This window comes from Cervus canadensis, chromosome 32 (genome assembly GCF_019320065.1).
Source record: "Cervus canadensis isolate Bull #8, Minnesota chromosome 32, ASM1932006v1, whole genome shotgun sequence".
NCBI classification, from domain to species: domain Eukaryota; kingdom Metazoa; phylum Chordata; class Mammalia; order Artiodactyla; family Cervidae; genus Cervus; species Cervus canadensis.
Window position 1 is genome coordinate 20,435,382 of NC_057417.1, and position 141,049 is coordinate 20,576,430.

A 141,049-nucleotide genomic window follows, 5' to 3' on the forward strand; every position below is an offset into this window, starting at 1 on the left:
TTAAAAATGAAATACTGAAAAAGCAATAGATGTGGAAGCAAAGGACCTCTGGGTTTTATCTAATCTCTGGGTTTGCCCTCAATGAGTTGTCTGGCCTTAAGGAAGTTACATAACCTCTCTACACCTTAGTTTTAATTTCTGTTAAATAAGCATCATCTTCTCTGCTTCAGACCACATGAAAATCTCAACTATGAAAAGTTCTTTGCAAAATGTTCAGCGTATTGTTCATGTGAAGGACTCTTATCATTGAGTGAAAAACAAAAACAGTCTATGACGTCTGTAGTAACTTCATCTGGGTTAAAAACTGACTAGATTAGGTGGCCCTGGTTATATGTTCTCTAAGTTCTCTGGACTTTTCCTTCTCAGTATCTGGTGTAATTTGTACTTCTTTATTCGTGTGGTTACACCATGACTATCTGTTCCACTGATCTGTAAGCTCCACAGAGCAGGGGCTGCTCAGTTTCACCCACCCTAGCATTTATATGGCAAAAACATTCGTTGAATGAATACTTTATTTTATACAATACAGTTTGCTGAGCACATGAGTCATATGATGTGTGTGTGCTAAGTCGCTTCAGTCGTATCCGATTTTTTGTGATCCCATGGGCTGTAGCCCACCAGGCTCCTATGTCCATGGGATTCTCTAGGCAAGAATACTGGAGTGGGTTACCGTTTCCTCCTCCAGGGGATGTTCCTGACCCAGGGATCAAACCTGCAGCTCCTGCATTGCAGGCAGATTCTTTACTGCTTGAGTCACCAAGGGAGTCCCCTGAGTCATATGATAGTGCTGAGCATTTTGCATTTATTTATCTCCTCATTTCATCCTCAGAGCAGCCCCAGGAAATTGGCATTCTTACCTCCATTTTACAGATGCAGAAACTGAGGTTCCTGATAGGTTAGGAGAGTCTTGCACAGGGTCACCAGCTAGGAATCAACCCGGTGAGAATTGCAAATCCAAGTCTGTCTAGCCTGAAGGCTGGTGCCCTACCCCTCATTTTGGCGGGCCCTTTGAAAATACTAGTAACCCTCACCACACCCCTCAAGAAAACAGGGCTCTTTCTTTTTATAGGTACTTAAGGTAATTTTTTTTTTTTTATATTTATTTATTTGGCTGTGCCGGGTCTTAGCTGTGGCCTGTGAGATCTTAGTTCCTCAACCAGGGATTGAACCTGGGCCCCCTGCCTTGGGAGCACAGGGGTCTCAGCCACTGGACCACCAGGGACGTCCCAAGGTAATTTTTTAAAATTTAGTTTTAGTTGGAGTATAATTGCTTTAAAATGTTGTGTTAGTTTCTGCTGTACAACAAGAATCGGCAGTAAGTATGTATATATCTGGGCTTCCCAGGTGGCGCTAGTGGTAAAGAACACACCTGCCAATGCAGTGGACGAAAGAGACACGAGTTCAACCTCTGGGTCCGAAAGATCCGCTGGAGGAGGGCATGGCAACCCACTCCAGTATTCTTGTCTGGAGAATCCCATGGACAGAGGAGCCTGGCGGGCTACAGTCCATGGGGTTACAAAGAGTAAGACTGGGCTGAAGCAGCTTAGCACAGCACATACATATATCCACTCCCTCTGGAGTCTCCCTCCCACTCCTTCCGCTATTGCCACCCGTCTAGGTCATCACAGAGCACTCAGCTGAATTCCCTGTGTTATACGGCAGCTTCCCACTAGCTATCTATTTTAAACATGATAGAGTATGTATGTCAACATTACTCTCTCCATTTGTCCCACCCTCTCCTCCCTCACCCCCAGGGACTCTTTTGGGGGAAAGTTTGTATCCATATTACTTCCTGTCACTCCTATCTGGGAGCAATGTTCACTGGGGCCAGTGCAAAGAAAGTCATGAGTTTTCCTTGGCCAGAGAACAACCACCTGGGCCAGAACAAGTTCACGGTGCCTTTGTCCAGACAGTCCACCTGGGTGGATCCTTGTGATTGCATCACGAACTTTCGAAAGCATCCTTTTTATCTTTTTCTTGTTTTTTCACTGAGAGATTCATTAAACTACATTTGCCATTCGGGTCAAAGACTGCAAGGAAGAAACCTGGAGGTGGAGGTGGGAGAGCAGACAAAAGAGAAGAAAGAGGGATTTTAAAGAATAAGATAATCTGAGAACCAGCCCATCATTTTAAAGAAAAATAGAGGTATATGGTTGATTTACAATATGATATTGGTTTCAGGTATACAGCATAGAGCTTCAAAACTTACAGATTTATTCCACTTAATGTTATTATCAAATATTGGCTATATTTCCCCAGAGCTGTACAATACATACTGTAGCTTACTTATTTTATACATAGCATCAGTAGTTTGTACCTCAATCCCTTACCCTTGTCTGTCGCCCCTCACTCCCCCCATTTGTTTTTCATATGCAATAAAAGCCTTGGGGCTGGGGCTACTTATAGTTATTTCCAGTTATAATCATTCAGAATCACAACACTACACTTTAGGGTTCAGTGCACTTTTTGTTTTATTTATTTTATTGAGTTGGCAAAAAAGTTTGTTTGGATATTTCTGTACCATCTTATGGAAAATCCCAAATGAATTTTTGGCCAACTCAACATATACATATTTTTTGGCCCTGCCGAGCAGCATGCAGGATCTTTGTACCTTGACCAGGGATTGAACCCATGCCGCTTGCACTGGAAGTACAGAGTCTTAACCACTGGACCACGAAGGAATTTCCTCCATACACTTGGAAAATTTTGTTGTTGTGGGAAGATAGAGATTCTGTACAATTTCAGTTCACTAAAACACTTCAGCAGGCTCTTTCCATTACATTTTTTTCCTGTTACGAGATCACTGTCTTGTCGTTATCACTGTAGGTGTCTGTGTGGCCTAATGGATAAGGCGTCTGACTTCGAATCAGAAGATTACAGGTTTGAGTCCTGTCACGGTCGCAAGAACGGGTTGCTTTTTGAGGGCTTCCCGGGTGGCTCTTGCGGCCCTTGGCTAAGAGGAGACTCTGCCTTGGGCCCGCCAGTGTAATAAACTGCACTCCACTAAGAAAAAAAAAGAATTCGCTTGCAATGCAGGAGCCACAGGAAATGCAGGTTTGACCCCTGGGTCAGGAAAATCCCCTGGAGGAGGAAATGGCAGCCCACTCTAGTATTCTTGCCTGGAGAATCCCATGGGCAGGGAAGCCTGATGGGCTACAGTCCACGGGGTCGCAGAGTCAGACACGACTGAAGCGACCTGGCATGCACGTCATTGTAGAAAAGTCACGAATTGCAACTTAGTAAGGACGAAAAAAGTTTTAAAAAGCACTTGAAATCCTTTCCCCCAGAGAGAGTGTTAACGACCCCTTAGTGGAGCACTGCTAAGCTTTTCTTCCTGTGCTACGGGGAGGGCCACCACTTCACACCGAGCCCTAGGGGGCGCCCAGTCATTCCCTCCAGGCTGTGTGGAGCAGCACACTGTGTATTTGGTGCATTACATAACCTTACAAAAAAAAAAAAAAAAGATGGAGCACTACCCTAGCGGTCCAATGGTTAAGATTCTGCACTTCCACTGCAGGGGTGGCGGGTTTGAGTCCTGGTGGGGGAACTAAAATCCTTCATGCCTCTTGGCCAAAAAAAAAAAAAAAAATTCTTGAACTGAATGAAAATACAACATATCAACTTAAACTTTTAATAATTATTTTATTATTTTTATTGTTATTTTACTTATTTTTATTTTTTGGCTGTACCTTGCAGCATGTAGCTGTACCGTACTCCAAATCGGGAAAGGAGTACATCAAGGCTGTATATTGTCACCCTGTTTATTTAACTTATATGCAGAATGGTGGTGGTTTAGTTGCTAAGTCATGTCCGACTCTTGTGACCCCATGGACTGTAGCCTGCCAGGCTCCTCTGTCCATGGGATTCTCCAGGCAAGAATACTGGAGTGGGTTGCCATTTCCTTCTCCAGGGGATCTTCCCGACCTAGGAATTGAACCCGGGTCTCCTGTACTACGGCAGATTCTTTACCAACTGAGCTATGAGGGAAGCCTTATATGCAGAATATATCATGGGAAATGCCGAGCTGGATGAAACACAAGCTGGAATCAAGATTGCCGGGAGAAATATCAATAACCTCAGATATGCAGATGACACCACCTGTATGGCAGAAGGTGAAGAGGAACTAAAGAGCCTCTAGTTGAAAGTGAAAGAGGTGAGTGAAAAAGTTGGCTTAAAACTCAATATTCAGAAAACAAAGATCATGGCATCTGGTCCCATCACTTCATGGCAAATAGATGGGAAAACAATGGAAACAGTGAGGGAGGGGGGTTCAGGATGGGAAACACATATAAATCCATAGCTGATTCATGTCATTGTATGGCAAAAACCACTACAATATTGTAAAGTAATTAGCCTCCAACTAATAAAAATAAATGAAAAAAAAAACAATAGAAACAGTGAGAGACTTTATTTTGGGGAGCTCCAAAATCACTGCAGATGGTGACTGCAGCCATGAAATTAAAAGACACTTACTCCTTGGAAGGAAAGCTATGACTAACCTAGACAGCATATTAAAAAGCAGATACATTACTTTGCCAATAAAGGTCCATCTAGTCAAAGCTATGGTTTTTCTAGTAGTCACATATGAATGTGAGAGTTGGACTATACAGAAAGCTGAGCGCCAAAGAACTGATGCTTTTGAACTGTGATGTTGGAGAAAACTCTTGAGAGTCCCTTGGACTGCAAGGAGACCCAACCAGTCCATCCTAAAGGAAATTGGTCTGGAATATTCATTGGAAGGACTGATGCTGAAGCTGGAACTCCAATACTTTGGCCATCTGATGCGAAGAACTGACTCATTGGAAAAGACCCTGATGCTGGGAAAGATTGAAGGCAGGAGGAGATGGGGATGACAGAGGGTGAGATGGTTGGATGACATCACTGACTCAATGGACATGAGTTTGAGTAAGCTCTGGGAGTTGGTGATGGACAGGGAAGCCTTGTCTGCTGCAATCCATGGGGTTGCAATGAGTTGGACATGACTGAACAACTGAACTAAACTGAACTAACAAATGATTGCCCTAATCTATTGTTCTCTCTCTCTCCATTAGCGTGTCAACAGCCTGATGGCAGGGATTGCTGTTCACTGCTATATCTCTAAGAGCCAGTGCACAAAGGAGGTCGTCTAAAAATATTTGTGAGTGAACCTGGGGGAGTCTCAAGCATCTATTACATGCCAGATATTTTCCAACCACTCTTTTATTTCTTGCTAGAAATAAATAGGATGATCCCCTTTTTATTTTTTTAATTTTTAATTTAAACTGGGGCTTCCCTGGTGGTCCGGGGGTTAAGACTCTGTGCCCCCGTTGTAGGGGTCTTGGGTTTGATCCCCAGTCAGGGAACTAAGATTTCACATGCCACAGTTCAGTTCAGTCGCTCAGTTGTGTCCGACTCCTTGTGGCTTAGCTGGTAAAGAATCCGCCTGCAATGAAGACCTGGGTTTGATCCCTGGGTCAGGAAGATCCCCTAGAGAAGGGAAGGGCTAACCACTCTAGTATTCTGGCCTGGAGAATTCCATGGACTGTATAGTCCATGGGGTCACAAAGAGTCAGACACAACTGAGCACCTTTCATCTTCTTTCAGGTTGCTCATAGCTTTTCTTTCAAGGGGCGTCTTTTAATTTCAAGGCTGCAGTCACCGTCCACAAGTGATTCTGGAGCCCCAGAAAAGTCTGTCACTGTTTCCATTGTTTCCCCATCTATTTGCCATGAAGTGACGGGACCAGATGCCATGATCTTTGTTTTCTGAATGTTGAGTTTTAAGCCAACTTTTTCACTCTCCTTTTTCAGTTTCAACAAGAGGCTCTTTAGTTCCTCTTCACCTTCTGTCATAAGGGTGGTGTCATCTGCATATCTGAGGTTATTGATATTCCTCCCGGCAATCTTGATTCCAGCTTGTGCTTCATCCAACCTGGCATTTCGCATGATGCGCTCTGCATATAACTTAAATAAGTGAGGTGACAATATACAGCCTTGATGTACTCCTTTTCTGATTTGGAACCAGTCTGTTGTTCCATGTCCAGTTCTATCTCTAATTTGTTAGTTAGGGATAGATATTAAGAAGAAAAAGTAAAATCTGGAGAGAGGTGGGTAGGAAGTCTGGTATGTGAGTGTGTATTGTGTGATCGTGGCCAGGGAAGGTGACCTTGAAGTGAAGATCTGAATGAAAAAAGGAATAAGAATGCAGACACCTGGGGGAGAGTGTTTCAGGAAGAGAGAATGGCAATTGCAAAGGCCCTGGGGCAGGAAGGAGTGCACCTGGGGTGTTGGAACAACAAGGAGGCCAGAGTGCCTGCTCCATAGTGAGTGGGGAGAGTTAGAGGAGATGAAGTCAGACAGATGGGCACAGCGTAGCAAGCACAGGACATAGGGTTTCACAGGCCTTTGTAGGGTTGATATAGCCTAACCTTTAAGCTTTTAATCTTCAGTCAAATCCCAAAGGTTCAAAACTTTTCCCATTGGCTTGAGCCCCCTGCTTGGGCCTGACACCCAGGTCAGGGTCCTCATTGCTGGTCCCTGATTTGGACCTGACCCTGGCCATGTTCAACCCTGGTTCCCAATTCTCACCTCACCTGAACTTGCACCGTGGGACATCTAGCAAGAGCCCCTGCCTCAGAAAATTTGAGAAATGACACCCACAGCCACATAGCGATCACACTCTTAACCACCTGCCATCATCCCAAATGGCAGGAAGCTTCATCTCTGTATCTGGGGCAAACGTGAGAAGCCCTAGTGAGTCAACGCTTGCTGCAAGAAAAAGAGAGAAGCAAGGAGAGAAAGAGGCTGGGCATGATAATGGTACTCAGGGAAGCGAGGGTTCTGAGATAAAGATAGAAATCAGGAGAGTGGCTTTGAAGATGGTGAGAGAGGAAGTCATGTGATCATCTAGGGGCACAGAATTCCAAACAGAGAAACCCCTAGAGCAAAGGCCCTGAGCCAGAGCAAGCCTGATGTGGGCGGAAGAGCAGGAGGCCTTTGTGAGAGGTGACAAGTGGGTGAGAGAAGAGAAGAGCCGGAAGGGGTGACGTCAGAGGGGCAATGAAGAGCCTGACGTGCAGAGACTCTGGGCCACCATGAAGCCTTTGGTTTTGGCTCCGGGTGAAACAGGAGATGTTGGAAACTTTAGACTAGAGGCCTGACATGACGACTCTGGCTGAGCTGGGGGCAGATGGGTTTGGGAGGTAGAAGCAGAAGGACAGTGAGGAAGCTTCTACGAAAACGCAGGGAAGAGACGATGGTGGTTTGCACCCGTGGCTACACTGAAGGTGGTGGGAGGTGGTCGGAGTTAGAACATTTTTTTGAAAGTAGAACCAACAGATTTGCTGATGACTTGGGTTCAGGATCCGCTGGGTGGAGGATCTTTGGGCTTTTTTCTCCTAGTAGCAAGAGGAAGCCACAAAGCTGGTTTCGAGCAGGGGGTTGACAAGGTTGCCTTTGTGTTTTTGAGAGATCACTCTGCTGCTAGGTCAAAGATAGCCTGGAAGGGAAGAATGCAGCGGAGGGCAGTGAGGGATGGTGATAGCTTGGATTAGGAGGAAGTAGGTGGAGGGTTAAGCAAAACAGCACAGCTCTTCCTGCCTATAGGCCTTTGCACAGGCTGCTCTCAATCACCCCAAAACTGCCTATGGTTGACAAATGCTATTATCTTCAAGACTCAGGGAGTCCCTCCCACAGTGATTTCCTCTGTTCTAGCATTTATCATGCTAGGTTTTCTCTGACATCTGTGAGCTTCTCACAACGGGGATCACACCTCAGTAAGCTCTAAGAGCCCAAGGCCCAGCACGAGGTCTGGTGCAGAGAAGGCCTTAAAGAGCATTTGTTGAATGAATAAACAAAAAGAATGTGAAGGAGGGAACAGATCAACACCGTGCTATTCGGAGCTCACCAAAGCACTGCGAATCCTTTATTATTGTTGTAGCTGTTTTCTGATTATGAAAGTAATATGTGCTGTTTATAAAAAATGTTACAGATATCAATCATATCATGTACGATCCCCCAAACCTCATCCTCTATACTCTAGAAACAAGACATCTCTAGTACTTAGAAATAACTATGCAGAGCAGGAAACATTCTCCCCCCTATTTGTATATAGATACACTAAAAAACAAAATGTTTAAGAGGCAGAGAGAAATGGAGAGAGAGAAGCTGAGAAAGACAGACTTCCTGCCTAGCAGACCAATAGATGTGACACACACTGTTTTCTGACTTGTTTTTTTCTACTCACATTATCATAACGATCTTTCTTTGTTAAAAATCTACCATTTTTTGGTAAAAGGCTGAACAATATTCTATAAAATGGATTTGTTTAAGCGATATAAGCAAATTCTTATTCATGTTGGATATTTAACTTATTTTCTACTCTTTTTTTAATGTAAAGGTTTCTTTGGATATCCTTGTTGTATTTATTTTGAGACATCAGCTTTTTATTTTTCTTGGCTGGGCCATGTCTTCATAGCGGCATGAGGGTATTTCTCTACTTGCAGCTCTTGGGTTTAATCGCCTCATGCCATGCTGTGGCAATCTTATTTTCCCCACCAGGCAGCAAACCCAAGTGCCCTGCATTGACCACCAGGGAAGTCTCCCTTGAGACACCAGATTTTAGACGCAGATTTGAAATATGTGTTCCTCCTGTGGTGGTTTTAGGACTTGGGGTTTGGTCTTATGTGACTATTAGATATAACTGAGGATGTTCAGCCAGGAAGAGACTAAGGGCTGATATGAGCCATGTTCACATTTCTCAAAAGGCTTCCAGGTGGGAAAATGAATAGACTAGTTCCAAGCATTTCCCCAGGCTTGCCCGGTGGATCAGCAGTAAAGAATCCACCTGCAAGTCAGGAGCCCCAGAAGTGGTTCGATCCCTGGGTCAGGAAGATCCCCCGGAGGAAGGTGATAGCTTATGGTGAAAGGTCAGATTTGTGATCTCCAAAGAAGAAGATTTAACTTCGGGACGAGGGACCAGGCTTGATCACTCAAGAGCTTTTGTATAGCAGAGTTTTATTAAAGTATAAAAAGGGACAGAGAAAGCTTCTGACACAGACATCAGAAGGGGGATGGAGAGTGCACCCCTCACTAGTGTTAGCAAGGGAGTTATATACTTTTTTAATTGGTTATTAAAATAAATCAAAAGAATGGCTCAAGGTTGTAAAGATCTTACTAGACCCACTCCCACAATTTACATTTTAAGGTAACAGGATTAGTCAGAAGGTTTTCAGAAAGGAGAAACTGTCCTCAAGTAGAATATATTGTTGTTATATAATCCTTAGTACAGAGTTTAAACTTAGTTGTTTGTTGTGTAATCATCACTTCTGGGCCTAAAGAAAAAAAAAATGTTTTATGTAACTAAGACTAAGGAATGTAGAGAAAAAAATAATGTTTGTCCTTTCCTCCTCCTTGAGAATTCCAGACCCCTATCTCTGCTTCGAGAGAGCCCCAGACCCCTTTCTCCTCCTCGGGGACCCCGGACTTCTTATCAACCTAGCTAGGAATTGACTCTCTCATTCCCTGCTTTTCTTTTAGGAGAATTATGTTGCCAAGGGAAAGAGGTGTCGTTTTCATTCCATAACTACTTCCTGCTGTTGAGGGGCATGGTCCCTAAACTGTTGAGGCAACATATTTCCTTAATCCTCATACTGAGGGTCTCTGATCCAGGGGCCCCAAGTAATAGTTGGAGGAGGTTGTGGCACTCGTAGGAGCCTGGACAACCATTTGTAACTTAAAAGCTTTCGAATGGTTAGAAACAAATCCAGTTATACAGTTACAGATGCAGGGAGCAAACAGTAAAAACAGAACAATTACGATTATTACGATTAAGATAGTTTTCCACCATGGGGAGCTAATTAACGTTTCCCAAAGTGAGGTGCCTGAGGCTTCAGGAAAATCCATAGCCTGAATCATCTTGTTCATGTGTTTAGTAAAGTGAGTAACATTAGTGCTCATATTGGGTATAAATAATGGCACAAGTTCCTCCTTGTGCAGCCATTGGCATATCTAAGGCCAATCTGTTTTGTAAAACCACCTTTCTAATTTGTATTTGTTCATCATTAAGGGCTAAAACTTAGTCAGAGTATCCACTTGTAGCATAACATCTTATCTGTAGTTCCCAGAGAGGGAATGAATATTGCAGCCAGATAATCACACCAGTGAAATACTTACCTTGCCCACTGAGTTTTAACGTGTGGCAGATTAGTAAGGCTTCTCCAGAAGCTCTGAAAATATGAAGCCAAGAGTAAAAGCTAGACCTAGGGTGCATCTCCCTATCCAACCAGGGGGAGGCCACGCCCTTAGATAAGAGCCATATACCCAGTAGGTCCTGTTTGGAGCAAGCCAGTATGACTTGAGGGATCCAGTCCCCATCAGTGCCTGGCCAGGCAAAAGGAGGACCTGAACTTGGATCGGAAAACACAGGAATGATTACATTGCATATTTCTTGAGGCAAAAATCCCAATTGTTTCTAATCATTGTAATTAAGTTGTTGGCTAACTTCTGGGGATGGCTCTATTTGTTTCCCGCATATGGGAGCATTAATTAGTAGGCGTCCCATTTTAGGAGTTAGCCATATGACCTCATCCCATATTTGATAAACATCAGGTAGAAAACCACCAGATCTAGACCCATTTATCTTCTTATGTGCAGCAAAATAGTCATTAAACCAAGTTAAAACATAATCAAAATTAAAAGTTACATTATGCCCATAGTTACATCAGTCCATCTTAGGATTGTTAGATGTCATCAGATCAAGAAGAGGAGTCATATGTGATTGTTGTTGGTGAAGGTATTCTCAGAATTGAAGAAAGTCCTCTCCTTGAAGTGGAGAAACTCACCATGGGAAGTCTTCAATTGATGAAGAGGGGAGTGCTCCGCAGACCCAGCAATTATGTGGCATAGGAATGAGGCCAGGACAGAAAGGCGTTGTCTTGAGGGTCAAATGGCAGACTCAGGACTTTTGGAGTCAGCAGAAGCAAGCCCACGTCGATTCTCAGGCCCATCTCTGTTTCTGGCTCAAACAACTGTCTTGTTTGCCTCAAAGGCTGGGTCAGGAGTTAACGTCCTGGTAATGTCTGTTGAAAAGCTAAAAGCTTTTCAGTTAATTTTAAGGCTTCAGGATCTATGACAATATCTGTGCACAAAAACAGTCTGTCATAGAGACAGTCCTTTCTTTGCAGGGGGCGGGCAGTTCAAGCCCTCATTAAAGCTATGGTTAGAACAGTTGTAAAGCAGCTGTAAAGCGGTAACGCAGCTGTCTTGTGTTTCCTGAGTTATCTTACATGGGTGTCTTTTAATAATGTCGTTAGCCTTTTCAACTTTTTCTGAAGATTGGGATCTCCAGAAACAGTGTGAGTGATGTTCTATTCCTAGAGCTTTTGACAACCCTTGAGTTACAGCAGCTTTAAAGGTGGAGCATTGTTGCTCTGAGTTTTAGAATTTAGGATCCCACTTACATCATGAGAAGTCATGATACAGTAAGATTTTGCCCATTAGTAAACTTATGAGCTTTAGGCATTAATAAAACAATAGTAACAATTACCCTTAAACAATGTGGCCATAGCCTTTATTTTTAGTAACAAACAAACTCTGATCCTGTGGGCAAGCTCAAAGTTGGAGCCTGCAAGAGAGCAATTTGAAGAGCCTTATCCCATGGACAGAGGACCCCGGTAGACTACAGTCCATGGGGTCGCAAAGAGTCGGACACGACTGAGACTTCACTCACTCACTCACTCACTCACTCAAAAGCCTTTTGAGTAACTAGAGACCAAACTAGCGTGTCCGTTTGGGCCTGCTGAGTCTGTTATAGGTTTATATGAAGGCCAGGCAAGTTGCCCATAAGCTGGAATCCAAAAGTGGCAATAACCTGTAATGCCCAAGAATCCTTTCAATTGTCTTAAAGTCATAGGTAGACTCTAGAAAGCATCCTTCAAATCAATGATTGAAAAATATTTGGCTCATCCAGATAGCCCCATTATGGGAGTGGATCGTGAAGAAAGCAGACCAGGGGCTTTAGTGAGCAGAAAGTTGCCCCAGTGTCCAAAAGAAAAGACTGATTGGCCCTCCACAGTTATTAATACCCGGGGTTCCTCAGGTGTTACTAGGACAGGAGCTTGTGTGGGGACCCCCAGGCACCTTCTGTCCAATTGTTGTCTTGAGAGTCTGACCCCTGGGGCCTCCACCTCGGAGGGCAGTCTCTTCTCCAGTAAGGTCCTTTGCAGACAGGACATGGAGCCGGGGCGGCTTAGATGCCTGAGGGCAATCCCACTCGAGATGCCCCTCCTTTCCACAGTAATAGCAAGCCTGTCCCTTTTCACCTGGGATCCTCTGGGCGTTGTCCCTGAGGATGTTTCAGAGCAGATCTAACAGCCATTGTTGGGGCTTCTGTCTTTTGCCTGGTTCTATTTTTCCTTCTATTTTCCTCCTTCTGCACTTTGAAGATCAACATTCATAAACTTGTGGAGAGCCTCCTGTAGTCTATACTAGGAGTTTATCAGGAGTTTCCTTCTCTCCCTGTTCTGTGTCAGCAAACTTAGCTTAAAGTCTTAGCATGTGCTCACTTGAGTCCTTCAAGAATACATCTGACAATGTGGCTCTGTTATAGGAACTACTTGGCTCCTAGTAGGAAGGAGGGCTATTTCTCTTTCCCCTTGTCTCACGTTCAAGCCATTCATCTCCAAAAGTAGTAGCTTCCCTCAGAACTAGAGCTCTCGAGTCAGGAGTCAGAGTATGTCCCAAGACATACATTGCATCTTTCCAAGTAAGGTCATAAAGTAAAGTTAGCCCCATAAAGGCTTCTGTGTATTTTTCTGGATTCTCTAGATAGTCTTGACTGCAGTTGGTACTGTTTGAATTTCTACCAAGACTAAGCAACCCCTCCTGGAAGGGTGCCCTGATTCTCAGCCTGTTCAGTTGGGATCCCCTGATACAGGGGCAGAGGAAGAGGACAGGAAGGAGCTACTGAAGGTTTCACACCCAAATCTGCACCCTTAGGACATAAGTCTGACATGTCTCTCAGAGAGATAAACAGCAACACATACGTCACTTCTACCCATTTCTCTTGTTTTCAACCAAACCGGTCTAGTTGTATAACAGTAATAATTGAGATCCTTCAACAGGTCAGCATTCCACATCTTCTAAAGGATACTATGGTCATTCAGTATCACAGAAGATCAGGAGTGTTTTTTTTAAACTCTGGGGATCAAATTTTCCCAGTTTTTAAAAATACATTTTAAAGAAGTGGTTCTGGACCTGCTAGCTCCCATCTGTAAGAGAGAAAAAAGCGGCATCCACAGCCGTGGCTTTCTTCCACTGGAAGTGTCCTTCCCTGTTCTAGATGGAGGTGTAGACATACTTTCCACCGCAGCTTTCTTTCCCTGGTCGGACTTAGTCTGTTCCTTACTGATGCAGGCATCTTACTTGTCCCTCCTGGTTCTACCACTGAGGCGGGGTGGAGATGCACCGGGGATAGATCTGATGGCATCCCAGATTGACTTAGTTCCATACCGCCAAGACGTTTATTTGATTTCCACTTTTCTTCTGATGCCACCCAGAATGTAACAGAGTAGCTTTCCCGGAATGTTTCCCAAGCTAGTGCTACTAGGGGGAAGCATCTGTCTTACGTGTGCCCGTGTACATTCCTGAGTACAGTCCTGACCGCAGTAGAAATGGTGAGTTATAAAGGGACGAACAACAACCAAGATGTCCCTTCTGTGTGTCACCATGCCAGCACATGTGACAGCAAAAGAGGTGGTGGAGGGTTGGCCAGCGAGGAAAAAGTGACTTTTGTCCTCAGGCTACTAAGGCCAAGCCTTCCAGTTCATTTCCACAGATTACACGGAAAGAAATATCTAAGGAATTGAGATAAAGGCCATCAGAGAGTCTCCTCTGGCCCATTAAGAGCAAGCGCTACCAAAGGAAGAAGCCCACTGCATTTCCAATCTGACCAGATCCTGTAATTCCTGATCTGTGTCCTCAAAAACCACATGGTCACCAGCAATGCTTCTATCCATATAGATAGGAGACACAGCCGGTGACAGACTCACTTTCAGGTTGCTGGCCCCTGAGGCAGGTAGCCAAGGGAGTAACCTCTAGCCTGAGAGGCGTTTCTGGAGCTCTAGCTCCGCCTAGTTCCCGAACAGGCTGCTGGAGCTGGAGTTCCGTGCTCCTAGTAAGTTTCTAGCAAGGCTTGCCTAGTCTAGCAAGGCTAAGTGCTTCCATACATGGGGTCTAAGTAAAAGTACATAGTAACAGCATGGATCACAATTCCCTTGAAAGTCTATGATCTGACAATTAGGTTCAGTTCAGTTCGGTCACTCAGTCGTGTCTGACTCTTTGCGACCCCATGAATCGCAGCACGCCAGGCCTCCCTGTCCATCACCAACTCCCGGAGTTTACTCAAACTCATGTCCATCGAGTTGGTGATGCCATGCAGCCATCTCATCCTCTGTCGTCCCCTTCTCCTCCTGCCCCCAATCCCTCCCAGCATCAGGGTCTTTTCCAATGAGTCAACTCTTCGCATGAGTTGGCCAAAGTACTGGAGTTTCAGCTTCAGCATCAGTCCTTCCAATGAACACCCAGGACTGATCTCCTTTAGATGGACTGGTTGGATCTCCTTGCAGTCCAAGGGACTCTCAAGAGTCTTCTCCAACACCACAGTTCAAAAGCATCAATTTTTTGGCGCTCAGCTTTCTTCACATAATTCCCTACGCAATTACGAAATGGTCAAAGAGACCAGGAAAAGATGACCAAGAAAGCAAAGTTCAGTCCACTCTGCCCATCTCTGGGCATCTTTTGCCCATCTCTGGCCGCTCCCTTAGCAGGGAACTTGGGTGTCTCTTGGCCTTGACAGGTTGGTATAAACCCCCGACAAGGCTCCCTTTTTTGGGACTGCCTTCAGTCACTACAAGGCACCATGAAACCACAGAGCAGGGCTCATCACTTGTTTCGCTCAGCGCATGTCATTCATTTACACAAGCACACCATAGAGTTAGTAAAGTAAAGCAGAAAATGTGCATACTGAGAAAGCAGAGAGGCTAGAGCCCTGAGTGTTCTTACCTTGTCCTGAAGATACCAGATGAGCTCCCAAGATGACAACTTGCGGTGAATGGTGTTGGATTTGTGATCTCCGAAGAAGAAGATTTAATTTCACGACCAGGGACCAGGGCTGATCCCTCAAGAGCTTTTGTATAGCAGGGTTTTATTAAAGTATAAAAAGGGACAGAAAAAGCTTCTGACATAGACATCAGAAGGGGGACGGAGAGTGTCCCCCTCGCTAATGTTAGCAAGGGAGTTATATACTTTTTAAATAAAGAAGCGAAAGGCAAAGGAGAAAAGGAAAGATATACCCATTTGAATGCAGAGTTAAAGAATGTGGCTCAGAGGTTAAAGCATCTGCCTCCAATGCAGGAGACCTGGGCTCGATCCCTGGGTCGGGAAGATCCCCTGGAGAAGGAAGTGTTAACCCACTCCAGTATTCTTGCCTGGAGAATCCCATGGACAGAGGAGCCTGGTAGGCTACAGTCCACGGGGTCGCAAAAAGTTGGACATGACTGAGCGGCTTCACAAGGAGAGATAAGAAAGCCTTCCTCAGTGATCAATGCAAAGAAATAGAAGAAAGCAATAGAATGGGAAAGACAAGAGATCTCTTCAAGAAAATTAGAGGGAACATTTCATGCAAAGATGGGCACAATAAAGGACAGAAATGGTATGGACCTAACAGAAGCAGATGATATTAAGAGGTGGCAATAATACACAGAGAACTATGCAGAAAAGATCTTCACGACCCAGATAATCATGATGGTGTGATCACTTACCTAGAGCCAGACATCCTGGAATGGGAAGTCAAGTGGGCCTTAGAAAGCGTCACTACGAACAAAGCTAGTGGAGGTGATGGAATTCCAGATGAGCTATTTCAAATCCTAAAAGATGATGCTGTGAAAGTGCTGCACTCAATATGCCAGCAAATTTGGAAAACTCAGCAGTGGCCACAGGACTGGAAAAGGTCAGTTTTCATTCTGATCGCAAAGAAAGGCAGTGCCAAAGAATGCTCAAACTACTGCACAATTGCACTCATCTCACACACTAGCCAAGTAATGCTCAAAATTCTCCAAGCCAGGCTTCAACAGTATGTGAACCGTGAACTTCCAGATGTTCAAGCTGGATTTAGAAAAGGCAGAGGAGCCAGAGATCAAGTTGCCAACATCTGTTGGATCATAGAAAAAGCAAGAGAGTTCTAGAAAAGCATCTTCTTCTGTTTTATGGATTATGCCAAAGCCTTTGACTGTGTGAGTCACAACAAACTGTGGAAAATTCTTAAATGAAAGGGAATACCAGACCACCTGACCTGCCTCCTGAGAAATCTGTATGTAGGTCGGGAAGCAACAGTTAGAACTAGACATGGAACAATAGACTGGTTCCAAATTGGGAAAGGAGAACATCGAGGCTGTATATTGTCACCCTGCTTATTTAACTTATATGCAGAGTACATCATGTGAAATGTTGGGCTGGATGAAGCACAAGCTGGAGTCAAGATTGCCAGGAGAAATATCAATAACCTCAGATATGCAGATGACACCACCCTTATGGCAGAAGGTGAAGAAGAACTAAAGTGATGAAAGTAAAAGAGAGTGAAAAAGCTGGCTTAAAACTCAACATTCAAAAAACGAAGAACATGGCATCTGGTCCCATCACTTCATGCCAAATAGATGGGGAAACAATGGAAACAATGACAGACTTTATTTTCTGGGGCTCCAAAATCACTTGTGGATGGTGACTACAGCCATGAAATGAAAAGACACTTGCTCCTTGGAAGAAAAGCTATGACCAACTTAGACAGCATATTGAAAAGCAGAGACATTACTTTGTCAACAAAGGTCCATCTAGTCAAAGCTATGGTTTTTCCAGTAGTCATATATGGATGTGAGAGTTGGACTATAAAGAAAGCTGAGCACCAAAGACTTAATGGTTTTGAACTGTGGGGTTGGAGAAGACTCTTTTTTTTTTTTTTAATATGGAATGCTTCACGAATGTGCGTGTCATCCTTGCGCAGGGGCCATGCTAATCTTCTCTGTATCGTTCCAATTTTAGTAAATGTGCTGCCGAAGTGAGCACAGGAGAAGACTCTTGAGAGTCCCCTGGACTGCAAGGAGATCCAGCCAGTCCATCCTAAAGGAAATCAGTCCTGAATATTCATTGCAAGGACTGATGCTGAAGCTGAAGCTCCAACACTTTGGCCACCTGATGTGAAGAACCAACTCATTGGAAAAGACCCTGATGCTGAGAAAGATTGAAGGTGGGAGGAGATGGGGATGACCGAGGATGAGGTGGTTGGATGGCATCACTAACACAATCGACATGAGTTTGAGTAAACTCTGGGAGTTGGTGATGGACAGGGAGGCCTGGCATGCTGTAGTCCATGGGGTTGCAAAGAGTCAGACATGACTGAGCGACTGAACTGCACTGAACTGACAATATATCAAAAGAATGTCACAAGGTTATAAAGATCTTAACTAGACCCACTCCCACAATTTACATTTTAAGATAACAGGATTAGCCAGAGGGTTTTCCAGGAAGGAAAAGCTGTCCTCAAGCAGGATACACTGTTGTTATGTAATCCTTAGTACAGGGTTTCAAGAGCTGTTTGTTGTGTAATCATCAATTCCCAGCTTAAAGAAAAAAACTTTTATGTGACTTTAAGTTTTATGTGACTAAGACTAAGGAATGTGGAGAAAAAAAGATGTTTGCCCTTTCCTCTTCCTTGAGAATTCCAGACCCCTATCTCCATTTCGAGAACCCCAGACCCCTTTCTCCTCCCTGGGGACCCCAGACTTATCAACCTGCTTAGGAATTGACTCTCTCAAAGGCATGGCAACCCACTCCAGTATTCTTGCCTGGAGAATCCCATGGATAGAGAAGCCTGACAGAGTGTAGTCCATTGGGTTGCAGAGAGCCAGACATGACTGAAGCGACTTAGCACACAGGAGTGCATGCACAAGCATTTCCCCAGGGCAGAACCAAGTCTAAAGCATGGGAGACATCCCTGACATTCCATTGGCTGGGACACTGCAATTCCAATGCACGGGGCACAGGTTCAGTCCCTGATTAGGAAATGGAGATCCCAACGCCACGCAGCAAAAAAAAAAAAAAGTTTGAAGAATAGAAGTCACAGGAAGGCACATTAGCATGTAATACAAGAAAGCACTTTCCTAAAGGCAGCAGTGCTGGAGACACAGTGAATCTCTTTGAGAAGTCATGGAGGTATGTGAGTGGCCCCTGACTGAAGATTTGGTGGAAATTAAAATATGGCAGATTTATGTGAAGTGAGGGAAGCTTGGATTAGGTAATTCAGGAGTTCTTTCAAATCAGTTTTCTTATTACACTTCTAGCAGAAGTGAAAGTGAAGTCATTCAGTTGTGTCTGACTCTTTGCGACCCCATGGACTGTAGCTTACAGGCTCCTCCATCCATGGGATTTTCCAGGCCCAAGTACTGGAGTGGGTTGCCATTTTCTCATGGAGAAGCTGGCATGAAGCCTTCGAGATCACCTTGGGAAGATTCTGACACATGGTGATGGGGAATGCACATTTCAGGCAAAAGGGATGGGCCGATGAGAGACTGAGGAAGAAAGAGTAGGACATGAAGCTAAAGAAGTTTCAGCCAAGTTATGTCATAAGATTGAAATTTACCCCAAAAGAACAAAGAACTTTTGGCATTTCTGCCTTGCCCTAGCCTCACAACTTCTATTTGAGTACTACTGCCCCTCCCAGGGATTGAGGATGAGATGGCCAGATGCAGGTTTATAGGCTGGTTTATATTTCAAATGTGACCCTGTTCCCTTGGTCTCAGCTGATTACTGTAGAATAGGCATTGGCACTGTAGCTGGCCCAGTCAGCTTCTCCCTTTTTAGAGTGTGGACATTTAGAGATTTTGGGCCCCATGGTCTTTTCATTTGGGATGAGGTTGTCAATAATGGGCAAACTTAGGACTTCCCTGGTGGTCCAGTGGCTAAGACTCTGCACTCCCAAGGCAGGGGGCCTGGGTTCAATTCCTGGTCATGTAACTATATCCCACAAGCTGCAACTAAAATTTTGCATGCCACAACTAAAGATCCTGCATGCCACAACTAGGACCGGGTCAGCCAAATAAATAAATATTTAAAAAATAATAAAGGGCAACCATTTTTGAGCTTTGTTGAAGAGGTAGAGAAAGGTGGTCTGCAGAGAGGAAGCGAAGGATGGGGGAGATGGGGTGCATGCTCTTGCCACCTGGAAGACTAAGTTGTTTTGAGGTCCCCCTGAGGGCTCTGTGATATCCTTTAAACAGATTTATTCTTTTAATTTTAGCCAGTTCAAATGGGCTCCTGGTACTTGCCACAATGTGAGATTTGGCCAATACTTTCTTTCGTAGGGAGTCAACCAAGGCTTTGAAGGGAGTTATCCATAGTTCCTGAAGGAGTTGCGGGAATATTCTTCTGGAGGAGGGGTGGCAGAGAGGGTGAGGACAGTCGGATAGGTGATGAGACCTGAGAGGAGGCCTCCCTGATCACTTAGATATCCCCTCAAACACTTCATATGGTGCAAACACTTGTACAATAACCAGTCTTCCAGATTCTGTTTTTCTGTTTGACCTGCTTTCTCTTCCTTCCTTTCTTCCCTCCCTCCCTCCTTTCTTTCTTTCTGACAATACAGCATGGCTTGTGGGACCGTAGTTCCCTGACCAGGGATCGAACCCTGACCCACAGCAGTGAAAGCACAGAGTCGTAACCACTGAACCACCAGGGAATTTTTCCTGACCTGTTTTCTAGGTGGACTCAAGCCTTCTAATCAGAAGATGGGAAATGTTTTCTTTTCTCCCATGGAGGTAGGGAGTCACTTTCTTTGCTGTAACAAATCAAACAGGGTGATGTTACTGATATCCTCAGTATACATGACTCAGGCCAAATTTGGGTTGTGGCCACTTTGGAAGTTCAAGAATGACTGGGAATGCCCAGAGAACTTTCGAGGTAACCCTACAGAAAACCTTTTCAAGAGAGAGTAGAGAGGTTTCCTGAAGGTGAGGGAGACTCATGAACTTGACCCAGGAATGAAGTTGCCAGAGGGGAGTTGAGATCTTTCCTATACACAGTGGGAAACAGATAGATACACTATCTAAGTATATATATATATCTGGCTCAGCCCCCTGAGCATAACTTAGGGTTCAAGAACAAGAGAAGTTGAGAAAGGAGACTAAGTGAAACCTCAAAGAACTGCTTCACCAGCTGAACGCACTGGAGCCCAAGCAGTGGAGCCTGGGGACACTTCTACCATGATGTAAACTCGGAGTAGAGACAGATTTCCTCCAGATTCTATCACCCCCCTGGAGTCAACTTTGGCATTTGAAGGACTTGGGGCTAATTGCCTCAGGTCTGGGCTCTAGAAGCCAAGGTAGGAAGCCTGGAGCAGCTCACACACCAGGGCCTGGTACGTGAGGCCTTCTGAAATAGCACAGAAGACTGGCGGGAAGCTGGAGGCCTAGTACTAGCAGGTGGGGGTCAGAAAGCAACAGCATGGGAGGATAAAGAGGAATATGATCCTATTTGAACTCACAGAGTGCCGGGAGCCGTTGTGGGAGATCCCACCCATGACGAGGTCATGTGGAAAAACCTGACAGGCAAGGCCGTTCAGGATACAAGGGACCCTCCAGGTTGGCCTCGGCCTCTACCCCACCCTGTATCCTCCCCCCTTTTCTGCTGTTGTTCTTGTTTGCCCTGCTGCAGATTCTTGTGTTGCCTGCCGAGAGCTCTTCTGCTCCTCCTTCATTGAATAAAGACCAACTTAAAACCCTAATTAATAAATCTCCTACATGCTGGTACCCTATGAAGGGGCCAGGGATGAAAGAAATGCTTCAATTCAAACCCTTTTGCTGGCATTCTGGCTTGTTTGATAAATGTGTGCTCCCATTGCAAGAGATTAGCTGGTGACTTCTTGCAGGTAGTTAACTTTGAGACTAAGACCCTGTTTTGTGCTATACCTGCTGTTTTTGCAATCCTTTGCATTTCTGTTCCATAATAATGTAATCCTATCTAGTTCCCACAGAGATGACACCTAATAGAAAGAAAATAGGTTAACCACAAAAAAGACAGGGTCGGCTACTGAAGTTGCTTAAAGTTACACCAGGTGCAAGCCATAAATTGTCAACAGGCCTGAAAGCCAAAAGATATTATACATAGAGATTAACTATAAAAAAGGCCCTAATAGGCACAGAGCCCTTTGGGGGGTGAGGAAGCCCTATTAGAGAACACAAAAAATGTTGTTTTATAAGTGGTTATTGGATCAATGTTTGATTGATGTTAATGTGCTGAGATTGTGCAGTGAAAACTATTGTTAATATAGTTGGAGATCTAGAAAAATAAGAGTTTAGCCCTAGTATAAAAACAATAAGATAATTGTTAATTTTAACCAGGAGTGCTAAACAGGGGCTGCCTCACCAGAGCTGCAGAGTCTTTGTGTGCTAAACTTTTTAGATAAATTTAGCTGAGAATTTCTGCAAAGACTGACTTTTATGTTAACAGGATTGTATTTCTATTATGTTGCAACCTGCTGTATCATGAGAACTGCCACTTTTCTGTTTTCTGCTAAGCTCAAGGCCAGAAGATAATGTACAAAAAATCTATGGGAAAAGACTCTCATAAACAAAAAATATACAGAAAACACCTGGTTTCATGAAGGACAAGCTGATATAATGTTAAACTAAGTCTGTATGCTTATCTGCCCCTTAGAAATGTTCCAACTTAGGGTATAAAGGCTATGGTGAAAAATAAAGCAACTGCCAGACCCTGCTGCACATCCCGGTCTGGTCTCTTTCTTTCTCTCTCTCTCTCTCTCTCTCACTCGCCAACGCTGTTCATCCTGAGGGTTCCCCTGGATCCTGCTAGGGCTGGACCCCAACAACAGAGGTTGAGTGCTGTCCTTTGAGCTACATTCAGAAGAAGGAACCAAGGCCCAGAGAGGTAAAGAGATTGATCGGCACAACATGGCAAGACAGTAAGGCCCCCAATTGAGTCCCAGATCACAGGCCCTGAACTATGTGTGGTTTTGGCCACAAAAATCAATCCCCCCCCCAAAAAAAAATCAACACTACATCTAGAGATTGGGAATGGAGCCATTGAAGTGAGGTTACCCAGGGACCATGGGGGTCCATGGATTGCAGGTGAATGCCCAAGGGGTGCCATCTTTAGGGGATCCCTACCTGTGGTATGTTTCACTCAGCCCCTCCCTCCAGGTAGACAGAAAACCCAGGTTGAGTTTCTAGAACTTTAGAATGCATGGTCCATTTAGCCGTGACATCATAAGGGCCTTGGAAGAGGGTGATGGACTTAGTAAACTCCTCTCTCTTGAGGCTCTGTCTCCTTCTCTGGGGAGTTCCACCTTCTAACCTCCTGGCAGCTGGGAAGAAGAGAAAGGAACCTTGTGGTGACCCAGATATTTGTGTCAGAACCATTCTGACCAAAGCAGCTTGTGTCAAGACACCCAGGAGGAAGTAGTGGGTGGGGAGCCCGCAGCTGGGAAATAGCAGTTGATGGCAGCCGGTGGCATTTACACCAGCAGATCTGCTGTGTAAATCTAAAAAGGGAACTCTGCCCTGATTTGCCCTGGGTTTAGAGGCAGTTGGGCCTGGTGGATGTTGGGTGTGGCAGGGAGGCCTCAGCCCCTTCCTGTTGCCAGCTACATCAACCAGAGACCCACTGGTCCCTGCACACTGGAGTCTCCCTCCTGCCACAACCTTGCTTAGTCAATATTTTATTCCTTCAAGAGCCATAGGAAAGGGACTTCTCTTCTGGTCCAGTGGGTAACAGTCTGTTCTCCCAATGCAGGGGGCCTGGGTTCGATCCCTGGTCAGGGAACCATTATTAGATCCTGCATGCTGCAACTAAGACCCCGAATAGACAAATAAATAGATAAGGTTTAAAAAAAAAATGAGTCATAGGAAAGAAAAGGCTCAGTGTGAGAGTCCGAGTGGACTGGGACACGAGAGGCCATTAGGAGTGGACGCCACCTTCCACATTATCGCTGTGCCTGGCTCATGGAGCTCATATTTCTATCTCTCATGACACATATTTCTCTGCATGTTTGCACTGCCCTCTCCTCACTCATAACTGGCCAATCCTCTCTCTGTTCCCCAGTTCACATTCTGGCAGAAGCCAATGGATTGCTTACCTGCCACCAGTGTATTGTTTCGTATTATACAGCCATTAAGTAAATTCCTGGTTCTAGGAACTCAGCCTTTTTTCTTTAAACTCCTTCAACATCTTCCTTTAGGATGATACAGATTTTTGCTTCTTAAGAGCCTAGATCCTGGAAAGCAAAAGCCTCTTAACTATCCTTAGAGAAAAGGGTAGCCCCAAGCATTCATTCATTCAGTAAATACTTACTGATTCAATATTTATTCACTCTGCTCCAAGTACTGTTTTAGGTACTGGGCACACAGCAGTGAGGGGTTCCCAGGTGGCACTAGTGGTAAAAAAAACCCGCCTCCCAATGCGGAAGACATGAGGGTTCGATCCCTGGGTCTAGAAGATATCTTGGAAGAGGGCATGGCAATGCACTTTGCTATTGCCTGGAGAATCCCCCAAGGACAGAAGAGGCTGGTAGGCTATAACCCATAGGGTTGTAAAGAGTTGGACATGACTGAGCGACTAAGCACAGAACAGCACAGGGAAGATGTACAATCACCTGGATGACTAAGGAAATTAGGTCGTAGAAGTAGTTTGTTAGTGCTAAGGAACAAGAACCTCAAGGAGATGAGGGAAGGAGCCTGCAAGAGAACAAGTGTCTGGAGGCGAAGGGTGATCAAAGAGCCAGGAGAGCAGAGAGGCTGAAAATGAGTGAACATGAGGAGGGTAAGCTCAAACAGATGAAGAGATGTCTGATGGATTAAAGCTGCATGGGCAATGGTGAGAACTTTGGCTGGTATTTTGAGTGAAATGAGAAGACGTTGGAGGGTTTTGAGCAAGAGAGTGATGTGATCTTTTATTTTTATTTATTTATTTTTGGCTGAGTCATGTCCCACATGGGATCCCAGTTCCTCAACCAGGAATCAAACCCGTGTCTCCTGCAGTGGAAGCCTGGAGTCTTAACAACTGGACCACCAGGGAAGTCTGACATATTTTCAAAGGACCCGTCTGGCTATAGCAGAGGCGATGTTGGAAGCAGGACCAGTTATTTAGGGGACTGCCACAAAATCTAGGTACAAGGAGCTTCCGTGTTGGTGAACAGGTGGAGGTGCTGGGAGAGGGTGATGCCTGGAGAGGACAAGGAAGCTCTTTCCTCACACCCTGCCCTGTCCATCTTTTCCTTCTGGCTGTTACTGAATTATCAGTTCAGTCAGTCACTCAGTTGTGTCCGACTCTTTGTGACCCCATGGACTGCAGCATGCCAGGCCTCCCTGTCCATCACCAACTCCTGGAGCTTGCTCAAACTCATGTCCGTTGAATCAGTGATGCCTTCCAACCACCTCATCCTCTGTTGTCCCCTTTTCCTCCTGCCTTCAATCTTTGCCATCGTCAGGATCTTTTCCAAAGAGTCAGTTCTTCGCATCAGGTGGCCAAAGTATTGGAGTTCCAGCTTCAAACTCAGTCCTCCCAATGAACATTCAGGACTGATTTCCTTTAGGATGGACTGGTTGGATCTCCTTGCAGTCCAAGGGATTCTCAAGAGTCTTCTCCACACACCACAGTTCAAAAGCATCAATTCTTCGGCGAGCAGCTTTCTTTATAGTCCAACTCTCACATCTATACGTGACTACTGGAAAAACCATAGCTTTGACTAGATGGACCTTTGTTGGCAAAGTGATATCTCTGCTTTTTAATATATTGTCTAGGTTGGTCATAGCTTTTCTTCCAAGGAGCAAGCACCTTTTAATGTCATGGCTGCAGTCACCATCCACAAGTGATTTTGGAGCCCCAGAAAATAAAGTCTGTCACTGTTTCTATTGTTTCCCCGTCTATTTGCCATGAAGTGATGGGACCAGATGCCATGATCTTCATTTTTTGAATGCTGAGTTTTAAGCCAACTTTTTCACTCTCTTTCACTTTCATCAAGAGGCTCTTTAGTTCTTTGATTTTTGCCATAAGGGTGGTGTCATCTGCGTATTATTGAGGTTATTGATATTTCTCCTGGCAATCTTGATTCCAGCTTGTGCTTTATTCAGACCAACATTTCTCATGATGTACTCTGCATATAAGTTAAATAAGCAGGATGACAATATACAGCCTTGATGTATTCCTTTCCCAATTTAGAACCAGTCTGTTGCTCCATATCTGGTTCTAACTGTTGCTTCCTGACGGGCATACAGATTTCTCAGGAGGCAGGTCAGGTGGTCTGCTATTCCCATCTCTTTAAGAATTTTCCACAGTTTGTTGTGACTCACACGGTTAAAGGCTTTGGCATAGTCAATAAAGCAGAAGTAGATGTTTTTCTGGAATTCTCTTGCTTTTTTGATCCATTGGATGTTGGCAATTTGCTGTCTGGTTCCTCTGCCTTTTCTAAATCCAGCCTGAACACCTGGCAGTTCACGGTTCACATACTGTTGAAGGCTGGCTTGGAGAATTTTGAGCGTTGCTTTGCTAGCATGTTCTGCTGCTGCTGCTGCTGCTGCTAAGTCGCTTCAGTCATGTCCGACTCTGTGCGACCCCAGAGACGGCAGCCCATCAGGCTCCCCCGTCCCTGGGATTCTCCAGGCAAGAACTCTGGAGTGGGTTGCCATTTCCTTCTCCAATGCATGAAAGTGAAAAGTGAAAGTGAAGACGCTCAGTCGTGTCCGACTCGTAGCGACCCCATGAACTGCAGCCCCACCAGGCTCCTCCGTCCATGGGATCTTCCAGGCAAGAGTACTGGCTTGGATTGCCATTGCCTTCTCCGTGCTCTTATGCGAGATGAGTGCATTTGTGCGGTAGTTTGAGCATTCTTTGGCATTGCCTTTCTTTGGAATTGGAATGAAAACTGACCTTTTCCAGTCCTGTGGCCACTGCTGAGTTTTCCAAATTTGCTGGCATATTAAGGGCAGCACTTTCACAGCATCATCCTTTAGGATTTGAAATAGCTCAATTAGAATTTCATCACCTCCACTAGGTTTGTTCGTAGTGATGCTTCCTAAGGCCCACTTGACTTTGCATTTCAGGATGTCTGGCTCTAGGTGAGTGATCACACCACTGTGGTTATCTGGGTCATGAAGATCTTTTTTGTATAGTTCGGTGTATTCTTGCCACCTCTTCTTAATATCTTCTGCTTCTGTTAGTTCCATACCGTTTCCATCCTTTGATGTGCCAATCTTTGCATGAAATGTTCCCTTGGTATCTCTAATTTTCTTGAAGAGATCTCTAGTTTTTCCCATTGTACTGTTTTCCTCTATTTCTTTGCACTGATCACTGAGGAAAGCTTTCTTATCTCTCCTTGCTATTCTTTGGAACTCTGCATTCAAATGGGTATATTTTTCCTTTTCTTCTTTGCCTTTCACTTCTCTTCTTTTCTCAGCTATTTGAAAGGTCTTCTCAGATGACCATTTAGCCTTTCTTTTTGAATAAATAAATACTTTAAAAACACCTAGACATTACAATGGAAACAATGTTGTCCACCATTCCTGTTCTACAGGATTAAGTTGCAAACCACAGCAGTTGCCCACTGACAGTCCAGGGAATTCCAGAAGAAAAACAGGTGGAGCTTTCTGTGTTTGGGATGTAGATAATTGAGATGCGTGTCTAAGGAAGAGTGTCAGTGACCCCAGATGCTTGCATCTTCTCATACGTAGAAAAGTAGTAAAATCATTAATTTAAGATCTCTGACTTTGTGATTAGATTAGTAATCTTTTACCAAGATGTATGGCTTCCCAGGTGGTGCTAGTGGTAAAGAATCCACCTGCCAATGCAGGAGACTAAGAGACTGGAGTTCAATCCCTGGATCTGGAAGATCCCTTAGAGTAGGAAATGGCAACCCACTCCAGTATTCTTGCCTGGAAGGTTCCATGGACAGAGAAGCCTGGTAGGCTACAGTCCATGGGCTGGCAAAGAGTTGGACAAAGCTGAGCGACTGAGCACACATATACCAAGATGCATGCTTGATGACATGTACTTCCCAGCCCCAAAGACATATATATCCTGGCTCCTCACTTCCCACTTGAGAGCAATTCCTCAGAGCTATCTGAGAGGCCAGTTCCTGGGTATAATTCTCAATAAGGTCTCAGATAAAACTGAAATTTGATGCTTTTATGGTGTGCATTTCTTTTTGCAGGGTGGGGGGGGGGCTTCCCTTGTGGCTCAGCTGGTAAAGAACCTGCCTACAGTGCGGGAGACCTGGGTTCGATCCCTGGGTTGGAAAGATCCCCTGGAGAAGGAAAAGGCTACCTACTCCAGTATTCTGGCCTGGAGAATTCCATGGACTATACAGGGTTGCAAAGAATCTGACATGACTGAGAGATTTTCACTTTTCTTTTTTTTTCAGTTGACAGGAACATCAAGAAAAAAAAAAAAGGTGAGATATTGACAAGTAAAGAAAAAGAGAATTGGTAGAATTGCCGTAACTCCTCCGAAAGACAATTTATTATTACGTATTATTATGTATTGTTTTTGAAGATGTATATGCCTTGTGACTTTAATTCTTATGGATATATCATAAGGAAATTTATAAAGAATATACAAAAAGACATATACCAGAATTTTTATTGAAGCATTGCAACTCAATATATATCAGAAAAAGAATTAAAAAAAAGAAAGAAAAGGAAGACTATATGTGAGCATATCCAAATAATGGAATATTATATAGCTGTCAAAATGAATAGACCAGAGCTATACATATCTGGGCTTTCCAGGTGATGCTAGTGGTAAAGAACCTGCCTGCTAATGCAGGAGACATGAGATGTGGGTTCGATCCCTGGGTCGGGAAGATCTCCTGGAGGAGGGCCATAGCAACCCACTCCAGTATTCTTGCCTCGAGAATCCCATACATAGAGGAGTCTCGCAAGCTACAGTCCATAGGGTCACAAAGAGTTGGACACGGCTGAAGTGACTTAGCACACATACATGCATTCATATCTACTTTGATTGGGCTCACAGACACTGAGTTAACAAAGCAAAGTACAGAACATTTTATACAGTTTGGAAATTATTTTATGTCAATTAAAAATCATAAATATCACAAAATATATATTGTGATATTTATACATACTAAAATATAAAAGCATCACTACCTTCAAACAATTATAATTATTGCTTTGAAGACAGGACATCGGGGGGATTACAGTATTATTTGTACTGATACACTTACCCAAAAATATAGAATAATCTGATGCAAAAAAAAATTCTATGCACAAAATAATGATGACTTGAACCATGGAATGATCAATGATGAAGGTACAAAAGAACATAATATAGGGAATTCCCTGCTAGTTTAGTGGTTAAGACCCCACACTTCCAGTGCAAGGGTATGTGTTTGATCCCTGGTTGGGGAAGATCCCACAAGCTGCAAGGTGTGGCCAAAAAAAAAGAAAGCATGATACAAAGTCCTGTTTGCTTTCTTGGGTGGAGCAAGAGAAAATTCTCTCATCATTTTCAGATGAACCTACAGAAAAATAAGAATGAAAATCATTTTACCCTAGAGAGGGCACAGAGGCTTGAGGCATCCAAGCCACTGGTTCAGTCTTAGTTTCATGGATTTTGTGTAACCCCGGAACTTCCCAGTCTGAGATCTCACTAGTCACTCCTCTGTGAGGTGATAAGTTTGAGCTCATTTCCATGGTCCTGTATGGGACAATTCTTAAGTGGAACAACCATGCCATCCTGGAGAGAGCTACATCTGTTGAGTCCAGTCTATCCAGGGCCATCTTTGCCCTGGGCTTGACCTCAGGTCCCATCCGCCATCACCATGCCAACAGGATCTGTTTCACACTGTTCATGTGATGCAGCCAAGATGACATAACATGGAAACCGGCTGCTGAAGCTACTTCCTTAGAAGGAGGTGCAAGAATGACCAACACTATGTGAGTTTCATCCATTTTTCTCTAGATACTTGGTCTGTTTGAACACTGAGGAGACATTTATTTGTAGCTTCCTGAAGCTACAAAGTACAAGCAAGCCCCCCACATTCTGGGAAGTCAGAGGCCCAATGGAGGAGAGAGCAAGTGATTCTTTTTTTTTCAAACTGAAAACCAGAACATGATAAATATACAAAGGAGTATACCCACCTGCTGAAACATACACATAAACTATAATCCAAACAGTGGAGACTTTGAGATTGTTTCCTGAATTCCTTTCATCCCAGGTGCTCTATTCATTGCTACTGATACACTTAAAGTTTCTATAAACTTAAGCCCTAACTCAAGCATCTAAAATTTGAAGCAGGTGTAAAGCAAGAATTCCCAACCTCTGAGATCTAAAATGCCTGATAATCTGAGATGGCACTGATGTAATAAAAATAGAAATAAGTGCACAATAAATGTAATGCTCTTGAATCATTCTAAACCATCACCATCCCCCCAACTCCCTGTCCAAGAAAATGTTGTCTTCCATAAAACCAGTCTCTGGTGCCAAAAAGTTTGGGGACTGCTGGACTGTATAGGAAAACTTTCACACTGGAGATGGCTAATTTGACTATTAATTATGGGTTAGATGTTCTGTGGGCCTCCCTCGTGGCTCATTGGTAAAGAATCCAACTACCAACGCAGGAGACATAGGTTCCATCCCTGGGTTGGGAAGATCCCCTGGAGGAGGGCATGGCAACCCACTCTAGTATTCTTGCCTAGAGAATCCCATGGACAGAGGAACCTGGTGAACTACAATTCATGGGGTCGCAAAGAGTCAGTTGGACATGACTGAGCAACTAAACAACAACAGATGCTCTGTGGCGAGAGGAGAATTATAATTTTTCCAAACAGATAAAATCTGTATGTGTTGCAGGAAGGGGGACCCCTTCCAGGGCCCGAAACTGGGCTCTTGTCTAACACTCGGAAATGAATTGTCCGAGGAGACACATGCTGACAAAGCAAGAGATTTTATTGGTAAAGGGCACCCGGGTGGAGAGCAGCAGGTAAGGGAACCCAGGAGAACTGCTCTGCCGCGTGGCTCACAGTCTTGGGTTTTATGGTGATGGGATTAGTTTCCGGGTGGTCTTTGGCCAATCAGTCTAATTCACAGTCTTTCCTGGTGGCGCACGCATCGCTCAGCCAAGATGGATGCTAGCAAGAGGGATTCTGAGAAGTGGACGGACAGGTAGTGTCTCTTCTCGATCTTTCCCGAACTCTTCCGGCTGGTGGTGGCCTATTAGTTCCGTATTCCTTATCAGGATCTCCTGCCATAAAACAACTCATGCAAATGGTTACTATGGTGCCTGGCCAGGGTGGGCGGTTTCAATCAGTGTGCTTCCCCTAACATATGCATTTAACTACTAGAATAATTTTTTTGTCACGAAGAATGTATGACTCCAAATGGTTTTGTCGCTTTTTAGTTGCTAAGTCATGTCCAACTCTTTTCGACCCCATGAACTGTCGCACGCCATGCTTCCCTGTTTTCTACTTTCTCCTGGAGTTTGCTTAAACGCATGTTCATTGAGTCAGTGATGCCATGGTTATTCTAGAAATTTTATTCTGTTACTTTATATACTTCTGTGATGTTTGAATTTTAAAATGTGCATTCTTTTTGTAATTAAAAAATGAAAGAATTTGGTTAGCTGTAAATTGGAACTGCTGTACAGAGAATTGATGAAATCAGTCTGATTTACCTGATTTTAACTGAATTTCAAAAAGACTATTTAACATCATCTCATTATCAAGAGCTAGCTTGTCACATGGTAACTTCTTGGCAGTAGATTACGGGTAATCTGCCTGCAAAAGCTTTCCCCAGGAGACTTCCCTGGTTAGGACTGGGACTCCATGCTTCCAATACAGGGGGTGCAGTTTCAATCCCACTTCGTGTGGTGCAGCCAAAAAAACAAAAAAGCCTTCCTCAAGACAATAATACTGAAAGTGGTCTTACTGGTTGAGCAAGATCTCCTCACAACAGGAAGATAATCTGAAGTTTAGCAGCATTGCTTTCCCATAAACAAATACACTTCCTCTATTCTGTTGTGTTTTTAATATATTTAATTACCCAAGTTGGGGTTTCCCTGGTGGCTCAGTGGTAAAGCATCTGTCTGCCAATGCAAGAGACATGGGTTCATTCCCCAATCTGGGAAGATCCTATATGCCTCAGAGGAACCCAGCCCATGCGCCACAACTCCTGAGCCTGTTCTCCAGAGCCCAAAAGTCACAACTACCGAGCTACGTGCCCTAAGCCTGTGCTCCGCAAGAAGAGAAGCCACTGTAATGAGAAGCCTGAGTACCACAACTAGAGAGTAGGTCCCTCTCACCGCAACTAGAGAAAAGCCCTCACAGCGACGAAGACCCAGTGCAGCCAAAAATAAATGAGTAAATAAAATTAAAGCTACCCAAGTTTTACATCTTTGTTGTTAAAAAAAATGTTTCTTCCAGAAATATGTAACCTGTATTCTGCCGAGGTAGCCACTGTTTGGAGTTTGGTTGTGCCCTTTCAGATTATTGTTCTTTCTACACAGTCATGATATCAACTTCCGTTTTCCTCTCTTCCTTTCTTTTTAGATATAAATCACACACCATTCACCGTCTTCTCATATATTCACAAAGATGTGAATCATGACCACTAATTTCGGAACATTTCCTGATTCTAAAAATATCTCTATACCCAATAGCAATCTCTCCCCTTCTCCAATCCCTGATCCTGGCAACCATCTGTCATCTATCTTCTGTCCCTAGAGATTTGCCTGTTCTGGACGTTTCACCTAAGTGCAATTATACAGTATCTGAACTTTTGTGCCTGACTTCTTTCACATAGCATGATTTTCAAGGCTTGTCCATGTTGAAGCATGTACTAATATTTCATCCTTTTAAAAATATTTGTTTTTTAAGCTCAACAGTTTGTGTCCATTTATTTATTTAGCTGCCTTGGGTCTTCGCTCTGGTACGGGGGATCTTTTGTTGTTGTTGCAGCACGTGGACTAGCCAGTTGTGGCTCGCAGGCTCCAGAGCTTGCAGGCTCAGTAGTTGTGGCTTGGACTTAGTTGCTCTGAGGCATGTGGGATCTTAGTCCCCAGACCAGGAATTAAACGTGGGTCCTTTGCATTGCAAGGAGGATTCTTAATCACTGGACCTCAAGGGAAGTCCCTAATTTTTTAAAATTTATTTTTTATCTTATTCATTTATTTTTTTAGCCACATTGCATGACATACAGGATCCTCATTCCCCGATCAGGGATTGAACCCAAGCCCTCTACAGTGGACGCACAGAATGTCAACCACTGGACCACCGGGGAGGTACCTACTTCATTCTTTAAAAAAAAATTTTTTTTTAACACCAAAAACACTTTGTATTGGGGTATAGACGGTTAATAATGTTCTGATAGTTTCAGGCGAACAGCAAAGGGACTCAGCCATACATACACATGTATCCATTCTCTGCCAAACCCCCTCCCATCCAGGCTGGCACATAAGCTTGAGCAGAGTTCCATGTGCTATACAATAGGTCTTTGTTGGTTATCCATTTCAAAGATAGCAGTATGTTCTTGACCCTCTGGAAGTCCTTAACTATCCCTTGAGTTGCCCCTGGGGGACAACATGAGTTCCTTTTCTGAGTCTGTGAGTCTCTTTCTGTTCTGTCAGTTAAGTTTATTTGTATCATTTCTTTTTAGATTCCACACGTAGGGGATGTCACAGCATTCTTTTTTATGACTGAGTAATATTCCGTTGTACAAATAGACCACATTTTGCTTACCCATTCATCGGTTGGTAGACGTTTGCATTGTTGCCAATTTTGGGTTAATATGAATAATGTTGATCTGAGCATTCCTGTATAAGTTTTTTTGCAAACACGTGTTTTCAGTTCTTTTGGATCTAGACCTAGGACTTGCTAGGTCACAGGGAAACTGTATTTAACTTTTCTGAGGAACTGTCAAACTGTTTTCCACAGTAGTTTAAATTTCCGCTGGTAAAGTAGAAGGGCTCCAATGTCTCCACATTCTCACGAACCCTTAGTTCTTTTCTTTCTTTCATTTTTAGTCTAGCCATCCTTGTGGGTATGAGGTGGTATCTTTTAGTGTTGATGTGCATTTTTCTCTAGTGACTAATAATGTTGAACATTTTCATGTGCTGAGTGGCCATTTTATATACTGTTTTTGGAGAAATGTCTCTTAAAATTCTTTGTCCACTTAAAAAACTGGGTTGTCTTTTTATCATTGAGCTATAAGAGTTCTTCACTTATTCTGTTTTGTTCTTCCCTTTTTCAGCTACACCTCACAGCATGTGGGATCTTAGTCCTCAAAACAAGAATTAAATCCACTCCCCATGCAGTAGAAGCTTGGAATCCTAGTCACTGAACTGCCTGGGAAGTCTCACCAGAGTTCTTTATATATTCTGGATACAAGTCCTGTACCAGATGATTTACAAATCATATATCTCCCATTCTGTGGAAATTAGTTTTTTGTTGTTATTTTTTAGACTCGAAATGAATGATTAAATACACTGTTCTCTAATTTGCTTTTTTTTTTTTTCTTCAACAGTGAGTATATCACAGGCATCTTTCAATGTCAAGGGAAGGCTGTCTCATCCTTTTTCCCCCACCCCCATCTTATTTTTTTCTTTCCTTCTTCTTTTTTGTGGCTACATAGCATTCCGTGACGGTTGTACCACAGTTCATCTGACCAGTCTTCCCCTGAGCTTTAACAAATCTTAAGTTCTTGTGTTGGTGAAGGACTGAGACGCCGCAGCTGTTGGGGTCGTGCTGTCTTCCCCAGGAAGACAAGAGGCACAGGAAGCGTCTAACCTGCTGAACACTTCCTCTCTGAAGCTCATGATGCGGTTTCACAACGTCCCTAGGCACAACCCTCTCTCCCCCGGACTCTGTCACCAGCCTGGCGCCTCTGTGAGAAAGTTCCACTGCAAGACGCCCTGGGGCTTTATCATTTCCCTCTTTCACCCAGTCCGGGTTGCCGGTAAATCCCAAGAGCCCTCTGAGACTATACCTGGGCTGGCTCCCTCCAGCCGGCTTGAAAGATGAATTCTTGCATCATCGTGATGAGGTTGCTGCTGTCTGGGCCTTTTCTGTTTGGTAGGCAAGGGAGATGGGGAGGGGAAGGGGCATGTCTCTGTGCTGAGGGAAACAGCAGGACTTTGTAGAACGGAGTAAATGAGCAGCTGATTTAAGGGTGGCATGGGCCATAGACGATGCGGGGGTCAGGGGAATCCTGGAGAGAGGGGAAGGAAAACAAAGAAAGTCAGACAAACAAACTACGGGCAGGATCCGAAGATATTTTCAGGCAAAAGAGGGAGAAAAAGGTCACAGCAGTGAGAGATGGGGGAGGGGCCCTTAAAAATGGGATGTGCCTGCGTGCTAAGTCGATTCAGTTGTGTCCAACTTTGTGTGACCCTTGGAGAAGGAAATGGCAACCCACTCCAGTACTCTTGCCTGGAAAATCCCATGGACAGAGGAGACTGGTGAGTTACAGTCCATGGGGTCCCAAGGAGTTGGACACAACTTAGCGACTTCACTTTTTCACTTTTGTGCGACCCTATGGACTGTAGCCCGCCAGGCTCCTCTGTCCACGGAGTGGACAAGAATACTGGAGTGGGTTGCCATGCTTTTGGGGGGAATGGTTAATGCATACATGGATCTGGCCTAAGATCTGGTTCTATGCATGTTTCTACCTCTGATTGTCATCTTGGACGAGCCCCTTCCCTCTTTCTGGGGCTCAGTTTCTTCATCTGAATAAATGAGGCCAGCATCTCTGACATCTTAAGACGTGTGGAATAAGTCTAAGCCCAAGGAAAGCAGGGCTGATAAAGGACAGTTTGGGGCCTTTCAGATGACACCAAGGATCACTGAGGTTGGGCAGGTGATAAGCGGAATTTGAGATCTAACGGTTAGCAGAGACTGGTCCATGGGGGTGGGGGAAGTTAGGGAGCGTTACCTGAGCAAGGAGGCAGCCTCACAGAATCAGGGGATCTCCAGCTTTCACAGGGAGGAAGCCTGATGCTAATGACCTGAGTTTTCAGGGCGACTGGGCCCCATGTCCCAGGGAGAAGTGGGTGTGTGAGGAGATGCAAACCCTTGCAGCAGCCCCATCGCCACGGTGGGCCCCTTCAGATTGCTCCTGTCTTAGGCACCACCATCTTTTCATCCTTCTTTTGCTGAGAGGCCAGTCGGAAGTTGTGTGTCCTTTAGAGCTCTGGGTAGCAGGAGTCACTGCTTCCATATGTCCTGCAGTCCAGGCCCCCAGGAGAGGTCTAGGAGGGCAGTTTCTAGTCCTGCCCTAGGTGTGGGAGGCCTGACCACACTGGGGGTGTGTGGTTGGTGGCCAATCAGCGCCCACCACTGTGGGGGCTTATGAGGTGAGGAGGAGCCCCTGGTCGGAAGTGACTGACCTTCTGGTCTCTCTCAGCCCCAGCCTGGAGCTACAACCTGGATGTTCGACATGTACAAAACTTCTCCTTCCCACTCGCCGGGAGGCATTTTGGGTACCGCGTTCTGCAAGTTGGAAGCAGGTGAGCTGTTGCCGCAGGCCCTCCCTGCCCTGACCAGGACCTTCCTGTTTCGAGGAGGAGTCCGTGGTGGGATCCAAGCAAGTTCATCCAATAGTGTTAGGATGAGAACCATCCATCGTTAAAGCGCCCCGGGGCTTCCCTGGTGGTCCAGTGGTTAGGACCCCAGGCTTCCACTTCAGGGGGCAGAGTTCAATCCCTGGTCGGGGAACTAAGATCCCACATGGCAGTGTGAAAAATGAAAAAAAAAAAAAAAAAGCCCTGTAATTGCCTAAATAGGAGGGAATACATATGACAACCCCTAAAATGCTTTGCCACACTTTCTCGATTCCAGACTCTCTCCCAAACTAGACAGTGAATTCCTTCAAGGCAGAGATTTTGTTTCTCTCTCAAATCCCCTCTCCATCCCTAGTACATAGCACATAGCAGGTACGCCATATATGACTTTTGAATTGATTACTGATTGAATGAAACCACAATGTCACATTCTGGCAGATCATTCTCTGGGCCTGTTTTTCTGTACTGTCAATGGAAAAGATCCTTAACTTTCTAGAATTCTGGCATATTGGATTATTTTTCTGGGATCCAATAAGGAAGAGATAAGAGCTTAACATCCACCCGGATAGGGAGTGGCTGAATTGCTTCCAGAAAACTTTTGGGAGATCTGAACCCCCTTAATAGGTCAGAGTGGTTGGGTAAAGACCTGGGCAACTCCATCTCACAGATGGAATTTCATATCAGGGTTGTCGTGGGAGCTCCAAGTGAAGGGAACAGCAGGGGAAACCTGTATCAATGCCAGCCAGAAACTGGAGAATGTCTGCAAGTCACACTGAGTGAGTAACTGGTTTGGGAGAAATGTGCTCAGGAAATCGAGGCTGGCCCCATCATACCTGCGTTGCTTAAGTTTCTCCAGGTGAATCTTCTGGTGCCCACAGGTTCCAACTATACCTCCAAGTACTTGGGAATGACCTTGGCGACAGACCCCACAAGTGGCAACGTTTTGGTAAGATTTTTGTATAGTGTGATGTCAGCACCTATGAAGCTTTTACTAGGAAAGGGAGACAAAAGAAAGAAAAAAGTGAATTAAAGATCCTATACAGATGAATGAAGAAAATGTGGTACATATATACAGTGGAATATTGGTGTTGTTTAGTCTCTAAGTCGTGTCTGACTCTTTGCGGCCCCATGGACTCTAGCCCACCAGGCTCCTCTGTTCATGGGATTCTCCAGGCAAGAATACTGGAATGGGTTGCCATTTCTTCTTCCAGGGGATCTTCCTGATCCAGGGACCAAACCCAAGTCTCCTGCATTGCAGGTGGATTCTTTACCATTGAGCCACTGGGGAAACCCTACAATGGAGTATTACTTAGCCATAAGAAGGGACGAAATTGGGTCATTTGTAGAGATGTGGATGGATCTAGAGTCTGCATGCAGGGTGAAGTAAATCAGAAAGAGAAAAACAAATATCATATATTAACATATGTATGTGGAATCTAGAGAAGTGATATAGATGAACCCATCTGCAGGTCAGAAATAGAGATGCAGACAGAGAGAATGGATGTGTGGACACAATTGGAGAGGGGAGCGTGGACGAATTGGGAGATTAGAATGGACACATATACACTGTCGTGTGTAGAACAGATAGCTAGTGGGAAGCTTTTGTATAGCACAGGGAGTTAAGCTCAGTGCTCTGTGATGACCTAGAGGGGTGAGATGAGGGGAGTGAGAGGAGGTCCAAGAGGTCCATGTATACATATAGCTGATTCCCTTTGTTGTACAGAAGAAATTAACATAACACTGTAAAGCAAATATTTGTGAAGTCACTCAGTCGTATCCGACTCCTTGCGACCCCGTGGACTATAGCCTACCAGGCTCCTCCCTCCATGGGATTCTCCAGGCAAGAATACTGGAGTGGGTTGCCATTTCCTTCTCCAGGGGATCTTCCCGACCCAGGGATCGAACCCAGGTCTCCCACATTGCAGGCAGACGCTTTAACCTCTGAGCCACCAGGGAAGCTCAAAATATTCTTCCATTAAAAAAAAAAAAAGATCCTATGCAAGATTAAAGGCACCAGAGAGATTTGGATTCAGTTAGCATTTATTGAGACCCAACTATCAGCTCTTTTTAAGACCTTAGCTACATCAGTGTTTTTTTTTTCCCAAATGTGAAATGTCTGTGACCATTCATACACAAGATGACTTATGGTGGTACACAACTTTAACGTTATATTTATTTATTTATTTTTATTTTTTCATATTTCCTCTGTGCTCGCACATACATAACCTCCCTCATTATCAACATCACTCACCAGAGTGGTACTTTTTTGTTAAACCAAAGATGAACCTACATGGACACATCATAATCACCCAAAGTCCATAGTTTACCTTCGGGTTCACTGTTGGTGTTATACACTCTTTGAGTTTGGAGAAACATATAATGATATATATCCATATAGTATCAGAATATATTCAATACCCTACAAATTCTATGTCTGTGTGTTAGTCGCCCAGTTGTGTCTGATCTTAGTGACCCCATGGACTGCGCCTCTGTCTGTGGGATTTCCCAGGCAAGAACGCTGGAGTGGGTTGCCATTTCCTTCTCCAAACTTTAACGTTTTAATAGTCATACATTGATTTAATGGTTTATTAGAAAAAATATACAACAAGTCCCTCAAATTCATGATTTCTTGGATTGCATTGCTTAGGATGAGGCTAAAGTTTTAAAAACTAAATTTTAAGCAACAAAGTCCTGTTTTTTTTGTTTTGTTTTTAATTCTGTTGAAGTCTAGCTGATTTACAATGTTGTGTTAATTTGTGCTGTACAAAATAGTGACTCAGTTATACATGTTTTTTCATATTCTTTTCCGTTATGGCTTATGACAAGATATTGGATATAGTTCCCTGTGCTATACAGTAGGACCTTGTTGTTTATCCTATGTATAATATACATTATATAGGATAACTATATATAATAGTTTGCATTTGCTAATCCCAAACTCCCAATCCTTTCCTCCCCTATCTCTTCTCTCCCAACAATGTCCTATTATATAACACAAGGAACTATATTCAATATCTTGTCACAAGCCATAATGGAAAAGAATATGAAAAAGAATGTATATATATATATATATATATATATATATATATATATATTTATGTAACTGAATCACTTTGCTGTACTCTAGAAACTAACTCAACATTGTAAATCAAGTGCACTTCAATTTTTAAAAGAATAAATTTTAGTTAAATGAAATACTAAATAAATAATAGTATGTATGATATGCCCATATGACAGAAATTGTGAATTCATACACAAATGCGTTTGAGAAACCCTGCGTTATCTCTTCCAATCCTTAGGACAGAGGTGAGATAGGGATCAGTATACACATTTTACACAGGAAGAAACAGGACCTAAGGGGTTAAAAGACTTTATCAAGATCACACGGTCTTAAAGAGGCAGAGCCAGGATTTGAATCAAATTGCTATCTGAGCTGGAATCCATTGTTCTTCACAATTCATCTCAGCAGTATCCTTCTGACCCAGATGTACGAGAGACAGAAGGTTAAGTGAGTGAAGTAAAGGACTGGCTGAAAAGTTCCTTTGGGTTCGGTATGGAAAAATCCAAACAAACATTTTGGCCAACCCAATATTTATCCAGTATTTAACTGGAGTTTAGTTACTTAGCTATGATTACATGCCAGGCACTGTACTGGGTTCTGATGGGGGAAATGGGAATGAGATACAAAGATGACTATGACACGAGCCAGACCTTTCAAAAATTACAGTCTGGCAGGAAAGATAGTCATCAAAAAGGAAGCAACATTGAAGATTCTAGGAATAGTCATTTGATTTGGTGTAAACACAGAATGTGTCATTGGGAAAGAAGCAGATAGGCCTGGAAATGTACACCAGTGCCCACTGTAAACAACATGAATGCCAAACTAAGGAGTTTAGATTTCATCCTGGAGGCAGCGAGCATCCATTGGCATATAGCATTGGTAGTAAGGATGAAGAGACTGATACAAGAGACCTGGAGGCTGAACTACCTTGCCTTGGTAACCAGTTGGATATAAGGAATGAGAGTCGAGGGATAATGACGCTAAAGGGCAACGTAGATTTGTTATTTCTGTTTGATGGCCCAAGAAGCTTGCAGCAAGATGAATTTCAGAAGATTATGGACTTCATGAAAGACGTGATGGTTTTTCTTCTTGGTTGATGATGCACAAAAGATAGACAACAAGAGGAAGCCCCAACCCGTTTTATTTTTTAATAATTTAATTAATTAATTAATATTATTATTTTTGCTGTGCTGAGTCTTCATTGCTGAGTGGGCTACTCTCCAGTTGTAGCATGCAGGCTTTTCACTGCAACACCTTTTCTTGTTGCGGAGAACAGACTCCAGAGCACGTGGCCTTCAGTAGTTTCGGCTCCTGGGTTCTAGAGCACAGGCTCAATATTGTGGCACATGGCTTAGTTACTCTGAGGCATGTGAGGATCAGGGATTGAACCCATGTCTCCTGCATTGGCTAGTGGATTCTTTACCACCCGGAGCCAGCAGGAAAGCCCACCTCAACCTTTTTGAAACTCTTTGCTTCCTTCAGGCCTGTGATCCTGGACTGTCTCGAACATGTGACCAGAACATCTATCTAAGTGGTCTGTGTTACCTCATCCACCAGAATCTGAGGGGTCCGGTGCTGCAAGGGCACCCTGGTTATCAGGGTAAGGAGTGGGGGGCCCAGTGGGGAGCAATACCTCCAAGTGGTTGCCCTTTCATGGGAATGAGCATGAGCAGGCCAACTCCTGGAGACCCTTTACCAAGTCCCTCCGTGTCTGACCTCTGTAGAATGTATAAAGGGCAACGTAGACTTGGTATTTCTGTTTGATGGCTCAAGGAGCTTGCAGCAAGATGAATTTGAGAAAATTGTGGACTTCATGAAGGATGTGATGAAGAAACTCAGCAACTCTTCCTACCAGGTAAATATAGTAGTTAGGATTCCTGGTGGTAGGCAATAGCTACCTAAAGGCATAAGGGGAAAATCTAGTATTAATACAATGTGTCTCTGTAACCTAAGGGCATGATTATTACTGGACCTTTGCTTCCAGAATTCTCCCTAATTCCTATTTCTGTTTCATTTTGGCTCTTGCTTCCCTCTTCTCTTTCTTTCTGTTTCTCTCTGCAGACTGGCTCTCAGCTTCTTTGGATCACGTGGGCTGGTGGAAAGTGCCCAAGGTCACATGTTCAAGTTACAGGAGGGCTGTTGGGTTTTTTTTATTTTTTAAATCATCTTCTCAAGCAACCCCTCCCTCTGTAAATTTCAGTTTCACACAGAAAAGATTTTGACTGGCCTTGCCTCAGTCCAGTGGCCAACTTTGGCCCAGCTAGTTGTATCCAGTTTAGCAGGGTCATATTCATACTTAGCAGAAATATGACTGCTAGGAACTATCTCTGTTGGTGAGGTGGGCAAACCCAGAGAACCGGAGCCCAGCAGACAGCATTCTATAGGGAATTCAAAATGTATTTATTTCTGTGTTTGTTTATATACAACCTCATTTTCTTCTTTTTTGTTTAAATACAGCCTCATTTTCAAAAGAACGATTTGAGGCAGGGATGTGGAGTTGGGTTGCCCAGGTCTTGGATAAGAAGTTGAGATTAGAGCAGATAAATGGGAAGGGCTGTGTAAAGAGTTTCATGTCTTCCTTCTTTTTTCTAGTTTGCAGCCGTTCAGTTTTCTACAGATTTCAAAACAGAATTTACTTTCTTGGATTACATTAGACACAAGGACCCTGACTCTCTGCTGGCTGGAGTCAAACACATGCGTCTGTTGACCAACACTTTTGGTGCCATCAACTATGTCGCGTGAGTTCCCTTTTGGGAAAGATCCCATCCACTGGTTGTTCTGCGTATTACTAGCTTCTTCAGGTTGCAAGGTGTAGGAACTCGACTGGTAGATCCAGCAAGGGAACAGGTTATTGTAAGAATTCAAGTGGAGCAATTTGAGTTCAGGTCCTTTTATTTATTTATTTTTAGTTGAATGATAATTGCTTTACAATGTCGTGTTGGTTTCTGCCATACAGCAACGTGAATCAGCCATAAGTATACATACGTCCCCTCCCTCTTGAACCTCACTCCCACCTTCCACCCCATCCCACCTCTCTAGGTCCTCACAGAGCACTGGGCTGAGCTCCCTGGTTATACAGCAACTTCCTAGTAGCTATTTGTTTAATATATAGTAATGTATATGTTTCAATGTCACTCTCACAATCTTTTTTTACAAAAAAAAATTATTTATTTACTTATTTTTGGCCGTGTCGGGTCTTAGTTGTTGCACGTGGGATCTAGTTCCCTGACCAGGGATCAAACCTGGGCCCCCTGCACTGGGAGCTCAGAGTCTAGGCCACCTGACCACCAGGGAAGTCTCTCATTGGTGATTTTGGACAGAGGAGTAATAATCTGACTTATGTTTTTAAAAGGATCCCTCCTGCTGCAGAGTTGTGATCAGACTGTGGAAGGGGCAAGGGTGGAAGCAGGGAGGCCAGTCTGCAGGCTATCGAACAATCCAGAAGAGAGATGATGGTGGCTTAAACCAGGGTGGGAATCCTTGAACAAGATCCATGATAGGCCATGTCCAGGTGGATGGAAGCTGGGGAAACATTTACATCCAAGGTAGAACAAGAGATATTGGCAGCAAGTGGTTTTGACCCAGCCCACCCATCAGGTTCTTCTGTCTTTGGCAGCTTCCAAGTGTTAACAGCTCTCCCACTCTCCCCTCGTATCTCTTCACCTCACACTGTGGCCTCTCCAGGTGACTTACCGCTTCTGTGCCTAAAGCAGATCATGCCCTAAGTCAGGGATGGTGGGATGGCCACTCTTGGATAAATTGTCCATCTTTGGTTAGCTGTGGGGTGAGGAGAGGAGGATGGTTCAGATAGAGTGGCTGTCCCAGGGGAAGTTGTGGGCAGCCTGTCTTGCTTCAGAAGGAGACTGTGGGCAGGGCAGGAATTTGTAGCCTGGACTTGTCCAGAATTTAGTCCTCCCCTCTTTCTCTTCTGTCATATGACTGAGCACCTACTCTGAGTCAGGAGCCAGAGATACAGCAGCAAAACAAACAAGGCTCTTTCCTCGAGGAGGTCATGCTCTGTGGGGGAAATTGATGTGGAAACAAGTCTCTTTGATTCCCTAGGAAACTTGCTGTTGCAGAGATGTACAGGCAGCCTGGTGATGGTCGGGGATGCAGAGGTGGTGTTGAATGAGCTTTCTCCAGAAAAGGGCCTTTCCAGTGTTCTTTGGCTGTGGAACCCATCCTTCCACTGGAATCTCACCTACATCACCAGCATATCTAACTGATTAAAGGGTAGTTGCCATGTGGTTGAAATGGGGAGTAGGAAGCCCAGAGTCTCACCTCACTGCCCACAGTCTCTGGGACAACCTGTGGCTACCTAGAATTCTGTTGAAGACCACTGGTCCAGGAGGAGAGATATGGCAACCTGGGCTGAGGAAGGAGGCTCAGAAGAGAGCTTTTGAGAGCTGGAAATAGCTGCTTGGGGATTGTGAAGAGGGATTTGTCACCATCAGCAGGGCAGTTACTACTTAATGAACATGGTGAGGCGGAGCCTCAGAGGATTTGGGGGGAAGTCTCTTACATCCCCCTCTTCCTTGGTACAGGAAAGAAGTGTTCCGGCAAGATCTAGGGGCCCGGCCAGATGCCACCAAAGTGCTTATCATCATCACTGATGGGGAAGCCACCGACGAACACAACATTGATGCGGCCAAAGACATCATCCGCTACATCATTGGGGTATGGGCCCCAGGTCCCTGCTACTTCTTAGGACCTGTCTTCCCTCTCCTATTCTTGAACCCCACTCCCTTTCTCCCTGGGGCCAGGGTCTTGTGAAAATAGTAGAAAATTGTTCTGCAAGTCTGAAGATGCCAGTTCTACACTCTTCATTTCTTCCAGATTGGAAAGAATTTTCAGACCAAGGAAAGTCAGGAGGCACTCCATCAGTTTGCCTCCAAACCCGCGGAGGAGTTTGTAAAGATCCTGGACACATTTGAAAAGCTGAAAGATCTATTCACTGAGCTGCAAAAAAAGATCTATGTCATTGAGGGTGAGTGGCAGACCCTGGGAGAGAGGGTTTGGAGGTTCTATAGAGAACCTCACCTAGGACGTTAGATTTGAGACACGTGGAATAATAATCACGGGCACTCACAGAGCATGCGTCACGATGCTAAGAGTTCTCTGGATAAAAGACCTCAGGTGGGAACTTAGGGAAGGGTGATATAGGAGCAGCCTCTATTTCCCTCTGAAGTTCTGTCTTCCTCTTGAAGCTCAGCCTGGTCCAGGACAGGGCTCCGAGCTGACCTGTGTCTTACTGGTGTCAGCTGTGTCCTGTAGAATGACTATAATTCTTTCCATCACTCAGCTCCTTCACTGTCTTTTATCCTGGGCTTCAAATTATTTGAGATGGGCAAGCAGGGAGGGGCCGTGGGCAAGGAGCCCACAGGCCCTCTTTGTTGGCCCTGAATAAGAGAAGGTTTGGTTGTAGTTGTCAGACGGAGCACTGCCTATGGGAGAGTATTTCCCCAAGTGGCCTAGTCTGCTGAAAGATACATGATTCCCCCAGGAAGCCTCTTCGCTTAGGACACAGCCTTGGTGCTCACATCACGTGAAGAGGCAATGTGTTATATATAATGGCACCAAGCAGAATTCACTCTGCATGTGCTATGTAACCTCAGGCAGGTCCCTTTCCGTCTCTGAGGCTCGTTGCTCTGTCAAATGGGGATAGTAATAGCTATCTCAGAAGGTGGTAAGGTTTAACCACTGTATTCGTTTCCTAGGGCTACTGCACCAAAAATGAGGGGGCTTAAAGCAAGAGAAATGTTTTGTCTTGCAGTTCTGGAGCCTAGAAATCAATACTCATGAGCTTGACAGGGCTGTGCTCCTTGGGATGGTTTTGGAGAGAATCCTTCCCTGCCTTTTTTTTTTTTTAAGTTAAATAACTAATTAATTTGGCTGTGCTGGGTCTTAGTTGAGGCACACAGTATCTCTGATCTTCATTGGGGCATACAGGATCTTTAGTTGCAGCATGTGGGATCTAGTTCCCTGACCAAGGGTCGAACCCAGTCCCCTTGCATTGGGAATGTGGAGTCTTAGGCACTAGTCCTTCCCCACTTCTTCTAACTTCCGGTGTTTGCTAACATTCCTTGGCATTCCTTGACTTGTAGCTGCATCATTCTAGTTGCCTGGCTGTCTTCTCCCTGTGTGTCTACCCATTATCTTTTCTCCGTGTCTGTCCTTCTGTGTCCAAATTGCCCCTCTAATAAGGACACCAGTCATATTGGATCAGGGCCCACCCTAATGACCTTGTTTTAACACATCATAAGCTAAAGCCTGTGGCTGGCAATTTGTTATGTAAGGGAATATTGAAACACTCCTGTCAATAATGTATGAGTAACAGAAGATGTATAACTATGTCTCTGGTCAGTAAGTTGTTAACTTGATTACCTCTGTAAAGACCCTGTTTTCAAGTATGTTCACATTCTGAGGTACTAGGGGTTAAGACTTCAATATATTTTCTTTAAGGTACACAGTTGAAGTCTTAATGACTGTTTAGAAAGTGCTTGGTAGCTTGTAGGCTCTAAGTAAGTCATAGCTCTTATCCTCTATCCTCCCTGCCCTTACTCATCCTTCAGATCATAGTTTAAATGTCATCCTCTCTGATATTTTCTCATTGATCCCAAGTCTGGGATCCCGTGTGCTGCTTTAACCACTGTATGTTTGTTCCCCATCACACCCCTGTGATATACATTGTATTAGAACTCTCTATTAGGACTTCTCTGGGGCGGGGGGGGAGATCCAGTGGTTAAGACCTCGAGCTTCCACTGCAGGAGGCAGAAGTTTTATGTCTGGTCAGGGAAGTTCAAGTTTGTTAATTCTAGCCATGATGGCTCAGTGGTAAAGAATCTGCCTGCCAATGCAGGAGACAGGTTTGATCCCTGGTCTGGGAAGATCCCACATACCTCGGAGCCCATGCTCCACAACTATTGAACCAGTGCTCCAGAGCCTGGCAGCCACAACTACTGAAACCTAAGCGCCCAAGAGCCCAAGCTTTGCAACAGTGAGAAGCATCACAACTAGAGAAAGCCTGCACAACAATGAAGACCCAGCACAGCCAAAAATAAATAAATACATTAAAAAAAAAAAGAATACATTGGAAAATCACTGGAGAAAGTACATCGACCATACTTCAATTAAAAAACAAACAAATAGGAACTTCCTTGGGGGTCCAGTGACTTAAACTCTGTGCTTTGAATGCAGGGAGCCCAGGTTTAATCAGGGAATATGCTGCAGCTAAGAGTTTGCATGCCACAGCTAAGACCCAGCACAGCCAAATAAATAAATAAACATTTAAAACAAACAAAAACTTGGACTGAAAAAAATTGAAAAAGAGAAAGAACTCTCTAGTAGCAGAAATAGCTCAGTTGGGAGAGCGTTAGACTGAAGAGAAAGAACTCTCTATTAGATGTCTGTCTCCCACACTATACTGAGATGTCTATCTCAGTAAGCATTGTGCCTGCTTTTCTACCATTGTATTCCTGGCACCAAATATTTAGTGATTGTAAATATTTCTTCAGTGAGTGAACATATCTTCATAATAATGGCTATGGTTCTTGAAAACTTACAGGTCACAGGCCCTTTATCTATATCACTGAATCCATTCTTAGTATCCTTGCCAGGCTGGTGGTATTATTTTCATTTTATTGATTAATGCTGGCAGCAACCGTGGAACAGGCACTGTGAATCAGACTCTCAGGGGTAGTGTTAACATAGAACTCACGTTCAGGTTGAATAAAGAAAAGGGGCTTTCCTGGTGGTCCAGTGGTTGAAAGTCCTCCTGCCAATGCAGGGGACATGCATTCGATCCCTTATCCAGTAGGATCCCACAGGCGCTGCACGCATGGAGTCCAAGCATTCTAGAGCCTGTGCTCTGTAACAGAAGAGGCCACTGTAATGAGAAGCCCATTCGTGGCAACTAGAGAAAGTCCTTAAGACCCAGCACAGCCGAAACCAAATAAATACAAAGAAAGATAGTAAGATGGGAAAACAATGGAAACAGTGAAAGACTTTATTTTGAGGGGCTCCAAAATCACTGCAGATGGTGACTTCAGCCATGAAATTAAAAGACACTTGCTCCTTGGAAGGAAAGCTATGGCCAACCTGCTGCTGCTGCTGCTAAGTCTCTTCAGTCGTGTCTGACTCTGTGCGACCCCATAGATGGAAGCCCACCAGGCTCCCCCATCCCTGGGATTCTCCCAGCAAGAACACTGGGGTGGGTTGCCATTTCCTTCTCCAACCTAGACAGCATATTAAAAAGCAGAGAGATTACTTTGCCTACAAATATCCGTCTAGTCAAAGCTATGGTTTTTGCAGTAGTCAGGTATGGATGTAAGAGTTGGACTTATAAAGAAAGCTGAGTGCCGAAGAGTTGATGCTTTTGAATTGTGATGTTGGAGAAGACTCTTGAGAGTCCCTTGGACTGCAAGGAGATCCAGCCAGTCCATCCTAAGGGTAATCAGTCCTGGATATTCATTGGAAGGACTGATGCTGAAGCTGAAACTCCAATACTGTGGCCACCTGATGTGAAGAACCGACTCATTTGAAAAGACCCTGGTGCTGGGAAAGATTAAAGGCAGGAGGAGAAGGGGACAACAGAGGATGAGATGGTTGGATGCCATCACCAACTCGATGGACACAATTTGAGCAAGCTCCAGGAGTTGGTGATGGACTGGGAAGCCTGGCGTGCTGCAGTCCGTGGGGTCACAAAGAGTCGGACACAACTGAACAACTGGATTGAAACAGTATGTTTCAAGATTGTGACAGATACTGTAAAGGAAATGAATAAAGAGATAATACAGGTTCAGCCGGAAGAAACCACATTAAGGAAGCATTTTAAGGAAGGCCTTTCTGAGATATAGATTTTTTTGTGTGGCCACACTGACCGGCTTGTGAGATCTCAGTTCCTTGACCAGAGATTGGACTCAGGTCACAGAGTGAAAGCCTGGAATCCTAACCACTAAGCCACCAGGGAACTCCCATGAGATGCTTTCTATTTTTTTTTTTTTAATTGAGATAAAATTCACTCAGAGATGACTTTTGAGCTGAGGCATGAAAGATGAGAATCAGACAGTTATGGGAGGAGAGTGGACAAAGAGGATTATAGTCAGAGACAAGGTCAAGTGCAAAGGCCCAGAGATGGGGCAGAGATGAACATGGAGGAACAGGGGAAAAGTCGGTGTCATGAATGTGGGGAGTAAGGGAGAGAGAAGGTTGGAGAGGAAGGGAGGGCATCCCAGTTCCTCATAACAAGTTTGAATTTAAGTCTTCAGACCAATGCAAAGTTGTGAAGGGCTTTAAGAAAGTGAAAGATGGGATCTGATACATATTTTTCAAAAAAAGAATTAACTTGCTCTGTGGAAAAAGGCATAGAAAAAGGAAAAAATGAAGTCAAAGGGGCTTCCCTGGCAGTCCAGTAGTGAGGACTCTGTGCTTCCACTGCAGGGGATGTGGGTTCGATGCCTAGTCAGGGAACTAAGATCCCATGTGCCTTGCTGCTGCTGCTGCTAAGTCGCTTCAGTCGCGTCCGACTCTGTGCGACCCCATAGACGGCAGCCCACCAGGCTCCGCCGTCCCTGGGATTCTCCAGGCAAGAACACTGCAGTGGGTTGCCATGTCCTTCTCCAATGCATGAAAGTGAAAAGTGAAAGTGAAGTCACTCAGTCCTGTCCAACTCTTAGTGACCCCATGGACTGCAGCCTACCAGGCTCCTCTGTCCATGGGATTGTCCAGGCAAGAGTACTGGAGTGGGTTGCCATTGCCTCCTCCACCACGTGCCTTGAGGCACAGTCAAAAAGAAATTAAACAGAAGGAAAAGGGAAGAATCAAGGTTGATTCCTGGTTTTTAGCATGAGTCACTAGGTGGACAGGAGTGGCATTCATTGAAGAGGCGAAGCCTGAGGAGAAACAGAAATCAAGAGCTGCCTTTTAGATGTGCTGAGCTGGATAACAGAATATCCACATTTGGATCCCATGGAGACTCAGGGCAGAAGTGGCTTCTCCGTCTGACTCTAAAGTCCATGCTCTTGGGAATTCCCTGGTGGTCCAGTGTTTAGGACGTGGTGCCCTCCCTGCTAGGACCCCAGGTTTGATCCCTGGTGGGGGAACTAAAGTCCCATAAACTGTGTGACACAGCCCCCCGAAAAGTTCATGCTCTTTCTACCTTGCCTATGGGTAGATGCTGCGTGTTTTTTCCTCAGTCCTTTCATGAGCGTCACTGCTCGTTGAGATTCAGCCCATTCTCCCTACTTCATCCCTCAGGCACAAGCAAACAGGACCTGACGTCCTTCAACATGGAGCTGTCCTCCAGCGGGATCAGCGCGGACCTCAGCGAGGTGAGTGATGGGCCTGAGGCAACCAGCAGAGGAAAGTGGCAAGAATGAAGCTGATCCTGCTCGTCTCCCGCTCTTGGCAGGGCCATGGCGTTGTGGGGGCCGTTGGAGCCAAGGACTGGGCTGGAGGCTTTCTCGACCTGAAGGCAGACCTGGAGAGCAGTACATTTGTTGGGAATGAACCACTGACAGTAGAATCGAGGGCAGGATATTTGGGTAAGTACTTCTTTTTTTTCTGCTGGGTTCTTTCAGGTTTGGGCAACCAGAGAATCACTCACATTGACTTTCAAAATCATAATGAAAGCAATGAAGCAACAGTATGAAGAAGGTCAGTTTAAATATGGTCATAATAGTCTTCATTTTTCTTTAACAACCCCTTGTGTGTGTGTGCATGTTCAGTTGCTCATCATGTCTGACTCTTTGACCCCATGGACTGCAGCCCACCAGGCTGCTCTGTCCATGGGATTTTTCAGGCAAGAATACCAAAGTGGTTTGCCACTTCCTCCTCCAGGGGATCTTCCTGACCCAAAGATGGGATCTGAGTCTCCTGCATTGGCAGGCCGATCCTTTACACCTGAACTACCAGGGAAGCCCTAAATATGGTCATGACAGTCTCTATTTTTGCCTTAATAACCTCTCACCTAGGTATTAATCACATTTTTATTTTCTGCATCTTATGATGCTTTGACATCTTGTGGCCTCGCTAGTCCTGGAGAGACTGGCTCCTCCCAGGGTTAGTTAATTTCTACAGGTAGAAAACTGCTTGCCTGGGAGGAGGCCTTCCATAGGCCAACCAGCCAATCCAGAGCCTGCTCTCTGATCAGTCCTTTATCTAACTTTCATGCACCGGGCTAGTATCCGCCCTGACCTAAATCACCCCTGGCCCAGGTACTAGACAACTGAAGACCTTCCCTATAGCTCAGAGCCTACCATTGTTATGCAAACCACCCAGTCTTGTGTGTGTGTGTGTGTGTATGTATGTTAGCCACTCAGTCGTGTGTGAGTCTGTGACCCATGGACTATAGCCTGCCAGGTTCTCTGTCCATGGAATTCTCCAGGCAAGAATACTGGAGTGGGTTGCCACTTCCTCCGATAGGGGATCTTCCTGACCCAGGGATCAAACCCAAGTCTCCTGCATTGCGGGCAGATTCTTTACCTTCTGAGCCACCAGGGAGGCCGGACCTCTCTGTTGTCATTCAGTCATACCTATGCATTAAATCCTGAGTAAATTTTACTGTAGTGGCTTCTCTTTTTGCAGAGCATGGGCTCTAGAGCACTCAGGCTGAGTAGTTGTGGTGCATGGGCTTTGCTGCCCCATGGCATGTAGGATCTTCTCTGACCAGGGATCGAACCCACGTTGCCTGCATTGGCAGGTGGATTCTTAACCACTGGACCACCAGGAAAGTCCCTGAGTACAGTTGAAAACAATCTACCTCACTAAAAGGTAGTGAGCCCCTCCTCTGCAAGGTTTCTTCTTCTAGAATGGTCCAGGAACTCCAGGATTGATTGAGTCTCAAGAGTTCACCAGATGCCAAGCACAGAGGAAATGCGTCTGGTCAACCCACAACTGTTGTTGCTTCTTTCTGCCTCGTGATGTCTTGTCCTGCACAGTCCTGGGGATGCTGTTCATCCAAGGTGATGCCAGTCTCAGGAACAGAGGGGTCTTGCCCTTGCACTCAGGGTTATAGCCCTTCTAGTTCATGTTTAACTAGTTTCAAGGCATAAACTGACTTCAAGAGCCCTGGGATAGGACTGCTTCCGGGTCCTACCTCCTCATAGATCTAGAACCAACACCTTTCTCCCTTCCTCACCTGTGACCCTTGCCTAGGGGTGGGCTCAGAACACAAAGACTATTATTATTAAACTCTCAGAACACAAAGATCTTGTTAAATACTTTCCATGGGAAAATTGGTTCTATTCATAACGCATCTACCCTTCTAAGGGGGACTGCCCCCAGTGATTTTTTTCCTTTTCTTTTTTTGACAAGTATTTGTGACAAGTATTCTTTTTTTGTGAAGGCTTCCCCAGTGGCTCAGTGATAAAGAATCTGCTTGCAATGCAGGAGCTACAGGAGACGCCGGTTCGATCCCTGGTTCAGGAGATCCCCTGGAGGAGGGCATGGCAACCCACTCCAGTATTCTTGCCTGGAGAATCCCATGAACAGAGAAATCTGGTGGGCTACAGTCCATGGGGTTTCAAAGAGTCAGACACAACTAAAGCGACTTAGCACGCACACATTCTTTTTTTGTGCGAGTATCATGCGCCAGGCACTGTTCTAAGCACGTGACACCTATTAAATTCTTTGACCTCATTTTATCTTCCCAGCAACCCTGTAAGTAGGTATTTTTATCATCTCTATTTTACAGATGAAGAAATTGATCCCAGGAGACTTTATTTATTTCTTTTCTTTTTTTTTTTTTAGACTAGTCAAGTGCAGTAGTGAGAAGAGGGGAAGAGTAGAACGAGGAGTTCTATCTGTAACTGACTGTGAACAATCAATTGAGATAACTCACTACCTTCAGACCAGCCTATTTATTTCTTTATTTTGGCTGCGCTGAGTCTTCACTACAGCCTGAGGGCTTTCTTGAACTGTGGTGTCTGGGCTCTAGAGCACGTAAGCTCACTAGTTGCAGCAAATGGGTGGAGCTGCCCCTCGGCACTTGTGATCTTAGTTCCCTGACCAGGGGTTGAACCCACATCCTCTGCACTGAAAGGCGGATTCTTAACCACTGGACCACCAGGAAAGTCTCAAGTCCAGGGGACTTTAAATAACTTGTCCAGGGTCACAGAAATAGTAGGGGGAACCCAGGGTCTATAGTTGGTAACCACTTCACTTACCCTACAGCACCTACACTGCTGCCTTCAAAGAGGTTTTTTGTGCTTCAGTATCCAGCTGGCTCTCCGCAGCTGCGGGTTCCATGTTTATGATCCAAGGTTGGTTGAAGCCACAGATTTGAAAGTCAGGGATATCAAGGGCCAATCATAGGACTTTGAGCGTCTGTGAATTTTGGTATTAGGGCAAGTCCTAGAACCAATCCACTGTGGATTCCTAGGGACAACTGTACTGTAAAATAGTTGGCAAGATGGCTCCTTAAATAAGAAGAAATAATGCCAAAGTTGAATCTCTAGTTAGGCACCCACCCCATAGTACACACACACACCCCCACACATAGATGTTTGTGTGTGTGTTTGTATATATGTAGAAGTAAATATATTCTTGATTGCCTGCTATGCTACTGTCCTTCAGATCTTAGTTTATATTTCACTAGCATGGTGCCAAGCATCTTACATCCATGATGTTATTTAATCCTCAAAACTACCCGGTAAGATTGGTACTGCCTCATCTTTTTTTTTAATGAGAAAACTGAGGCTCAGACACATGAAGTAATTTACTCAAGATTACACAGTCAGGAAGAAGTAACACTTGGATTAAAACCTAGTCTCTCTAATTTCAGAGATCAAGCTCTTAATCCCTGTGCTTCAGGAATATATATGAAGAAACCAGGAGGGTGGTTCGGCCTCTTCACCGTTCCTCTCCTGGGCTATAGAATCTCAGACATCTCTTTGTCTCACTCACTTTGAACTGCTCTAAGCAAAGAAGGTCATGCAGGGAAGAGATAATCTGAGAGATCGGGAATGACATATGCACATTACTATATATAAAATAGAAGTACATACGGTATATAGCCCAGGGAACTCTACTGAATACTCTGTAATGGCCTATATGGGGAAAGAATCTAAAAAAGAGTGGATATATGTATATGAATCAGTTTGCTATATACGTGAAACTAACACAATATTGTAAATCAACTATACTCCAACATAAGTTAATTTTAAAAAATAAGCCAAAAAAAGCAAAAAAAAAAAAAGCAAAGAAGGTCAAGTTGGGTTAGTGAGCCATCTTCAGAGCATTCTGATAAGCTGGCTCTTGGCTCTCACACAATCTCTAATCTGATTTCCTGCAGCATTTGCTCCAGCATTTTGTCAGAGTAGGAACAGAGGGCAGGAAACCTCGCCACAGAAGCTGTGAAGTATGAAGATAACCTCCGTGATATCTTGAAGCAGGAAATGTTTTCATGTCGCCTGCTTTTTTTTTTTTTTCTTGAGGTATAGTTGACCTACAATAATATATTAGTTTCAGGTATACAAGATGGTGATTCCAATTTTTATCGATTATGCTCCATTTATGGTTACTATGAAATATTGACTATATTCTCTGTGCTGTACAATCACTTCTCTTTGTGCTTGCTGTTCAATCGCTCAGTCGTGTCCGACTCTTTGGGACCGCATGGACTGCAGCATGCCAAGCTTCCGGGGCCTTCACCATCTCCCGGAGTTTGCTCAGACTCCTGTCCTTTGAATCAGAGATGCCATCCAACCATCTCATTCTCTGTTACCCCAACTCTTTAAGTCTACATCTCAGTACTTTTATTAGGCTATGTCTCCAGGCTGATTGATCTGTATAATCTTTTCTATTAAATTTTTATTTAAAAATTTTCAAACTTTTGAGAAAAGTTAACAGTACAGTGAACACCCATACACTTTTCACCTTAATTTGTCAGTTAACATTTGCCACTTTTGATTTATCTCTCTTTACATATATACACATATATATGCAAAGAATAATATACACATATGTATATTATTTTAGCAGTCAGCATTCTCCAGAGAAACAAAGCCAACAAGATATATCTAGGTCTGTATCTTTATATAGATACATAATTCTTTTTGTCTCTTTTCTTATCTATCTATCTATAAAGAGATTGGTTTTAAGAAGCTGGAGACTTCCCTGGTGGTCCAGTGGTTAAGAATCTGCTTGCCAGTGCGGTGGACACAGGTTCTATCCTGGGTTCAGGAAGATTCCACATGCTGTGGGACAGCTAAGCGCATGCACCACAACTACTGAAGCCCACGTTCTAGAGCCTGTGCCTGTAACAGAGAAGTTACCACAGTGAGAAACCCTTGCACCACAACAAAAGAGTAGCCGCCACTTGCTGCAACTAGAGATAAGCCCAAGGGAAGCAATGAAGACCCAGCTCAGCCAAAAATAAATAAATATTTTTTCCTTAAAAAAAAAAAGAAAAAGAAATTGGGTCAAGCAGCGTGAGAGGTGCCAAGTCTGAAATCCATAGGGCAGGCTGGCAGTCTTGAGGCCTCTCGTGCCCGGTTTTTAATCTTCGTGCAAACTTTGCCTTCTTCTTACTAATATATCCCATTTTATTTCATTCTTTAAAAAGAAGGTCGTCTCCTTTACAAACCCTCTGGTGAACTGAGTCTCGGGGAGATGTTTACCCCGTAGCACGTGGCTGCTTTGTCTGTGCATGCGTGTTATCCACAGTTTGAGACATAGTCTTGGACCATGGCCAGGATTTGTACCCCTCGGAGCACATGGCTGCTCTTCTCAGGAGAAGGTCTTCCAACTATCTCAGTGCATCTTTGCCGCTAACCCAGCTTCCCAGGATCTCCACCACCTTTTCCCCTGGGGTTTTACCTTCTTTCAGCAGCCCTTGTGTTTCTGACTCCAAGCCCCTCGCTCTCTTTCTCCTCAGGTTACACGGTGACCTGGCTGCCCTCCCGAGGGACCATGTCATTGCTGGCCACTGGAGCCCCCAGATACCAGCATGTGGGGCGGGTGCTGCTGTTCCAACAGCCAAAGGGAGGAGGACCCTGGAGCCAGATCCAGGAAATAGACGGGAGCCAGGTGAGCCGTGGCTGCAGTGGCTTCAGGCGATGAGGGGCTGGCGTGATACTAGTTATGCTCTCTGTCGTCTTCCGAACACTCATTCACCCGTTGTGAGCTGGCCCTGTGCCAAGCACTGTCACATTAGTTCCCCACAAAGCCTCTGGGGTGTTTTGTCATCCCCTCTTGCCAATTTAGGGGCTTCCCTGGTGGCTGATCATCCAGTCCCATCACTTCATGGCAAATAGATGGGGAAACAATGGAAACAGCAAGAGGCTTTTGGAGGGGGGGGAATGGGAGCTCCAAAATCACTGCAGATGGTGACTTCAGCCATGAAATTAAAAGACGCTTGCTCCTTGGAAGAAAAGCTATGACCAAACTACACAGCATGTTAAAAAGCAGAGACATTACTTTGCCAACAAAGATCTGTCTAGTCAAAGCTATGGTTTTTGCAGTAGTCATGTATGGATGTGAGAGTTGGACTATAAAGAAAGCTGAGCACTGAAGAATTGATGCTTTTGAACTGTGATATTGGAGAAAACTCTTGAGAGTCCCTTGGACTGCAAGGAGATCCAGCCAGTCCATCCTAAAGGAAATCAGCCTGAACATTCATTGGAAGGACTGATGCTGAAGCTGAAACGCCAATACTTTGGCACCTGATGCAAAGAACCAATTCATTGGAAAAGACCCTGATGCTGGGAAAGATTGAAGGCAGGAGAAGGGGACGACAGAGGATGAGATGGTTGGATGGCATCACCGACTCGATGGACATGAATTTGAGTGAGCTCTGGGAGTTGGTGATGGACAGGGAAGCCTGGCATGCTGCAGTCCACGGGGTGGCAGAGTCGGACACGACTGAGCAACTGAACTGAACTGAACTGGTGGCCCAGATGATAAAGGATCTGCCTGCAATGCAGGAGACCCAGGTTCAATCCCTGAGTCGGGAAGATCCCTTGGAGAAGGTAATGGCTACCCACTCCAGTATCCTTGCCTGGGAAATCCCAGGACAGCAGAGCCTGGCAGACTACAGTTCATGGGGTGGCAAAGAGTCGGACATTACTGAGCGGATAACACTTTCACTTTCTTGCCAATTTAAGAACCCAATTTGGACTTCTTTGGTGGTACAGGGGATTAGAATCTGTCTGTCAGTGCGGGGGAACACGGGTTCGATCCCTGGTCTGGGAAGATCCCACATGCCATGGAGCAACTAAGCCCATGGGCTACAACTAAACAAACAAACAAAAAGAACCCCGCTTGTCTAAATTCATATGGACTCTAAATTGGATTGCTACTTGGCCTCCTTCATCAATTGAAATTGATCAGAGGCCAGACAAGAAACTCAGGCGTGGCTTTATTGGGGTCCTTGATGCAGCAGGGCAGATCAAGAACAACAGGTTCCCTTGCGGGCTTGCTCCCCTAGAGGGGGCATACTTGTTCCTTCTATGAGGTGAGGGTAGGGATGCATCCAGAGGTCAGGCTGGAGGGGTAGCTTAGGTGGTTTGCCCACTCCTTAGGCGGTGTTGGGTGCAGGGGGCATGTGCAATCCCCTGCTTTTGCTCCCAACCCCCTGTTTTTGCTCCAGGCTCTTCAAAAGCCACAGTTAGGTGTTTTGGTCTCTTTGAATCATTTGTCCAGAATTTGACCTCACTGCGGGTGTATACACAGTTATTTTTAGTCTCACACAGTGTCTTTGTATTTTGTTATTCAAAATACAAAGAGATGTGTCCAGGTGCAAGCATTGCAACACTGCAAAACAGGGTGCTGCAGGTCCCAGCTTATCTCAGGATCCTTTATTTGAGGGCCTGGAGTAGGATGGATGTGGTGCAGCTGATGAGGAAGGAGGTGTGTGGCTCTGGATTTCTTCCTCAAACGTCTTCCTCTCCTTGCAGGTTGGCTCTTATTTTGGTGGCGAGCTGTGTGGCGTTGACATGGACAGAGATGGGGAGACAGAGCTGTTGCTGATTGCAGCCCCCCTGTACTATGGGGAGCAGAGAGGAGGCCGGGTGTTTATCTACCAGAAAAAACAGGTGGGGACCAGAACACTAAGCACAGAATGTGCGAGAAAGAGACTCCCAGGCTTTCTCGGGTCTCAATTATTCTGAAAGTTCCCTCTCTGACCCTGTGTTAATCAGACCTTTAGAACAATGACAAACAATAGCTAGTATGCAGGGGTGGCTAAAATGTGTGCCAGGCCCAGTGCCAAACTTTTTATATGTAGGCTATCCCGTTTGAGTCTCATAATCAGTTTCTGGGACACTATGAGCTTCATGAATGGACATGTCGCAGCTCAGCAAAGTTGGGCAACTTTCCAAAAGCACAAAGTCACACTGACAGCAAAGATGGGGAGTTCCTTGGTAGTCCAGTAGTTAGACCTCTGCCAGATTAAAAAGGGGGAGCTGGAACTTGAACCCAGGTTGATGTGACGGCACTGTTCCAGTTCTGGAAAGGACCACACCCAGTATTTCTGTAGTGTTCTTCCTGTCCAGTGGAGAAGGAAATGGCACCCCACTGCAGTATTCATGCCCGGAGAATCCCATGGACAGAGGAGCCTGGTGGGCTACGTTCCATGGGGTTGCAAAGGATTGGACACGACTGAAGTGACTTAGCATGCACACACACTCCAGATCCAGTGCCTCACCCTGTGAAAGCTTGCTGAGTGACTGAGGCGGAACCTGTCACCTTGCTCCTTCCCAGCTGGAGTTCCAAATGGTCTCAGAGCTGCAGGGGGAGACCGGCTACCCCCTCGGGAGATTTGGAGCCTCCATCGCTGCCCTGACAGACATCAACGGGGATGAGCTGACGGACGTGGCTGTGGGAGCCCCTCTGGAGGAGCAGGGGGCCGTGTACATCTTCAATGGGCAGCAAGGGGGGCTGAGCCCCCGGCCCAGTCAGGTGAGGATCCCGACCTGCCAATCAAAACCCATTCCCAGACCCCTGGAAGCCTTCAAACCCCGATCCTGCTCCCCAGTCCCGCTCTTCCCTCCCTTCTGCCCGTCCTCTCCGCTAGCTTAGCATGAATTTCTCTCTTGGCTTCAGCGGATAGAAGGGACCCAGATGTTCTCAGGAATTCAATGGTTTGGACGCTCCATCCACGGGGTGAAGGACCTCGGCGGGGATGGCCTGGCAGATGTGGCTGTGGGGGCTGAGGGCCAGGTGGTCGTGCTCAGGTAAGACGGGACTCCAGAGTCCTACCTGCGGATAGTTGCAGCTCTCATCTGTTGAACAGTTGCGGTGTAGTAGGCGTCATGCTAAATGCTTGTCGCCATCAGCACATTGGTCTTCAGCCCAAGCCTGTGAGCCTGGTTCTCCTATTCTTGTCTGGTTCTTCTTGTCTTACTCCAGATCAACAGCTGCTGTCCAGTGACAGATTGGGGTTTGAACCCACGTCTGTCTGACACCGGCTTCCCTGGTGGCTCAGTGGTAAAGAATGCACTTGCCAACACAGGAGATGCGGGTTTGATCCCTGGGTCGGAAAGATCCCCTGGAGAAGGAAATGGCAACCCACTCCAGTATTCTTGCCTGGAAAATCCCATGGACAGAGGAACCTGGTGGGCTGCAGTCCATGGATTCTCAAAGAATTGGATACAACTTAGTAACTAAACAACAATTGTCTGACACTAAAACCTCCTACTGAAGCATGTGGTGGCTTTAGAACCTGGTCATTTGGGTTCAGGTCGAAGATAGCTATTGACTTCTTGGGTCATCTTATCCCAGCCACTTAGCTTCTCAGGACCTCAAGGTTTTAGTCATCTTTGAAATGGTGATGGCATTTCCTGCCTGACACCTGTTTTAGAGTCACTGGAAGCCTCATGTAATGTTATATAGTGAATAGATATTTATTTATTGAGCACCTACTGTCTTCAGTACTGAAACAGGCATTGACTGGAGAGTGTATGGGGGCACATATAATAAAAAATGAAAATAAATAGATAATTACAATTGTGATAAGTGCCACTAGGGACATGAACAGGGTTCTGTGAGAGAGAATAGCAGGGGAGAACTACTATAGTTGGGTGGCCAAGAAAGGCCTGTTTGGGGATCTGGGACTTGAAAGAAAGAAGCAGGCTTGCAGAAATCTGGGATAAGAGCTTTTTATGTCAAAAGCCCAGGAGGTGCCAAGGCTATAAGGAAGGCAAAAGTATGACATGTCGAGACTTCTCTGGTGGTCCAGTGGTTAAGAATCCAAGCTTCCACTTCAAGGGGTACAGGTTTGATCCCTGGTTGGGGAACTAAGACCCCATGTGCCTTGAGGCCACAATGTAAAAATAAATAAATATGCTGGGCCAAGATATTTTAAAAAAATACTAAAAAAAAAAAGTATGATATGTATAAGGCACTGAAAGAGGGTCAGTGTGGTAGGTGGTAAAACTGGAGAGGCAGGTGACACAGACAGTGAAAAGTTTGGATTTTATTCTGAATATCATGGAGCATCCTTGCAAGATTACTTGGCATTGAAGTAGTACAATATCTTAGTTCCCCAACTAGGGATCAAACCCGGGCCCTTGGCAGTGAAAGCTTGGAGCCCTAACCACTGAGCCACCAAGGATTTCCCTGACCTCTCTGTAAAAACTCACTCTTCTGTGTGGAAAATATGTTGGAAGGCTGGTAGGATGAATTATTATGGGAAGCCCTAATGAATGATCATTATTATTATTGTTGCAAAGAGACAGTGGCACCGAGGTCTGCTGTAGGGAAGGGACGTCCTCTGGACTCTGCTGGAGCCCCAGGTCTGATTGGGAGTGGCAGTTGAGGCTGAGGGAGAGTGTTGGTTGTTTCCTGCCCTGCAGCTCCCGGCCTGTGGTGGACATCATCACAAGCATGTCCTTCTCCCCGGCTGAGATCCCAGTGCATGAAGTCGAGTGCTCCTATTCCACCAGCAACCAGAAGAAGGAAGGCGTTAACATCACGGTTTGTTTCCAGGTCAAGTCTCTCATCTCCACCTTCCAAGGTCAGTGCTGTCCTCCGGGTGGCCCCAAATCCCAGCTCCTGGCCGCAGGATCCGCCAGCACTCACCTCTCGCCTTTCCACCCTGCCCAGGGCATCTGGTTGCCAACCTCACTTACACTCTGCAGCTGGACGGCCATCGGACCCGCAGCCGGGGGTTGTTCCCGGGAGGGAAACACGAACTCACTAGGAATACAGCTGTCACCTCCGTCAAGTCCTGCTTTATGTTCTGGTTCCACTTTCCGGTGAGGAGCCAGCAAGGCTGCTCAGGGCCCGGGAGGGGTGGACGAGCTGACCGCGGCGGGAGGCAGCCCCGGTGCCAGGCTCAGCTCCTTCATTGTCCAGCGAGGGTCACAGGTCACCTTGATCTCCCAGTCCTACCATTTCCTCTCAGTACCATAGTAGTAACAATACCTTCAGCACGTTTTCTTAGAGTCCTTAATCCATGTCCACAGGCATTTTTGACATGACTACAATTGTAAAGTACTTACCGTTTTTCCCATACTCTTTTCATATATTGTATATCAATTTGCAGTCTAGCTTTCAGATTTATTGATTTTGGGGGGAGCCACACTGAGCAGCATGTGGGAATCTTAGTTCCCCAATCAATCAGGGATCGAACTCTCACCCCCAGCATTGGAAACTCAGAGTCTTAACCACTGGACCACCAGAGAAATCCCCAGATTATTTTTAATGGCTTAGAGAATATGTAGTCCTATGGAATATTCAGGCATGGTGGTATGTCACTATTTTCCAGGTATACATGGTCATTTATTATTAGCATCCATCCCCAAAAGAATTTTTTTAAGTTATTATTAGTTTAAATAACTGCCAAAATATCCAAATTCAGTTTGCTGACAACCATCCTATGTGAAATAGGATTGATACTAAATTTTATCCTGGTCTCTTAAGAATTTCATAAGAGACTGAGTATAAAATTGGTGTGTAAGTTTGTTTTTAATTTTTTATTAAGGGAAATTTTGGACATACAAAAGCAGAAAAAGTAGTTCAGTGGAATTCCAAACATCCATCTCCTGGTTTCAACAATTATCAGCTCACAAACTTACTTCATTCAGAGCCTGTCTGTCTCATACCACCATAGAATCCCCACCATAGAATTTAGACATTTTAAACAGAAATTTACCAGAGAAAAGGCATTGTGACATCATGGAAAGACTTTAGACTTGGGAGTTGGAAGGGTCTGGGTTCACTCCCTAGTTCTGGTCCTTAGGGAAATTGTGTCACCTTTTTATACCTCATTTTCCTTGTGTTTAATTTGAGGGTAATGACACCTACCTCTGCGAGTTGGGGAAAACGTTACTTAAGTACAATCTGAATGTCTCCGAAGTGTCAGGCACTGGTATTAATAATAACATAAAAGACCAAGATTCTGGACTTCCCTCGTGGTCCAGTGGTTAGGAATCCCTCTTGCAGACATATACCCTGAGGAAACCAAAATTGCAACAGACACATGTATCCCATTGTTCATTGCAGCACTATTTACAATAGCTAGAACATGGAAGCAACCTAGATGTTCATCAACAGATGAATGGATAAAGAAGTTGTGGTACATATACACAGTGGAATATTACTCAGCCATAAAAAGGAACACATTTGAGTCAGTTCTGATGAGGTGGATGAACCTAGAACCTATTATACAGAGTGAAGTGAGTCAGAAAGGGAAAGATAAATATCATATTCTAACACATATATACAGAATCTAGAAAAATGGTACCGAGGAATTTATTTACAGGGCAGCAATGGAGAAACAGACATAGAAAATAGACTTATGGACATGGGGAGAGGGGAGGAGAGGGTGAGATGTATGGAAAGAGTAACATGGAAACTTACATTACCATATGCAAAATAGATAGCCAACAGGAATTTGCTGTATGGCTCAGAAAACTCAAACAGAAGCTCTGTATTAACCTAGAGGAGAGGGATGGGGTGGGAGATGGGAGGGAGGTTCAAAAGGGAGGGGGTATATGTATACCCATGGCTGATTCATGTTGAAGTTTGACAGAAAACAACAAAATTCTGTAAAGCAATTATCATTCAATAAACAATTAAAAAATAATAATAGGAATAAAGTGCACAATTAAATAAATTTAAAAAAGAAGAATCCCCCTTGTAATGCAGGGGACACAGATTCAATCCTTGGTCCGGGAACTAAGATCCCACATACCACAAGTAAAGATCCTGGGTGCTACCACTAAGACCCAAGGTGGCCAAATTAATTAATTTCTTAAAAAGACTAAGACCCACTCCTGTTCTCAAGGACCTAAGATATTCTGGTGGTTCCAGAGTATTTTTTCTTTGTGCACACTTTGGTAGTTGTTGCCTAGAGGAGTCTGACAAAGATCTGGGGGCTTCTGTTAGGACTCGGGGAGGAAAAGTGCTGTGGTTGATGGCTGATATCCGCCTTGGCACTGGGGCTGAGGGGTGAACACCGGCAGAAAAGCAAGTCGGGCATTTCACAAACACCCGGTGTGTAGTAGAAGTATTCCCACGACTGGTAAGTTTTCAGACAACTAGCTGCTGGAATTCCATCATTTATGAAGTATGGACAAGGTGTGTCTTTCACTGGAAGTGTGGTAAAGGTTAAACTCATGACAAGGGGTGTATTCTTTTTGCCCTCAGTTATGCATTCAAGATCTCATCTCTCCCATCAACGTCTCCCTAAGTTACTCTCTCTGGGAGGAAGAAGGGACACCGAGGGACCCAAGGGCGGTAAGAACAGATCATTTGGAGGAAATGATAGTAAACAGGGGAGAATAGAAATTCGATTCTGCAGGGTTGTATTATATTGGATTCAAGCAGTAGAAATGAAATATGCTTACTTAAGCAAGAAGGAGTCTATGGGAGTTTTGTACTTAAAAGACATTTGGAAACCTGGGGTTGGCAAGATGGGGAACCAGAGTGGGTAGAGGCTCTAGAGGCTCTCTAGAGGAAGAAATAATGGATGGACTGCCCAGGGCATGGTCTCTTCTGTGATTCTTCTCCCAGTCCCTCAGCGCATCAGCTTCAGACTTCATTAGGCTTCTCTCGCTCAGTCATATCTGACTCTGCAACGCTATGGACTATATAACCTGCCAGGCTCCTCTGTCCATGGGATTTCCCAGGCCAGAATATTGAAGTGGGTTGCCATTTCCTCTTCCAGGGGGTCTTCACGGCTCAGGGATTGAACCTACATCTCTTGCATTGGCAGGCAGATTCTTTACCCCTGGGCCACCTGGGAAACCCCATTAGGCTTCTAAGGGGAGGCAAATTTCTGAAAGATGCAAATTCCAGGGAGAGACCACCAGAAGGCCTAGGACCATCCCTTATCTGTGGAAGAACAGGGCACCTTGATCAGCCTTGCCCAAGGGTACTCCTCTGAGGTCAGGGAGTTCCCGCAGAGCCTCACTGGGGTGCCCTTGTTATGGAAAAGAAGAGGAAAACCCTCTCCACCCTGGTCTACCTGACCACATGCTCCCCGCCCAGCGCCAAAAGCCTGATTTCCTCTTCTGAAATCCTTGACACTCACTCAGCTGCTGGTTTAGCTTCTGTTGGAAGGGAGCAGGGTCTGATGGAAGGAACCTGGACCTGGAAGCCTGAAGATGAGGATTTTTTTTTTTTTTTTAAGGAATATTCTTGGTTGGTTACAGACCCAGCCAAAGCTATTTATTTTTTTATTTATGGCTGTGCTGGGTCTTGGCCACTGCACAGGCTTCGCTCCAATTGCAGCGAGTGGGGCCTACTCTATAGCTGTGGTGCCCAGGCTTCTCTTTGCAGTGGCTTCTCTTGCCGCAGAGCATGCGCTCCAGGCCGCGAGCGCACGGGCCTCCGCAGTTGCAGCTTCCAAGCTCTAGACCACAGGCTCAATAGTTGTGGCTTAGTTGCTCCGAAGGCTGGGGGATCTTCCCGGACCAGGAATCGAACCCCTGTCTCCTGCACCGGCAAGAAGATTTTTCACCACTTAGCCACCAGCCAAGACCCCTGGATTTTTTTTTTTTTTTTCCCTCCAGCACAAGTAGGTTCTCTCTTACTCCAGGACTGTCTCTTCTCTGAAATGAGTCCCAGCATTGTGAGGCCCCTTCAGAGCCAGAGCATGGTGACTGCTAAGCATGGTGACTCTTTTTTGTGGCTTTTGACAGTGCCCCACTCCCCAACCTGCCATTCAGTCAGGATGTATAGGGAAAACCAGCAGTTTCTCCCACTGGTGCTAAGTTAAAAATAAAAAATGCAAACTGTGGGGCAGCAACTCGGGGTTAAAAAGAGACCTGAGGTCACAGTTGTCGAAAAGGCTTCCTGGGGGAACTGTCATTGGTTCTGGATCTCACAGAATGAATGGACTTTGTGGGGAGGAGAGGCATGGTTTTAATTCTGGAGACAATGGGAAGGTGGGTTTAGCTTCTGTCAGGACAACTGAGCAAGGCAGAGGCCCTCGATGCGCCTTTGGAGTTTCTGTGGTTTCTGGTGGGTGGTGGGAATAATCTGCGTGTGAATGTTGAGGGTAGGCTAAAGCCCTCAGCAGAGACTGCCAGGACCCCTGCCTTTAAGGAAGAGTCAGAGGCTGCTTGGCAGGTGGCTCAGAAGTCGAGGAGGCTGGAGTCTTCTCTAGAACATGCAGTTGATCACCCATAAAATGTCTCTGTGACCCCATTACCCTCCACTGCCTAATATGAATTGCAAGGCCAGGGGCAATCTGGACCCTGCATCTGGACACCTCCTGACAGGTGGCACCCCAGCCTGTCTGAGCACCTCTCTGCTCCTTACACGGGCAGTCTCTCTTGCCTTGGTCTCAGTGTAAATTGTTCTTTCTTCCTCTCTCTCCATCCTCTTCACCTGGCTCCCTCCTCATCATCCTTTATATTTTGATTGTGATGCCATCCCTTCAGGAAGCTTCCCTGATCTCCAAGCATGGGTGGGTCCCCTTCTACACCCTCTAAACACATCCTGTGCTTGTCCCACCCTCACACTTGAGGGTGCCTGGCCGTTTCTCTCACCAGATTGAGAGGAAGGGCAGGGTGTCTGTTTTATTCTCTGGTTTGGAGGGTCTGGGGGCTTCCCAGGTGGTGCTGGTGGTAAAGAACCCACCTGCCAAGGCAGGAGACGTAAGAGACTCGGGTTTGATCCCTGGGTCTGGAAGATCCCCTGAAGGGCAAAATCACAACCCACTCCAGTATTCTTGCCTGGAGAATCCCATGGACAGAGGAGCTTAGAGGGCTACGGTTCACAGGGTCACAGAGAGTCGGACATGACTGAAGCGACTGAGCATGCATGCATGGGAGTCTGGTCCAGAGCAGAAATTCTAGAAACATTGAAAAAACTGGCCTTGATCTGATAAGAGCTGGAGAGCTATTCTAGAAGGAAAGTGGGACTCCAGGAAGAGCTATTCCCCAGCAGAAGAGCCTAGAGGCTGTGCAGCCAGGTGTTCCTGTGAGCAGAGATGTTGGGCTGGGGGAAACTAGGGGAGTACATGGTCAAGGCCCAGATCTCCCGGCCAGGATGGGAAGTGGACACACATGCTGAGCCTCCCTCAAGGAGCTGCTTCCAGAGGCGGGCGGCACAGACGGCCTTGGGCTGAGTTGGGAGGTTTGGGCCCACAGTGGGAAGGCTTTGGCTCCTGGGAGGGACGCAATCACAGCCCCCCGAGCTGAGCCCCGGCTCTGAGCCGCTCCAGCTCTCCTCCGTCAGTTCTGCTGCCTCAACCACCCTATCCTGTGTCCCCCTCCTCCATGCTCAGCAGGGCAGGGACATCCCGCCCATCCTGAAACCCTCACCACACTCGGAGACCAAGGAGGTAAGAGGGGCAGGGGGGCAGACAGAGAGGTGGGGGGCCAGCCCTCCTGGGTGTGGGGACCTGAGGCTCCAGGTCCTTTCTTCTTGGCCTTTCAGATTCCTTTTGAGAAGAACTGTGGAGAGGACAAGACTTGTGAGGCAGACCTGAAGCTGACCTTCTCCGACATGGGGTCTGTAAGGCTTCCCACCCCCGGGCCCTCCTGTTTCACTCAGTGTTTTCCCAAGGCAGCTCCTGGCTATAGAAGGAATGCAGGGTGCATTTCCCTGGTGGTCCAGTGGTTAAGAGTCCGCCTTGCAATACAGGGGATGAGGGTTCAATCCCTGGTCAGGGAACTAAGATCCCACGTGCCTCAGGGCAACTAAGCCCGCATGCCACAACCAAGAAATGATGCAGCCAAAAATATATAAATATATAAATATTTTTTAAAAGAAAAGAAATAAATAGTATTTGTATGAAGTGATGGTCAGAAGACCTCCGTGGACACTGACTCTTATTTGTCATCTGGGCCTTAGATTCCTCCTCTGAGAAATGCTAGTTCATTGCAGCCCTCCTATCAAGAATAGAGGAGATAGCAAAACTTAAAGCCTGTGCATAGGAGCATATTTTGCTGTTTCTTTTTTTTGACCTACCGGATCCCTCAGTTCTGAAAGCCTCCACCTCTGACCCTGTTTCTTTCATGGACTCCCATAACTTTGCCCTGATTTCCCCTCAGATCCAAAATCCTGCGTCTAACCCCCTCTGCCAGTCTCTCTGTGAGGTTGACACTGAGGAACACAGCAGAAGATGCTTACTGGGTCCAGGTCATCCTGATCTTCCCCCATGGACTCTCATTCCGCAAAGTGGAGATGCTGAAGGTGAGTGAGAGGGCAGGGCCTGCCCACAGACCAGGTGCCAGACTAGTCCTGCAGCATCTGCAGCCTCCTGGGGCCCCAGGTGGCCAGGACAGCCTGAAGATGTGGGTGGAAGTCTTCAGACCACGTCTGGGTTCTCAGCCTGATGGCCACCCATGAACTGTGAGATACCAGATTCATGCTCTGTGAGCATCAGATTTGCCAACAAGAGGTGAAGCTGGTTCATGTCAATGTATGGCAAAAATCGCTACAATAAAAAAAAAAAAAGAGGTGAAGCTGGGGATGTCAGGGGATTAGAGAGAAGGTCGCATGAGATGGAGAGCGTGACAGAGGCTGAAGGACCTGGGGACCAAGAAGATGTTCACAGATTCAGGGAGATGGAGCCACCCTCCTCCTAAATGTGACCAACATGTTTTCGAGGAATGGCCTGGTTTTTTTTTTTTTTTTACTCCAGTTTTATTGAGATATAATTGACAGAAAGCACTGTATAAGTGGAAGGTGTACAACAAGAAAAAAGTACACTCACAGTTCATGCAACTATCCCCACTATCTATCTGAAAAACTTTTCCATCAGCTCAAAAAAAAATTCTGTACCCACAAGCAATAAATCCCATTCCCCTCTCTCTGCCACTGGTAACCTTTAATCTGTTTTCTGTCTCAATGACTTGGCCATCTCTAGATATTTTATATACCTTGAGTCATACACTATTTGTCCTTTTGTGTTTTATATCACTTAGTATAATGTTCTTCACCTTTGCCTAATGTTTTTGAGGTTCATCCCTGGGATAGCGTATGAATTTCATTCCTGTTTAAGGCTAATATTTTATCACGAGGATGTAGAACATTTTGCTGATTTGTTCATCTGTGGGTGGACCCTCGAATTATTCTTATACAGCGACATTCACTGCTTCTTTTTGAAAATTTTTGTTTATTTTTTTTTAAAAGCTGCGTTGGGTCTTTGTTGGTGCGCATGGGTTTTTCTCTAGTTGCGGAGAGCAGACACTCCTCTTTGGGGCAGTGCTCAGGCTTCTCGTTGCAGTGGCTTCTTTTGTTGCGGAGCATGGGCTCTAGGGCGTGCACGCTTCAGTAGTGGCAGTGCATGGGTTGAGTTTCTCCTCCACATGTGGAATCTTCCTGGACCAGCGTTGGAACCCGTGTCCCCTGCATTGGCAGGCAGGTTCTTAACCGTTGGACCACGATGGAAGTTCTGAATGCTTCCTCAAGGGACACGTAGTGGAGTGATTAAGAACTTGAGATCTGGAGTTAAACAGACCTGTGTTCAAGTTCCTACCAGATTCCTGCCAAGGTGACCTAGTTATGAGACTGGGAAAGTCACTCGACTTGCTGAACCCTTATTTCCTGTCTAACTTTCTTTCCAATCTAAGCTGAAATCTGTCCCTTCCAAAATAGTCATGAAGATAAAGGGTTTTGTTCTGTTTAGTCCAGGATCAAGTGCATTTTGGAAATGGTTGCTGAATGTGTGGATGTAGCAGCATTTTAAGTCTGCTGTGATTGTACCTCAATTCACGGAACCATTCCTATCTCTTTGGCTTGTTTGATCGCTTCCAGTTTTTCCCTAGGATAAATAGCATTACAGTGGACATCATTTTTTTAAGTACTTTTTTTTTTAAAATTTTCCTGTACCTTTATTTTTTTTCCCCAAACTTTAAACTTTTTTTTTTTTTGTATTGGGGTATAGCCAATGAACATTATGGTAGTTTCAGGAGAATAGTGAAGGGATTCAGCCATACATTTAGGAACATCTTTTTAAATTTTTTATTTATTTTTTTGGCTGCACTGGGTCTTCATTGCTGTGTGTGGACTTCCTCTAGTTGCGGCAGACAGGGGCTACTCTCTAGTTGTGGTGCTCAGGCTTCTCACTGCGGTGACTTCTCTTGTTGTGGATCCTGGGCTCTAGGGCACACGTGCTTCAGTAGTTGAGACACATGGGCTCTAGAGCGCCAGCTCAGTAGTTGCGATGCACGGGCTTCATTTCCCCTCCGCAAGTGGGATCTTCCCGGACCAGGGATCGAACCCACGTCTCCAGCATTGGCAGGAGGATTCTTAAATGCTGGACCACCAGGGAAGTCACTGCAGTGAACATCTTTGTACTGAATCCCTGATTCTTTGGCCCCACCATTCTCTACATGTGCCCTGGCAGGGAGGAGGTGGGCCCTGAGAGGTTAGTGGCCTCTGGGGAACCCTTAGCCTTGCCCACTAAAAAGCTCCTTCTCTCTCGTCTCACCCCCAGCCCCACAGCCATGTACCTGTGGGCTGCGAGGAGCTTCCTGAGGAGATCACGCTCCAGAGCAGGGCCCTCTCCTGCAACGTGAGCTCGCCCATCTTTGGAGCAGACAGCGTGGTGAGTGCCTCTGGCCCCCAGGAGCCCAGGGGCCGGGGGCTCTAAGTTCAGGAGGGGAGGGGAAGGTGACTGACAAGGCCGGGTGTACCCCACCCCTTACCCCCAAGAGAGTGTGTGCAGAGGTGTCCTGTGTCATGTTTGAGAGGCTGGACTTTGGAATCGGAGAAACCCAGGGTTGGGTCATCTGTACTGTGACCGTACACACACGACTTAATCACTTGGAACCTTGGTATCCCCATCTCTACAGTGGGGATGAAGCACCCAGCCCAGGGAGGTTCCGATGACTATGGCAGTGGGGGCACGGGGCTGTGAGGGGCCAAGGCAGTCCCCTGAGGCGCAGGCCCCCTCCTTCTTCACACCCCTCTCCTCTCCTGCCAGGTTGATATCCAGGTGATGTTTCATACGCTGCAGAAAGACTCTTGGGGGGATTTTATCGAGCTGGAGGCCAGTGTGAGCTGGTGAGCAGACCCCCACCCACGTCTCCACCTGCCCTTGGCCTCAGACTGTCTCACGGTCCTGGCCAAGCCGTCTCCTAACACTGCCCTCTGTCCTGCCCCCTGCAGCAACAATGAGGACTTAAGCCTCCTGGAGGACAACTCGGTCACTGCCAGCATCCCCGTCATGTACCCCATCAACATCCTCACCAAGGAGTGAGTCCTGAGCAGCCACCCCGCCTTCTCCTCCCGCCTCGGCCTCCCCACCCAGGGCCCCAGCCTTCCTCCCAGGGCCGCCCCTCCCTCCACCTCCTAGAGGCCCAGGGGTGATGAGAACTGATTCCAGCCACAACCCCAGCAGATTTCAGCACTCAGTGGAGCGAAGGCCCTCGGAGAGTTCTGAGTCACATGGAAACTTACTGACCTGGTGTCACCTTCTACACCAGCTGCGATGCACAGCTGGGGACTTTCCCAGGAGCTTTTGATACCTCGTGGGGCAGCCGTTTGCCTCTGTCCCATTTACTTATGAACCACAAGGCCCAGAGAAGGGAGGAACTTGCCCAGAGTGGACCACTAGAAAGTACTGACCCCAGGATCTGAACTTGAGTCTGTCCGACTTCAAACCCCAGCCAAGCTCTTTACTACCTCCAGCTGTGCTAGATTCCCTCTTCCCCGGGGCCAGCAGAGCTAGAAGAGATAGAAAAGTTTTCAAAAAAAGGAAAAGTTTTCACCGTGACCCTTGCCCACAGAGACTTTATGGTCAGGTAGGAGAGCCCAAACTCATGTACACGCAGAGTAAGTAAGTGTCAGAATGTGGTGGTAGGAAGGACCCATGGGGCTCACTTGTTGGATTTTCTCATTTACCCTTGACCAAAAAGGGGAGGAAGCCAGAAAAGGGAAGTGGCATTTTTAAGTCGTCTGAGTGAGCTAAGGACGAGGATGGTGTCTGAGCTGGCGTCCCTGGTGCTTTTGAACATAAATGCCACACACAATGATGTTGTCTGAGGTGTGATATGGAATTAGAGTCAGGAAAGATGCTGTGGATTGGAGGAGACTTGGAAGGAAGGGTTGGTGGGGAACAGGGGCTTGAACTAGGGTCTGGAGGATGCGGGTGGAAGTCGTTCAGATATGGGCCAGGGAGGAAGGTATCTGTGGTTATCAGAGAGACAAGTGTAGTGGACAACATGGAGGCAGCAAACAGTGGGGCTGATCCGGGGAGCAAGGAGTGGGCAGGCCCAGAGGTGGCAGGTATGAGCGGGGAGCAGTCAGCAGGCAGACCAGGAAACAAGCAGGTCTGGCTACGGGGGAACACTGGACCTGACTCGTTGTGGGCACCAGGGAACCATTGATGGATTCAGAGGAGATGCATGACAAGATTAGGAAGGTCATTAGAAGGATGGAGTGGGGAGTGGTCCAGAGGCGGGTGTAGTTCTCTAGGAGATGAGCAGTGGGGTCCAGAGGACAATGGAGGCCCCAGCGAAGTGGCGTCTAGTGGGGAGAACACAGCTCCAAAGGTCACCCCTCTGTGATCCAGCCCTGGTCCCCCACTGCAGGACTCTGAGTAAGACTGACCCCTTCCGTGAGCCTGAAGTTCCACAGGGCAACAGCAGAGCAGCGTCAGGATGATGTGAGACCGAGCCTGCGTCATTTCTAGAACAGTGGAGGGCAACTCCAAGGCTTCCCTTGGCCCCGGAGTCCCCGCGTGACTGATTTGCTGTCTTCTCCACCATCTCCAGCTGCTCCTCTCTCTCCACAGCCAGGAAAACTCCACGCTGTATATCAGTTTTACCCCCGAGAGTCCCAAGACCCAGTATGTCAAGCACATCTACCAGGTATGAACCTCAACGTGAAAGAGTCCTTAGAGGTGCAGCCCCATCCTAAGAACTAAGTATGCAGCAGAGACCAGCTAGATCCTGTCCCTAAAGGACCCCAGTCCTCCATCTTCTGTGATCCTTTCCTAAAACACTCCCAGTGACAGCATACTCATCGGCTCCTTTCCACCCCTGGATAAATTATTTCTGGAATCACAGAACTCTAGAACCCAAGTACCTTGAGAAAGAACCTAGTTTTTTGATTAGTTTTTTATATTAAAAAAAAATTTTTTGATATGGACCATTTTTAGTCTTTATTGAATTTATTGAACTCTAGAACCCAAGTACCTTGAGAAAGAACCTAGTTTTTGATTAGTTTTTTATATTAAAAAAATTTTTTTTGATATGGATCATTTTTAGTCTTTATTGAATTTGTGACAATATGGCTTCTGTTCTTTATGCTTTGGCTTTTTGGCCCTGAGGCATGTGGGATCTTAACTCCCTGACCTGGGATCAACCTGCAGCCCTTACATTGGAAGGCGTAGTCATAACCACTGAACCACCAGGGAAGTCACTGGTTTGTGGTTTTTGTATTTGTTTTACTGAAGTATGATTGATATGGGCTTCCCAGGTGGCACTAGTGGTAAAGAACCCACCTGACAATGCAGGAGACATAAAAGATACAGGTTAAAAAAAAAAAAAATACAGGTTAGATCCCTGGGTTGGGAAGATCCCCTAGAGGAGGGCATGGCAACCCACTCCAGTATTCTTGCCTGGAGAATCCCCATGAACAGAGGAGCCTGGCAGCCTACAGTCCATAGGGTCCAAAACTTAGCACACACTCATGCATAATTGATTCACAATGTTGTATTGCTTTTTTGGTTTTTTGAAATAGAAAATTCACATTTATTTTAAGATTTGATTATGTAGACATTTGATCTGCTAATTGTGATCTCAGTTAGGTACAGAATCTGATTCATGTCTTTCAGAGAGAATCTGGGTTTTTGTTTGTTTGACTGTTTTTGCGTTTGCCTCAAGGCACTGCTTATAGGATCTCAGTTCCCCAGCCAGGGATTGAACTTGGGCCACAGCAGTGAAAGCCTGGAATCCTAAACACTAAGCCACCTGGGAACTCCCAGGAAATGTTTCTTTCTTTTTTTTTTTCTAAACAAATTATAGGTCATTTATTTCCCTTCTAACCCTGGGCTTAGTACATAGATGGCTTCTCTTCACCCTTTGGGTTGACAGTTTTCTCCAGGTTGCTGCTGATAATATGGTACAGCTCAGCATAGAAGGCCCTCAGGTCCAGCACCATGGCCCTGAGCTCCCCATAGACTGCCTCATCTCGTTCGTGTACCAGGGCCCGGTAATCCGTTACATGGGTCTCCTTAGAGGCCTTGGCCACAGCATCCCCACGTTCTGAGAAGTACTTGGAAACAGTAGTCTGGAAGGCTCCCACTTTGGTCTTGACTGCATTTACCCTCTCCAACACCTTTTCCTGGATTGCCACCCCAAAGTCATTTCCATCCTCAATTTTGGGGATCAGATGTTAGATCCATGTGATCACCAGAATGCATTTTTCTTTGAGAGTCCAGACTTCTGGCTTAACCAGGGCAAGCAAGACCAGAACCTTCTCATTCCCAGGGAGAAAGCCGCACCTGGGGACTTCTTTCTTCTCCTGCTTATCTGTTTCCATCTCATCATCCTTGGGTGGGGGTTCTGGAATGGGGATGTCCAGTGGGGCCCGGAGAGAATTCAGGTCAGTCACATTGAAAGAGTCCTCTTGCAAGAGCTGATTAAGGTATATGATTTTCTGAGGCAAGAATCTGTAGAGAAATTCCTCAGCCTCCTGGAAAAGATTTTGCCTGAAGACATCCACCTGTTGGCGGGCTTCCCCGCTCAGGCGCACCCCACAAGGCTTGGCCATGCTGCTCCAGTTGCTGCTAGATCTCCGGTCCCGGAAATGTTTCTTAAATAAATGCAGTGCACTTGCCAGAATGTCCTTGCCAACCTGCATTGTGCAAATAATTTTTGCATCTGTCCGTGTTAAACGTCCTTCCTCTTTCACTCATTCAGAAAATAACTTCTTGCGAGGCTGGTTACGTGCTGGGTACTGTGTCATGGCTGTAGGGAAGTGCATGTGAAATGACCTCTGGCTCCTGCCCTCACGCAGCTCACAGTCTAGGGGGGATACCACACACACAAGCAGATGGTTTACCATCTTGCTGGGGAACAAAAGTGCTGTCAGGGAGTCAGCCAGACCTTCAGGGATGTCTGAGCAGTATCTTGCAGGATGGGCAAGGGTTAGCCACATGGAGGAAGCAGAGAAGCACACGGAACCCAGGCTCTAAGGGTGTAATTGACCATGGCCCGCTGCCTAATGAAGAGGGGGTTCTTGGGCTCCAGCCAAGGAGGGTTGGATCTGGGGTGGCAATTGGGGTGGCATTCAGGGCTCTGCAGTCCCTTGTCCTCTGTACCAGGTGAGGATCCAGCCTACTAACTACAACAACGTGCCCCCGCTGGAGGCCTTGGTTAGGATACCACGGCTGCACAGTGAGGGGCTCATCACCCACGAGTGGAGTATACAGATGGTGAGTCAGCCCAGAGCAGGGGAGGGCGCCCAGATCTGGGAGGGGGAGCTCCTGACGGGGAACTAGGGGCGACAGATGGGTAGGGATGGGAGTGAGACTGATTGAAGCTGCCAAGAACCAAGAGGGGAGAACTGGGAGACAAGGTGGTATCTGAGAGGTAGGGAGGAATAACGGATCTGGGCTCAAGGGGCTGGCATCCTCTCAGCTCTGGACTAACTGAAGACCCTGCCTTGTCCTTCTCAGGAGCCTCCAGTCAACTGCAGCCCCCAAAATCTGGAGAGTCCATCGGATGTGGCTGAGGTACCAGCCATGACCTCAGCAACTGGGGCAGGGGCTGGGCAGGGGGCAGGTGGGAAGAGACCTCCCTGACCCTCTGCTTTCCTTCTTCGTGTCAGCCTTGCTCGTTTGGAGCCGAGTTCCGCTGCCCAGTTGACTTCAGACAGGAGATCCTTGTCCAAGTGATCGGGAAGGTGGAGCTGAGGGGGAAGATCGAGGTAGCAAGCACCCGCTGACCACAGACCCCAAATGGTTGGGGGGATGGGCTCAAGAGTTGGGGGTGGGTTCTCCCAGCAGACCTGCCTTTTTTTGTTCTGTCTTGAGGAAATGTCCCCACATTTACACAGTTGCAGATGAAAGAGGACCAAGATTTGTTTAAAATTTGCAGTACTGTTTTCATGGGCCGATAGATGGTTCTCAGGGCTTCCCTGGTGGCTCAGATGGTAAAGAATCTGCCTGTGATGTAGGAGACCCGGATTCAATCCCTGGGTCGGGAAGATCTCCTGGAGGAGGGCATGGCAACCCACTCCAGTGTTCTCGCCTGGAAAATTCCATGGACAGAGGAGCCTGGCGGGCTACAGTCCATGGGGTCTCAAAGAGTCAGGCACCACTGAGTGACTATCACTCACTCACTCACAGATGGTTCTTACAAGTTCTGTGTAGGAAAAACCTCCTTCCCACAGTAACGAGCGGCACATTAGGACACTCCAGGAGAGAATGGGGTAGAGACAGCGTGCCCACCAGGACCCTTCCGCTGCCTCTGCCCCTTGAGTTGCGCTGGGGGGCAGAGGTCAGGGGGTCCTGAGTCCTCCTTCCCTCTGGCCTGATGTCTGCCCCTCCTGCACCCCTGCCTCCCACAGGCCTCCTCCACGTTGAGCCTCTGCAGCTCCCTCTCCATTTCCTTCAACAGCAGCAAGCACTTTCACCTCTATGGCAGCAACGCCTCCATGGCCCAGGTATCTCTGCCTCCTCAGGAGACCCGGGAACAGGGGAGAGCAGAGGGGCGGGAGGAGCCCCAGGGCAGAGCTAGGAGAGCGGAAGCTGGGAGTGTGGGAAGCCATGGAGGAGAAAGTTGGGGCTTTAGCGCCGTAAGAAACTCTTCTCAGCCAGAGGCACGGGCCTTGGCGCAGCTCCCCACCACCGCTGGGGCAGACAGACCAACCATAAGGTCAGGATGTGTTTGACGGCAGCTCAGCCAAGGGGCCCCCCACCTCGCAGACAGGGCATGATGGGAAGGCACCCCGGGCAGAGAGAGGAGCACGTGCAGGGCCCAGCTTTGAGGGAGCAGGCAAGGTGGGTTTAAGAGCAGGAAGCTCAGGGACTCCGCTGACAGTCCAGTGGTTAAGACGGCGCAGCCGATGCAGGGGGCGCAGGTTCGACCCCAGGTCTAGGAACTGAAGAGTCCACAGGCTGGGCTGCATGGCCAAAATAAAGGAAAAATAAAAATAAGAGCAGAGAGCTCAGAGCAGAAGGGAAGGGTTAGCTGAAAAAGTAAACAGAAGCCAGATTCCGGCAGGCTATGAGCTGGGATTCTGGCATCTCATCCTGGGGCTGAGCGAAGCCTTTTAAGGGCTTAAGGGGGGGCCCGAGGTGCAGGTTTGCCAGTTCATTCCAGTGGCTGTGGTGGGAGATGTACTAGAGAGGGAGGGTCTGGGCTGGAGCCCCGCGCTCTGCGTGACACAGTCCAGATGGGAAAAGCTAAGACCTAGGGTCTGAGACCAGATTCACACATTGCATCCAGGATGGGAAGAGCTTCCTCCCCGCATTTCTGTCTCTCCTCTCCCACAGGTCGTCATGAAGGTGGACCTTGTATATGAGAAAGAGATGCTCTATCTCTACGTGCTGAGTGGAATTGGGGGGCTGTTGTTGCTCCTCCTGATTTTCATAGCTCTGTACAAGGTAAGAACTTCTGGGAAGAACAGACACCCAACCAGGCTGTGGAAAGCAGAATTGAGTGGAGTCAGGGAGCAGAACACCAAGACGAGAGGGTGTTAAAGCCAGAAGGGCCTCAGCCTACTCCTCCTTCTACAGATAAGCCCACTGAGGCCCAAAGAGCAAGCAAGACTTGCCCCCATCCCTCAACAAGCACTGGCAAAGCCAGACCTGGGTACCCAGGGAGAAGAAGGAATTTCACACGTACTGAGGGCCAGGCACTGGGGTACAGAGGCGCAGACCACACACATGGTCCATGCCTCTGAGATGCTCCCAGTCTCTACAGCAGACAGACGCGAACATGCTCTGCGGCCTGTAACAGAGGAGCCTGACCTAGGCTGGGGAAGTCCAGGAAGGCCTCTCAAGAGAGGCGGCCTTTGAGTTGGGACGTGAAGCATGAACAGAAGTTAGGGCTCTGCGGACTCTTTGTTCACTCCAGTGTTGTCTTCCTGCAGGTTGGTTTCTTCAAACGGAACCTGAAGGAGAAGATGGAGGCCAATGTAGATGCTTCTAGTGAAATCCCTGGAGAAGATGCTGGGCAGCCGGAGATGGAGAAAGAGTTCAAGGACCCAAGCTGCCTGGAGCCCCTCCAGAAGAATGATGCCTGTCCAGAAGATGAGGACGGAAGTGGTGGAGATTGAGGTGCAGCCCATATGCAGAGGGCCCAGGACTGGACTTGGGGTGCCTGGTACCAGCCTACCTCTACCTGAATTTCGCTGTGTGTTTCTGGGCAAGTCACTGCCCCTCCGTAAGCCTCACTTTCCCTATCTTGAACATGGGCCCTTTCCTGCCTCCTGGGCAGGCTTGTGGTAAAGACCCACTTAGGGATGCACCAGGAAAGCCACAGAGGTGAGGCCTTGTAATCATCACATGTCCCAGTTCCCACCAGCCCCTGTTAGTTTCCTCCCCTGGAAGAGAACATCTGATCTAAATTTGGAGCAATGGTCATCTCAGGACCTAGTAACACTCCAGGCTGTCATACCCACCTGTGCCTGGATGTCCTCAGAGACCTCAGACCACGCCCTCCTCCCCAGAACCTTGCCTTGCCTTCCCTGGAATCCTGTCAGCTTTTAATTCTCCTGCCAGAGCAAATCTCATCTGTGTCACTACCTTGCTCCTGCAAACCCCAGGGCCTTTGACTAACAACCAAATTCCTTAATATGCCTTCTAAAATCTGCAAAACTGGGCCCCTGTTTTCCTCCTAGACTCTTCTAGAAATGTCCCACCTTCCTTCCTGAGGTGACCAGCCTTTTCACTTGCATGGCTCCTTCCTGGTTTACTGCCTTCACCCAGCCTCTTCTCACTTCTCACTTCAGACTCTTCTCGCGTTCCTCCTGCCTAACTCTCAGTTCACACATCACTTTCGCAGAGCAGCACCACCCCCCCCAGCCCCAGCTCAGTTGGGCTTCCATGTTATACACGCTTACACAACCGTACTTGTTCTGCATAGCACTGATCATATTTGTTAATTGTTAAATGATTTACTTCATATCTGTCTCTGAAGTTAAACGAAGAACTCCATGAGGGTGAGGATCATAGCTGTCTTGTTCACCTTGGGACTCCTGGTGATATCACAGAGCCGGATATATAGTAGGTGCTTGACATAGTTTTACTGCATTAGTGAGGGTACCCATGGGAAGACAGGAAAAAAAGTTTGGGTGGGCCCCCTGGCAACCTCATCCATTGAGGCTCAGCCTTCCCTAGGCTCCTGCCTCCTCATTCCACAGCCCCCCACCCCAGGACCCCATCACATCCCACCGTGGCTCCTGCTGTGACAGTGTGAGCTCAAAGATGGAAACTATGTCCAATGACTTGGCTCCCAGTGCCAGCCACAATGCTTGTATGTATTTAGCAAATAAACGTGAAATTCTGGCCAATTTTGTGATGTTTTTTTACTGGTGTAACATTCCAGCCTGACTCAATTAAATGAACATTTCCTCCTCAACCCTTCCACTAAGTGGGCCCAAAACAGTCAGATTTTTTTGGTTGTTGTTTTCTTTCTTTTCTTTTTCCTCCTTCCTCTTCCCCTTCTTCCACTTCTTCCTCTCCTTCCCCTTCTTCTTCTTTTTTGCCGTGATGACCCTCAGAAACTGACTTATGCCTGATATTGTGAGTTAATTGAAGAGAAGCAGCAAGAGGGACTTCCCTGGTGATCTAGTGGCTAAAACTCTGCACTCCCAATGCAGGGGGCCTAGGTTCAATCCCTGATCAGGAAACCAGATCCCACATGCCGCAACTAAGGATCCTGTGTGCTGCAACTAAGACCTGGCACAGCCAAATAAATAAATAAATATTTTTTAAAAAAGAAGAAGCAGTGAGAGAGGCACAGAAAATGAGGACAGGTTAGGGAGAGGCACTGAACGTTTATTAAGCTGTGAGAATAGACCTTCGTTGACATTACCCCCCCACCCCACCTCCCCACCCCCCCACCCCGCCTTTTTTTACTTGTTGCTTGGAGATTATTTTCCACTTGGTACAAGGCAAGGGTTATGGGACATCAGGAAGGCTCTTGTGTGGCTTGGAATGTAAAGGGTGGGGTTCTCTCAACTTCCTTCTTGGTATTTTTCTGTTTTCATATTAAAAGCCCAGCTGTCTCTGCAGGTTGCAGTCTGCTTAGTCTTGGAGAGGGAAGGGGAGAGGAGGGGTCTCTGATGAGCTTGTGCCTTGGAAGGAAGCCTGGTGGCTGCTGCTGGTCACTCAGGATTGGAAGCTGCAGTTGGTTTTGCCAGGCTGGCCACCAGGCTGTGACTTCCCCGTGGCTTCCCGAGCCAGGTCACCGGTGATAATGCCAGTGGATCCTGGGCAGATTCCAAGTGCTCGACGGCCATGAGTGGGAGAGCAGGCTTCCCAAAAAAGAAGCTAGCTCACCAGTATCCCAGGTCGGCTTTGGGGAAACAGGGGTGGTAGAAAACCCCCCTTTTAAATTTTATTTATTAATTTATTGTTTCGCCTGTACTGGGTCTTCATTGCCGCACACCGGCCCTCTCTAGTTGCAGCAGATCAGGGTTACTCTTTCTTCCTGTGCACAGGCATCTCATTTTGGTGGTTTCTTCTGTTGAGAAGCACAGAATCAATGCACGTGAGCTTCAGTAGTTGTGGCACACAGGCTCAGGAGTTGCAGCTCATGGGCCCTAGAGCATGGGCTCAGCAGTTGCCACACGTGGGCTTACTTGCTCCCAGGCATGCTGGATTTTCCTGGATCAAGAATTGAACCCATGTCCCCTGCGTTGGCAGGCAGATTCCTATCCACTGTACCACCAGGGAAGTTGTAAAAAAAATTTTTTTTAATTGAGGTATTGTCCATTTATGCCCACCACCCCCTCTTTTTAAAAAAGCAATCAATTGTAGGGCCTTGACCCTGAAACCACCTCTACCTTCAGAAGGAACAGAGGGGACTGGTCACTGCTGCCCTCTTGTGGTCAGTAGGATTCCAGGTGAATATTGGGTATGGCCAGCTCCTGTCCAGACCTGGGAGGTGACAAGCAACATTTTGTTCCCCAAGCAGTGACCTTCGATGGTTCCTTTCTGTCTACAGCAGAGTAAGTGGGCATTCCTGAGCCGGACACACAAACCCCAGAACACTCTTTCAGAGCCTGCCAGCCTCTCCACTTCATCAATGCCCTTCTGGTCCAGCCCCCAAGGAACCATGGGGCTGACTCCAAAGCAAGACATCAAGAAGGAAGAAGTGAGGCTCATTTTCCCAAAGAGGGGAAAAAATGTTTTGACCAGGCGTATCACAGGAGAATTCCCTGGTGGTTTTGTAGATAGGACTCCACGTTCCCACTGCAAAGGGCACAGGTTCCATTCCTGGTCGGGGAACAAAGATCCTGTATGCCATGTGACATGGCAAAAAAAATAATATTAAAATTAAATCTCATCATGCTTGTGCGTGCTCAGTCGCTTCAGTCATGTCCAACTCTGTGCCACCCTGTGCACTGAAGCCCGCCAGGCTCCTTGTCCATGGGGATTCTCCAGGCAACTTGCCTGGAGTGGATGGCTATGCCCTCCTCCAGGGAAATCTCATCATATCAAGTTAAAAGAAAAAAACGGAGTATCACAGAACTGCTAAAAGTATATGGAATGATCTATAAGCCTTGTGAAGCAAGAGTCAGGTTCTATTCAGGATTTCCTGAGCACTCTGTCTCAGGCCCTGGGCTGAGTTTGAGGACATAGTAATAAACATAACAGATAAGTCCCTGCCCTCAAGAAGCTTCACTCCAGTGGGAGAACAGAGCAAAAAGTAGAAATGTGATTTTAGGTAGGGATAGGGCCATGAAAGAAATGAAGCAATGTAAGGGGTTAGGGGGTGAAGGAAAGGGCCCTTTTACATAGGTGATTGGGAAAGTCTCTCTGAGGAGGCAATATGATGTGACATGAGGGAAAAAGTGGATGTTTTCATCCAAAGTGAAAGTATTAGTCATTCAGTTGTGTCTCTTTGCGACCCCATGGACTGCAGTACACCAAGCCTCCCCGTCCATCACCAACTCCCAGAGTTTACTCAAACTGATGTCCATTGAGTCGGTGATGCCATCCAACCATCTCATCTTCTGTTGTCCCCTTCTCCTCCCGCCTTCAGTCTTTCCTAGCACCAGGGTCTTTTCCAGTGAGTCAGCTTTTTGCATCAGGTGGCCAAAGTGTTGGAGTTTCAGCTTCAACATCAGCCCTTCCAATGAATATTCAGGACTGATTTCCTTTAGGATGGACTGGTTGGATGTCCTTGCAGTCCAAGGGACTCTCAAGAGTCTTCTCCAACACCACAGTTCAAAAGCATCAATTCTTCAGCGTTCAGCTTTCTTTGTAGTCCAACTCTCACATCCATACAAGACTACTGGAAAAACCATAGCCTTGACTAGATGGAGGAGGAGAAAAGGACAAATTTTTTGTTTTTTTCTACATTGCTTTGTCTTAGTCACATAAAATGTTGTTTTCTTTAAGCAGAGTCAATGATTACACAAGACAACTCATCTTAAACTATATAACAACAATGTATCCTGCTCAAGAGCATGTTTTTCCTTCTAAGAACCTTCTGACTAAAAAGCATATTGTGGGAGTGGGTCTAGTAAGACTTTTCTACTGTTAGTTCTAATCTTGTTAATTTAAGATTTATGTTGTGGGAGTGGGTCTGTTAAAGTATATAAGGCCTTGATAAGACTAGCTGGGAGACACTCTCCCTCCCCCTTCTGATGTCTATGTCAGAAGCTTTCTCTGTCGTGATTTTCACTTTAATAAAACTCTGCTACACAAAAGCTCTTGAGTGATCAAGACTGGTCCCTGATCCCAAAGCTAAATCTTCGGAGATCACAAATCTGACGTCGTTCACCATAAGCTGTCATTCCATAATGGTTTGATTCAGTGACCCTAAGTGTATATGGATCAAATCTATTGGTTTTATCCAATTAGAAATTAAAATGGAGAAAAATTAAAAACATAAGAACACCCAAGTCCACATTCCATGCAAGGCATCAAAGTTATGATGTATGTTATCATATGTCAAGCAGCTTTTAGAAAACTGTTCCTTGTGGGAGAAAGAGAGTGAAAAAAGTAAATAACTTCTTAGTATTATTAATGTTAGTTGCTCAGTCGTGTCCAACTCTTTGCGACCCCATGGACTGTAGCCCACCAGGGTCCTCTATGCATGGAATTCTCCAGGCAAGAGTACTGGAGTGGGTTGCTATTTCCGCCTCCAGTGAATCTTCCCAACCAAGGGATCAAATCTGAGTCTCCTGCATTGTGGACATATTATTTACCAATTGAGCCACCAGGGAAGCCCTTAGTATCCTTAGGAAGGGATGGAAACCAGGCTCTTCAGCTTCCTAGTTGTATCATGTAGAGCAAATTCCTTATCCTCTCTGGGGTTCATTTCTTCATCTGCTAAATGGGAATAATAGCTCACAGCTGCTCTGAGCATTAAGTAACATGTGCAAACTGCTTAGCACTATTCCTAGCATGTAAGCACTAATGGTGGTGGACAGAAGTGGCCGGTCTGTTGTGCAGGTGAAGTGAAGTGAAAGTCGCTCAGTCATGTCCAACTCTTTGCAACTCTATGGACTGTGTCCATGGAATTCTCCAGGCCAGAAAACTGGAGTGAGTAGCCTTTCCCTTTTCCATGGGATCTTTCCAACCCAGAGATCAAACCCAGGTCTCCCACATTTCAGGAGGATTCTTTACCAGCTGAGCCACAGGGGAAGCAGGAGGGCATAGTAAAAGCGGCAGGCTGAGACTTCCCTGGTGGCACAGTGGATAAGAATGCCTGCCAATGCAGGGGACACCGGTTTGATCCCTAGTCCAGGAAGATTCCGCATGTCTCAACAAGAGAGGCCACCACAGTGAGAAACCTGAGCACCACAACAAAGAGAAGCCCCACTCACCGCAGCTAGAGAAAAGCCCATGCAAACAGCAACACCCAGTACAGCCATAAGTAAATAAATAAACAAAATGATCATCATAAAAAAAAAAGCAACAGGTTGACCAAGAGTCAAGAGACTTGGTGCTGGAGACCTAGATCTTCCATTATCCCTTCCGCCTGGACTCTGGAGAACACACATGTCCTTTCTGGGTCTGGTCTGCACCACCTGGCAACTGAAGGTACCCCAGGAGCTGTCACGAAGAGAGGGGTAGGAGCCGAGCATCTACATCTGCATCCTCATTTGAACCGATTTTAAATACCTAGACTACTGGCCATTCCCTGGCAGTCCAATGGTTAGGACTCAGTACTTTCACTGCCAAGGGCACAGATCCAGTTCCTGGTTGGGGAACTAAGATCCAGCACAAACAACGTGACCAAAAAGAAAAACACAAAAACAAAAAAACCAAGGCTACTTTGTGGTGCTGCAGTTGAACACCACAGGCACTGTGCCCAGGCCTTCTAGCTTTCAAGCACCTACATTTTGGAGCCAAAGAAAAATCCACCTCCAAAATAAGGAGATTGAATTGTATAATTAAAATAAATATTGCACTAAATGTCTGCTAATGGGATATCAGGTCAGATATTCAAATGCAGTTCTGTTCAACATCTATGAACCATATTAGATGTGAGAACTGGAGATTTTACTATCTGAAATTGTGTGTAGTAGGGTGTCTGTACAGAAATATGCATACATTTTACAAAGGCCTTTAAGAAACTGAGATTTCCCTTGCGAAGTAATGTTCTGTCTCCAAAATCATCTAAACTTTGGAAACCACTAAACACACCAAACTGTACTGAACTACGTGTCTAGGGCCCTTTCCAGAGTTTGTAGATCATGAGAGGTTGGATTGAAATGTACTTAGAGAGGTTATTTGCTTTTGACAAGTTCTAAGGCAGCTGTGAAGATGGGCGTGGGGCCGAGGGTGATGTCAGGGTCCTGGGGCCCTAGAGGCCTCATGGAGCAATGACTCCCCACCTGCCTGTGAGGCTGAGCTGCTGGGGGCAGGTTGTGCCAGGCAGACATGCTCTGAATGTCTCCTTCCCAGGGCACTGCCCAGCCTTCAGCACGTGTTCATCTCAAGATGTGTCCGGCAGCTGGGTAATTCCCTAAGGTGCAGCCTCGCCTCCTCAACTAAGGTCATGAGTGGCTACACTCCAGAATCCCCCAGACTGATGGCACCAACTCCCCATCATTTCCTGAGAAGTTGAGTGTTGGGAGGGCTGAGACTCAGATACGAAAGCAAAGTAGGAGAAAGGTGGGGTGGTAACAAGGTGGTCCTAAAAAGGACCAGCCTGGTGGGAAGGTCTTAAAGCCTGAAGCTGTCTAACCTTCATACTGGATCCGGTATGTTCCCTCGTGGGTGGGGTTGGAACTGGAGACACTCCCTGCAGTTGACACACGGTCAGTGTGTGTACAGAAGGGTGGCTAGAGGTGCCATCTGGGAGGGGGAGGGGATGGCCCAGCCGGGTGCTGGGAGCCCAGGAATGCTGGAATGCAAGCTCTAGGCCTGGATATGAGAATCAGGGTCTGTTTTCTGGCCCAAGGACAGACCGTCTGTGTTTGTGAACAAAGTTGAGAGTTTTCTCACACCAACAGTGAACCCCCTTCGCATTTGTGCAGGATTCAAAGCACAGGACATGAATTTGAGCAGATATGGGCAAGTCACGTCTCCTGTGCTTCAGATTATAGGATTCCAGTGAAACACTGAATATAAAAGGACTTCCCAGACAAGGCCTTATGGCTTCGTTGGCTGCTGTTATGACCTAGAGTCTCTCAATGCCCAGGGCACTACCCACACACATAATTTAAGGACAAGTCTCTTTTATCACATAAAGGTTTTTATTGAACTCAAATTCAGGGGCTCCAAAGCCTGAGGAAGACAAGAGGCAGGGATTTGCGCTCAGAAGCCAGGCCCCACTTTGGCCCCCCCTCCCCTCACCCCTTCCTGATTCAATGAGGGTCTCAGTAGCTACCAGTCTAAGCTACCCAATCTAATTAACCCGGCCCCCCCTCCCCCCACCCCCATCTAGCACTTTGCCAAGCCAGGCTTCCACCAAGGGGCATGCTGCTGCTGAGACCAGCTCTCCACTGACCTCTTTCTCGATCTCTCCCAGAGCCTCCGGCTGCCAGCTTGGCCTCCCTCCAACCCCTCTTCATAGCCCATTTCCCACAACTCTCCAGGGCATGTCACTTCCTCCACCCTGGCCCCCTCACCTCCTAGAATTTCTTTTCTCCTCCAGGGTCTCCACTATTCTCTCGCAAGGTTGCTCTAGCTCCCTGTCCGCTTCTTTTCTGCCCACCAGCTCCCCAACCCCGACGGGGCCCCGGGTCAGCGCCGGCCGGCCGCATGGGTCCGCTGGTGGCGGATGAGGTCGGAGCTCTGAGAGAAGGCTTTCCCACAGTCATCGCACTTGTAGGGCCGCTCCCCGCTGTGGACCCGGTGATGCTGCAGCAGCGTGGAGGAGCGGCAGAAGCCCTTGCCACACACGGCGCACCTGTAAGGCCGCTCGCCCGTGTGCGAGCGCTGGTGCTGAATCAGCGTGGAGGAGCGATTGAAGGTCTTGCCGCAGTCGGGACAGCTGTAGGTGCGGCCTGGCAGGTGGGTGCGGGCGTGGATGGCGAGCACCGAGCTCTGGCCAAAGCGCTTGCCGCACTCGGGGCACTTAAAGGGCTTCTCGCGGGCATGGCTGCGGGCATGGGGGATAAGTGCCGAGCGCTGGGAGAAGCTCTTGCCACAGATGCCACAGCTGAAGGGCCTTTGCCCAGTGTGCACCCTCTGGTGACTACGCAGGGAGGAGTTCTGGCTGTAGCACTTGCCACACTCGGGGCAGCTGTAGGGCCGCTCGTGGCTGTGAGTGCGCTGGTGCCGCAAGAGGTAGGAGCTGTCGCCGAAGGCCTTGCCGCAGTGCGGGCACTTGTAGGGCTTCTGACCAGAGTGCGTGCGCTGGTGGCGAAGCAGGTAAGAGCTGTCAGCGAAGGCCTTGCCGCAACGGGGACACTTGTAGGGCCGCTCGCCCGTGTGGGTGCGCTGGTGTTTGATGAGGTCAGAGCTCTGGGAGAAGGCCTTGCTACAGACCTCACATTTATAGGGTTTTTCACCCGTGTGGATGCGCTGGTGCTGGATCAGGGTGGAGCCCCGCCCAAAGCTCTTCCCACAGATGCCACAGATGTTGGGCCTTGGGCCCTGCCCACCCCTGGCCCGGCCACCCCGGCGGCCTGGACCACGAAGGGTCCCTGTCAGGCCCAGGGGATTCTGGAGCATCTCAAACTGGGGTGGAGCCAGCAGGGCCCCTGTGGGCATCTCAAATGGGGGCCCCAGGGGCATGCCCCCTGCAGGCTGTTCCCCAAACCCCTGGGTGAAGGCGTCCAAGGGGTGGACTCCCAAGGGGATGCTCAAGGGATTCTTTTCTTCAGGATTCAGAAGCATTTCTGCACCTTCCTGGAATTTGGAACTTTCAGCTTCAAATTCAGGGCTTTGGGTTTTGAACTCCGGATTCTGGGGTTCATACCCTGGGCTCTGGGATTCATACCTGGGACTCTGAGATTCACATCCAGGGCTCCGGGGTTCATACCCAGGACTCTTGGGTTCATACCCAGGGCTCCGGGGTTCATATCCAGGGCTCTTGGGTTCATACCCAGGGCTTTGGGGCTCATACCTAGGGCTCTGAGGTTCAAAATCGGGGCTCTGAGAATCTGATTCAGGGCTTCTGGGTGCAAATTCAGGGCTTGGGGGCACAAACCCAGGGCTTCGGGACTCAAAACCTGGGCTTTCAGGCTCAAACCTGGGGCTTTGGGGTTCAAACTCTGGGCTTTGTGGCCCAAAACCAGGGCTCTGGGGTTCAAGCCCAAAAGATATCTCTTCGACCTCATAGTCCCCAGTGCCTTCTTGCTGAGAAATTTCCTCTTCCTCATTCTCACTCATGTTGCCTGCAGGATCAGAGAATTACAAAAAACCCAGATTGTGTGGGACCTGGAACGTTACTGGGTCCCACCATTAATTGCCACAAACCTTTCCCTCCTCCTCAATCAGGGTCGCTGGCCCTTGGGCAAGTGCTGAAATTCCCACCTCCCCCTCAGCAAACCCAGGCCACCGGGTCCCGACCCCGCCTCCTCCAAGTCCCAGGTGTCCAAGCCCCCGGCTTTCTTCCCCTCCCACCCACTACAGCCCCTCTCCCGCTCCCAGGCACACTCCTCGGAGGGGCGCTCCCTCCCTCACCTTTGAGGGACCCTTCAGGGCTCCCCATTTCATCAGGACTTTGCATATCTCGGGGCTCGAGGCCCCACGGCGACGCCTCCCGTTCCATCCCCGCCGGCTCCCAGTGCGGCGGCGGGGGCGATGGTGGACGATCCTGCGACTCGGTCTGAGTGCCCCAAGACCCGAGCCCTCGCCGCCCGCCCGCTCAGCGCCGGCCAGGGGACCCGGCTGTCCAGCCCCGGCCCCTGAGGCCGGACGTCTTGACCCTGGGCCTCTCCGGCCCGCCGGGCCCCTCCCCTACCCGCGGCCCCGCCCCCACCCACAAGGTCTCAGCTTGCCCTGGGGTCCTCGCAGGCCCCCAAGCGTCGTGGCCTCGGAGGTGAGGGGCTTCACGACTTGCCTTGCTGCCCCCGGATACCGCTCCCCACCCGAGACCCCGTCGTCTGGCCTCCCAGCCCCCGGCTGGGCTGCGGCTGGCCGACCCCCTCCCCTCCGCACAGGAAGTGTCCGTCCGCGGCCAGTTTCCCCCGCCGGCTAGCTTCGCGGCCTCTCTAGGAGCGGCTGGAGGTGGAAACTCGTTGGCATTAACCCTGGGCAGGATGGCCCCAGCGTCGAGGTAGGGGGAAGACTGGGCGCCTTGGAGCCCGCGGGAGAGGCTGAGACAGTTTATGTGCCTATGTCGTAGGTCTCCGTCCGCCCGAGGGCCTATGTGTCCGTCTCCTGTGCCCTGCGTCCGTCAGCGCCTGTGGCCAAGGGCGAGGCAACAAGCGAGACCAAGGTCAGCGAGAAGGAGCGACGCTTCCCGGCGCCAGCGGGGGCGGTGTCTAGCTCCCCTCCCCTCCCGGGCCTTGGGGTCAGTTCTGGCCGCGCCTCGGGAACCTGGACAGACCTGCCCCCTACCCTCACCCCCGACTTAGGCTCATCGAGGCTCCTGAGTCCGGGACACCCCTCTTTGAACTCCACTCCCCCATACGGGCGCTCCCACCCTCACTTCTGGTCGACCCCCCCCGCACCTCGCTGCTTCTCCTAATCTCCACCCTTCCCCCGCTCTAGGAGGGCTAGGATCGTTGCCAAGGCAACAGCCCCGCCTCCAGTTTCCAGAGGCACCGCCCCTCCTCCCCAGGGAGCTCCGCGATTGGTTGGTGGAGCTCGTGCTCTCACCATCCCGCCTCTTCCCACCACACCAACTGCTGAGCGCTAAGGGTCGCCAGGGAACGCAAAGCCCCTTTCTGATTGGTTGCAGGGTTCGCAGGCCGGTTCCGCCCCCTCCGTGCTCCAGAAGTGCCCCCGGGAGGAGTGCGAGGGAGGTCCTGGCGTCTCTCGTCTTCTCTGACCTGTACTTTCAGGGCTTTTCCCGCCCTCATTTACCTTTCATTAGATTTTATCTTTCTGAAGAATGAAAGACAGGGGTCTGAGGACAGACTCCCTTGGCTCCCCTCTCTCGCCTTCCCAGGAGTTCTCTTTTTCTCACAGGTTCCAGGTTCCCAAAGGGGCCATTCCGGGGCAGAGGAGGTTGTTGGCGGGGGAGGGGGTAGGAAATCCTGCTGCAGAAAGAAGGTTGCTTCCATTTCGGTTACCCTGCTTCTCCCCTCCACCTGCTCCGAAGCCTGAGTTTAACTCAGTCCTTTGGAGCCTTAGTCCCTGGTTCCTGGATTTTCTCACAGGGAGGCAAGAAGCCTATGAGAATTCCTTCAGGTGAGGGTAATAGAATTCAGGAGGGGAAGTGGATAGAGAACCATCTGGCCTTTAAGGCAGTTAAGAATTTTCCACTCCTGTCTGACCTATCTGACTTGGATAGAGGCTTCTAGAGAAAGGGAACCTGAGAAACATAGGTGCAGCTTTGAATCAAAGGAAAAGTGACCCTGGAAAGACAACTGAATAGAATCCAATTCTTAACCTGTTTCTACCCTTGCTGCTAAAACTATTGTTCTTGACAACTAATGAACCAAATTCTCCCTTTATGAATGATGCAAGAACCATAGATTGTTCTCCTGTTGCCTACTCAGACAAAGGAAGGAAGGAAACTGGTTGGGAGGAAAGATGACATCTTCCATTCTCCCAAAAAGAGATGAGAAGGAGAATTTGGAGAATTGCAAATGGGCAAAGGCTGGAGAGAAGCAATCTCAGTTCTCAGTAGAGGCTTACAAACAATCACAGACAGACACCTTCCTACTAATAAAGCAGAAGTCCTTTTCTGCCCTCCAAAAGGGATCAGCTTCCAGCTCCATACCTCTCTCCCATCCCGATGTCTGTCCAAAAACCTTTGTGGAGAACGGCTCACCCAGCACTAGAGGGTCCGCAGGCAGAAGAGCCTACAAGTGCAGTGATTATGGGAAGAGTGGGACCTGGGGCACCTTCTGATCATTGCCGAAGTACACAAAGGACCTTCATGAGACACTTCTCTCTGACCTCCAACCTTCTTACCTGCCAGGAAATTCACACCAGAGAGCAGCCATCCCCTGCAAAGTGTATAGTGAGCCCTCCAGCCCCAGCTCTGACGTCTCCTGCCTGCACTCTTCATAGCACAGGCCTCAAGCCCCATGAGTAGCAGGAGTGGGGCCAGGGCTTCAGTCAGCTCTGGCACCAGTATTTCCACATGGAAATTCAGTCTCGTTAGCACATGACCGACTGCCAGGCAACCTCCTCCAGCACCTGTCCTCTCTCATCAGTGGGCCTTCGAGAGGCAGCCAGCCTCTGCCTGCCACCCATCCATAGCATTGACAGGCTAGTAGCACAGGGAAGCCTCTGATGAGGGTTCCAACTTGACCCTGAGTGTGTGTGTCCTGAGTTGGGCAACCACTTTATCCACAGAATCATCCCGTGGTGTGCAGCAGCACCGGGGCAGAGCCATTCAGTGGGCAGCCTCGGTTTATGGTGGCTTGGCCCACATTCAAGGTAGGATCTCGGTGTGAGAGGGGCTCCTCTGTGATCTGCTTCCTCCCCGCATGCAACGGACAAACCCTCTGAAAGGCCTTCTGGGGCTTCCCTGGTGGTGCAGTGGTTAGGAATCTCCCTGCCAATGCCGGGGGCATGGGTTCGAGCCCTGGTCCAGGAAGATCATGTGCTGAGGAGCAACTAAATCTGTGTGCCACAACTACTGCAGCCCAGGTGCCCTAGAGCCCATGTTCTGCAACGAGAAGCAATGAGAAGCCTGCACACCACAACGAAGAGTAGCCCCCACTTGCTGCAACTAGAGAAAGTCTCTGCATAGCAACAAAGCCCCAGTGCAGCCAAATATAAATAATAGTCAAAAAAAAAAGAAAAAAAAAACCTTAAAAAAAATAAGTAAAAGTCCTTCTGTCAGATGCTACAAGCGATGCCCTGGTATATTCAAGATTTAAGGTACCCAGGAAAAGACCAGTCATGGCACAGGCCCTTTTGGGAAGAACAAAGGAAATGGGAGTCTGTGTCTATGGCAAGGTCATCGGCTGGCCTGACACATTTAGAACACACCCCGAGACCAACCCCCACACTTGTAAAGCTAAGAGCAGCCAGAAAAATAAGTTTTTCTGTTCAGAGCAGTCGTCCTCTCAAACTTTAGCAGGCATAAGATTCCATTCCTGGAAATACTGATTCAACAGACTAGGGACAGAGCCCAGGGAGACAGCTGCTTTCTGAAAAGATACTGCATGTAATTCTGCAGCAGAAAGGCCTTACTTTGAAAAATACTGGTCTGGGGCAGATTTTAGCCTCTGAATCATAAATGTCTTTGCACATACTGTTCCTAGAAAGATACACATAAACATATATCAGCCCCCCCCACCACCACCCCGCCTGGACTTAGGGGGTCTTTGGAACTCAAATCAATACCCTTTACATGGCTTGGACACATTAGGGATAGGCCATGTGGATAGGGCTCAGGTTTTCACTGGTACAGACAAGCATTTCTCCTGATGCATCAAAGAAACCCTAGAAAAACCCTCTTCCTGGCTTAACTTGCTCTGCGGACTGAGCCTCAAAGATCTGTGGTAGATCCCTGGTGGTCCAGTGGTTAAGACTCTGCCTGCCAATTCAGAAGACTAGGTTCAATCCCTGGTCTGGGAAGGATCCACGTGCCTCGGATGCAACTAAGCCTGTGAGCCACAACTACTGAGCCTGCATGCTCTAGGGCCCATGGTCTGCAACAAGAGAAACTACTGAAATGAGAAGCCCATATACCACAGCTAGAGAGTAGCCCCCACTTGCTGCAACTAGAGAAAGCCTATGCACAGCAGCGAAGACCCAGTGTAGCCAATAATTAAAAAGGAGCCCTATCTTTGGCAGGGAAGAATCCATACCAAGGAGTGAGGAGCTAAGAAGGGGGCAAGACTGAGGCTTTAGGTGGTCCATGACACTCAAAAATTAAGTGGAGGAAAGTTGGGTCAGGAGGGCAGGAAGCAGAGGAGTTGGATTTGGTTTGGGGGCCCTAAGCAAGTCTTGAAAACTTCAAAGTACTCAACAGAAAGTAGTAATTACAATACTTTTAATTTGCAAGCTCAGGGCAGGGTCTAGATCTGGCTTTGAGGCTGAGCTGAGAACTGGTATTGCAGGCTGTGTGTTCCTCAGGCAGTGCTGAAGGGCAGAAGGATGGCTTCTTTAGGGTATTAAAAGGTAGATGCTACTGCCAAGGTGTCTCTCCTCACTCCCACATCTCCCTTGTGACAGTTGGCAAATTCTCCAAGTGAACTTAAGGCTAAGAGAGGTCTTGGTGGAGCCAGTTAGGTTGGAATCAAGTCAGTTCATCAGTTTACCTAAACAGTGTCTTTCCCCAAAATTTTCAACCTCTTCCTTCAGAAGTTCCTTTAGGTTGACAAATCTGGTTTCTTCCTAAGTTAGGCCAGACACAGGGCTGAGCTGTCAGAAGGCAACCGAGGACATAAGCCCTTGCTAATCCTACTTGAGGTGAAAGGTTGTCCTGACCAGTGGCAGGAAAGTCTGTCTGTCCATGGCTGGCTGCTTCCATCACCTGGGCAACGCTGGACTCTGACCAAAGAAGTGAGTGGTAGATGAATAATGGAGTCACAGGGTGATGGAGGAGGGATTCTGTGCAGAGCTTGGGAATATAGACAAGCACAATTCCCTCTGGCTACTGACCCCAGATGTTCCTGTTCTGGTCCCCCTTTGCTGGTGATGGAGATCCTAGAGAGTGACGATGCAAACTTTGATTTTGTTGGCCCTGGAACTCTCCTCTCACGCTGGTTTTTCCCTTGCCTTGTTGGCTTTGTCACTCATCCTGTACCTGGGCTTCACTCACACTGGGTTGCTCTGTTCCTATCTGGGAGATGCCTCCAGAACTCTGGCTGAGACGCTGGCAAGGAACTCAGGAGTGGTGTGGTAAAGACAGAAGGAAACCAAGAATCCTAGTGTCTCTCACCCTGTGTGAGATCTTGGGCAGGTTGCTCAGTCTTTCCCAGTCTGTGTCCCCAACTGCAAAAGGATGGAAAGCGTAAGATCTCTTTCAGTTCAAAAATGTGATGAGGGACTTCCCTGGTGGTCCAGTGGTTAAGACTCTGCGCTTCCTATGCAAGGGGCACAGGTTTGATCCCTGCTCAGGGAATAAAGATCCTACATGCCATAGAGCAAAAGATTAAATGAAATAAAGCCATTAAAAAAAAATGTAATGAGGCCTTCCCAACTGAGCCTAAAGTGGCAAAGCCTAAGCCATAGGGCTCTCCCAGGGAGGCCCAAGAAGGGAACAAAGATCCAACATATCGCAGGGGCTGTTGGGTCCTTCTCCTTCAAAAATAGGAAGTGCAGGGCAGCTGAGGGGTGCTGAGGTGGAGACACCACTTGTTTGGGGCAACAGATTCAGTCCTGGAACTTCCCTGGTGGTCCATTGGTTAAGAATCCACCTTCCAATGGAGAGGATGCAGGTTTAATCCCTGGCCTGGGAACAAAGATCCTACATACCACAGGGCAACTAAACCTGCACCCTACAACTACTGAGCTTGTGTGCCACAACTAGACCCAATGCAGCCAAATAAATAAATATTGAAAAGATTCAGTCCTAACTGCCTCTTCCTGAAAATCTGTCCTCTCCAAGCAGATGCTTCCTTCCATACGCATTTATGAGGGTGAATTGAGTTGATGGACAAGACAGTCCTTTGTAAACCATAAAATGCAATACGCGCCAAGATCTAACATAAAAGCCCGCTTTTACTTCTCTCCTGCTGCCCTTTCACAAATGTGCTCTCTACCTGAATCCCTGATTCAAGAACAACTGAATGCCATAGACTACAGTTTGTAAACTCAAATGACTATAGGAAGGGGTATCCCTGGTGGTCCAGTGGCTAAGACTCAGTGCTCCCAGTGCAGTGGGCTCGGGTTCGATCCCTGGTTGGGGAACTAGATCCTGCATGCCGCAACTAAGACCAGCCAAATAAATAAAATAAATACATATTTTTATGTATTAAAAATACATTTTTAAAAAATGACTACAGGAGTCCAACAGGTCATGTAAATGAGTAGAAAATGCCAGATGGAGAGGGCCTGCTTTGCCAGAGACAGCCATGACAAGTGGCAGCTGACACTGGTCAGGAGGTGCTTAAGGAGCTGGCAGGTGGGCTGAACTGAAGAGCCTGGGCTCCATTCAAAGGGGCCTCTCAGCTCCTGTCAACTGTGGCTTTGTGGGAACTCAGGTCAAGTCGCCAAATCTTTGGATTTTTTTCAAGAGGCCAGAAACTTGGTTTTTTGTGTGAAATAGCCTGATTTTTACATCTTAACCAATAATTCATAACACTTAAAAATGCTGGCTGGTCTAAAAATACATGTATTGTAAAAGGCTGTTGGGAGACCAGATTCAGTACCTGGCCATCAGTTTTTAACTTCGGCAGTCAAGTCAGTGGATAAAACAAAATTCTCCTCTTATACCTAAGCTGAGAAACAGCCTTTCCCCATAGTGGAAGTCTAGTGGGGGTTCTTACCTCTGCCCTGACTCAGCAAAGGGGGCTCTAGAGTCTGGGACCATAGGGGACAAGGTCTCAGCAGATGAAACTGGTGAAGGCCTAAGATAAAGTGGTCCTCACCCCCCACCCCCAGGTTCAGCGCCCTCTGGGAATTTTGTGACCTCCCCGGAGTTGCCTGAGTTTGAGGCCCCTGAGGCCATCTTGGGCCTCAAACAATGTCTACATCTTCACCCTTGGCCTTGTCACCCATGAAGCCATCACCCACACTCCTGGAATATCTCTGGGTAATGCTGGAAGCCCACGGGGGGGTCCAGGTCCCCTCGGGCAGAGGCCAAGGACACAGGCAGCCCAGCGGCACCCCCGCCCCTGCGCACCCCCGCCCCTGGACGATGGACCCACTGGTGCTTGGCCATGGCTGACTTCTGGCCGAAGCACCTGCCACACTGAGGACAGGCGTAGGGGCGCTCGCCGCTGTGGGTGCGCCGGTGGGCGGCCATCTCCGAGCTCTGCCGGAAGCAGCGCCCGCAGTCTGGGCACGCGTAGGGCTTCTCGCCGGTGTGGGTGCGCACGTGGCGCCGGAGGTCGGAGGCGTGGGCGAAGGCGCGGCCACAGTCCGGGCAGGGGAAGGGGGTCTCCCCGCTGTGGACCCGCTGGTGCTGGTAGAGGGCGGAGCTCTGGCTGAAGCAGCGGCCGCAGTCGGCGCAGCGGTAGGGCTTCTCGCCCGTGTGGACCCGGAGGTGGGTGGTGAGAGCCGAGCGCTGCGTGAAGGCCCGGCCACAGTCCGGGCAGCGGTGGGGCCGTTCCCCACGGTGGATGGCCCGGTGCTTGCTCAGAGAGGACGCCTGGCTGAAGCCCTTGCCACAGTCCGGGCAGCCGAAGGGCTTCTCGCCCGTGTGGGTGTAGAGATGCTCCACCAGGGTGGAGCGCCAGGCGAAACTCTTCCCGCACACGTAGCAGCCATGCCGCCGATCGGCTCTGGGGACCGGGGGGTGGGCAGAGAGTGGCGGGCGACCCCGGCGAGGCACCTTCGGTGGCTGCTGGCAACCGTAAGGAAAGCCAGCAGAGAGGGGTTTGAGAGCCGTCAGCTCGGGAAGCTGAGCGTCCACAGAAAGGATCTTCCCCAGTGCCTCCCTCCCTCCTCTCTCTCCTTTTTCTGCCTGGTTTCTGGAACCTGCTGGGAGACAAGGGGAGAGCTCAGACCTCAACTTATCCTGGTCCTTGATGCTCACACTCACTACGGGGACAGAGAAGCCTCTTAGATACAGCTGCCTCTGGGACTCAGCTCGGTACAGGCCAGGGAAGTTAGAAGTTACACTTTACCCTCAGTCGCAGGGGACAGAAAGAAAAACTGTAGAGACAACAAGAGAAGGAAGGACAGGGGCAGGGTACATTCTGGGGGCTGGGGAAATGGGGGTCTGGGGGACGACAATTAAGCTAGATCACAGAGCATGAGTGGATGTAAGTATGCAGCCAGCAGCAGGAACAGCACAGAGAGGCATGAAGGGGGCGGGCACTGCCAAGTTCACAGGGGCTGGGCACAAGTGCAACAGGAGGACAGGATGAACCAGAGGAACAAAACAGTACCAGCCAAGAGAAAGGAGGCTGCGACAAAAGTATAACAAAAACAAAGTGAACACAGGAGGGGGTGAACGAGCTAGAGAACAGGCAAACAGCAGGTGGGGTGATGTGGCGCTCAGAGGAACTTAGAGACCAGATAGAGGTCAGGGGCTCAGGTTCCGAGGAGCTGGGGAGTAGAGAGGCAGGGATGCCTGGGTCACACTCTCGGGCCCTTTCTAGGCGAATCCAGAAGCTAGGCAGGGATCAGGCATAATAATAACCTTAGCTGGGAAAGCAATTCAGGCAGGAAACTGATGAGCACGTAAGGAGTTGGCAGAGGGTAACATGATGGGTAGGACCCAGAGGAAGTCCCCAGGGGACAAAGTCCCCACTGCTTCACCTGTGTCTGCTTCTGTAAGACACTCTCCCATCTCAGGCGGCCCGGCATCTGGACCCCACATTTCTGCCTCTTCCTCCACCCAGGAGATGAGGGCTGGCTTGGTGCCTCGGAAGCCTGGAGGGAAGGGGGAGAGAACGCAAAGCCCACGCTGCGGGGGAGGCCGCCGCCCACGGTCCCGGCTTCCTGGGGCCTCCCACTCCACGTGCAGGATCCATAGGCTGGGCGGGGTGGACTGGGGTGTGAGCAAAGGCGAGCAGGTGGGGCCTCACCGAGCGCGCCCAGGTGGCCATAGGTCTCCCGCATCACGTCCCGGTACAGGGCCCTCTGCGCGGGCTGCAGACACCCCCACTCCTCCTGGGAGAAGTACACGGCCACGTCCGCGAAGCTCACGGGCTCGGATGTCCCCCTCTGGGGCCCGACCTCGTTAGGTTCCCGCGCGGGGAGCGGGGCCGGGGGCGGCGCCATCGTAAATGCCACCCCGGCGGCGGGCCGGCGCCACCCCTACCCGCCGGGGTCCGCGGAGCCTCGGAGATCCAGAACGCTCCCCGGCCGGGGTCAAGAGTCGGGGCGCGGTCGGGAGGCCGGGAGAGCAGGAACGGCCCCTCGAGGGTCCACGGGGGTGGCTGAACACTGAGGGCAGGTGGCTGAAGGTGCTCTCCTAAGAGATGGCGGCCACGCGGCCCCACGCATTTCGCTCCCGCGCCATCGTGCCCGGATGACGCCACCCGGCTGTCTCCAGGTGGCTTTGTCTTCGAGCCCTCAGCCAACATGGCCGCGGCGGCTACAGGCGCCCGGGAAGGCGCCGCCACCGGCCCGGGCGGGGTTGCGGGGGGTGGGGGGGCGGCGTTCTCCAGAACGCGGCGCCGGGCCTCGGAGGCTCGGCGGCCGGGCTTCCCCGCCGGGTCCCCGCACCCGCCGAGCTGGAGGTCTCGCCGCGGCCCGGTTCAGGCTTGGAGCAGCGACCTCCAGCCCCGACCCTAGACCCGCTCCGCGCGGTGATTTCAGACGTTAGGTTTCGTGGCTGGCCCATCGCTGGGTGACCGCACGCTTCCCCCAGTGTTGAGGGTAAAAGAATGGAGCGGGTGAAAGAAACTTGATCGAGCTATTGAAATTCTGGGAACTTAAGTTTCAGGAGATCGTGCTGGCATCCGGAGGAGGGTAGGATGAGGTCTGAGAAAGGTCGGAAGGACCCCCTTTCTGTAAGCTTACCCCCTCCCCACATACCCTTCAGGACGCCTCCCGAACATCCATTTAGCTTTAGCTCAAGGCGAGTTCCTTGAATTCCTGGTCCCAGAGCCACTTGCCACCGTGCCCTGGGATGGATGGCCCATGAACACCTCGGATTTTGCAGGCTCGAGCTGAACTCATCCTTTTTTTCCCTCTGCCTGCCGCCCCTGGGATCTTGTCTTAGCAAATGGCACCAACTCTCTTCATCATTTTTACCTCCAAGCACTTTCTCTCACTGGACACATTTATTGACTGCCTACTCAGTGCTTCCCACACGCCTTCATAAATATACCCTGCCCTAAGAAGCCTTGATATTTTTCCTTTGGCCAGATAAATCAATCACTGCATTTTACACACTTCATGGACATGTGCTTCGCATTTGCTGGTCTGCGGGCTACTCTGGAGCTTTGGTCTGTTTGCCTCCTTCCTTCCAAAGGCTTCCCTGAGACCTTCGCAGGCTCCTTGTATCTAGTGGCTGCTTCTCCCCAGGGAAGCTGGGCAAGTAAAGAACTGATCTCTGAACTTCCCTGGTGACCCAGTGGCTAAGACTCTGCACTTCCAGTGCAGGGGGACCCAGTTCCATCCCTGATAAGAGAACTAGATCCTACAGGCTGCAACTAAATTTGCATGCCACAACTAAAGATCCCGCTTGCTACCATGAAGATCAAAGATCCTGCATGCTGCAATTTAAGACTCAGCACAGCCAAATAATAATAATCATCATCATCTCAACAGAAGAAAAGGGGAAGACATAAACTTGGGAGGGGTCAGCCTGGCCAAGGAGAGAGGCTTGTTGGAGGGTGGCTAGTAGAGAACAAGGACTAAGGGCACAGAGTTGCCTAGGGACCCTAGTCCTCCTCACCTCTCAGGCCCCCTGAAAGACAAAAAAGACAATAGAAAATTTCCATTAAGAGGGAAGGCTTTTGGTCACCTGTCAGTGCCCATCCCCATCACACACAGACCTGGAAGAGAGCCCTGGGTAGTGCTGGAAACTTGCAGGGGGGTCTGGACCCTCCTGGAGAAGAACCTAGGGCAGAGTCTGCTCCCCTAGATGGCCCTTAGGGTCCATGGCACCAGGCTGGTGGGTCTACTAGTGGCCTCTGGCTGCAGCACCTTCCACTGTGGGGACACTAGTGAGTCAGCAAATAGCTTGAGAAGTATGGCACTAGGTGAAGGGTCCTCTCCAGAATGCACTGGGCCCGGACTCCCCTGGTGGTCCAGTGGTTGGGACTCCATGCTTCCACTACAGGGGATCCGGGTTCAATCCTTGGTCAGGGAACTAGATCCCACATGCTGCAACGAAGAGTTCACGTGCCACAACTGGCGCGGCCAAATAAAATAAATATAAAAAAAAAACCAAAAACAAAGAGTGCACTGGGCCAAGTTGAAGGTAAAGGTAAAGCATGATTGCATTCCAGATGGGGATGAAGGTAAATCCTCAGTGCCAGGTGTTGAAGCTGGGCACAGGCTGAGGGCCTGGGAAAACCCCAACTACAGGAAGCCTTGGCCACAGGCTCAAAGACCACATCAGTGTCTCTGACTCCAGGGCCTCATGACAACTCCCAGATAGACTCCTGCTGACCCCTTCCAAATGTATCACTTTTCTGAATGAGTGCTGGGAAACAGATTCAAAACTTACATTTCCCCCTGTGAACTCTCCAAGGCCTACTTATGTTCAGGCTGATAGAATCAAACTTCACGAAGACAGAAGCATTCAGTGGGTACCCAGGCCCTGGAAGCCCCCTTCTAGACTGTGTTGGCCAGTTGAGGGCTTGCAGGTCAGGGACATTCCCACCCACTCCAGGGTCAACAGAGGAGATACTCTCAACCAGAGGAGCAGCTGTTATAGGGACCAGGGACGTGAGAGACAAATAAACTGCCTCCATCCTAAACTTTTATTTTTTGGCCATGCTGTGGGACATGCCTTGGGAGCATGAAATCTTAACCACGGAACTGCCAGGGAAGTCTCAAACTGCCTCCCTTCTAAACTTGAATTCACACATGGCCACTGACCTTTGGATGATTCATAAAGTATGACCTAATCATGGGACCACTTGGATGCCTCAGAGCTAATTAAGTGAGAAAGAGAAGGTCAAGATTGCAATTTCCAGTGGGTGTCATAAATTCAGATCAACAAAAACTAGTAATGTCAGCGGTAAAGAACATGCAGATGGTGTTTCTTACTCAACAAACGTTTTTCCCTTCCAGCTGGAACTGGGACATCGCTTCTACTTTTCATCTTTCTGGCTTTCTTTCAGACTTCCTACTCATGGGAATCCTGAGCATCTGTACCCCACAGCTGGGTCTCCTGCTCCACCCATTTGATGAGGGCTGGTTTGGGGTCTGGCAAAATTGGGGATCCCTGGTGGCTCAGATAGTAAAGAATCTGCCAGAAATAAGGTGGGATATGAGAGTTCAATCTCTGGGTCAAGAAGATGCCCTGGAGAAGGGAGTGGTAACCCATTCTGGTATTCTTGCCTGGAGAATTCCATGGACAGAGGAGCCTTGGTGGGCTACAGTCCATGGGGTCACAACAGAGTCGGACACAATTGAGTGACTAACACTTTCACTTTTCACAAAACTGGGCAGAATGCTAATCATTCAATAAACATTTCTTAAGACTACCTATGTGGACTTCCCTGGTGGTCCAGTGGTTAAGAATCCACCTTGCAATGCAGGGGACTCAGGTTTAATCGTTGGTTGGAGAACTAAAGTCCCACAGCCTTGAAGCAGCTGAGCCCCCTGAGTCACAACCACTGAGCCTGTGAGCTACAACTGGAGTCCATGTGATCCCTTTGCCAAAACTAAGACCCAGAGCACCCAAATAAAATAAACATTTAAAAGAGAGAGCGAGAGAGTGCACTGGGCCAAGTTGTAGGTAAAGGCAAACCATGATTGCACTCAGTGGCATGGGGATGAAGGTGCAGCCTGAGGGCACCTTTGCATTCATTTAATGAAAATATATTGGGCACCTCGGGCTTCCACGGTGGCTCAGACAGTAAAGAATACGCCTGCAAAGTGGGAGACCTGGGTTCAATCCCTGGTTTGGGAAGATCCCCTGGAGGAGGGCACAGCACGTTGGTCCAGTATTCTTGCCTGGAAAATCTCCATGGACAGAGGAGCCTGTCAGGCTACAGTCTATGAGGTCACAAAAAGTCAGACACGACTGAGCGACTAAGCACACAGCACACGGGCACCTCATATATGCCAGGGATTGTTCTAGATGTTTTAAGAGAGATTCCAGATAGGAGCTTTGCTGGCAAAGGTGCAGACAGGACTTCTGGGCAGATTGTGCTCAGGGTTAAAGATGGACACAGAGCCGCAGTTTGGAGACTTCCAGTACAGGCCAGAAGAGCTCCAGAAGAAATTTCTTTACCCTCTTTCTTTCCTTCTTCTTCTTTTATAAATTTTTTGGGAGGATAGTTGATTGACAGTGTTGTGTTAGTTTCAGGTGTACGGCAAAGTGAATCAGTCACATATACATTGATTCTTTTTTAGATTCTTTTCTCATATAGATCATTAGAGTATTGAGTAGAGTTCCCTATGCTCTATAGTAGGTCCCTATTGGTTATCTATTTTATTTATTTTTTAATTTTTATTTCTGTATTGGTTGTGTTGCATCTTTGTTGCTGTGAGGGCTTTTCCCAGTTTCCGTGAGTGGTGGTTACTCTAGTTGCAGTTCCAGGGTATCTCAGTGTGGTGGCCTCTCCTTGCAGAGAACAAGCTCTAGAGCACGCAGGCTTCAGTAGGTGTGACACCTGCGCTTACTTGCTCTAGAGCACGCAGGCTTCAGTAGGTGTGACACCTGCGCTTACTTGCTCTTGGCACGTGGGATCTCCCCAGACCAGGACTGAACTCATGTCTCCTGCAATGGCAGGCAGATTCTTTACCACTGAGCCACCAGGGAAGCTCTAGTTATCTATTTAATATATAGCAGTGTGTATGTGTCCCAATTCATCCCTCTCCCAAGAAACTTCTTGAAGATGGCAGTGAAGGGTGTGAGAGTTGGAGGGTAGTGTGTAACAGAGCAGAATAGCAAGAACAAAGACTCATTAAGCTAGAAGCATGTCCAAAGAACGAAGATTCTACTTGGCAGGAGCCAATGAGATGGCGTGCAGGTAGAGAAAGAAGAAGAGGTTAGAGTGCTATGGGCCTTGAAGGCCGGTACAGGTTCTCTAGTTTCTGCACAAGTCTTGGGGAGCCAGCGCTGGTATCTGACAGTGGAGGGTAAGTCATTAATTTCAGTCAGGCTGATCTGGCGAGGATCCCGGGAACCAATTATCATGAGGCAGATGCGGGACGCTGGGCGTCACCGTACACGCCCAGGTGGAGGTTTTTCACCGCAGACACCCCACTCCTCGGGGAAGAAATATAGGGCCACTTTCACGATGCCCACGGCCTTCTCCCACCTTCTTCCCGCCGTTCTTCACCGACACCGCTGGGAGCCCAGATCGGGAGCCGGGGGTGGAGTCATACGGCCACCCACACTTCTCCCGGGAGAGACTAGCGACTCGGCCTCCGGTGCAGGGCGGGGGTGCGTCCCTCCGGGCCCAGGCGACCGGAAGTAGCTTGTAGTGGGGCCCCTCTAGGACGGCGGGAAACGGCCTGTTAACCGAACTCCTTGTTCCGTGGGCCGAGAAAAAGGCGCCCTCAGAAGAGGCCGTGGCACTCTACCGTCCATGTTAGAGAAAGGCTTTGATGATCTGGTTTATTCCCCCCTCGAGTTGTCTTCTCTTGCTGTTATGCCGGTGGCCTTGCAAGGGCCTCTTGCCCATAGTTAAGATGGCCGCAGCTGCTTCGGCGTCCGCGCTCAGTTCTGGCGGGTGAAAGGTGAGGCGGCTGCGCGGGCGCGCGGCGGAGAGGGACACTGGAGAGTGGCCACAGGGCCAGGAATCAGGGGCGGTCCGAACAAACGTCCTCTTCTCAATCCCCGAAAGAAGGCCCGTCCAGTGACCTGGTGTTTTAAAAAAGTTTTTTTTAGCGAACTAATTCATTTCTCAGATTTTTATTTTTCTTTTAGAAGGTTACACAAGAATATTCAGTGAATGTCCTCGGCCTCAGTCCCCACCATACCTCTACTAACGGTTTCTTAAATATTCCTACAGTGATTGTCTACGCCCTACAGAGATATCTATCATCATTTTCACGCATTTACTGGATCTTACTGAGGACACTGGGACGCATGCTTCTCAGTGCCTTAGAGTTCAGGCATTTTACAGAAGAGGAAACTGAAGCCCAGTTAAGACCCAAAGTCAGGCAGCCCGTTAGTGACTCTGTGTCTTCAGACTCCTAATACATCCAGCCTTTCCTCCTGGTTCTGCCTCCTTCAGACGTGTTCCAGAAATGCAACATTAACGCTTCGAATTTACGGGCCCCTGCTGACATTGTGGAATGAACTGAATTCTCAAGTTATTAAGTCAGGATTGAAGTAAAAAAAAGTTAGATGGAAAAAAGTTTTAAGATGTGAGATGAATTAGGGGATGACAGGACTCATTTGCTTTCAATGCTCCATTTCTGTGTGCTTCCAATTCCAAGCTCTCCTAACAGAACAGTGGCCAATTATACAAGAACTGCAGTTGGTTCTGTGCTGTGACTAAGATCAATGATATTAGCTTACCTTGATCAATCACTTACTATTAATACATGCCAGACTCTGTTCTAAGTGCATCTGCCGGATTAACTCATTTAATCCCTAAGAACACTTCAGAGATAAATACCCTTCTGGATCAGTAGACCAACGCCAAGGGGAATGACCTTACCCCAGGCCACACAGCTAGTGAGGGTTCTGACTCCAGAACCCATGACACGATGGGTTACTGAAGACACAATCTCAGCAACCAGAGAGAGGTGGGGTTTTAGGCCAGGTTACAAAGAAGCAGTTGGATCTGGGGTAGGGCAAGAATCAGGGACCTGGAAGTCAGAAAAAGTGCTTCAGGTCACCTATGCCATTCCACTGTTGTTCTGTAGTCACCAAGTCATGTCTGACTCTTTGCAACGCCAGGCACCTTAGCACACCAGGCTCCTCTATCCATGGGATTTCCCAGGCAAGAATAATGGAGTGGGTATACGATTCCATTCTGTTGTATTAAATGTAGAGAGAAGAAATTAAAATGATGGGCTCTAAATACTTTTTTATTTAGACATCCTGGAATTCAAAGTCAAGTGGGCCTTAGGAAGCATCACTACGAACAAAGCTAGTGGAGGTGATGGAATTCCAGTTGAGCTATTTCAAAGCCTAAAAGATGATGCTGTGAAAGTGCTGCCCTCAATATGCTAGCAAATTTGGAAGACTCAGCAGTGGCCACAGGACTGGAAAAGATCAGTTTTCATTCCAATCCCAAAGAAAGGCAATGACAAAGAATGTTCAAACTACTGCACAACTGCACTCATCTCACACGCTAGCAAAGTAATGTTCAAAATCCTCCAAGCTAGGCTTCAACAGTACGTGAACCATCAACATCCAGATGTTTAAGCTGCATTTAAAAAAGGCAGAGGAACCAGAGATCAAATTTCCAACATCTCTTGGATCATAGAAAAAGCAAGAGTTCCAGAAAAATATCTATTTCTGCTTTGTTGACTATGCCAAAGCCTTTGACTGTGTGGATCACACAAACTGTGAAAAATTCTTAGAGATGGGAATACCAGACCACCTGACCTGCCTCCTGAGAAATCTGTATGCAGGTCAAGAAGCAACAGTTAGAACTGGACATGGAACAGACTGGTTCCAAATTGGGAAAGGAGTACATCAAGGCTGTATATTGTCACCCTGCTTATTTAACTTATATGCAGAGTACATCATGAGAAACGCTGGGCTGGATAAAGCACAAACTGGAATCAAGATTGCTGGGAGAAATATCAATAACCTCAGATATGCAGATGACACCACCCTCATGGCAGAAGGTGAAGAAGAACTAAAGAGATTCTTGATGAAAGTGAAAGAGGAGAGTGAAAAAATTGGCTTAAAACTCAACACTCAGAAAACTAAGATCATGGCATCTGATGGTCCCACCACTTCATGGCAAATAGATAGGGAAATAGTGGAAACAGTGAGACTTTATTTTTTGGGGCTCCAAAATCACTGCAGATGGTGACTGCAGCCATGAAATTAAAAGATGCTTGCTCCTTAGAAGAAAAGTTATGACCAAACTAGACAGCATATTAACAAGCAGAGACATTGCTTTGCCAACAAAGGTCCATCTAGTCAAAGCTACAGTAATCATGCATGGATGTGAGAGTTGGACCGTAAAGAAAGCTGAGTGCCGAAGAATTGATGCTTTTGAACTGTGGTGTTGGAGAAGACTCTTGAGTGTCACTTGGACTGTAAGGAGATCCAACCAGTCCATCCTAAAGGAAATCAGTCCTGAATATTCATTGGAAGGACTAATGCTGAAGCTGAAACTCCAATACTTTGGCCACCTGATGTGAAGAACTGACTCATTGGAAAAGACCCTGATGCTGGGAAAGATTGAAGGCGGGAGGAGAAGGGGCCAACAGAGGATGAGATGGTTGGATGGCATCACTGACTCCATGGGCATGAGTTTAAATAAACTCTGGGAGTTGGTGATGGACAGGGAGGCCTGGTGTGCTACAAAAGAGTCAGACACGACTGAGTGACTGAATTGAACTGAAATATTTTTTAATTGAAGGGTAATTGCTTTACAGAATTTTGTAGTTTTCTGTCAAACATCAACACGGACCCTAAATATTAAAAGTATGTAATAGAAAAAGTGAAAGTTGCTCAGTTGTGTCTGACTGTTTTCAGCCTCGTGGACTGTGTAGTCCATGGAATTCTCCAGGCCAGGATATTGGAGTGGGTTGCCATTTCCTCCTCCAGGGGATCTCCCCAACCCAGGGATCGAACCCAGGTCTCCCTCATCACAGGCAGATTCTTTACCAGCTGAGCCACAAGAGAAGCCCAAGAATACTGGAGTGGGTAGCCTAGCCCTTCTCCAGGGGATCTTCCTGACCCAGGAATCGAACCAGGGTTTCCTCCATTGCAGGTGGATTCTGTACCAAAAGTACATAATAGGGTTATGTTTAGGGGTCAAGTCATGGGAAATGAGTATGTTGTTTGAGTGCTTGGGAGTTGTGGTACATGTTAAATGCCTAGTAGATATCTGTTAACTGGATAAACAAGAAAGAGTAGACAGCACTTGCTCTGTGCCAAGTGCTGACCTGGGCAGTTCTGCTCGACACATTATGCCTGGTTCTGCCCCCTCCTTTTTGGTGGCTCCTCCTCTTTTCAGTTCTCCCCCTGCCCCCCATGACTCACCCCATCCAGTACTGGTCACCCCTGGACCTTCACATCCTCCCCCGGTGCTTGGGCTCCCTTGTTGCAGCTCTCCACGCTTGAAACCTCTGGGACTTACTTGTTCACAGCTCATGTTGGTCAGTTCACTGAAGCATGCAGGTTCTATGACAGAAATCTCTCAGGAATACCTTTCTTTCCAGCTCCAAGGTCAGCAGACAAGGGCAACTACAAAAAAAAAAAAAAAAGTCTTGCTTTCTAGCTTGGTCCCGCTACTAATTGCTTCTACCTGGGAGCAGATGCCCAGCAGATTTCTCATGCCTCATGCCCAGGCTCCTCTCATGGGTCACACTCCACACTGTTTGACAAAGACATATATATATATATATATATATATATATATATATATATATATATATATATGTAAATTTGGCTGTGCCACAGGGCATGTGGGATCTTAGTTCCCTGACTGGGGATCAATCCCTCAGCCCCTGCATTGGAAAGTTGGCGTCTTAACCACTGGACCACCAGGGAAGTCCAGACAAAGACATTTTCTGACAGTTTCTGACAGCAGGAGCTCTGCTTCTACTCAGGGACTTTCTATGGCTCCTCAGTGCCTACAGGGTGAGCCTCAAGATCCCCAACTAGGATCTGTGATCCTCCCAGATAGGTCCCGCTTCTCGATTGCATCTGGTATCCATTATTCTTTACTTTCAGTCTTTATGCTTCAATCAAGTGGAGCTGCTGCTCATTCCCTATACATGCCCATCCTGGTTGAAATCTTTCTCATCCTTCAAGGACAGTTGGAAATACCTCCTCTAGGAAGACTTCCTTGATCCAGAAGACCTGCTCATGTCTCCTCTTGGAGACATGGTCCTGCTCACATACTATTTTGTGTTGTGTTTGAATAACAATGACCTGCCTCTTGAGAAACCTGTATGCAGGGCAGGAAGCAACAGTTAGAACTGGACATGGAACAACAGACTGGTTCCAAATAGGAAAAGGAGTATGTCAAGCTGTATATTGTCACCCTGCTTGTTTAACTTATATGCAGAGTACATCATGAGAAACTCGGGGCTGGAAGAAGCACACGCTGGAATCAAGATTGCCGGGAGAAATATCAATAACCTCAGATATGCATATAGCACCACCCTTATGGCAGAAAGTGAAAAGGAACTAAAAAGCCCTTTGATGAAAGTGAAAGAGAGTGAAAAAGTTGGCTTAAAGCTCAACATTCAGAAAACTAAGATCATGGCATCTGGTCCCATCACTTCATGGGAGATAGATGGGGAAACAGTGGAAACAGTGTCAAACTTTATTTTTTGGGGCTCCAAAATCACTGTAGATGGTGATTGCAGCCATGAAATTAAAAGACGCTTACTCCTTGGAAGGAAAGATATGACCAACCTAGGTAGCGTATTAAAAAACAGAGACATTACTTTGCCCAACAAAGGTCCGTCTGGTCAAGGCTATGGTTTTTCCAGTGGTCATGTATGGATGTGAGAGTTGGACTGTGAAGAAAGCTGAGCACCAAAAAATTGATGCTTTTGAACTGTGGTGTTGGAGAAGACTCTTGGGAGTCCCTTAGATTGCAGGGAAATCCAACCAGTCCATCCTAAAGGAGATCAGTCCTAGATGTTCATTGGAAGGACTGATGCTGAAGCTGAAACTCTAATACTTTGGCCACCTCATGCGAAGAGTTGACTCATTGGAAAAGACTCTGATGCTGGGAGGGATTGGGGGCAGGAGGAGAAGGGGGACGACAGGATGAGATGGCTGGATGGCATCACCGACTCGGTGGACATAAGTTTGAGTAAACTCCGGGAGTTGGTGATGGACAGGGAGGCCTGGTGTGCTACGATTCATGGGGTCGCAAAGAGTTGGACACAACTGAGCAACTGAACTGAACTGAATAACAATAACCAATGTTTGTTAAACTCTAATGTACAAGGCATCATCCTGTATTATTTAACCATTGCATCAGTCTTATGAGATAGATGCTATTATTATCCAGGTTTTGTAGATGAAGAAAGTAAGGCATAGAGAGGTGACTTGGAGCAAGAAGTGACTTGCCCAAGTTCACAGTTATAAAGCAGCTGAGTCAGGATCTGAAGGCAGACAGTCTGACTCCAGGGCCCATGCTTCTAACCTCCACTCCACACTGTGTCCATCTTTTATCCTTTTTAGGAAATAAGCCTCCATTGCTACTTCCTCTGCCTGAAAAATCTCACTACAACCATTTCTTAAGTAATGCTATGGGAAGCACAACCACTCCTTTTCTTCCAAGTTGCATTTCCTGGCATATCACCAACCAGGATGGTGGTGCCTCTGGACTCCTCCATTAGAGCCCCAATCAATCTTTTGAATGTTGGACCTGAGTCATTGTGTCCCTGGAGCCCTGCACAAAATCCCAGAGAGGCTTCAGATGGTTGCTGAATGAGGGAAATTAGTCTTCCTCATCGTGGGATTCCTTTATCACCTGGCAGTGTCTCCAACAGAAGTCATTCAATATGGTCACTGAATGTTGGCTTTTTTTTCTCTTTTAAGACCTTCTTCTTTATTTAGGTCAATTTTAAAGTCTTTATTGAATTTGTTACAAAATTGCTTCTGTTTTATGTTTTGGATTTTTGGCTACAAGGCACATGGGATTTTAGTTCCCCCACCAGGAACTGAACCTGAGTACCCTGCATTGGAAGGCAAAGTCTTAACCACTGAACCACCAGGGAAGTCCCTTGACTGCCTTTTCTCAGTGAAAGGTCTCTGGCCATGGTGGGGTTCTCACTTTCCTGCTGAGGCTGCCTGACAGGCAAGGCTGGCTCCCTTGCTTCACTCTTACCTGAGCCCCTGATCTATGTTCTGCCCAGATCTGACTGCTCATAGGAAGTGGTAGAAATATGTGGGCAGTGCCAGTTTCCAGCTTTGCTGCCTTGTAGCAGTGAAACTTGGAGCCCCAGTTGACTCATCTGGAAACACAGCTACTGATACCCATCCCTGCCTCCGTAGCAGACTTCTTTTCATGATCTGAAGTGGAAAATATCAATAGTCATTTTCACTCTTTCAACAAATGTTTATTTGTTTATTGCACATTTACTCTGCCACACTTATTATCTTGTTACAATGTCAGTCTTCACAGTAACCCTTTGAGGTAGATATTATTGATCTCACTTTACAGATGAGGGAGCTGAGGCTCAGGGAGGGTGGGTGACTTACCAGCTGTGCCTTGAGAGCAAGCTACAGAGATGAGGTCTGCATCTGGTGCTTCTGTACATTTTCCACCCACTTCACTGCCTGGGCCTCCTATTGGTTCAGTTACCTAGGGCTTGACCAGGCCCTCCATCTGAGGCCTCCTCCTCAGCCTTAGTCCCCCTCGGCATTTACCTCTGCTGCAGATAAGCAGGGGGGATTTCTGTAGACAGTTCTGATCTTAGTCGCACCTGCCACTGAGATAACACTTTGAGAAAAGTCCAGCATCTCACTCTCTTCATTTTCTTTTGTTCTTTTTTCTTTTTTTTAGAAAGATCGGGGGAGAGGGGTGTCGAGTTTAATCTATTTGAATCTTTACAGGCACTTCTCTTTTTACAAGCTTGGAAAGTTGAGGGATCCTTGAGGAAAGTCCAAGGGATGAACTGTGGGTCCCAAAGCCCTGACTCAGGAGCCTCCCTCGGGACCCAGTGAGTCCTCAGCGCCGAGGTCAGGCTCAAACCCTGCCAGCGGAAGCTCACCCGCACTCCTCGAAGATGTCTGGGTAGTGCCGGAATAGCACCGGAGGGTCCCGGTCACCTCGGACCGGGGCCCGAGGCACAGCCCGGATTCCGGGCCTCCGGCCCCGCCGCCCCCCAGAGCAGGAGCGGTGGATCCACTGGTGGGCTTCCACGGCGAACTTCCTCTTGAAGCGCATGCCACACTCGGGGCAGGGGAACGGCCGCTCACCCGAGTGCATGCGCCGGTGGCTGACCAGCAGCGAGGGGTAGGTGAAGCGCCGGCCACAGTCTGCACACACGTGGCGCCGCTGGCTGGCCTGCGCATCCGCACTCGGTAGGGGGGCCGGGGGCTGAGGACCCGCACCCTGGTCCCAGGCAGCTTGTTTGGGTGGCTGTGCTCTGGCCGAGGTTTTGCTGACGGTCGTGCCAGGGTTGTGTTTAACCAGCTCCTCAGGCCTCTCCTTCCCAGGAGCCTTTCTCGGTGCTTTGGCTCCTAGTCCTGCTTCAGGCTCCTCTTCCCTTTTGTTGGGGGTAGCTCCTAGGAAACAGGAATCAAGTTCCTTTTTAAAACACATTTGCTTATATTGGCTCAGGTTATAGGATGCTTTTCCTCAGGGAAGTGCCAGAAAGGTACTACCCGTGAGTAACACACAGGCTTTGAAAAACCATAAGCAGGGTTCAAATCTCTTAGGTGGGCCTTGGTTCCTCATGTGTCAAATGGGAATCATAATGCTTTCTTTACTTCACAGAGTTGTTGGGAGGATTAAATGAGTAGAAGCATCACTTAGTAAATGCTTAATAAGCAGTGGCTATTATTTTTATGGTTTCTCAATTTTTTTTTGGTAGGGTTAAGACATTTACAGAGGAAGAAAGACATTTGCTGGTGAGCATTCTGGTGAGGGGCAGTGGGGAGTGAAGAGCCGAGTTATCAACTACTGGGTATTTTCTCTTGTACCACTTTGCCTTGATTGAGGAATGTAAAAGGCAGACCTGAAGCTGTTTTCATTCTTTTTTTTTTTTTTCATTCTTGTACGCTAAGTTGCTTCGGTTGTGTCCAACTCTGAGACACCATGGTCTGTAGCCCACCAGGCTCCTCTGTCCATGGGATTCTCCAGGCAAGAATACTGGAGTGGGTGACCATTTCCTCCTCCAAGGGATCTTCCCCACCCAGGGATCCAACCCCTCTCTCTTGTGTCTCCTGCATTGGTAGGCAGGTTCTTTACCTCTTACGGAGTTTTAGTTGTTCCTGAAAATGAGAGAATGAGCAGCGTTTCTAGGAGAGGGAGTCTGGGCTCCTGATTCTCATTCTGGTCTCAAGTTGTCCCAAGTTCTGAAAACTTTGTATCAGGTCTGCCTTTTTTCCTTAGCTAGTATCCAACATCGGTTGGCTCTTTCATTCCTTTAGGGGTGCCGGAGGTGGGGATCTGAAAGGAAACACTGCTAGATGGGAAGCTCTGGAACGCCAGGCAGGGAAGACCTGGGACCATCCCTCACCTCTCAGAGCTCCTCCCAGGCTTTCCCCCTCCTCAGGATCCTGGGCGGCGGGGCTCCAAGCCTCACTCTCCTGTTCCATCCAAGAGATGAGGGCTGGTTTGGGGCCTGGGAATCCTGGGAGAGAACAGGGATCACGGTGCTGGCCTGAGAGGCTGCCCTGGGAAGACGGCGCCCCCCGCGTCAGGGTGAGGGCATCTCCTCAAAGTTTAGGCTCAATCTGGACTGGGTCTGCAGTGCGCCTTCCAGAAGGAAGCGGCTGCGGGGTGGAAGGACTCCCGAGGGGGTACCTGAAGCACTAGGGATGGGAGGTGGCTGGTGCTGTTGGTGGGATAGGGCGGGATTAAGGCTTACAATCCTCTGGGTCCTTATTTGATCTCCCCTTTGAACCCCAATGAAGCAGGAGGGGGGCTCTGACCCGGGGCCTCACCGAGCGCGCCCAGGTGGCCGTAGGTCTCCCGCATCACGTCCCGGTACAGGGCTCTCTGCGCGGGCAGCAGACACCCCCACTCCTCCGGGGAGAAGTACACGGCCACGTCCGCGAACCTCACGGCCAAGGGCTTCTTGCAACCGGGCCCGGTCTCCCCCGGTCTCAGCACCAGGAGCGGGGCCGGGGGCGGCGCCATGGGGCCTCCCAGCCCCGAGCAGCGGCCGCCTGGTCCCCGCGCCCGGCCTCAGCTCTCGTCGTCCACAAGAAGGGCTCCCGAGCCCGAGGCCCCGCCCAGCCTCGGCTTCCGTACGCAGCCAAGGGAACCGAAGTAGCAGGGCTGGGATTCGGGATTCTGACGGGGACAAATAGACTTCCTCGGTATTTATTCACTTCATGGCAGCTTGGACACAGACACCAGAGTTAAGGGACCCGGAAGGTGCCTCCAGAAAATATGGCGACACCGTGGCTTCAATTCTCACTGTCTGCCCTTAAGGGCGGCGTCCTTTGACCGTATCAAACATGGCGTCCGTCTGGCTTCTCATCGTCCACTTGCCCTTAAATACAATGGCTGTGCAGGTGGGCTTTTAAGGGACTGGAAGGCAAAGGGTAGTTTTCTTGCCTTCAAGAAAGATGGAAGGCCCCGGGCCTTCCAGCACTCTCCCTGCCCGCGTCTCACGGCCGCGGGTGATTGGCCGCGACAGCAGGAAGCGGCTGTGCCGCGAGACAGGGGTTGTGGGGGCGTTTTCGCCCGGAAGTTTCGGTGAGCCGGCTGTGGAAGCCACCAACGACCTCGGCGTTTGTGGAGCCCTGGACTGTGTCCCCAACGGCCCCGCTCCACACTTCCCGGCCGCGGATCCGGAAGCGGGTCCTGGCTCCAGCGGAAAGACGCACACACCTGTCCTAACCCTGGGGGTCGCCGAGGTAGAGACCACGTACAGGTTTACTCTCTTTCCCCCGCCGCGGGGCCCACCCGACCCCTTGCACCAGCGGCTCGGCTCTCTTAATCTCTGGACTGGAGTCGTCGTAGGAAGGTGCTTGGTGAAGCTGGAACTAGGAAGTTTTAAATTGTGTATGTGTGTAAAATTGCTTTATAATGTGTTGGTTTCAACCATAAATATACATATAGTCTCCCTCTTGAGCGCCTTCCCACCCTAAATTTTGGTTTAAGTTTTTACAAAATAATTAATGTGCATGGCTTTTAAAAGTTAATACAGTGACTACCTTGGTGGTCCAGTGGTTAAGACTCGCTGCTCCTAATGCAAGGGGGCCCAGGTTGGATCCCTGGTTGGGAAACTAAGATCCTGCCTCTGTCATTGGCGCAACCACACCATGATGAACATATGAGTGTTTGCCACAAAATTCTTCATTTATTTGTCTGTGTTGAGTCTTGGTTGTGGCATGCGAGATCTTCATTGCGTCATTCAGGATCTTTCTTTGCGGTGCAGAGCCTCTCTAGTTGTGGCGCCTGGGCTCAGTAGTTGCAGCGCTCCGGCTTAGCTGCTCTGTGGCATGTGGGATCTTAGTTCCTCAACCAGGGATCAACTGGGAGTTCCCTCGATGGCAAAGTGGATCCTTAACCACTGGACCACTAGAGAAGTCTTACTATAAAATTCTTTAAACTCTAGAAATGTTGAAAATTTTTCACACTAAAATGTTGAGGAGGCAGCTCTGCTGCTATTCATTCTTCAAATCATAAAGATATACCTAGATGCCTTCACATTTTATCTCTGACAACACTGTGAAGTTGACATTGGTCTTGGCAAGTGAGACAACCAAGGCTCAGAAATGTTGAGTAATCTCCTTAAGGCAGGATGTCCCTGGATGTGGTTAAGAATCCACGCCTACCAGTGCAGGGGAAAGTGGTTTGATCCCTGGTCTGAGATGATTCCACAAGCTGTGGAGCAATGAAGCCCTCAAGCCACAACTACTGAGTCCATGTGCTGCAGCTACTGAAGCCCTCACGCCCTAGAATCCATGCTCCACAACAAAAGGAGCCACAGCAATGAGAAGCCTCCGACTGCAACTAGAGAATAGCCCCCGCTCTCTGCAACTAGAGAAAGCCTACGTGCAGCAATGAAGACCCAGTGCAGCCAAGAATAAATAAATTGTTTAAAAAATAGATGCTTAAGGCTACACAGCTAGTGGGGACTGAGTTGAAATTGGAATCCAGGTCTACCAATTCAGAAGAGGCTATGTGGCAAAGTAAAAGTAACCCTCACTTCCCATTAATAATCATTTTTGGAAAACATATTCAGAGAAATCTGGTCAAGAGATACCAATATTTGATCCTCCAGCACCACTCCTTATATGCAGACATACTTAGTCCCACCAACCTTGTGTTTATTCTTTTAAGAGTTCCCTGTTCTAAAGTAGGGCTAGCAGATCTCAATGGGTCAGAAAGACCTCTCAACTGTTGACACATACAAACTTACAATAAAAATAAAGATGGAAGATAGCTATGCCACGATTTCAACTCTAATCACAAGTAATATACTCCTTCTTAAAAAAAAATTCCCCAGCATATTTCCAGCTGCAGTTCAGAAAGCAGAACACTCTGAGGAAATAATCCAGAAAGAAAAGCCAGTTAGGTGAATTAATTTCCAAGTGTGAGCAGGAGCCTAAGAAAATGGATTCAACTGCTGTATTTAAAATGGATAACCAAGACAGACCTACTGTGTAGCACAGGGAACTCTCCAGGTTATGTGGCTGCCTAGACAGGAGGGAAGTTTGGAGGAGAATGGATACACTTAGGGGCTTCCCAGGTGGTGCTAGTGGTAAAGAGCCCACCTGCCAGTGCAGAAGGTGTAAGAGACGCCGGTTCGATCCCCTGGAAGAGGGCATGGAAACCCAATCCATTGAGAATCCCTTGGACAGAGGAACCTGTGGGTAGGGCTATGGTCCATAGGGTCGCAAAGAATCAGACAGGACTGAAGCGACTTAGCAGGCATGCACAGATACATGTACATGTACAGTCCCTTTACTGTCCATCTGAAAATATCACAACATTGTTAATCTGCTATGAAACTGAAAGTGTTAGTCTCTCAATTGTGTCCCACTCTTTGTGACCCCTTGGACTGCAGCCCGCCAGGCTCCTCAGTCCATGGAATTCTCCAGGCAATAATACTGGAGTGAGTAGCCATTCCCTTCTCCAGGCATATTCTTGACCCCGGGATCGAACCCAGGTCTCCTGTGTTGCAGGCAGATTCTTTACCACCTGAGCCACTACAAAATAAAAAGTTAAACAAAAAAAGGAAATGGGTGCAGCCTTCAGGCTGAACACTAACAGCAGGTGGCTGAAGTTGCCCTCCTAAGAGATGGCAGCAACACGATCCCAAGAGTGCTACTAGTCCCAATTTAGGTGTTCTCTCGGGCCATTGTGCTTCCCTGATAGCTTTGGTGACATCAGGGCTTCCCTGATAGCTCAGTTGGTAAAGAATCCGCCTGCAATGCAGGAGACCCCGGTTCAATTCCTCTGTCGAGAAGATCCCCTGGAGAAGGGCTAGGTTACCCACTCCAGTATTCTTGGACTTCGCTTGTGGCTCAGCTTGTAAAGAATCCGCCTGCAACGTGGGAGACCTGGGTTCAATCCCTGGGTTGGGAAGATCCCCTAGAGAAGGGAAAGGCTACCCAATCCAGTATTCTGGCCTGGAGAATTCAATGGACACAGTCCATAGGGTTGCAAAGAGTTGGACATGACTGACTTTCACTCACTTTGACCACTGTGCAGTGAGAAACGAAGCTTTCTGGAGATGAGGTTCAGGGAGACATGGAGGGGCTCTGGAGAAGGGAATGTGTGCAAGGGATCGGAGTAGGCGAGGCATTTATCTTTCTCTCGTCCCTGCTAACAGCAGCTGAGATCTGGATCCTGAGCCGGCACCTCTCCTTCCACCAGGGGTAGAAGCAGGTGTGGGGTCTTAACTACCTCCTAAAAGCGTCCCTGTGGCTCAGCTGGTAAAGAATCTGCCTGCAATCCGGGAGATCTGGATTCGATCCCTGGGTTGGGAAGATCCCCTGGAGAAGGAAACGGCTACCCAACGCACTCCAGTATTCTGGCCTGGATAATTCCATGGCCTGTATTGTTGTCTATGGGGTCGCAACGAGTTGGCCACGACTGAGCGACTTTCACTTCACTTCAAAGGGAAATACCGGGCTCCGTTGAGAACCCGAGAGGAGAGCTGAGGACGCCTGCCCAGTGCCCCACACTTCCAACCCACTGGCCTCTGGGCACCATCAGTCCTCCTCTCCCACAAGTACTGCGTCCTCGCTGGGTCGCCGGGGCCGCAAGGAGCGCGGCCAGGAGGCTGTAAGTCTCCAGTATCATGTCCAGGTTCACGGCCCTCTGCGCAGGCCGCAAGACACCCCCACTCCTCCCGGGAGAAGTACCCCGCCACATCCGCCGAACCTCCCGGCCCCTTGGTTGATTTCTCTCGTCCGCTGGGTCCCGGCCTCCCAGGGCACATCTGCCACCTTCAAAGGGACCGGGGGCGGCACCACGAGAAACTCTCCTGTGCTTCGCAGAGAGGCTGCTGGGAAATGTGGAAATACTGTTATCTGTTTCCGCCCGGCCTCAGGAAAAGGCCAGAAGGGCCCACAAGCTTGCCCTTAACTAGGATGGCGCCTCTCCGACGTCAACATCCTGGCCTTTTTCAATCTACGTACCAGGCGATAAACAGGAAGGCTTAACCCTGGCTATAGATAACTTGCGTTGATTGGACAACGAGTGTCGCCATGGGAAGAAGGACTCGGATTGGACTTTCTGCGGCGGTTCGTTTAAAAGGCCGAGAGTACAGTAACGGCTGAGCTGAAGATGGTCGGCATTGAAAGGCCGTGGGATCGCTCTTGATCTGACTTTTCTGGGCTTGGCATCTAAGAGAGAGGTTCTGACGGAGTAAAGGTACTCCTTTCTGCTACTCTCTTGAGATCTCTTGAGAGTGTCCGGGAACTGGAGGTGGGTAAAAGCCCAAGGGCAAGATTGAGGCGGGTTCTGGAGGTAAGGGAGTGGAGGGAGGCCTATCCCAACGCTGTGCCGTGGTACTCGGGCAGGGCTGGCTCCTTGGGCTGTGGAAATAGGTTCCTAACCAGTATTTGATCTGGCCCGTGCTCCAGGGTCTCAGATGTCTCCCATTTTACAGACGCTGAAACTAAGTGACGGGGCAAATGACTGCTCAAGGGGCAGCAGAGCTGGATCCAGAGACCTTTTCTAGCCCTCATTTAGGTCGAACTTAAGTTTAGCCAAGTGCTTAGGATAGCGCCTTGCACAAAGTAAGTACTCAATAAATAGGAGCTTATAGGTGTTATTGTAATTATAACACTAACTGAACAGGCCTCGATCTGAAAACCTGTGTTCAAATTACAGCTCATAAATGATTAATAACACTGGGGAATGAAGCAGACCATCTCTTAAAATTTTTTTTCAGTTTCATATCAAGCTGGTGGAGTAGGCAGATCCTGTGCTCACCTCCTCCCAGGAACACACCAAAACTACAACCACATATAGAACCGCCGCCTCTGAGAACTGACCTGAAGAGTAACATGACAGATTTTCTATAACTAAGGGTATAAGGAAGAGGCCACATTGAGAAAGGTAGGAGGTGTAGCGTCCTGGTCTCTAGTGAGAACCACCCCACCCCCTACTCCTGTGGGGCAACCCACAAACAGGAGAGATATCACAACTGCAGAGGTACCCCTGAGAAGCAGGGGTCCAGGTCCTACATCAGGCTTCCCAGCCTGGGGGACCTACACTGGGAAGCTGAGCGCCCATAAGAGCTGACTTTGAAAATCAGCAGGGCTCCCATCTCGGGGAGCCCAGGGGCTGTAGGAAAGGGAAGAGACTCCACTCTTAAAGGACTCACACAGAAACTCACTTGCTCCAAAGTCCATCACAGAGGCAGCAGCTTGAAAAGCGCCTGGGCCATACAAGGAGAGTCATTGACTCATTGACTAATTTCAGGGTATGCACCAGAGGGGCCGGAGTCCAGTGGAGCTCTAGGGACGGAAGTGCTGGCAGACGTCATTCGTTTTTACTTTCTTTCCATGTAGCTGGCCTGGTGCTGGTGAGCACCATTTCTATCGGTCTTCATCAGCTTAACTAATACCACGTGCCTTGCCCCTGCTTTCCCCTGAGACCTCAAGAGGCCAGGCCTACGCCCCAGCACCCCCTCCCCGCAGCAGTTTCATCCAGGGCCTGTAGACATTTGGGCCAGGGACCAGCTCGACCTACTAAGGCCATCTGCAGCAGTCACAGCCAAGTCTGCCTGGGGACCAACCTCACCCACCAACACAGCTGCAACAACTGCTGTCCATCCATCACAGGAGGCACACACAGCCCACGCAGGGGATACCCTGGGACACCTGACTTTGTTGACCAGGGGAGATTGCACCACTGGACCCTATAGGACACCTCATACTATGTCTTTCAAGGCTGGGTGATGAAGCTGATATATGTAGGAAAAAACACAGAGTTAGGCAAAATGAAGGAACTACAGAATGTCTTTCAAAGAATAGAAACAACTGAATGAAGAGGAGATAAGAAACTTATCAGATAAAGAATTCAGAATAACACTTGTAAAGATGTTCATCAGACTCAGTAGAAAACTGGATGAATTCAATGAGAGAATCACTAAAGGCCTAGGCGAGTTGCAAGCCTCCTTCAGCAAAGGGCTAGAAACTATAAAAAAGAAAGATTTAGAACTTTTGAATTCATTTACTGACACCAAAAATACACTAGGGAAACCATCAGGAAGTCAGAGAAGGGAAAAAAACAGACCGGTGATCTGGGTGACAAGGGTAGTAAAAGTCAATCAGAACAGCAAAAAGGAAAGAGAAACAAAAAAAAACAAGAATAGGGCCTATGAGGTGTTCCAGCTGCTGCAGCAGGGGAAGGAGCAGCTGTGGGCAGGCAGACCAGCTTCCAGACTCCTCTCCCCACTCCCAGCACGTGCCCACTCTGCTGCCAGGGTGCCCCAGAGGAAGGTCAGCTCCTCATCGGGGGTGGGGAAGGAGGGGCCCAAGAGGAAACCTGGGAGGCTGTCAACTAAACCTCCTCCTGCCAAAGTGGAAACAAGGCCAAAGAAGGCAACAGGAAAGGATGAATCTTCAGATGCAAAAGGGAAACAGGGAGCAAAGGGAACAACAGGTGGAAATGGCCACCCCAGAGACTAAAGATTTACCTGCATCAAATGGAGAGACTGAAAACAAGGAAAGAAAGAAGTCACATGTGATTAATATCACACACCCTAGTCTCTCAGTGGTCCCTGTCTACCTTCTCATACAATCCAGAGGAATATTTTTATCAATTATTTTGTAAATGCAGTTTTTTAGTAGCTCTGGTAGTATTTTTAAGAAAGTAGAAATCCTACTTCATTTTTAAAGTGCAAGTACTTTTTTTTAAATTGGAGCATAGTTGATTTACACTGTTGTGTTAGTTTCAGGTGCAAAGCAAAGTGAATTAGGTGTACATATATCCACTCTCTTTTTAGATTCTTTTTCTATATAGGCCTAGACCAGAGTATTGAGTGGAGTTCCCTGTGCTATAGTGTATACTGTGCTATACAGTAGGTCTGTATATGATAGAGAGTATGTGTCTTTGTCAATCCCAATGTATACCTCCCTTCCCGCGCGCCCCCCGCCCCCACCGGTAATCATAAGGTTGTTTTCTACATCTGTGGCTCTTTTCTGTTTTGTAAGTTTATTTGTACCATTTTTTAAGAGTCCACATATAAGTGACATATGATGCTTGTCTTTCTTTGACATTACTCAGTTTGACAATCTAGGTCCATCCATAAGCAACATGGATTATTTAAGAGTTGAAGTTAAAAAAAAAAGAGTTGAAGTTATTTACTGGTTGGTTGCTTTTGTTTTTGGTACAACCAGAAAATACTATTATATTGAATTTGGGAAGTTTCTATTGTGTTTGGTGTCATCTTAATATTCCATAGATGGGTTAGCTTTTATATCCTATGATACAAAGCATATTAAATGGCAATTTGGAGTCAGTAGTGCATTTAATGTCTCAAACACTTTTTTCTTTTGACTCTGACACACAGCATGAAGGATCTTAGTTCCCTAACCAGGGATCAAACCCATGCCCCCTGTGTTGGGAGCATGGAGTCTTAGCCACTGGACTGCCAGGACAGTTTCATTGAACACTAAATTTCTGCTCTTTCCCTGTTGTTTTTGGGTATAATTGTTTCCCAAAGCAAACCACTCCTTGATCTTGGCTCTCTGGTGAGAATTTTGTGCACTCTGTAACATCTTGGGTCATTGTAGTCCAATTTTCCTAGTAACTTTGTTGTGTGCTATGAACACTTGCAAAACTTGAGTATGTATTGTATATGATACTAAACTGTGAATTAGTGGAACTTATGATGTAACAACATATCAACATTTGAAGATATTGGTAGGTGTATCCTGTTAAGTAATATTCTATTGTATATTGTTCCACATCTACTTTATCCAGCCCTCTGTCCATGGACACTTAGGTTGCTTCCTCCGCTTCCATGTCTTAGCTGTTGTAAACAGTGCTGCAGTGAACTGCAGTGCATGTGTCTTTTCAGATCGTGTTTTTCTCTGGAGGTATGCCCATGAGTGGGATTGCAGGGTCATATGGTAGTTCTGTTTTTAGTGTTTTAAGGAACCTCCATACTGTTCTCCATAGTGGCCATACCAATTTACATTCCCACCAACAGTGTAGGAGGGTTCCCTTCTCTCCACACCCTCTCCAGTATTTATTGTTTGTAGGTTTTTTGATGATAGCCATTCTGGCTGATGTGAGGTGATAACCTCATTGTAGTTTCTTTTTGCGTTTCTCTAATAATTAGCACTGTTGCATCTTTTCATGTGCCTGTTGCCCATCTGTATGTCATCTTTGGAGAAATATCTACTTAGGTCTTCTGCCCATTTTTTGAGTGGGTTGTTCGTCTTAACTGTTAGATGTCATGAGATGTTTGTAAATTTGGGAGACTAATCCCTTATTGGTCATATAGTTGCTTGTAGATGTCATGAGATGTTTGTAAATTTTGAAGATTAATCCCTTATTGGTCATATAGGTGCTCGTAGTGGTCTTTTAGGATCCGTGGTATTTCTGTGGAGTCAGTTGTAACTTCTTTTTCATTTCTAATTTTATTGAAATGAGTTCTCTCCCTTTTTTTCTCGATGCATCTGGCTAAAGGTTTATCCCTTTTGTTCATCATTTCAGAGAACCAGCTTTTGGTTTCGTTGATCTTTGCAGTTGTTTTCTTTTTCTCTGTTTCATTTATTTCTGCTCTGATCTTTTTTATTTCTTTCCTTCTACTAACTTTAGGTTTTGTTTCTTCTTCTTTCTGTAGTTGTTTTAGCTGTAAGGTTAGGTTGTTTATTTGACATTTCTCTTTATTTCTTGAAGTAAGGTTGTACTGCTGTAAACCTCCCTCTTAGAACAGCTTTGGCTGCATCCCATAGGTTTTAGAGCCCTGTACTTTAATTTTCATTTATCTCTAGGTATTTTTTTTATTTCTTTTTTGATTTCTTCAGTGAAATCCATTGGTTGTTTATAGCATATTGATTAGCCACCATGTGCTTGTGTTTTTTAGTTTTCTTCTTGTAGTTTATATCTAATCTCATAGCATTGTGATCAGAAAAGATGCTCGGTATGATTTCAATTTTCTTAAATTTACCAAAGCTCGCCTTGTGGTGCACCATGTGGACAGTCCTGGAGAATGTTTCGTGTGCACTTGGGAACAATGTGTACTCTGCTGCTTTTGGATGAAATGCTCTTTAAATGTCATTTAAGTGCAGCTCTTCTGAAGTGTCACATAATCCCTGTGTTTCCTTATTCATTTTTTGTCTGGATGATCTGTCCATTGGCGAAAGTGGGGTAGTCAAGTCCCCCACTATTATTGTGTTACTGTCGATTTCTCCCTTTGTGGTTGTTAGTATTTGCCTTACACACTGAGGTGCTCCTTTGTTGTGTGCATGCGTGTGTGCTCAGTCACTTTGGTCGTGTCGGATTCTTTGTGATCCCCTTGACCTCCCTGCCAGGCTCCTCTGTCCATGCGATTATCCAGGCGAGAATGCTGAAGTCAGTTGTCATGCCTTCCTCCAGGGAATCTTCCTGACCCAGGTATCAAACCCGAACCTCCTGTGTCTCCTGCATTGGCAGGCAGGTTCATTACCCACTAAGCCATGTGGGAAACCCACTCAGTTTAGTCACTCAGTCGTGTTCGACTCTTTGCGACCCCATGAACCGCAGCATGCCAGGCCTCCCTGTCCATCACCAACCCCCGGAGTTTACCCAAACTCATATCCATTGAGTCAGTGATGCCATCCAACCATCTCATCCTCTGTCATCCCCTTATCCTCCTGCCTTCAATCTTTCCCAGCATCAGGGTCTTTTCAAATGAGTCAGCTCTTCGCATCAGGTGGCCAAAGTATTGGAGTTTCAACTTCAGCATCAGTTCTTCCAATGAACACCCAGGACTGATCTCCTTTAGGATGGACTGGTTGGATCTCCTTGCCGTCCAAGGGACTCTCAAGAGTCTTCTCCAACACCACAGTTCAAAAGCATCAATTCTTCGGTGCTCAGCTTTCTTTATAGTCCAACTCACATCCATACATGACTACTGGAAAAACCATAGCCTTGACTAGATAGACCTTTGTTGACAAACTAATGTCTCTGTTTTTTAATATGCTGTCTAGATTGGTCATAACTTTCCTTCCAAGTAGTAAGCGTCTTTTAATTTCATGGCTGTAGTCACCATCTGCAGTGATTTTGGAGCCGCCCCCCCCCAAAATAGTCAGCCACTGTTTTCACTGTTTTCCCATCTATTTGCCATGAAGTGATGGGACCAGATGCCATGATCTTAGTTTTCTGAATGTTGAGCTTTAAGCCAACTTTTTCGCTCTCCTCTTTCACTTTCATCAAGAGGCTCTTTAGTTCTTCTTCACTTTCTGCCATAAGAGTGGTGTCATCTGCATATCTGAGGTTATTAATATTTCTACTGGCAATCTTGATCCCAGCTTGTGCTTCTTCTAGCCCTGCGTTTCTCATGATGTACTCTGCATATAAGTTAAATAAGCAGGGTGACAATATACAGCCTTGACGTACTCCTTTTCTTATATGGAACCAGTCTGTTGTTCCATGTCCAGTTCTAACTGTTGCTTCTTGACCTGCATACAGATTTCTCAAGAGGCAGGTCAGGTGGTCTGGTATTCCCATCTCTTTCAGAATTTTACAGTTATTGTGATCCACACAGTCAAAGGCTTTGGCATAGTCAATAAAGCAGAAGCAGATGTTTTTCTGGAACTCTCTTGCTTTTTTGATGTTCCGGTGGATGTTGGCAATTTGATCTCTGGTTCCTCTGCCTTTTCTAAAACCAACTTGAACATCTGGAAGTTCACAATTCACGTATTGCTGAAGCCTGGCTTGGAGCATTTTGAACATTAATTTACTAGCGTGTGAGATGAGTGCAATTGTGCAGTAGCTTGAACATTCTTTGGCATTGCCTTTCTTTGGGATTGTAATGAAAACTGATCTTTTCCAGTCCTGTGGCCACTGCTGAGTTCTCCAAATTTGCTGGCATATTGAGGGCAGCACTTTCACAGCATCATCTTTTAGGCTTTGAAATAGCTCAACTGGAATTCCATCACCTCCACTAGCTTTGTTCTTAGTGATACTTCCTTAGGCTCAATTGACTTCACATTCCAGGATGTCTGGCTCTACGTGAGTGATCACACCATCGTGAGTATCTGCGTCTTGAAGATCTTTGTACAGTTCTTCTGTGTATTCTTGCCATCTCTTCTTAATATCTTTTGCTTCTGTTAGGTCCATACCATTTCTGTCCTTTATTTAGCCCATCTTTGCATGAAATGTTCCCTTGGTATCTCTGATTTTCTTGAAGAGATCTCTAGTCTTTCCCATTCTGTTGTTTTCCTCTATTTCTTTGCATTGATCAGTGAGGAAGGCTTTCTTATCTCTCCTTGCTGTTCTTTAGAACTCTGCATTCAAATGGGTATATCTTTCCTTTTCTCCTTTGCTTTTGCTTCTCTTCTTTTCTCAGCTATTTGTAAGGCCTCCTCAGACAGCCATTTTGCTTTTTTGCATTTCTTTTTCTTGGGGATGGTCTTGATCCCTGTCTCCAGTAGAATGTCACGAACCTCCATCCATAGCCGTGTTGGTGCGTATATATTTATAATTGTTATATATTCTTTTCGGATTGAACTCTTGATCATTACATGTAGTTCATTATTCCTCTTGAAAGCTTAAGACATCTAAGTGATAAAAGCAATCCTATCTTTAAAATTAGTGTGAGAATGTTGTTCATCAAAATTTGATTAGTTTTAGGTTATATTTATCATTTTTGCAATATCATTGGGTTGTATTTTTCATGGAGCATAAGGATGGAAGGAGCCTTGATCGTTTTTTTAGTGTAACTGTGCTTCTGCTTTGCTCTTTTTTTCATTGTTGATGAGGTACTGTTTTTCCCCTTGGTGGAGATAGTTTAGAACTTCAGTTATAGTATATTGTGCATGTAGTATATTGCTTATATTATATATCATCAGTACATGTATACATGTAAGTACACTGTGATAATAGGGTTTTACGGTTATTGTATCTTGTCATTTATGGCAAATCATGTTCCAAGGTGACTCATTTGCTGCTGCTTCCTAGGTCAGGAACACTCTTACTGGTGATAGCATTTTTCTTGTGACAGAATGAGAGCAAGTCATTTTATGAGTTCAATGCATTAAATTCCATTCAATGAACTTTTTTTGCATAGTGGCAAATATGGATGTGGCATTTCTTCTATAAATGTCAAGGGTTAGATATTAGTAAACTCCCCTCATAGGAAAATTTGTGTTAGAGAAACTTAAAGAGTGGAGAGAGTGGAGAGGGGGCCTCCTGGATAGCTCAGCTGGTAAAGAATCCACCTGCAATGCAGGAGACCCTGGTTCAATTCCTGGGTTGGGAAGATCCCCTGGAGAAGCGATAGGCTACCCACTCCAGTATTCCTGCCTGGAGAACCCCCATGGAGAGAGGAGCCATGGGCTTGCAAAGAATCGGACACAACTGAGTGACTAAGCACATCCTGTTAAGGAAAACTTGCCTCTAAATTTCAAGCTGGAAAGTCACTGGAATAACTGTTGAGAAAAGAATCACAACTAAATGGTTTTTTTAGATTTTTAGTATGTACCTTTAGAATTGTGTACAAATTGAAACATCTGTGCAATGATCCTCAAAACAACCAGTAAAATCTCAATTATAGAAGAAAAGGAAACAAAACAAAAATGAGGATAGTTTAAGGGACCACTGAGGGAACATCAAGCAGACGAACATTCACATTATAGAGGTCCCAGAAGGAGGAGAGAGAGAGAAAGGGACAGAAAACCTATTTGAAGAGATGATGGCTTAAAACTTCCCTAGTTTGGCAAAGAAACCAGACAATCAGGTCCAGAAAGCAGTGAGTCCCAAACAAGATGTCCCCAAAGAGACCCACACCAAGACACAGTTAAAATGTCAGAAGATCCCACATGCCTCATGGCCAAAAAACCAGAGTGTAAACAACAGAAGTGGGCTTCCTGGTGGCTCAGTGTAAAGAATCCGCCTTCCAGTGCAAGAGTCACAGGTTCAATCCCTGGGCCAGGAAGATCCCACATACCTCGGAGCATCTAAGCCCACAACTATTCAGCTTGTGCTCCACAGCCCGGGAGCTGCAACTACTGAAGCCCACATGCCCTGAAACCTGTGCTCTGCAACAAGGGAGGCCACGCCAGCGAGAGATCTGAGCACGGCAACTGGAGAGTGGCCCCTATACTCCACAACTAGAGAAATCCCACAGAGCATGGAAGACCCAGCATGGCCCCCCCAAAAGAACTGTGATAGAGGGTTATCTCTTCTGTTTCTAGGGTGCTGACAGATTCTGATTCCTGCTTTAAGTGCTGGTTACTCAGATGTATTCAGTTTGTGAAAATTGAGCTGTACACTTGTGATATGTGAACTTATTTGTATGTGTATTATGCTTCAGTTTTTTACCCAAAAAACTCTTCTCTAGTGTTTTTCCCATCCCTTGAGGCAACTTCTATAACCAGTTTCTTGTGTCCTTCCTGAGTTATTTTAAGTATGTAAAAGCTTACATCTTTTTTTTTTCACAAGTACCATATGAATCACACTTCACTTTGCTTTTTTTCCCCCTTTCACTTTATATGTCTTGTGAATTGCTCAATTTCAGCACATATAGTTCTGCTTTTTTTTTTTTTTTAACGGGTCTGGGAGCATCCTCCTAGCTCTGAATTCAAAAATTGGAGGTCTAAAAGAGAAGCAGTTCTCAAAGACATCATGCTGAATGACAGAAGCCTTAGACAAAAGAATACATGTTCTGTGATACCAACTATATGAAGTTTGTGTAATGGAAAATGAATGTATGGTCAGGACAAAATTAGAACAGTAGTTGTCTCTGTGGGGTGTGGTTGGGATTGACTAAGAAAGGGCCTGAGGGAAATTTCTAGGATGATGGTAATGTTCTGTATCTTGATAGGGGGTTGGGTTAGACAGATGGGTGCATTTGTCAACACTCAGCAAAATACACTTAAAATTTGTGCATTTTATGTAAGTTTGACTCAAAAATATGTAAAACAGATACTGAGCTCTAGTTGATGACATGCATGCTGAAATATTTAGGGGCGAAGTGTACTGATGATGACAATGTCTTTGAAATGCATCAGAAAATAAAATGGACTGGTAGAAAGATGGGTAGTTATGTGATAATAGTAAAGAATAGAATAGTGAAATGCTAATGGATAGAAACTAGGTGATGAGTATATGGGTGTTCACTGAAAAATTCTAAAAGTAAAATGTTGGGAGGAAAAGAGAATGAGAAGCAAGCTGGGTATTGCCTGGACAAAACACGATAAACCATTTTAAAGTGTACATTTAGGTAGCATTTAGTGCATTCACAATGTTGTATAACCACCACCTCTCTAGTTTCAAAGCTTCATCACCATTGAGACTTTGATTCAGGGTTACATTTATTCCTAAGTATTTTATTCTTTTTATGCTATTGTAAATGGAGTTGTTTTCTTAATTATCTTTTTGGATTGTTCATTGCAACTGATTTTTGTGTTGATTTTGTATCTTGAAACTTTGCTGAATTCATTTATTAGCTGTAACTTAGTGTGTGTAATCTTCAGAGTTTTCTAGATATAGGATCATGTTGTCAGTGAATGGAGATAATTTTACTTCTTCCTTTCTAATTTGAATGCCTATTTCTTCTTCTTGCCTACTTGCTCTGCCTGGAACCTCTAATATAATATTTACTAGAAGTGGCAAAAGCGGACATTGTTCCTAATTCTAGGGGAAAACTTTTAGTCTTTCATCACGGAGTATGTTATTAGCCGTGGGTTTTTCATGTATGGCTTTTATCATAGTGAGTTTCCTTCTATTTCTTGTTCATTAAGTGTTTTTATTGTGGAAAGATGTGGAATTTTGTTATTCTTTTATTGCATCAGTTGAGATGATTTGGGTTTTTTTCCCTTCATTCTATTAAGGTGACATATCACATTGATTAATTTTTGTCTGTTGACACATTCTCAAATTCCAGGAATAAATCCCACTTGGTCATGGTGTATAAACCTTTTAATGTACTGCTTTGGTTTGCTCGTATTTTGTTCAAGATTTCTATGTCAGTATTCATAAAGGATATTTGTAATTTTTTGTAGTGTCTTTGCCTGTCTTTGGTATCAGTGTAAAAGTTTTCAAAATATATGCTGGATGCAAATTCCATTTCAGATCTGTGATTTGCAAATACTTTCTCCCATTCTATGGATTTTCACTCTCTTCAAGGTATCCTTTGAAGCACAAAGTGGTTTTTAAAGTTTTGGGGTTTTTTTGGCTGTACTGCATGGCTTACGGGATCTTAGTCCCCTAACCAGTGATTGAACCCAGGCCACGGCAGTGAAAGCACTAAAGTCCTAACCATTGGACCACCAGGAAACTCCCCCAAAATTTTGATTTTGAAGATGAGTTAATCAGTTTTTTATTTTATCACTTGTGCTTTTGGTGTCATAGCTTAGTAACCATTGCCTAATCCAGGATCACAAACATGCTTATGTTTCCTTCGAAATTTTATAGCTTTTACATTTAGTTCTGGGGTTCATTTTGAGTTAATTTTTTATATGACTAAAGGTCCAACTTCTTTCTTATGATGTCCCAGGACTATGTCTTGAAAAGACTGAGACTTGAACTGTCTTGGCACCTTTGCTGCAAATCAATTAATCATTAACTGTTAGGGTTAATTTCTGGAAGAACATTTTCTCTTTTTAATAAAATTTATTTGGATCTCTTAAGAATTAGAACCCTGAAAATTCTAGTTACTTTCCTTCTCCCATGCCCAGCCACCCTGGTAAATGGGTGCAGGTATATTGGGCTTCTCTGGTGGCTCAGAGGTTAAAACGTCTGCCTCCAATGCGGGAGACCTGGGTTCGATCCCTGGGTCAGGAAGATCCCCTGGAGAAGGAAATGGCAACCCACTCCAGTACTCTTGCCTGGAGAATCCCATGGATGGAGGAGCCTGGTGGGCTACAGTCCACTGGGTAGCAAAGAGTCGGAGACGACTGAGCGACTTCACTTTCACTTTCACATTTGGTAGAGAGTAGGAAGACTTACAGGCGAAGACAGGAGAAGGCAATGGCACCCCACTCCAGTACTCTTGCCTGGAAAATCCCATGGACGGAGGAGCCTGGTGGGCTGCAGTCCATGGGGTCGCAAAGAGTCGGACACAACTGAGCAACTTCACTTTCACTTTCATGCATTGGAGAAGGAAATGGCAACCCACTCCAGTGTTCTTGCCCGGAGAATCCCAGGGACGGGGGAGCTTGGTGGGCTGCCGTCTGTGGGGTTGCACAGGGTGGGACAGACTGAAGTGACTTAGCAGCAGCAGCAGGAAGACTTACAGCATGCCTTTGCCAATGTAACAAGGTCCTTCATCATGGGGACCCAACCTCCTATCAAAAGGCTCTAGCTTTGGAATTGGCACAAATCTGAGAATTTGTTGAAGACAGGGCCTTGCATGTTTGCATACTCAACAAGATGTGTAGCAACATGAAAGCCCCAAAGAGGAGCATTTCCTAACACTGGCTTTATGGAGTTCTTGTACGAACTACAGATAGGAATATATATAAAGTGCTTAACACAGTACGTGACACATCGTAAATGCTCAACAAAGTGGCTAGAATACTATTGCAATGGGCCAAAGAATAAACAGAGTGGATACAGTGAATGTAGACTACTGTTTCAAGAAATTTAGCTGAAAATAGGAGATTAGGACAGATGCCAAGTGAAATTTATTGTTTTTAAAGACAGATTTTAGCATGTTTATAGGTTGGTATGTATGTTCCAAAAAAGAGACTCTGAAAGTAGGACTTCCCTGGTGGTCCAGGGGTCAAGACTCTGCACTCCAGGGTTGGAGTCCCAGGTTCAATCCCTGGTCAGGGAACTAGAGCCTACATGCCACAACTAAAACCTGGTATAGCCAAATAAATAATGATTTTTTTTTTTAAGGTATGTTTGTACCTTTAAAAAAAAAGACTCTGAAACTATAAAACTTAAGAGAATAACAGATGGAGCAAAGTCCATGATGGGGCAGAAGTAGAGGAAATCAGGCATACCTGTATTGGGAAGCACTGTATGAGGGGCCTCCCCTGACAGCAAGTAACAAGTGATCACACAGAACTTTCAGAGTGACAATAGAGAGTGGAATGTTAAGGGAGTTCTTATTTGACACTCTGTTTTCTTAGTGAAAGAGAAGGCAGTCAGTGGTATGGGACCTATGAAAGACAGTAATGTTGAAAGTTCAGCTGAGGATGGAGTGGAAAGGCTGGCTCCTCTCAGCAGCATTCTAATTGTCTTCCTTCATAGCCCACACATAGGCATAAAGACAGATGGGAGATAGACCCATAATGGCACTGTAGATTAGTTCATTCTTTTGGTCGCAAGTAACATAAACTCTTAACTACCAAAAGCAGAAGAGAGAATTACTTGGAAGAGTACTGGGATCAACAACTGACTATAGGAACTTCCCTGACGGTCCAGTGATTTAAGAATACAAGCTTCCACTGCAAGGGTCATGGGTTCAGTTCCTGGTCAGGGAACTAGGATCCCGAAAGCTAAATGGCACAGCCAGAAACAAAAACTCTCCCACTGGCTACAGCTAGTTGAAGATCAACCAACTGAAGTTGGGATCCTGGGACTAATGAGGAAACCTAAGAACTTGCCTCATTTCAGCCCTCCACAGACCACATACTGGGATTGCCTACCAACAGCTCTGAAATTTTATGAATTACAATGGAGGTCCAAAGAAATTTCTAAAATTCCTAGGAAAGGAAATAGTTGGGTTAGCCTGGTGATAAAAGTAGGGTAAAGAACCAGTTCTACAATAGAACATGAGGCAGAATTCTAATAGGTCTCTGCTAGGGAAGGGCAAGGTTTCCATCAGAACTATAAAAATGTCTCCTCAGTCAAGGAACTAGATTTACATTTTATAAACAATAATTCCACAAGGAACAGTCACTCATCAGACATTTTAATGAATCCCAATCTGATATGACCCCTGCTTTGGGGGTAGCCCATCAATCCAAGAAGAAACAGTTACAATGCAACTTGCTAAAGACCAGAACAGAGGAAATTACAAACACTCTGCCCCAGCCACACACCCCTGGGGCTGATGGCAGAAGAAATGAGGGAAGAAGCAACGGGTAGAAGGATGACCGACTTCAAGGGTTGGACTATACGTCATGTTTGGAAATTCCAATTTAGTGCAGCTCCCCAAGGCCAAGTGGCAGGCCTTGTTTATTTAATCCAGTAAAGCTTTACTGAGTACCTACTTAGGGATGGGTGCCATGAAGGCACATCAAAGGTTAAAACATGCTGCTACCATGTGGAGCTTCTGTGAGGTGGGCATGAACACAATTTGATGACTAGACTTCTGCTTCATATTCAATTACCTAACTTTCTAACTTCCCTGAATGGCCTCGTCTCATTTCATGAAAGATGCTGACAGAGGAATCAACGGAAGGTTCTGTACTAGTGTCTCCTCATTCTCATGAGAATCAGGGAGGAGTGAGACCCAGTTCCCAAGAAAGTCAAATCCACCAGATAAAGTACAAGCTGGTCCTAGTTTTACTTCTTGCTGCTACACCACAGCTCCCCCGCTCTGCTTTTCCTTAAAATCAGTCTCCCAGAGCTCACTCTGCTTATGTCCCAGACCTACCTTGAACCAAACTTCCAAACTCAGGGTGCAGAAGACTTAGCTTCACAGCATGTGGTTTAAAAAGAAAAAACTTAGGTATATAGGTGTCTGCAATCCAATAAAGCCCTGGTACACTGTCACCACCCCCAAATCCAGTGCAATCTAGACCTGTTCAAACACAGACCAAGGGGATATAGTGCACACTGTGATGCTGGCTTATTTTGTGTGACTCTTTAAAAAAGACACTGAAAAACCAGCACCTGCCTGGGGAAAGATCACGTGTGGGAACCGAAAGCCTGTCTTTTAGGAATGGTTGACCAAATTAATGCTGCTTAACCTGAAAACATGGAGACAACGTATCTGTGATTAAGTTTTCTGAAGGGCTGCCATGTAGATCAAGTTTTAAACATATTCTGGGCAAGGCTTCCAGGGAAGGAGAATGTAGTACTTAAGGGCCTTCTAAAGGTCAGAGCTATGCCACAGTGAAAGGACCCGCCTTGTGAGGTAGTGAGCTGCATCAAGGGAGGTTTTAAAGGGCAGAAGACCACTTGGAAAGAATACTGTCAAAAGGGAGCTAAACCAAGTTTGTTTCAAACCTAGCAAGGAAGAAGAGGCAGAGGTGGGGGAAGATCTTGCACCCCATGAATGGGATCCTCCTGACTGCATGCACAAACTAGAAAACACAGTCCCTAAATTAGATGGGGAGAAGCTTTAGCCTAATACCCCACACACAGCAAGTCCTTTAGGGCAGGGCAGGTTGGAAAATTTTTACCACATAATGTCCCCTCTCCTAACTGGGACTGTCTGTTCTAGACACATGTATTAAGGCAGCCAGCATGGTAGAATACACTAAAGTTCAGCTCTGTGGAGCAAGAGACGTGGGTTTTAGTTCTGACTCTGCCCTGTATGATCAGGGGGTTCCTTCCCTTTTCTGGGCCCCCTCCATGAAGTGAAATGAACTTACACAGTCCCTCCCCTTCTAAAGGGCCTGGCCTTTCTGGCTAGGCGCCCCTATGGCAGATCGAGGGCCACAGTTCTGGACCCCAGGGCTACACTTGTGGACCGCCAGAGACCACCTCTGGCGGAAGCAGCGGCCACACTCCAGGCAGGGGAAGGGCTTCTCCCCCGTGTGCAGGAGCTGATGCTGAGCCAAGTGGCTCCACTGGGCAAAGCGCTTGGAGCACAGGTCACAGGCGTAGGGCCGCTCGCCCGAGTGGACGCGCCGGTGACTGGCCAGCAGTGAGGGGTAGGCGAATCGGCGCCCACAGTCATCACAGGCGTGCAGCTTCTCCTCGGTGTGCGTGCTGCGGTGGATGGCTAGGGAGCCGCTCCGTCGGAAGGCTCGGCCGCAGTCCGGGCAGGGGTACGGCTTCTCCCCCGTGTGCAAGAGCTGGTGCTGGAGCAGCGTGCTGCGCTGGGAGAAGCGGGCTTCGCAGTGCTCGCAGGCATAGGGGCGTTCCCCGGAGTGCACCCGCCTGTGACTGACCAGGCGAGAGGAGGACGAGAAGCGCCGCTCGCAGTCCGGGCACGGGTAGGGCTTCTCGCCCGTGTGGATGCGCTGGTGGATGACCAAGGCGGTGCGCTGGCGGAAGCGCCGGTTGCATTCCAGGCAGGTGTAGGGCTTCTCTCCGGTGTGTGTGCGCTGGTGGATGGCGAGCAGGGAGGGGTAGGCAAAGCGACGCCCGCAGCTGGCGCACTGGTGGGGTTTCTCACCTGTGTGCGTGGTCCGGTGATTGGCCAAGGACCGACTCCTCCGGAAGCAGCGGCCACAGTCAGGACAGTGGTAGGGCTTCTCGCCTGTGTGGATGACCTGGTGCTGGGAGAGGTTCTTGCGCTGGGAGAACCGCTTGCCACACTGGTCACAAACGTAGGGACACTCCCCAGAGTGTGCCCGCCGATGACTGACCAGCAGAGACGGGTAGGAAAAGCGGCGCCCACAGTCCGGGCAAGGGTAAGGCTTTTTCAGATTCTGGGCACACTTGTGGCTCTGCAGGGCCAGGTGATCGGGAAAGGTACAACCACAGTCAGGGCAGATGGGACCTCCTGAAGTCTGCCGGGGGATCAGACGGGGTTTGCTGGGCCGCCGGCCACGCTTCCCCTTTCGGGGCGCCTCCTTAGGTGGGAATACTTCCTTCTCTTCATTCTTCTTTCTGGTTTCTACAGGGACACATAGGAGAAGTTAACAAATATTGGGCTTCTACTCTTTCCTATTAGTGTTACAGGTTATAAAACAATCACACTCAACGCCATCTTCAAGGAGTGTGAGTGACACAGACAACCAACCAAGTGAGACATACTGCTCCAGAATATGGAGGGTATTACCGAAGCCCCTAATCCAGCTTGGAGAAGTCAGGGAAGGTTTCTTGGAAAGATTAAGCAGACTAAGAAGTTTTTGAAGAGGTTAAATTTAAGGCAGGAAATGAAAACAAATGAGGTATGATCTGGCAGTAACTAGATCATAAAGCCCTCTAAGTCCATGCTTCTCAAATTTTATTGTGATTCTGATCATTTGGAGGGTTTAATGAAACACACTGAGGCTTCGCAGGTGACGCAACGGTAAAGCTGCCTGCCAATTCGGGAAACTCAGGAGATGAGGGTTCAATTCCCAGGTTGGGAAGAATCCCTTAGAGAAGGAAATGGCAACCGAATCCAGTATTCTTGTCTGGAGGACCCCATGGACAGAGTAGCCTAGTGGGCTACAGTCCATGGAGTCGCAGAGTTGGACACGACTCAGCGACTGAGCATGCACGCGTGAAACAGACTGCTGGGCCCTACTCCCAGTTCGGGATTCAGCAGGTCTAAGGTGGGCTCTGGGATTCTGCATTTTCTAATACACTCCCAAGCGACGCTGCTGCTTCTGGTGGTTGTCTGACACCACACTCTGAGAACCAAACCTAAACATACAGCCAAATCAACTGGGGCTATTGAAAATACACACACACATACACATTTATATGAGTAAATGAATAGTTCTGGGATAGGGTCCAGAAATGTGTATTTTCACCAAATTCCCCAATTGACTTACATTATAACCGCCAACCATTTGATAACTGCCTGGGCAAACACTGAAAACTTTTAAGCAAGGAAGTATGTCAAAACTTAGAAAAATCCCTGCTTTTAGAGAACCTGGCAAAGAAACTCCAGCCCAGAGCTGCATCTGCCCCTGTAGGTGGATCTGGGGTCCTTCTACCTGAATGGCCTTAATCAGAGCCTTGCTTCATCCTGAAGGCTAAAGATTACTGCACTGATCAGGGTCACTTGGCCAGAAGGGCAAAAAGAGGCCAGTGCACGCCAGACCACTCTGCCCCATTGGAGCCTTTCAATCCAAATCTGGAAAACTCAGAGGTATAGGCTTTCTCAGTGTTAGCTGCTCAGTCCTGTCTGACCCTACGACTCCATGAACTGCAGTCCACCAGGCTCTTCTATTCACCGAATTCACCAGGCAAAAATACTGGAGTGGGGTGCCATGCCCTTCCCCATGGAATCTTCCTGACCCAGGGATTGATCCTGGGTCTCCTGCATTGCAGGCAGATTCTTTACCTTCAGAGCTTCCAAGGAAGCGCTATAGGCTCTCTTAGAGCCCAATTTAAAACAGGCTGGAGGCAGAGTCCTGGGAAGGAGGCAAGAGGGTGTTGGAGGTGGAGGTTTAGTTGCTCAGTCATGTCTGACTCTTTTCGACCCCATGGACTGTAGCCCACCAGGCTCCTCTGTCCATAGGATTCTCCAGGCAAGAATACTGGAATGGAGAGTCATTTTCTTCTCCAGGGGATCTTCCTGACCCAGGGATCCAACCAGGGTCTCCTGCATTGGCAGGTGGATTCTTTACCACTGAGCCACCTGGGAAGCCCCAAGAGGGTGGTAACTCTTTTTAAAAGTTCACTGATCCATCTACACAACAGACAACTGCATGTGGTCAGTTTAGAAATTGGCAACAGGGACTGGACACCAATCAAAGAGACAAATATCCTGAAGTTGTGAAAATAAACACAGTAAATGGAGCGTTCCAGCTTGGGTCATAGCTACCCCTCGGCACCGAAAAACCCTGGACTGAGTCATTAGAGGCTGCAAGCCCTCCAGAGGCATTTTTCACTCACTTCTTTGGACTGCTACCCCTTTTGGGCACTCCTGTGGATCCAGGGCAGCCGGTTCCCAATCATCGGTATTTCGTTCCAACCAGGAGATGAGGGCTGGTTTGGGACCTGCGCACCCTGGGGGAAGGAGAACCAGTCAGGCCCAGCTCATACACAATGCTAGGTAGATTGATCTACCCCGGTGGCATCATCTGCCCAGCCCCCGTCCTCCTCCCCTGACACAACCTGGTCGCAGGCCAGGACCCTGGACCTCTAGACTCCCTGCCTCCTCCCACCCCCAGCTCCTCCATCCCTTTGGGCCCGCGGAAGCAGGCTGGGCCGGGCCTCACCGAGCGCGCCCAGGTGGCCGTAGGTCTCCTGCATCACGTCCCGGTATAGGGCCCTCTGCGCGGGCCGCAGACACCCCCATTCCTCCCGGGAGAAGTACAAGGCCACGTCCCCGAACTTCACCGCCCTCGGTCTCCTTCCCCTTCTCCGGCCGGGTCTGGCCTCTCCTGGTCCCCGCGCAGGGAGCAGAGCCGAAGGCCGCGCCATTGGACCCGAGAAGCCGGCACCACGGCCTTCCCCCTCCCAGCCTCGGCCCCTGGGCGCTGGAGGGGCCGGGTATTTGGGAGCCCCCGCCGGACCCGTACGGAGCGTGCCGGGGAGGCCCGGCGGGAACCGGAATCAGCCGCCTGCGGGGCTAACGGAAACCTTTCGCTGTTATTCAGGAAACTCCTGCCCGAACTTGGGTGAAAGGCACCGGAAGATGCCTTCGGCGAAAATGGCGGCGCCGCTACTGCACCGCCTTTGCCTGAAACACAGGCAGCTTCCAGCTATCGATTTTATTGACCGGAGCGCCATGCCGGCTGCCTAACCTCTTTGCCCTCAAGTGTGATGGCGCTGCGATTGGGCTTCACGCCCTTTTTTCCCCCGTTCCACGCGCTCATTGGGCGGCGGCCGAAGATCGAGCATTCTGATTGGGTGATGCCCAAAGCGGCCTGTTTGAACGAAGCCAACGGAAGCGTAAGGGCAGAAAAGCTGGACCCTCGGGTCGGGTGACTGCCAGGAGTCTTGAGGCGGAAAGGGGCGAACCCGCCGGGGTCAGGAACGGTCCCCAGTTCCCTAGAGGTGCAGCCTAGCCGAGGGAGGGAAGGATTTCAGCGACGGAGTCACTCTGGCCAACCGGGGGCCGAGATTTCCCTGGGTTGTCTTTCCTGGCTTTCTCTTCCGATGGTGGGTTAGCTCCTTATTGCCCCTTGGGGAAGGGAATTAATGTTAGCGTTTCCTTTGCGCAGGTACCACGCCCAACATATTACACATTTCAACTTATTTATTTTTTGCTACTTCTGTGTGAAGTGATGATTATCATCCTGGTTCTACCAATGAGGAAAAACTCAGAGGGTACTTGCTAGTAAGCAGAAGGAACAAAGATTTTGTGGTACGCACCAGCCTAAAATTTGCGAGTTGAGTTTTATTCAGGGACCTTAACTGAGGACTATATTCTCTCCGATAGCTCTGAGGAACTGCTCCGAGGAAGGAGCCAGTATATATAGCAGATTTTGTTGGAAATATTTTTGGAAATAATATTTCCACAAAAAATATATTTGTTGGAAATATACACATTATATATATATATAATTATAAAATCAAAAGATTATTGCTGATCGCAAAAAAAAAACCCCGACATTTCAAGTTAATGATATTGTGCTTTTCTCTGTTGGAAGAGTGTCGCAACTTGTTGAAATTGTTCTTTAGATATGCAACTTATTGTAACTATCTAGCCCAGTATCTATTAAAGAATAGAATGTTTCCTCTATTTTTCCATCTTGAATTCCCCTCAGGGTGCCCCTTAGGACAGGGGCAGGGGGACGTGGCGGTTTTAGTGGCTGATGGCTTGATGGTGGGCAACATTTGTGGTTTATTCATTCATTCATTTATTCATGCCAACATTATGGCATTAATAGCAGGATATCTTCCCTTTCCATAGGGCCCCCCCCTTAGTGGGGGGCTATCTCCCCCCACCCCCCAGGCTTGTGACAACTCAGTTCTCCCATCAGGGATTGAACCCTAGCCACAGAAGCTAGAGCCTGGAATCCTAACCCCTTGCCCACGGGGGAACTCCCATACAGGGCCCCCTCTTGGTCATAAATTCAAGTAAGGTTTAAGAGGCATTTCATGATCAATTTGTCCCATGGCACCAGGAATTTTCGTTCCTAGGTCAGAGGAGGATTTTATTGATCAGCCACCCAATGTGCTATTTTTGGATTAGGCCCAGGAAATAGTTTCCTCTGTTGCTTCTTCATACCTAGAGTCACACTGTTAAAATTATTTAATATAGAGATATATATGATCAATTGCCTCAAGACATTTAGCCACCATTAATTTTGTTGGGAGGGATTGGGGGCAGGAGGAGAAGGGGACGACAGGGGATGAGATGGCTGGATGGCATCACTGACTCGATGGATATGAGTTTGAGTAAACTCCAGGAGTTGGTGATGGACGGGGAGGCCCGGTGTGCTGCGATTCATGGGGTTGCAAAGAGTCGGACACGACTGAGCAACTGAACTGACTGACTGAATTTTGTTGGAGGCCTGGTTATACATTAGGTAATGCAAGAGGCAACAATCTTATAAAATAGATAGACTATAAGTAATACAGCTAGTAATATTAATAAGATTATAATACAGCAGAGAGACACAGGGCTTCCCTTGTGGATCTGTCCAGAAAGAATCCGCCTGCAATGAAGGAGACCTAGATTCGATCCCTGGGTTGGGAAGATCTTCTTGAAGAGGGCATGGCAACCCACTCCAGTATTCTTGCCTGGAGAATCCTCATGGACAGAGGAGCGTGATGGGCTACGGTCCATGGGATTGCAAAGAGTTGAACACGACTGAGCGACTAAGCACAGCACAGCAGAGAGACACAAAGCGTACCTAATTTGAAAACAACAAAAAGAGAACAAATTTCAATGATTAGTATAGCTAGTTGTAACTTGGTTATAAGAAGCCATCAAGTCCAGAGGTGAACCAGCTATGCTCAGTCACTCAGTTGTGTCCAACTCTTGTGACCCCATGGACTGCAGCCTGACAGGCTCCTCTGTTCATGGAATTCTCCAAGCAAGAATACTGGAGTGGGTTGCCATTTCCTATTCCAGGGGCTCTTCCTGACCCAGGGATCAAGCCCCCATCTTGTGCATCTCCTGCATTGGCAGGCAGATTCTTAACCACTGTGCCACCAAAAACAGTATAGCAGTTCCTCAGAAATTGAAAAATAGAATTTATTACCTAGCCACTCCACTTTGAGTATATACTCCAAAGAATTCAAAGCAGGGTCTTGAGCTATTTATGCACACACGTGTTTATAGCAGCATTATCCACAATAGCCAGGAGGTGGTAGCAACCCAAGTATCTGTGGACCAATGAATGGATAATGAAAATGCGGTGTTTACAAACAATGGAATATTAACCAGTCTTAAAAAATTAAGAAATTCTGCAACATGCTACAATTTGGATGAAACTTGAGGACATTATACTAAGTGAAATAAACCAATCACAAAATGATAAATACTGTATGGTTGTGTTAGGGGAAGCACACTCACTGAAATCTTCCACCCTGGCCAGGCACCATAGTAACCATTTGCATAACTTGATTTACAACAGGAGGTCCTGGTAAGGAACACAGAACTAAGCCTGCACCAACGGAAAGAGTTCGGGAAAGGTCAAAAGGAGACACCACAGGTCCGACCACCTCCCAGAATCCTTCTCTCTGGCACCTATCTTGGCTGAACAAGGCGTGCGCCACCAGGAAGGACTCTGAGTCAGAATGATTGGCTAAAGACAACCCGGAAACTAATTCCATCACCATAAACCCGAGACTGCGAGCCACGTGGCAGAGCTGTTCTCCTGGGTCCCCTTACCCTCCTGCTCTCCACCCAGGTGCCCTCTCCCAATAAAATCTCTTGCTTTGTCAGCACATGTGTCTCCTCGGACAATTCATTTCCAAGTGTCAGACAGCCCAGTTTGGGTCCCCCTTCCTGCAACAGTTGCACTTATATGAAGTATCTAAATTAGCCAGTTTCATAGAAACAAAGTAGAATGGTTGTTGGGTGATTATCATGGGCTGAGGAGAGGGGAAAATGAAGGTGTTTTTTATTCTTTTTTTCCTCTTTCTTGTTTTCTTTTTTGTTGTTATTCTAGTGGGGTTATAGAAAGGATTATATACCATGATTGGATGGGAGTTAGCCCAGGGGTGCAAGGTTGGCATGACATCTGAAAATTCATGTAATACATCATGTGTCAATAAAATAAAGACAAAGACCACAGGATCATCTTAACAGATGTGCAAAAGGAATTTGACAAAATCTAACACCCTTTATAATTTATATATACTTATATATATCATACATAATATAAATTATATATTATTCTCATCACTTCTATTGTTCTAGGCAGAATTAGACAAGAATAGGAAATGAAAGGCATCCAGATTGGAAAGATGTAAAACTTGTTATATGTAGGTGACATAATATGAAAACTCCTAAGAAATCCATCTAAAAAAAATTAGTAGTCATTTTGTATGACTGTCAATTTCTTACAAAACTAAACATATTCTTATCATATGATTCAGCAATTATGCTCTTAGGTATTTACCCAAAGGAGTTGATAACTTCTGTTCACATAAAAAAATTTGCACATGAAAAAAAAATTTGCACATGAATGTTCACAGCAATTTTATTCATAATTGCCAAAGCTTTGGGGCAACCAAGATGTCCTTCAGTAAGTGAATGGATAAATAACCTGTGGTATATTCATACAGTTAAATATTACCAGTGAAAAGAAATGAGCTATTGGGACTTCTCTTGTGGTCCAGTGGCTAAGACTCTGTACTCCAAATGCAGGGGTCTCAGGTTCAATCATTGGTCAGGAAACTAGATCCCACATGCCGCAACTAAACATCCTGCCTCCTGCAACAAAGAACGAAGATCTCCCATGCCACAACTAAGACCCAGTGCAGCCAAATAAATAAATGATTAAAAAAAATGAGCAATAGTCAGACGTTATTAAAAAGAAAAAGAAAAAATGAGCAATAAAAAAAAATGAGTAATCAAGATGTACAAAGATATATAGTAATCTTAAATGCAAGTTCCTAAGTGATTACTGTATGATTCCAACTATATGACATTCTGGAAAAAGGAAAACCATGGAGACAATAAAAAGATCAGTGGTTTCCATGGGTTGGGAAAGGAGAAATAAACAGTTGGAACATGGAGGATTTTTAGGGTAATGAAACTATTGCACATAACTATAATAATAGTGGATACATGTCATTATGCATTTGTCAAAACTGAAGCACATGAAAAGTGAACGTTAATATAAACTGTGAACTTTGAGTGATAATGATGAACCAATGAAGTTTCATGCAGTGTGGTGCTCAGTCACTTCAGTCGTGTTCGACTCTTTGCAACCCTATAGACTATATAGCCTGCCAGACTCCTCAGTCTATAGGATTCTCCAGGCCAGAATACTGGAGTGAGTTGCCATGCTCTCCTCCAGGGGAACTTCCCAACCAAAGGATTGAACCCGCATCTCCTGCATTGCAGGTGAATTCTTTACCACTGAGCGACTGGTGAAGCCCAATGTAGGTTCATAGATTGTAGAAAATCTACCCCTCTGGTATGGGATGTTGATTGTGGGGGAGGCTGGTGGGAGGGCAGAGGGATATAGGAACTCTCTGGGCATTCTGCTCAATTCTACTGTGAACCCTAAACTACTTTAAAAATAAAATCTATTTTCAAAATGTTAAATTTAAAAAAATAAATGAAAAAAAAAGTTAAAGATTCATGCTACAACATGGAAGAATTTAAAAAACATGCCAAGAGAAATAAGCTGAATACAAAAGACCATGTCTTATAGTTTCATTTACATGCAGTGTCCAGAAAAGGCACATATACAGAGACCGAAAGCAGATTAGTGGTTGCCAGGAGCTGAGGGAGGGGAGAATGAAGAGTGATGGCTGAGGAGTTTCTTTCCGGGGTTATGAAAATTTGCTTAGTTGATTGTGGTGATGGTTTCATAACTCTCAGTTCAGTTCAATCGCTCAGTCGTGTCCGACTCTTTGCGACCCCATGAACCCCAGCACGGCAGGCCTCCCTGTCCATCACCAACTCCCGGAGTCCACCCAAACCCATGTCCATCGAGTCGATGATGCCATCCAACCATCTCATCTTCTGTCGTCCCCTTCTCCTCCTGCCCTCAATTTTTCCCAGCATCAGGGTCTTTTCCAATGAGTCATAACTCTAAATATACTAAAAAAAAAAAAAAAAAATTGTACAGTTTAAACGGGTGAATTATATGGTGTGTGAGTAATATTTCAATAAAGCCGTTAAAAAAAGAAACAAACAAAACTATGTCCTAGTCATAGACATAGCAAGATGATCGTGGTAAATAATTATAAAAGGCTTCCTAGAGACTCTAGGACAGCCCCTCCCAAGCTTCAGCTCACTACGCCCTCTGTTCCTCTCCCCTTCAGGCATTTTGCCGGGTTTGATTAATCCTCTTCTGCGGCTCTCGTCTAAGAACTCTCTTAATTAAGTACGCTGTGAATAGACGAATAAAAAGCAAAAATAGGCATAGGGAGGAGACCACGAACGGCCCTCACAGAGCGCCCCCAGGTGGCCGTAGGTCTCTACATCACTTTCGGTAAAGAGCCTTCTGTGCCTCCGATTTCGCTTCTCCAAGAAGAAATACTCGGCCGCGGCGGTAAAGCTTCACAGCTCACAGTCTCCTCGGCGGGATCCAGGCTCTGGGCTTCAAGTGCGGAACGGTGCTGGTGCGGCGCTTGAATTCTTCCAATCCCCAAGTCCTGGATGCCCCAATCCAAGGGCCACTCTCTTTTCCGAGCCAAGGAGCACTGCCCTGCTAGACCTGGCGTCTGAGCTGGCTCGGATCTGGCTACGCGTGGGCCCACGCTGCGGCCAAAACAGAGGAATCATAGCGTCGTGGTCACTCTCGGACTCAAGAGTGAACAAAGGTATCGGAAAATGCCCTAAGAGAATATGGCGGCGACTGCCTTCACAACCATCATTCAAAAGCAGTCGGAAGCTAGCCATTCGTTTCCTTCAGATGATCTTATCAAATAAGAGCTAGCTCCAAATATTTAGCTCCAGCTCCTAAAATTCCTTACCCCTCATTGGTGCTTGAGGAGATTAGCTTGAGGACGTGTCTTCTGACAACGCCCAGTGATTGGACTGTTTAGATCACTGAAATAACGAAGTCCACGCTGATTGGCCTCTTGGGCCAGACTCCAGGACGCTGTTGCTAGGTAACGCCTGACAGAGGGCCGGGTTCGCAGAGCAGCAGCAGGAGTCCCCAGGAGGTTACTATGCAGGGAGTCCGCACTGGTCAGCGCCCTCTGGGCGATTCTACGTCGACTCTTTCTGTTCTGCTGACCCACAAGGCCTCAGAGAGTGCGTCCTGACAGCAAAATGAACTCGGTTCCTGTCCTGTGAGACGCCAGTTTTGTGGAACTGAGCACCTTTATGGAATGTCTTCATTGCTCCAGGTG

At 47.2% G+C, this 141,049-nt stretch overlaps 4 protein-coding genes, 2 non-coding genes and 1 pseudogene across 7 annotated transcripts; 2 read left to right on the forward strand and 5 right to left on the reverse strand.

Moving 5' to 3' along the window:
- The first annotated feature begins 2,828 nt into the window (after window positions 1-2,828).
- TRNAR-UCG lies at window positions 2,829-2,901 on the forward strand. Its single transcript has one exon. It is a non-coding gene; the product is annotated as a tRNA-Arg (tRNA).
- Window positions 2,902-16,986: 14,085 nt separating this feature from the next.
- LOC122433692 lies at window positions 16,987-17,093 on the reverse strand. The gene has a single exon (XR_006267175.1). It is a non-coding gene; the product is annotated as a U6 spliceosomal RNA (small nuclear RNA).
- Window positions 17,094-33,906: 16,813 nt separating this feature from the next.
- On the forward strand, window positions 33,907-77,533 carry ITGAL (integrin subunit alpha L). Of its 2 annotated transcripts, none has more exons than XM_043456204.1 (31): window positions 33,907-34,117; window positions 35,448-35,550; window positions 36,289-36,380; window positions 36,483-36,550; window positions 40,148-40,265; window positions 40,390-40,520; window positions 41,258-41,403; window positions 43,210-43,342; window positions 43,502-43,652; window positions 48,920-48,993; window positions 49,074-49,206; window positions 54,540-54,691; window positions 56,560-56,697; window positions 57,365-57,562; window positions 57,707-57,837; window positions 59,458-59,618; window positions 59,708-59,859; window positions 62,255-62,344; window positions 65,343-65,399; window positions 65,495-65,568; window positions 66,112-66,253; window positions 68,502-68,612; window positions 68,991-69,070; window positions 69,176-69,262; window positions 70,803-70,878; window positions 73,338-73,448; window positions 73,692-73,748; window positions 73,844-73,942; window positions 74,585-74,680; window positions 75,513-75,623; window positions 76,112-77,533. In XM_043456204.1, exons 1-31 carry the CDS (start codon window positions 34,063-34,065, stop codon window positions 76,295-76,297), a joined length of 3,513 nt encoding a protein of 1,170 aa, XP_043312139.1. In that variant the 5' UTR covers window positions 33,907-34,062; the 3' UTR covers window positions 76,298-77,533. The 2 variants fall into 2 exon arrangements, with proteins under 2 accessions (XP_043312139.1, XP_043312140.1); XM_043456205.1 differs by having other exon boundaries at window positions 65,346-65,399.
- On the reverse strand, window positions 71,701-73,331 carry LOC122433359 (annotated as a pseudogene).
- A 6,350-nt stretch (window positions 77,534-83,883) lies between the features above and the next one.
- ZNF768 (zinc finger protein 768) lies at window positions 83,884-87,330 on the reverse strand. The gene is made up of 3 exons (XM_043456252.1): window positions 87,272-87,330; window positions 86,280-87,001; window positions 83,884-85,990 (listed from the first exon to the last, which is right to left on the reverse strand). The coding sequence occupies exons 2-3, from the start codon at window positions 86,365-86,367 to the stop codon at window positions 84,393-84,395; spliced, it is 1,686 nt and encodes a 561-aa protein (XP_043312187.1). The 5' UTR covers window positions 86,368-87,001; window positions 87,272-87,330; the 3' UTR covers window positions 83,884-84,392.
- A 5,291-nt stretch (window positions 87,331-92,621) lies between these two features.
- LOC122433554 (zinc finger protein 316-like) lies at window positions 92,622-111,375 on the reverse strand. Its single transcript, XM_043456588.1, has 9 exons — window positions 110,197-111,375; window positions 109,770-109,883; window positions 108,297-108,813; window positions 101,065-101,165; window positions 100,736-100,911; window positions 95,786-96,019; window positions 95,369-95,600; window positions 95,100-95,213; window positions 92,622-94,316 (listed from the first exon to the last, which is right to left on the reverse strand). The coding sequence occupies exons 1-9, from the start codon at window positions 110,390-110,392 to the stop codon at window positions 93,400-93,402; spliced, it is 2,601 nt and encodes an 866-aa protein (XP_043312523.1). The 5' UTR covers window positions 110,393-111,375; the 3' UTR covers window positions 92,622-93,399.
- Window positions 111,376-128,730: 17,355 nt separating this feature from the next.
- LOC122432942 (zinc finger protein 689) lies at window positions 128,731-134,487 on the reverse strand. The gene is made up of 3 exons (XM_043455267.1): window positions 133,834-134,487; window positions 133,508-133,621; window positions 128,731-131,570 (listed from the first exon to the last, which is right to left on the reverse strand). The coding sequence occupies exons 1-3, from the start codon at window positions 134,036-134,038 to the stop codon at window positions 130,393-130,395; spliced, it is 1,497 nt and encodes a 498-aa protein (XP_043311202.1). The 5' UTR covers window positions 134,039-134,487; the 3' UTR covers window positions 128,731-130,392.
- Window positions 134,488-141,049: the final 6,562 nt, after the last annotated feature.

Bases quoted from the DNA above. Each gene is read 5' to 3' on its own strand.
- LOC122432942 (XM_043455267.1), bottom strand. From the start codon at position 134,038: ATGGCGCGGCCTTCGGCTCTGCTCCCTGCGCGGGGACCAGGAGAGGCC. The intron at 133,622-133,833 runs GTGAGGCCCGGC...TCCTTCCCCCAG, and splicing joins CGGCCACCTGGGCGCGCTCG to GGTGCGCAGGTCCCAAACCA. The intron at 131,571-133,507 runs GTGAGTGAAAAA...GTGTCCCTGTAG, and splicing joins AGGGGTAGCAGTCCAAAGAA to AAACCAGAAAGAAGAATGAA.
- LOC122433554 (XM_043456588.1), bottom strand. From the start codon at position 110,392: ATGGCGCCGCCCCCGGCCCCGCTCCTGGTGCTGAGACCGGGGGAGACC. The intron at 100,912-101,064 runs GCAAGAGAAGAC...CCGCCGTCCTAG, and splicing joins GCAAGGCCACCGGCATAACA to AGGGGCCCCACTACAAGCTA. The intron at 96,020-100,735 runs GTGGGAGAAGGC...CGAGACCTCCAG, and splicing joins TGAAGAACGGCGGGAAGAAG to CTCGGCGGGTGCGGGGACCC.
- ZNF768 (XM_043456252.1), bottom strand. From the start codon at position 86,367: ATGGAACGGGAGGCGTCGCCGTGGGGCCTCGAGCCCCGAGATATGCAA. The intron at 85,991-86,279 runs GTGAGGGAGGGA...CTGATCCTGCAG, and splicing joins CCCTGAAGGGTCCCTCAAAG to GCAACATGAGTGAGAATGAG.
- ITGAL (XM_043456204.1), top strand. From the start codon at position 34,063: ATGAATTCTTGCATCATCGTGATGAGGTTGCTGCTGTCTGGGCCTTTT. The intron at 35,551-36,288 runs GTGAGCTGTTGC...ATTTCATATCAG, and splicing joins GTTCTGCAAGTTGGAAGCAG to GGTTGTCGTGGGAGCTCCAA. The intron at 36,551-40,147 runs GTAAGATTTTTG...TGCTTCCTTCAG, and splicing joins CCACAAGTGGCAACGTTTTG to GCCTGTGATCCTGGACTGTC.